Source organism: Lagenorhynchus albirostris, chromosome 20 (assembly GCF_949774975.1).
Source record: "Lagenorhynchus albirostris chromosome 20, mLagAlb1.1, whole genome shotgun sequence".
In the NCBI taxonomy this organism is placed as follows: domain Eukaryota; kingdom Metazoa; phylum Chordata; class Mammalia; order Artiodactyla; family Delphinidae; genus Lagenorhynchus; species Lagenorhynchus albirostris.
The window spans coordinates 52,741,018-52,863,613 of record NC_083114.1 but is presented as its reverse complement, the minus strand read 5'-3'; the positions used below and the strand labels follow the sequence as shown (position 1 = coordinate 52,863,613).

The window sequence follows — 122,596 nt, the reverse complement described above, 5'->3', positions numbered from 1 at the left end:
CTTCTTGTTTTAGACCAAGGAGGGAAGCAAACTCGAGAGGTAATAAAACTGGCCAGGGTCCTGGCCTTTGACTGTGCTCTGGGCACCCCCATCCTGGCCGTCAAGCTGTCCGGTGGGATCAGTAATGACTGTTTCCCCCGCGGGGCCCAGCCGCTGGGGCCCTGGGGAATGAACGCAGTCTGGGGTTGGGCATCCCAGAGTTGGCAGTTGTTGCACTTACAAGCCTTGTGAGTGGGGTGAAGGTCTTTAAACAGGATTGGTGCCTGCCCACCTTAGTTCCCCTGAGGGCGCCACAGGGGCGGGTTATCAGCTTTCCCTGGGGACTGTGTGTCCCCAGCACGCGGGTCCAAAGTCCTCTGTCCCTGCTTGCAAACCGCCTGTCCAAGCTGAACCCTACTCCCACCCACCGATACATCCCCTACCCTCCTCCTATGGTCCTCATCTTGGGTGATGTCATCATGATCATCCAGGGCTCACAGCTGCATCCTGGACCCCTGTGCTCTACCCCACAACCAATGGGTCACTTCAGAAACCCCTCCCCCACCACTGTTACTGCTGCCTCAGTTCACTGATTGCTTCGGCCTCATCTGCTGTCTTTCTCACTCTCCCACTCCCATCCGAGCTCCAGTCCGGCTCTGGGGAGCATCTTCCTGCACCCCAGCTCTGGCCACGTCATGTGCCCTCCCGCTGTCCTCAGGAGATTCCACTTCAGCCTGGCAGGCAAGGCCACCAGCATTCTCATCACCTCGCCAGTCTCCCCCCTCCACACCCCTCCCACCGCTGACCCTGCCCACGCCCCCATCCTTGGCTTCTCCCAACTTTCTCACCATTGCCCTTGTATCACTCCCTACCTGTGCATAGATACCTTCAAGATGCAGCTCAGATTTTCTTAACCCCTTCCTGACTCTCCTGGGCGTTAGTTGCTCCTTTCTCAGGGCTCCCACGTCTCTGATAACACTACTGCCTTAACTCTTCTGTCCACACATTGGGCTGAGACACGGTTCTCTTATGAGCGGAAACAACACAATCCAACAAAGCTGTGTCCCAAGTGCTTGGTGTGAGATAAGTGCCCAAGTGTTTGGAGGGATGGAGGGAGCAGTGGTCCCTGCCCCCATGGCCACTGGACTGAAAATTCCAAACCCATGTGCCAACCTCACAGCATCCCGCTGCACATTGGCCACATGTTGGCAGTTGATAAGGCTCAGTGATGGGTACTGTCTAATTTTGTGGGTTTGTTTGTTTTGGAGAGCACACAGAGAAACTGTTTTTTTAAGACAGAAACAAGGCAGAGATACACACCCAGAGAGAAAGGGTGTGGGCGTCCTCCCTAATGAGGAGGAGCGCCTTTATGTATGTTTAAAATCTCTATAATAAAAAATAAAAAAAAGTAAGGCCCTTTGAACCATAAAGAATGAGGAAGGGGCTTCCCTGGTGGCTCAGTGGTTGAGAATCTGCCTGCTAATGCAGGGGACACGGCTTCGAGCCCTGGTCCGGGAAGATCCCACATGCTGCGGAGCAACTGGGCCCGTGAGCCACAACCTCTGAGCCTGCGCATCTGGAGCCTGTGCTCTGCAACGGGAGAGGCCGCGACAGTGTGAGGCCCGCACACCGCGATGAAGAGTGGCCCCCACTCGCCGCAACTAGAGAAAGCCCTCGCACAGAAACGAAGACCCAACACAGCAAAAATAAATAAATAAATAAATTAGAAAAAAAAAGAATGAGGAAGATCTCTGTGGCCAAATTTGGCGTGATATTCAGGAGAGAGAAAATGAAAAGGGCAGGTGCCGAACAGTACATAGAATATGCTTCTGTGTAAGAAAGGGAAGAAATACAAAACAAAAAATAGAGGAAAGAGACACAAGTAAAATCTTTCATTTTAAATTTGAATTGGAAACATCAGTATGAACTCGTGATTCAGGGACTAAGTATCTTGGCAGGAGCTAAGAATCCGCCTGCCAATGCAGGGGACACATGTTCGAGCCCTAGTCCGGGAAGATCCCACATGCCGCGGAGCAACTAAGCCCGTGCACCACAACTGCTGAGCCTATGCTCTAGAGCCTGCGAGCCACAACTACTGAGCCCACATGCCACAACTACTGAAGCCCGTGTGCCTAGAGCCTGTGCTCCGCAACAAGAGAAGCCACCGCAATGAAAAGCCCGTGCACCGCAACGAAGAGTAGCCCCTGCTCACCGCAACTAGAGAAAAACCCATGCGCAGCAATGGAGACCCAATGCAGCCAAAAATAAATATATATATTTTTAAAAAAAGATGATGACGGCTTCCCTGGTGGCGCAGTGGTTGAGAGTCCGCCTGCTGATGCAGGGGACACGGGTTCGTGCCCCGGTCCGGGAAGATCCCACGTGCCGCGGAGCGGCTGTGCCTGAGAGCCATGGCTGCTGAGCCTGCATGTCCGGAGGCTGTTGCTCCGCAACGGGAGAGGCCACAACAGTGAGAGGCCCGCGTACCGCAAAAAAAAAAAAAAAAAAAAAAGATGATGAACTCACGATTCAAAAATAAGAAAAAAGTCCCAGCTATGTCCTTTGAAAGGACCCAGAAGCAATGGCCCCCAGTAAGAATGAGCACATGTAGCACCCAAATCTTGATATCTAATACCACTCCCCACTAAAAGGAGCCAGGGCTCCTTGGAGAGAAATGGCCGATCTAGAAATCTAAGTGGGACTGGGCCAGTTTGTCCCAGAAAGCAGGGAGGACTGCAAGGAGTGTTTCAAAGGTCAAAGGAGCAGGTTTGAAGAGATCTCCCACTGGCCAATTATTGTGAAAAAGGAAAAACTCCCTTGCTTCCTATACACTGCTGCTCACAACATCATAAAACGCTTCTGACACCAAATGTATGGGTTTTCCACAACCAAGCAGTTCTGACACCAGCTGCCTGGAGTTAGCCCAGACCCCACAGGTCTGTCCCACAAGACTGCTCCCTACTCAGAGGCCAACTGCCTGTCTGGGCCTCCCCTACTCCTGACCAACTGGTTATAAATTGGAGGTTCCCATGACTCCTCCTTGGGCTCAATAATTTGCTAGAATGGCTCCCAGAACTCAGGAAAACCGTTTACTTACTAGATTACTGGTTCATTACAGTAGGATACAACTCGGGGTCAGCCAGAAGGAAGAGATGCATAGGGAACAGTATGGGGTAAGGGGTGTGGAGCTTCCGTGCTCTCTCTGGGCACACTACCCTCCCAGCACTTCATGTATTTAGCAATCTGGAAGCAATCTGAACCCACTTTGATTAGGATTTTTATGGAGGCTTCATTACTAGGCATGATTCATTAAATCGTTGGCCATTGGCGATGAAACGCCATCTCTAGCCCATCCCCCTTCTCTGGAGGTCGGTGGAGGTTGGGGTGAGAGTGGGGCGGTATTGAGGCTGAAAGTTTCAACTCGCTAATCACGTGGTTGGTTCCCCTGACAACCAGTGCCCCCCAACCTTAGTGGCTTTCCAAAAGTCACCTCATTAACATAAACTCTGGTGTGGTTGAAAGGGGCTTGTTATGAATAACAAAGACTCTCCTTTCACCTTTATTGCTCCGGAGCTGTTCGAAAAAACCATGGACGAAGACCAAATAGGTATTACTTATTATATCGCAACATCACAATTGTAAACTATTGAATAAATGAAAATCCATGCATGCATCGTATTTGAAAAAAGAAAGGAAAACATGTATTTGCCACCATTTGAGTTGAATATATCAACTCTACTCTGAAATTCATAGTTAAAAGAATTAAGCCTTGCACACTGTTGATGGGATTATAAAATTATGCAATTGCTATGGAAAACAGCATGGTGGTCCTCAAAAAATTAAAAATAGGACTTCTGTGTGATCCACCACTTCTGGGTTTATGTCCGATAAAACTGAAAGCAGGGTCTGGAAGGTATGGTGCACACCCATGTTCATAGCAGCATTATTTACAATAACCAAGAGACGGAAGCTACCCAATGTCCACCAACAGATGAGTGGATAAACAAAATGTGGTCTATACATACAATGAAATATTATTCAGCCTTAAAAAGGAAGGAAATCCTGCCACATGCTACAACACAGACGAACCTTGTGGGCATTATGCTAAGTGAAATAAGCCAAACACAAAAAGACATAGTATATGATTCCACTCACATGAGACACTTAGAGTAGCCAAAATCACTGAGACAGAAAATAGAATGATAATTAATCAGGGGCTGGGGGGAGGGGGAAATGGGGAGCTATTTAATGGGTATAGAGTTTCAGTGTGCAAGATGAAAAAGTTCTGGAAATCTGTTGCCCAACAATGTGTACATATTTAACACTATTGAACTATACACTTAAAACAGATTAAGGGAATTCCCTGGTGGTCCAGTGGTTAGGACTCCGTGCTTTCACTGTGGTGGCCTGAATTCCATCCCTGGTCAGGGAACAAAGATCCCGCAAGCCAAAACATTAAAAAAAAAGAAAGAAAGAAAGAAACTAATTAAGATGGTAATATTTATGTAATGGTGGGTTTTTTTGTTTTGTTTTGGGGGTTTTGGCCCTGCTGCCCGGTATGCGGGATCTTAGTTCCCCGACCAGAGGCTGAACCCGTGTACCCTGTGGTGGAAGCACAGAGTCTTAACCACTGGACTGCCAGGGAAGTCCATATGTTATGTTTTTCGCACAAGGTAAAAACATTTCTGGGGGTTGCTTTTTTTTTTTAAGTTTATTTATTTATTTTTGGCTGTGTTGGGTCTTCATTGCTGCACGCAGGCTTTCTCTAATTGCAGTGAATGGGGGCTACTCTTCGTTGCGGTGCGTGGGCTTCTCATTGTGGTGACTTCTCTTGTTGCGGAGCATGGGCTCTAGGTGTGTGGGCTTCAGTAGTTGTGGCACACGGGCTCAATAGTTGTGGCTCGCGGGCTCTAGAGCACAGGCTCAGTAGTTGTGGAGCACGGGCTTAGTTGCTACACGGCATGTGGGATCTTCCCGGACCGGGGCACGAACCCGCGTCCCCTGCATCGGCAGGCGGACTCTCAACCACTGCGCCACCAGGGAAGACCTATTTTTTTTTTTAATTAGAAGGATACCTTCTATTAAACATAGAAATGGAATATCACTACTCTTCAACCCCCAAAGAATAATTGATTCAAGCAAGGATCAACAATGGATGCTAAAACCCATTCAGCTGAAAGTTTGTTGGGTAACGGGCAGGGTGACAAAACATCATTACCCCCTCTTAATTACTTTTTTTTTTTTTTTTTTTTTTCCGGTACGCGGGCCTCTCACTGTTTTGGCCTCTCCCGTTGCGGAGCACAGGCTCCGGACGCGCAGGCTCAGCGGCCATGGCTTACGGGCCCAGCCGCTCCGTGGCATGTGGGATCTTCCTGGACCGGGGCACGAACCCGTGTCCCCTGCATCGGCAGGCAGACTCTCAACCACTGCACCACCAGGGAAGCCCTCTTAATTACTTCTTAATCATAAAGTGAAAATGTATTTTTACAGTGGAGAGAGATGGTGGTCACTTCCTCAATCATCACTAATAGGGGGCAGCTGACATCACACGCCACCCAATGAAACACAGCACCACCTCCGACCATCCTTGCCAAAAAAGTTTAAACTGAATCTAATCAGGCTTTTAGACTTAACTTCCAGTTTACAGGAGGCTAAAAAATCAAGTCCAGGGCTTCCCTGGTGGCACAGTGGTTGAGAGTCCGCCTGCCGATGCAGGGGACACGGGTTCGTGTCCTGGTCCGGGAAGATCCCACATGCTGCAGAGCAATTAAGCCCGTGCGCCACAGCTACTGAGCCTGTGCTCTAGAGCCTGCGAGCCACAACTAGTGAAGCCCGCGTACCTAGAGCCCGTGCTCCGCAACAAAAGAAGCCACCACAATGAGAAGCCCACGCACCTCAATGAAGAGTAGCTCCCGCTCGCCGCAACTAGAGAAAGCCTGCACGCAGCAATGAAGACTCAACGCAGCCAAAAAAATTAATTAATTAATTTTTAAAAAATAAAAGGTCAATTTTTTTGGGGGGGTGGGTCGGGGAAAGACTGTTTTAGGAGCAAAAAGGTAAAACAATCAGATGTAGTGGGGGTTGATACAAGGTCTCTAGACAGCTCACCAAACTGTTCTGGTCACACATCCTCTGTCTATTTATCATTTAAGTTGTTTATTTATAGAAATGGGTACCACTCTGCCAATAAGTGATGTACATTGTCAAGCAAATATAGTGGATCACGTGGCATATCCCTGGAGAATATGCAGCCTGCTCTGGAGGTCCATGGTTTAAACTGAGCTCTGTGAAGCAAGCAGGTGGTGTGTATCATTCCTCTGGGGATCCCCAGCACCTGGCATAAGAGCCCATTAAACGCTTGTTAAATGAATAAACGATTGAACTAATGAGGGAGCAAGTCTGGCCTGCCAGAGGCCACAGGATGAGACAGGCAGGTAGGAGGTACAGTCTGAGGTTCTTGGGCTTCTCCATCCTGTTCCAGGAACCTCAGCTATTTGGCAAAGCCTGCAGAAGGAAACTCCACTACATACCGGGCTCACTCTGGCCCTAAGGCTGCAGAATGAGACAATGGGGTTTTTTGTTTTATTTTTTTTATAAAATTAATATGTAGTACAATGCTCCTTAACCCTTTGGGGGCCAGTACCCATTTGGGAATTCAGTGTAAGGGAAGGATCCTCTGGCCAGCAAATCCACATTCCAATGTCAGATACACCTTGAGTTTTGCACATGATCTCAACTGGTTCATGGACCCCCAAGGTCCACACACAGGTTCCAGGTAATGAAACTCCAGACTCAAAGAAACCTGAAGAAACTCACAGCTTGGACTTCCCCGGTTGTGCAGTGGTTAAGAATCCACCTGCCGGGGCTTCCCTGGTGGTGCAGTGGTTGGGAGTCTGCCTGCTAATGCAGGGGACACGGGTTCGAGCCCTGGTCTGGGAAGATCCCACATGCCACGGAGCAACTAGGCCCGTGAGCCACAACTACTGAGCCTGTGCATCTGGAGCCTGTGCTCCGCAATAAGAGAGGCCGCGATAGTGAGAGGCCCGCGCACCGCGATGAAGAGTGGCCCCCGCTTGCCACAACTAGAGAAAGCCCTCGCACAGAAACAAAGACCCAACACAGCAAAAATAAATAAATTAATAAACTCCTACCCCCAACATCTTAAAAAAAAAAGAATCCGCCTGCCAATGCAAGGGACATAGGTTTGATCCCTGGTCCGGGAAGATCCCACATGCCGCGAAGCAAGTAAGCCCATGCGCCACAACTACTGAGCCTGTGCTCTAGAGCCCGTGAGCCACAACTACTGAAGTCCGTGTGCCACAACTACGGAAGACCGTGTGCCTAGAGCCCGTGCTCTGCAACAAGAGAAGCCACTGCAATGGGAAGCCCACACACCGCAGCAAAGAGTAGCCCCTGCTCGCCGCAACTAGAGAAAGCCCACATGTAGCAACAAAGGCCCAACGCAGCCAAAAATAAATAAATTGATTAATTTTTTTAAAGAAAGAAACTCACGGCTTCTCTTCTATGGGCCTCCCAGGGGTGCATGTCTCATCTCAGCAGATACCAGACTTCAGCCGCCCTAGTCATTTTTTTTTAATTAAAAAAAAATTTTTTTAACTTTTCATTTTTTGGCCACACCACATGGGCACGTGGGATCTTAGTTCCCTGACCAGGGATCAAACACCCAGCATTTGAAGCTTGGAGTCTTAATTACTGGACCGCCAGGGAAGTCTCCCTAGTCATTTTTAAAAGGGTCTGGAATGAGGAGAGGAAGGGGCTGCTGAACCCAGTGGGGTCTGTGGCATTGCTGCCTCTGGGCCAGGGTCTCCTTCTCTAGGAGGCTGTGTCAGCCGCCCCCCACAGTGGGGTGCATATCCCCTACCCCAACCTTCTAATGGGTGGTGTCACAGGCTGCTCTCTGAGCCCGTGTTTTCCAGCCTGCTGGAGTAACTCAGGTCCACAGGGCACAACCTGGGTACCCCAACCAAACTGGGGCTCCTGCCAGAGTTCCCGAATCCAGGAGGCAGCCTCTCTGAGCTCCTGACCCGTGCAGAGCAGATCTCAGATGACTGGGCAAGGTGGCCGAGTGGTGTCTGTGGCTCGCCCAGTGGCAGTGAGCACTTGGTGTCCACAGCCCGTCCACATCCAGTCCCAGCTGCTCCCATGGTCACTCAGAGTTGGCGGTGTATGCGTCTGTTTACAGATGAGAATGCTGAGGCTCAGGGAGGCGATGTGGCAATCCCATTTGGGTCAACCACACGTTTATTGAGCAGCTGCTATGTGCTAGGCACTGAGGTAGGTGCTGGGGATCAAAAGATGTGCTAGACTATGTCTGTCCTTGGGGTTCACAGTCCAACGGGGAAGAGACCCCTAAACAGATCATTTCAAATCAATGTGGCAAATTACATGAAAAAAAACATGCCCCAGGGGTACGCATAACATAATCCAGCGTGCTAGGAGGTCAAGGAGGCTCCCTGGAGCATGCGACATCAGCACAATGCCTTCAAGGATAAGGAGGATAAACCAGGCTGGGCTGGGGGTGGGAGGATCCCAAGCAAAGGGACCAGCCCGGTGCAAAACAGCCCCAGGTTGCAAAAAGCATGCTGGCTTGAAGCTGCTTGGTGGCTGGTGGGGGGCTGCCAGCAATCGGGTTTTGTCCAGCATTGTTGGCAGGTGGGGCCAGAGAAATACACCCAGTTGAGGTCAGGGAGCAACTTGAGAGGGTCCAGCTCGAACACACTTAACCAGCAGCACTTGAAAGAGGATTGGAGGGGTCAGATTTGTGAACCAGCTTGTCAAGAACAGCTGTAACGATTCGAGTGCCTACTCCACGTCAGGTGGGTGCTGCCTCTTGATGGGTATTACTGACACTTTAAGAAGGTTCAATTAGCTTGCCTGAAGACACTCAGGGAACCAGTCCTTGCTCAGATCTCCCTCTGGGCACACGTGCGTGCGTTGGAGAGTGGGGAGAGGCCGAGAAGACCCGGTGAATGGCTGACCTGGCTTGGGGCAGCCCCGGGGCCCATCCTTCGCGCTGGCGCAGGGAGGAGCGAAGCGGTGCGCGCGCTCGATCGCCGCCGGGCTGTGTGTCTGCGGCTCTAACTAGGTGGCTCCCAAGGGCAGTGGGGTTGGTTCACAGTCTGCAGGAGAGAGGGCGGCAGTCCGAGAAGGAGGCTAAGAGGCCACCCCCAGCCCGGGGCAGCCCAGCACCCGAGGGGAGGTGCCGCTCCCGGGGCCGGAGAGAAGGGGGTGGCTCCTCCCCGCCCCCGCCGCGGTGGGTCGGGGCGCGGGGCCGCAGCCTTTTCCGGGGGGCGGTCCGGAGGCGCTAGCGCACGGCTCCTGCCCCGACAGGTGCGCGCCGCGCGCAGGAATGCGGTCTGCCTGACTCATCAGCTCCTCCTTCCTACCTGCCGCCCAGCCCATAAAGCGGTCCCCTTCCCGCCGCCGCCCGCCCTCCCTGCAGTCCGTCCTCTGGACAGTCCCGGCTCGCCCGCGCGCCGCCTCCGGAGCCGCCGAGCGGAGCCCAGCGCGGGGAGGGCGCGAGTCAGCCCCAAGGTAGGTCCATCCTCGGACCGCGGCAGGCGGCCGGGGCACTGGCGCGGGGCGGGAAGGCAGTCCCTCCGCACACCGCACGCCCCTCCAGTGCCTCGGGCCGCCGGGGCTGGGCGCTCATTCAGGGACCTCCGAGGGGAGAAGAAGGAAGTGAGCGCGCACCCCAACTGGGCAGACCCGCGGGGAGCTGATTGGTGGGCCGGGTGGCTTTTGTTTCCCCGGCTCTTTCCTTCCTGAAGGCTGGCCGCCCGGCCCTTGGGTGGATATGTGGGAGAAGTGGGCAGGGGCCAGGCAGTGGCTGGCAGGCTTACCGGGCTGGGCCCCTCTGGGGTTCAAAAAGAAGCAGCCACCTAGAGGCAGAGGCCCTCCCGGCTTGGCTGTGCGGTGCCACAGTCCGTCTGGGGTCTGGGGAGTCCCTGACTCTCCTCTTCTCTTGGCCCTCCTCCCAAAGTCAGCACAGGACACCCTTCCTCCAGGAAGCTCTCCTGACCTCATCCAACACCCCTGGAGGCTGTGCCCACCACTGTAAACTCCTCCAGAGCCAGCCCCCTTTCCCACCCCTTTAGCCCCGGGTGGGCCTCTGGTTGTAGGCGGGGGGCCTCTAGATGGCTCCCAGAGGGCAGCGGCAGGGCTCCTGCTTCTCCCGCATGGTCTTGCCACACCCTGAGCCCAAGTGTGGGCATGGTTGTTGCTGCCTCGGAAGGAGCTGGAAGTGAAGACTGAGGGGCTCCATCCTGGGGGCTGAGTGGGGAGAGGAGAGCCGGAAGGACAGCAGGGAAGGAGTGCCTATCTCCTTGGCCTTGATTTCTGTGGGCAGTAGAGCAGCAGAAGGGCCAGGAAAGCAGGAAGGGAGAGAACCACGGAGGGCAGGTGCAGACATGCAACAGGGGTCCCGTGGGTGGGAGGGAGGGCGGGTATGGGGAGATCGCTGAGCCTACGTTCATGTGGGTCACAGTGTGTGTCCAAGAATATGCATGTCCCTGTGCCTGCAAGGCCTGAGTGTGCCACTATGTGATAACACTGGGTGGCAATCACATACTTCCGGGACCCGGGTGGTACATAAAAAGACCCTCGCAGCCTGGGGACCCAGAGTAGCCTGGAGAGAACGTTTCCCGAGGGCTCTGCCCAGCCCGCCACGGCCAGCCACCTCTTCCAATAAGCCCACAATCCTAACTTTTATGTGAAACCTTATTATTTTTAACACCAGCAACTACTTTTAAAACTTTTTAGGGATTTTCCTTGGTGGTCCAGTGGTTAGGAATCCACGCTTTCACTGCCGGGGCCCGGGTTCAGTCGCTGGTCGGGGAACTAAGATCCCACAAGCTGTGCAGGGAGGCCAAAAAAAAGAAAACAAACAAACTTTTTAAACACAAGTTGAGTCAAACACAACACTCCTGAGTGCATAACTAGTCCCCAGCGGCCACTTTAGAGCCTCCGAGTATAAAGTGAAGGCTAAGTGGGGGGTGTGCGCTGCCCGGGTCTCACCCGGGATATGGGGACAATGCAACCATCCCCACTGGTTCCTGTACAGATTAAGTGGCAATTATGTACATGAAGTGCTGGGCACTTGCCCACTGTGTGCCCAGCCTGGGGGCACAGGAGGGTGAGTAAAAGCTGGCCTGGGCCCTCCAGTGTCTGTATCTGTGTATGTAATGGTGCCCCTGGGAAGCCTGGGTAAGACAGCCTATATTGTGTAGTGTGTGGGTGTGGTGCCTATGCCCCAAGGCTGCAGGAAAGTCATTTCCTCCAAGAAGCACCCCCTTGGCTGGCTCAGAGCTCCCATTCACCAGGCCCCTCTTAGAGGGTGGCTCCTTCCCAGCAGGCTCTGCCTGCGATGTGTTGGAGCTGCTAGTGCCTCCTGGGAGCCACCTGCCTTGGGGCGATGGAGGCAATGCCTTCCTGCAACGCCCCCTCGCCCCCGGCTCTCCCCAGCCATTTGGGGGCCTCAGTCTCCCAGAGCCTGGGGCTGCCCCTGCCCCACAAGCCAAGGACTGAGCAAAGATCCAAGGAGGGAGGGCCAGTAGGCATGGCATAGTCTTGGGCTGCTGGGTGACTCGCTCTAGAGAAAGAGGAGGGGGTCCTAACGTCAACTCTGCCGGCCTGGTGGCTATGGCCAGCCCCTTCTCTTCAGCAGGCTACCCATCTTTTATTTATTTGCTTGCTTTTTTTTTTTTTTTTGCGGTACGCGGGCCTCTCACTGTTGTGGCCTCTCCCGTTGCGGAGCTCAGGCTCCAGACACGCAGGCTCAGCGGCCATGGCTCACGGGCCCAGCCACTCTGCGCCATGTGGGATCCTCCCGGACCGGGGCACGAACCCGTGTCCCCTGCATCGGCAGGCAGACTGTCAACCACTGAGCCACCAGGGAAGCCCCTAAATTTTTACTGCAGTATAGTTGCTTTATAATGTTGTATTAGTTTCTTGCTGTACATACCCATCTTTTTTTTTCTTTTTTTTAATATTTATTTAGTTGCACCCGGTCTTAGTTGCCACACGTGGGCTCCTTAGTTGAGGCATGCATGTGGAATCTAGTTCCCTGACCAGAGATCGAACCCGGGCCCCCTGCCTTGGGAGCGCAGAGTCTTATCCACTGTGCCACCAGGGAAGTCCCCATACCCATCTTTTAAAAGGTCTCAGGGACGCCGGTGCCTGCCCCAAAGGTCACTAATGAGTTGAGATGGTTTGATGGTGAACCAAAGGCAGATGGGTCTCCTGGGGTGGCTGGCAGTGCGTGTGTGTGTGAGTGGGCAGGAGGGGCTTGTAATCTAGCTCCAGGCTAATTTTTGAAAGGGTGATCTGCTCAGGGGCCCCCAAAACTCAACTCTGAGGCAGACAGAGGTGGGGAGTAGGGGGGGACCCCTCCTCTGATGGGACAGGCAGCCATTGCAGAACTTAGCTGAGTGCAACAAGTCTCCTCCTTCCTTTCTCAGGCCCCAGATATTGGGAGGGGCCCCCTTCTTCCCGGCTGCACCCTCTCACCAAGAGGCAAGTGGGCCAGGACAGAGAGGGGACAGGAAGGCGGAGCCAGGATCCTCTAGGGTGGCCCTGTCCCTGCCAAGCCTGACCCAGGCCACTGGGGTCTGAAAGGCAAAAGCGGAATAAACCCTGTTCTGCCCTCGGGGAGATCAGCACAAGAGACCTGGCATTGGGACAGGCTCAGAGCCCAGAGTCCTCAGTGGTGAGAGGGTGGGGACCTCCCTGGGCAGGGCATAGGCTGCAGGGCATCTGGCCACTCCAGAGACGACAAGGAAGGGGGCAGTGGAAAAGAGGAGTCAGGGGCCCTGGGCCCTGCCACGTGCAGGCCAGGTGGCCTTGGAACATCACTAAAGTTCTGTAGAGCCTCAGTTTCTACATCTGTGCAATGGGAATGGTGGAGCTTAGACAGGGACCCAGTGAGCTGACACATGGACCAGAGCTGTCAGGCATGGTATGTCGATTGTTGCTGTTATACAGGAGGAAGAGGATGGCAGGGCCGCATCCCAGCTGGTGGAGCAGGCTGTTGCTGGCAGCCCTGCTGAGCGCCAGCTTCCCCGGGGACATGGGTGAGTCGGACACACCCCTGCAACACCCCTCTCTGTGGTGGGGGCTCAACTTCCAAGGCATTGCCCTTAAGTGAGGGAGGGGGCTCTCATGGAGTGTCTTACCCAGACGCTCACTCAGCCATTCAACAAACAACCACCACCCACCTTGAAGGCTGGGGAGCCATGAGCCTGAGCTGTATGGCCCAAGAACACCCAGGGGAGGAAGGAGACTTGGTCTAGAGGAGGGAGAAGACGTCCACTCGGAGAATGGAGGCGCTCGCAGGATGTACTGAGGCTGGAAAGCTGAGTCGAAAAGTTTTAGAGGCATTTGGAGGAGAGAAAGGTGATCATCACCTGCTCTGGGAGTGTCTGCAGTCGGCAAAGGGCTGGAGCCCGCTCCTACTGATGAAATTTCGCCTGTCAGTGGAGGTCATGCTGATAGCTTGAAACAGACCATGGTGGGAACATTTACACCCTGGAAATTGGCAAAGGCTGAAAGTCAGGGCTTCCCCGCCCTCACCGGAGCCCTTGCTAAACACTGACAGTGCACCGTTGCCTGGAGCCCAGGAGACCACCCACTAGTGCACATAATAGGTCCTTACTGTGATTTTAACTGAACAAAACCAAAGGGAATCCCAACCTTTGGAGAAACTGGAGTTATACCTCATCTATTTACTAACAACTCACTGTGTGCGGGGCTTCGGCTAGGCACTGGGGACACAGTGATAAACAAGACAGAATCCCTTTTACCCTGGAGGAGCAGGTGAGGGGGGTGGCTAGGGTGTCCCCACCAGCGCCTCGGTCTCGGCCCCCACCATCCTTGCCTCCAGACTTGAGTGGAGAGTCCAGGTGCGAGACCTGGCTCCGCGGGTTTCTCGCTGTGCGACCTGGGACTGACCGCGTACCTGCTGGCCTCCATTTCCCCCTCTGTAAATCGGGAGAGAATCCCCACCTCTTTCAAATGAGGTTGCACAAGGGAAGGGCTAGGCAGTGGGTGAGGCGCATCTCAGTGGGCACGCCCATCTCTGCTCCCCAGCGAACCGCTGCAAGAAGGCCCAGGTGAAGAGCTGCACGGAGTGCATCCGCGTGGACAGGGACTGCGCCTACTGCACGGACGAGGTGTGATGCCGCTGGGGCCTAGCCTGGGCCACCTTCCCAACCTGCGTGCCCCACCCTGCTACACCCCACGCCTGGGCTCTGGCCCACACTTGCCCCGCCCTCAGCCCAGCCTCAGGCCAGGCGGTCGTGGGAGAACAGGCAAGGGTCAGGAAGATCGGGGTGGTGGGGTACAGGATAGATCCAGGGTTAGGACAGCCAGGGGAAGGGCACTGCCCTCCTGACTCCATCTCCTTCCGGCCAGATGTTCAAGGAACGGCGCTGCAACACCCAGGCAGAGCTGCTGGCTGCGGGCTGCCGGCAGGAGAGCATGGTGGTCATGGAGAGCAGCTTCGAGATCACAGAGGTGCCCAGAGTGGGGGTCGGGGGGGCTGGGCCCTCCAAGCTCAAGGCTGGCTGTTTGTGGGAGGCTATCGTGTCCCCTCGCTGAGCTGAGAGGTGTCTCCATCAGATCTGGAGAGACCCTCCAGCCAGGTGTCCCCCTCCCCTGGACACAGGAAACGCAGATCGACACCACCCTGCACCGTAGCCAGGTGTCCCCCCAGGGGCTGCGGGTGCGGCTGCGGCCGGGAGAGGAGCGGCACTTTGAGATGCAGGTGTTTGAGCCCCTGGAGAGCCCCATGGACCTGTATATCCTCATGGACTTCTCCAACTCCATGTCTGACGATCTGGACAACCTCAAGAAGATGGGGCAGGATCTGGGTACGGCGCGGAAGACAGCAGGGCAGGGCATGGAGAGAGTGGCCTCCCCAAGCTGGCTGGACACCTGCTCAGGAGGCCAGGGCTCAGGCTAGCTGCACCCATTCCTCAAGGAAGGACAGGACATCTGAGCACCCCAAGAACTCCTTCCCCCCATTCTCAGAGGCGGGTCCTGTGCAGACCCCAATAACCACTCGGGAGTGCAGAGAAGGCCCCAGCCGGGTGGGAACCAGAGCCCTCGGGTCCTTTTTGTGTTTTTGGATGTGCTGCGCCTCATGGCTTGCAGGATCTTAGTTCCCCGACCAGGGATTGAACCCGCGCCCCCTGCAGTGGAAGCTCAGAGTCCTAACTACTGGACTGCCAAGGAAGTCCCTCCTCTGGTGCTGACACGGAGGGCACCAGCTGCCATGAGGCTGAGGTTAATTCCCAGCTCTGCAGACGGCTGGTCCAGCTCCCCGGCCGCACCCTTCAACTAGCTGCATGCACAACTCTGGGTCCCCTGAGTCCCATTTCCCTCATCCGTAAATAAGGACAAGGGCTGTCATGTGCGTGAGCTGACGCCCAACATGCAACGTGCTGACAATAAGTTGTTCTTCCTCTTCCTCCTTCCCAAGCCAGCCCCCGGCCCCTGTGTTGATGTGGGGTTCTTGGGGCTCAGCTGCCCCCTCTTTTTTTGTTGTTGATGCCTAGCCCAGGTCCTGAGGCAGCTCACCAGCGACTACACGATTGGATTTGGCAAGTTCGTGGACAAAGTTAGCGTCCCTCAGACAGACATGAGGCCCGAGAAGTGAGTGATCGAGGGGGCAGTGGTCCTGGCCAGGTGGCCCACGCCCTCTCCACCCAAGCACTTCGAAGTCTTCAGGTTGAAATGAGCCACGGGGGCAGTCCCTAGAGAGGGTGGGCAGGGGGTTGGGGGCATCTTCTCCCCTGACTTTCTCCCTCCCTGACTCTCTCCTTCCCACCTCCGCCCAGGCTGAAGGAGCCCTGGCCCAACAGTGACCCCCCCTTCTCCTTCAAAAACGTCATCAGCCTGACGGAAGACGTGGAGGAGTTCCGGAACAAGCTAAAGGGAGAGCGGATCTCAGGCAACCTGGACGCCCCCGAAGGAGGTTTCGATGCCATCCTGCAGACGGCCGTGTGCACCGTGAGTGCCGGGGCAGGTCCTGCCGGCCTAGACCCGGCTGTGCTTTTCAACAAGGGCATGAGCTGCCCACTGGCCTGCCCTGGTACCAGGCTGGGGCTCCCATCCCCTAAGACAAGCTCAGACCCACTGGGGGACCCTCAATTCCAATCCAAGTTTAGAGGTATCAGGGCCTGAGCAGTCACAGCCTGGTTTTGTGTTGGCCAGTGAGGTGGACATGAGTCTTGGGATTCTGGAATCTTCAGTGCCCTGAGGCCAGCCTCCCACCCAACCTCCCTGTTAATACCCGTCTCCAGCTGTGCTGGAAGAGGGCGCCTCTTTTTATGTGCACATCAGTTTTTTCATTTAAAGAATAATGTATCCACAGACAGAAAAGAAAATTCCCTGGCAGTCCAGCGGTTAAGGATTCAGCACTTTCACTGCCGGGGGCCCAGGTTCCATCCCTGGTTGGGGAACTAAGGTCTCTCAAGCCACATGGCGTGGCCAGAAAATAAAACAAAATTAAAAAATAAGAAATAAAAATGAAAATAGTGTATCCATATTACAGACAATTTGGAAAACAAAGAACAGAAATTGCCCATAATTTCACCACCATCAGACAGACAGCCACTGATACCCCACCAGCATATTTTGTTCCCTTTTCCTTATTTTATATAGTTGGAATCAGTGTATGTATAGTTCTGAAACTTGGTGTTTTTTTTTTCACCTAATGCTATCATAAACATTTTCTCTTGTAATACATGGTTTTCAAAATCATCCCATATATTTCTTTTTTTTTTTTTTTTTTTTTTTTTTTTTGCGTCATGCGGGCCTCTCACTGCTGTGGCCTCTCCCGTTGCGGAGCACAGGCTCCGGACGCGCAGGCTCAGCGGCCATGGCTCACGGGCCCAGCCGCTCCGCGGCATGTGGGATCTTCCCGGACTGGGGCACGAACCCGTGTCCCCTGCATCAGCAGGCAGACTCCCAACCACTGCGCCACCAGGGAAGCCCCGATCCCATGTATTTCTCAAACAAATTGTCACATGCTGCTTGCTGTACCTATTTTAACTCTTCCGTTGAATGCTGCACATTTTTCTGTGCAATTGAGATATTCTCGCAGAGTGGTTAAGACCTTGTGGGGACAGCTGCATGAACCTGGTTCACATCTTGCGTGGCGCCCACTGTGGGCACAGCCCCTGCTTCTGTTTCCCACTTCCCATCGCTGGTTTCTGTTTATCCCCGTCATCACTCATGTGCTGTCTGTCACGTGCGTCATTCGTGGGGGCGTCAGGCTGTTAATCCTGTGTCCTCGCTGAGCCCCGTGTTGGGACGTGCTTTCGCTGTCACTGTGCACGACGCTGTGACGAGTGTCCCCTGCTCCACGGGCACCCCTCCTCGCTCTCCCCAGAGGCACATCGGCTGGCGCCCCGACAGCACCCACTTGCTGGTATTCTCTACCGAGTCGGCCTTCCACTACGAGGCGGATGGTGCCAACGTGCTGGCTGGCATCATGAGGCGCAACGACGAGGAGTGCCACCTGGACACCACGGGCACCTACACCCAGTACGGGACACAGGACTACCCGTCCGTGCCCACCTTGGTGCGCCTGCTCGACCGGCACAACATCATCCCCATCTTCGCAGTCACCAACTACTCGTATAGTTACTACGAGGTGCGGGGGCCGGGGCCTCACGGGGCAGGATGGGGGCGGGCGGGAGGGTCCGTGGAACTTCTCAGACACCCCCATCTGCCTTCCTCCCTTCCTTCCCGAAACTTGGGATGGGCCCTGATGGGAAGAGGCGTCCACGTGCCCATTCCCCAGCCCCGCTCCCAAGCAGGTGGGGGCTGAGAGCACAGGCTCTGGAACGCACAGCAGGCGCCAGGCCTTAGCTTCCCCATCTGCCAGGTGAGCGAACCCCGGAGGTGTTGTCTGGATTCAAAGAGATGACCCTTGTGGGAGGCTGAGCCCCGGCCTGGCGTTTTCTCCTGCAGAAGCTGTCCTCGTATTTTCCCGTCTCTTCGCTGGGGGTGCTGCAGGAGGACTCTTCCAACATCGTGGATCTGCTGCAGGACGCCTTCAACGTGAGGGCTCTGGAGTCTGAGCCTTTCTGGGGAGGGGCTGGAGAGAAGGCTGAATCGCAGAGGACTGGGAAATAGGACAGGAGGGAGGAAGGGTCTTCTGCAGTCCTTGAGGAGCTCCCCCTGGGCCTGGCCCCAGGTTCCTGCAGGCTCTTCTCCCTTGACCCCCACCCCGCCCCTGACCCCCGCCAGCACCCCAGGCCTCCGTGTAGGTGGGAGTGCAGCACAGACAGGCCAGGCCAGGGTGGGTGAGCCCGGGGTACCCCCAGGCCATTGATCGCCTGCTCTCTTTTAGCGCATCCGCTCCAACCTGGACATCCGGGCCCTGGAAAGCCCTCGAGGCCTGCGGACGGAGGTCACCTCCAGGATGTTCCAGAAGACGAACACTGGGTCCTTTCTCATCCGGCGGGGGGAAGTGGTACGCCTCCATGGGGGTCCCGGGGCAGGGGAGGACGGGCACAGCGGCCTGCGGGGCGGGGTCTACCCGAACAGAGGTCCAGAGCATGGCCTCCGGAGTCAGATGTGGGTTTGAAGCCCTCTGGATCAGCCCCTTGGCGTGTCCTCATCTGTATAGTGGAGACCAATCAGCTTGGAGCTCAGGGTGGCTAAGATGAGTGAATGTGCCAAAAGCAACCCTGGTTACCGTTGGTGCCATTGTTACCGTGGCTGTGCCTGGAGGGAGCAAGTTCGCAGCCCTGAGGAAGGGCGGGCAGGGAGCTGGGCGTCCGGGGCCAGACACATCCCTGGAGCTTGAGGGCCTAGAGACTTCAGGCACGACTGCCCCCTGGTGGTCTGTCCAGGCCCGCCTTGCCTGACAGTGGGGTCCCTGCAGGGCACATACCAAGTGCAGCTGCGGGCTATCGAGCACTTGGACGGGACTCACGTGTGCCAATTGCCGGAAGCGGACCGGAAGGGCAACATCCATCTGAAGCCCTCCTTCTCCAATGGCCTCAAGACGAACGTGGACATCGTCTGTGACGTGTGCTCCTGTGAGCTGGTATGATGCGGCCCCGTCAGGTTGCGGAGGGAGGGAGAGGCTAACCCGACCACCCCAGGGCCCTGAGTAACACAGCAGAGCATCCTGTGGCCACAACTCCCTTTCGGGGTTCCCTGAGGGGCAGCGTCCAGCGTCCCTCGCCGCCCCCAGCCACCCCACCATGATTTCATTCCAGCAAAAACAGGAGCGGTCACCTCGCTGCAGCTTCAACGGGGACTTCATGTGCGGACACTGTGTATGCAATGAGGGCTGGTGAGTGTGGGAGGGTGAAGCCAGCACCCAGGATGCCAGCCGCTCCCAGAGAAGGGGCTGGGCACACCAAGTAGGCTGCTGAGGGTGGGTTGGCAGCTGGGCACAGAAAGGGCTAGGAAAGGGGTATATCTAGTTGGCAGGTGGATTCGGTTCAGAGCACTTTGAAATTCATGGATAAGGGAATTCCCTGGTAGTCCAGTGGTTAGGACTCAGCAGTCTCACTGGCGGGGTTCCGGGTTCGATCCCTGGTCGGGGAACTAAGATCCCACAAGCTGCCTGGCGTGGCCAAAAAATGAAAAGAAATCTATGGCTATATAGGATTACCGCTGGAAATACGTGTAAGAATCAGGGCAGTGGTGGCCGTTAGGGTGTTGTGGGTCAGACACAGGAGGGAGACGTACTTTACCCTCCATCCCTTTTGGGCCTTTAGTATCTGAGCCATGGGCACCTGTTACCTGAGCAGAAGGGAGTCATAAGAGAATGTTAGCAAGAGCAAGGGCTTTTCAAGCTTTAAGACATTGAATAAGTTTGTCGTGACTTGAGGAAGGGACAGGAGGAGGGTCTCAGGGGACTGAGGTCTGAGTCTCAGCGCAGCCCCTGCTGTCTACGTAACTCAGACCCACAGGGGCCCGCTTAGAGCCTCAGTTTCCTCATCTGTAAAATGGGATGGTGAAATCTTTCCTGCTGTGCCGTGCAGAAGTGACTGGCTTCTCCCGCAGGAGCGGCAAGACCTGTAACTGCTCCACTGGCTCCCTGAGCGACCTGGCGCCCTGCCAGCGGGAAGGTGAGGACAAGCTGTGCTCGGGCCAGGGCGAGTGCCAGTGTGGCCACTGCGTGTGCTATGGTGACGGCCGCTATGAGGGTCAATTCTGTGAATACGACAACTTCCAGTGCCCCCGTGCCTCCGGGTTCCTCTGCAACGGTGAGCTACTGGCCCAGGTGGGGTGAAGCCGGGAGGGTGGCCTGGGTGTCCAGCCCCTGCCCGCCGCCTCTGGCTCTGCCATCAGAACCCATGTTGGGAGAGCCTCGCTGGGAGTCGGGACCCCCATGTTAAGGCCCAGCCCTCTTCCAGATTCCCTGAGTGCCTCTCCTAAGTCCAGCCCCAACCTGGACCTCTCTCCTCCTCCACAAACTTGATGCCCAAGGCCCCTGCCAGCATGAAATCCCCATTGTGGAATGTCCCCCTGAGGTCCTCCGGCCCGTGCCCACCCCCTTCTCCACTCTCCCATCCCACTAGAGTGGGTACCACCCAGCTCAACCTCAGTGATCGGTGGTATGTGGCATGGCGATCTTTCCTCTCTCGGAAGCTGCTACATCTCTAGCAGACAGGGCCTGGAGTAATGCATCCTCTGTAGCCCCACAGGGCCTAACACAGTGTGGGCCCAGGCCATGGGTACATAGCCTGGCCAGGGCTTCCGGAGCTGGGCAGGGGTCACAGAACCCACAGGGGCCATATGGAAGTACTGAATGGGTAAATGGAGGAGAATGAATGAAAATCCACTCACCAAATACTTATTAAGCCCCAACTGTATACTTGCCACGGAGGGGGGGTCAAGACCCTGCTTTTCTATCCTTTCCTCCATTCTTGCTTTTGTCTGCCATTTCTTCTCTTCACCTGCCCACCCCAGGGTGTGCTCAGAGAAATGAAGGGAGAACCCAGGACGTCTGGAGAAAGGCAGACATTTGGCACAGGCCAAGCTGAGACAGGAGGGGAGGGAGATGCAGCCAGGAAGGAGGCAGGGCCAGACTGCAAGGGGCTTGGGTTCCAGTCCAGGATGGGTCCAGTTTTAGTGTAGTCCAAACTTTTTCTTAAAAGGCTATACATTAAATATTTTCAGCTTTGTAAGCTATATGGTCTCTGTCACAACTACCCAGCTCTGCCGTTGTAGCAGAAAGCAGCTTTAGGCAATACATAGGCAAATGAGTGTGGCTCTGTCCCAATAACACTTTTGCAAAAGCAGGTGGTGAGCTGGATTTGGCCCACAGGCTGTAGTTAATCAACCCCTATTCTAGTAAGGATATTGGGCAAAAGGGAGTCACTGGTGTGTTTCTTTTTTTTGTGTGTGTGTTTTTTTAATACATTTATTTATTTTTTATTTATTTTTGGCTGCATTGGGACTTCATTGCTGCGCGTGAGCTTTCTCTAGTTGCGGTGAGCGGGGGCTACTCTTCATTGCGGTGCGTGGGCTTCTTATTGCAGCGGCTTCTCTTGTTGTGGAGCATGGGCTCTAGGCACGTGGGGTTCAGTAGTTGTGGCATGCAGGCTCAGTAGTTGTGGCTCGTGGGCTCTAGAGTGCAGGCTCAGTAGTTGTGGCACACGGGCTTAGTTGCTCTGCAGCATGTGGGATCTTCCAGGACCAGGGATCGAACCCGTGTCCCCTGCATTGGCAGGTGGATTCTTAACCACTGCGCCACCTGGGAAGTCCTCACTGGTGCTTTTAATTTCATTTTCTAACTCTTTCTATGTTAACCTTGTATCCAGCCACATTGCTAAACTCACTTATGAAATCTAATAACTTATTTATAGATTCTTCTTGCTTGTTGTGGCATGTTTCTGATACTTGCAAATGATGACAGTTTTTCATCTCTTAACTTTCCAAAACTTATGTTTTATTTCTTTTTCTTACCTTGTTGCATTGGCCAGGACTCATTAGAGGTTCTTAAACAGGGGAGACACATGATTGGGTTTGTGTTTTGGGGTGATCTCCCCAGCTACAGAGTGGAAGGTAGAAGGGCACAATAGAGCAGGAGAAATGGAGAGAAGGGAGTTCCAAGAAAGCGACGAAGAGATGGCTCTGCCCCTGGCTGGAGACGTCCTAGCTCCCAAGGCAGCTCCAGCCAGTGGGCAGCCTGGACTGCAGGTGCAAGTGTGCCTCTCCTCTCCCCTCCCCTTCTCTGCAGACCGAGGACGCTGCTCCATGGGCCAGTGTGTGTGTGAGCCTGGCTGGACAGGCTTGAGCTGTGACTGTCCTCTCAGCAATGCCACCTGCATCGACAGCAACGGGGTAGGCCTGGGCATGAGGCAGACAGTGGGGGGCGGTAGAGGGGGCCCCAATCAAGACCACCCTTCCTCTCAGGCATGGGTGGGGGCACAGCTGGCTCACTGGCGCCTCCTCTTGACTCAGGGTATCTGTAATGGGCGTGGCTACTGCGAGTGTGGCCGCTGCCACTGCAACCAACAGTCGCTCTACACAGACACCATCTGCGAAATCAACTACTCAGCGGTGAGGCCAGATTCACTGGGTATGGGCATGGGGGCCCCAGGCACGGGGCAAGACGGACAAGAGGGGCTGAGCCTGGTGCCAGAGGAGCTGCCCGAGGGTGTGATGTGGTGGGAGCGGGCCTGGCAGGGGCCGCCGCCCAGCACAGTGCCTGTCTGACCCTCTTCGCCCACCCAGATCCGCCTGGGCCTCTGTGAGGACCTGCGCTCCTGTGTGCAGTGCCAGGCGTGGGGCACCGGTGAAAAGAAGGGGCACGTGTGTAAGGAGTGCAGCTTCAAGGTCAAGATGGTGGATGAGCTTAAGAAAGGTATGGGGCAGGGAGAGAGGACTAGGCAGGGGGGCTTCCGATGGGGTAGGTGGTGTCTCTCATCTGGGCAGGTCTGTGGAGCTGGGTAGGGGGCTCATAATCCAAACTGAGGACATGCAGTCCAGAAAGAGGGGTTCCAGACCTGGGAGTGGTCACAGAACCCAGACAGGTCACACAGACCCAGGTAGGGGCCACACAGTCTGGCCAGGGCACCCAGACCTGGGGAGATGGCTTCTGGCTTGGGCAGGGGGCGAAGAGCTGGGTAGGGCCATGAACACGGCAAAGGCCCATAATTGGGCTGTGGGGGCTCACAGCCTCCTTTCCTCTAGGTCAGAGAAGTATTCTAGAAGGGACTTCCCTGGCGGGCCAGTGGTTAAGACTCCGCACTCCCGCTGCAGGGGGCGTGGGTTCGACCCCTGGTCGGGGAACTATGATCCCACATGTGGCCAAAAAAAAAAGAAAAGAAAAAAGAAAAACGTTGTAGAAGCCCAGCTCCTGAGCGATGCCCAGGACGGGCACAGATTTGCTTGCAGCCTTTGACGCTCCTGGAGGGCAGCCCCCGCCTTGCCCCATCTGTATGCACAGTTTGCCGGGAACTTGCGTTCTTCCCCAGGGAGGTGCCTCCCACCCTGTGATGGGAGGGCTGGGCCCCAGAGTAGGGCCGTGGTGAGGAGCGGCCACCCCACCAGGCCCTAAGGTGCTCCGGGGTGGGGTTGGGTGCCCTGCCGACTGTCTGTGGGTGCAGCGGAGGAGGTGGTGGAGTACTGCTCCTTCCGGGACGAGGATGACGACTGTACGTACAGTTACACCGTGGAGGGTGATGGCGGCCCCGGGCCCAACAGCACCGTCCTGGTGCAGAGGAGGAAGGGTGAGCTGGAGGGCCGGCCGGGGGCGTGTGGGTGGCCTGTCGGGCCCCGGTGGGGGAAATGGCACCGACTTCCTCTCCTTCCTCCCTAGACTGCCCCCCCGGCACCTTCTGGTGGCTCGTTCCCCTGCTCGTGTTCCTCCTGTTGCTCCTGGCACTGCTGCTCCTGCTCTGCTGGAAGTACTGTGCCTGCTGCAAGGTGGGGGCTCCCCCAGGGTCTCCCCCCGCCGCCCGGGTCCCTGTAGGTGGCAGAGGCCAAGCGAACCCACATGTTCTGCCCAGCCCTGGTGCCCTCCCCACGCCAGCCTCTCACCTCTGCCAACCATCAGTGGCTGGATACCTGGGAGCCCCTGCCCGGGGGTCAGCCACATGCAAAGGGTCACGAGAGCTAACAGGGAAGGAAGGGCTCTGCCCACCAGGAGCTGACAGTCTACTGGGGAGGAAAGACAGGAGACAGGAAAACATGGAGGACGGCATGGCATGGGATACTGAATTGTAGGGAGCAGAGACTACTCTCTGCAGTAACCCCCAGCGTGTGGGATATTAGTGTGTGTTACAGAGAAAAAGAGCTCTGTGATCAAATGCATTTGAGAAAGCGGTTTCTTCTCTGCAGGACTTCTCAGAGCCTTTGATCTAGTTGTATGAATAGTGAAACTATAAGGGGAAGGAATTCCGTGCTTCCCAAATGGGTTTGATCACAGAACCTTTACTTTCCAGAGTACACAGCAGGACCAGGGTCCCCTGGCACACATTTGGGGAAGCCTCTGCCCCATCACCCTCTGTGTACCCACCTTATGTGCCACACACCTAGACCCCTGCAGCTGCCTGGATATCCTGGTGTCTGGGAAGGCACCTTTGCCCCCTCTGGACCGTTGGCGTGGGTGGCAGGTGGTGGCGGAAGGGGCTTACCTAGGCTGGGGTGGCTGTCTCAGCTCTCATCCTCACCCACCTTGTCTCCTAGGCCTGCCTGGCCCTTCTCCCGTGCTGCAACCGAGGTACGGGCCAGCATCAGCAGGGGTGGCGGGCTTCTGCCTGCTCTTTCTTCCAGCTGGGGTGGAGGGGAAGCGGGGGCCGAGTCTGGAACAGAGGTGGGAGGCCCCGGGGTCCCACCTGCAGGGGTGTGGTGGGGAAGGTCTAGGGAGCGGCCCAGTGTGAGGACCCTGTCCCACAGGTCACATGGTGGGCTTCAAGGAAGACCACTACATGCTGCGGGCGAACCTGATGGCCTCGGATCACCTGGACACGCCCCTGCTGCGCAGCGGGAACCTCAAGGGGCGCGACACGGTCCGCTGGAAGACCACCAACAACGTGCAGCGGCCTGGCTTTGCCTCGCATGCTGCCGGCATCAACCCCACGGAGCTGGGTGAGGGCCAGGGCTGGGCACCGCAGGTCTTGGTGCTGCCCTTGGGGCCCGGGGCACGTTCACCGCTGCTCCCAGGTCCGGGATCACACCATTCCTATTTTCTCTGGGTATTGGGGTGCAGGCATAGGCCTGGCTGCCTTCTATCCTTCCTGATGGTGCTATAAGCCTCAGGTGCTCCCCTATCCAAGCATGGCTCCTGGACGGGGCTTCTGTGGTGCCCACCGTGCAGGGGGCTGACGACACCCCTCCCTGCCTGCCCCTAGCGCCCTACGGGCTGTCCCTGCGCCTTGCCCGCCTTTGCACCGAGAACCTACTGAAGCCTGGCACCCGAGAATGTGACCAGCTGCGCCAGGAGGTGGAGGAGAACGTAAGGGCCAAAGAAGCCGATCGCAGGCAGCTGGCGTCTCTGGGCTGGGTGTGAGCCAGGTGGCGGGAGAGCAGAGGGAAGCAGCTGGGGAACCTGGATTCTTCCGGGCAGGAAAGAAGGGCTTCCCTGGACATGTGCCTGGCCTGGGATCATCCTGGGATCTGTTCCCTGTAAATGCCTCCAGAAGGGTGGAGGCAATGTGCGTGCCCATGGCCACGCCCCCAGCCCACCCCGAGAGGTCCTCCGGGCCTGGATGGCTCTGGGTGCAGAGGCTCCCCCAGGGCCCGAGCCTCACAGCCCTTCCTTGTCTGGCAGCTGCACGAGGTGTACAGGCACATCACGGGCGTGCAGAAGCTCCAGCAGACCAAGTTCCGGTGGGTCCTGGGTGCCCGGGGTTGGGTGAGGGTGCTGCCCGTATAGCCAACGCCAGGGGATCTCCCCCAAGCAGATCGTGCCTCCACCCCAGGGACCACCTGGCTCACGTTCCCCACTTTGTCCTCCACAGGCAGCAGCCCAATGCCGGGAAAAAGTGAGTCGAAGACACACAGGTGGGGTAGTACCAGCCCCAAGTACCTGCCCCCTCTGCCCCCTCCCCTACCCCAATCTCCATCTCCATCTCCATCCCACTGGAAAGGAGGGCTGTCTGTCTTTGGGTAGGACCTTCACTGAGCAAATACCAGTATGAAGCCCTCACCAAAAGCCAGCCCCCGTACTAGAACAGGAAAACCACAGGGAACCAAGCAGACCCAGTCTTTGCCCTCATGCCGGCGATAGCCCCCTACCCAGTACCCGGGATAGCCCGGTGCCCAGCTGCAGCCCTCCTCCGACGCCAAACGCCTTGATCCTGGAGGCACCGCTGGGTGCCAAGAAGATGGTCCAGTGGGTGACACACCTCCTTCCCAGTTCCTACCCCGAGTCCCAGCCCCCCAGGGGAAAAGTGGGGGTGGGAACAGCATGTAGAGAGGACAGAACTGCGTGCGCAGTAACAGAATACAGCTCTCACTGAGCACATCACCTTCAGTGAGAACCACTTAGACCAGCATTTTGAGTGCTTACGACGGGCCAGGCCTTGTTCTAAGGGCTTCATGTGTGTGGTTCTCTTATCCAAGTAGGTACCATTGCTATTCCCGTTTTATAGTTGAGGAAACCGAGAATCAGAGAGCTTAAGTAGCTTGCCCAAGGTTACCTAGCTGTTAAGATATAGAGCCAGGGTTTGAACCCAGGCAGTCTGGCTTCAGGGCCTACACCCTTCGCATCTTTGCTGTCCTGACTCTACTTTTGCTTCAGCAGCCCTTCTTGGTGAGGTGGGTGGGAGCAGTAGCCTCATTTCACAGATGAGGATGCTGGCTGCAGGGTGAGGGGGCCCACCACGCTGGGACCAGCCTGGGCCCCTAGGACTGTCTGGTTCTGATGACTGCCTTTTGCTGCCTGGAATCTTGTCCCCTGATGGAGAGAGGACAGGTAGGCGGGGCGGGACGAGTGCCAGCCTCCTGGCCAGCCTGACACCTCCCCACCCAACCCCGCCCCCAGGCAGGACCACACCATTGTGGACACGGTGCTGATGGCGCCCCGCTCGGCCAAGCAGGCCCTGCTGAAGCTGACGGAGAAGCATGTGGAGCAGGGGGCCTTCCACGAGCTCAAGGTGGCCCCTGGCTACTACACCCTCACTGCAGACCAGGGTAGGTGGCCAGGCTCCCTGTGCCCCTCCCTCTCACCTCCCACCCCTGTGCGGCCCCCTGACCCCCATCTGACGTCTCCCCACCGCCTGCCCAGACGCCCGGGGCATGGTGGAGTTCCAGGAGGGTGTGGAGCTGGTGGACGTGCGGGTGCCTCTCTTCATCCGGCCTGAGGACGATGACGAGAAGCAGCTGCTGGTGGAGGCCATCGACGTGCCCGCGGGCACTGCCACCCTCGGCCGCCGCCTGGTCAACATCACCATCATCAAGGAGCAAGGTCGGTCAGGGTGGGGGGAACAGGGGGGCCAAAAGGGAGGCTCTGGGGTCCCTTGTTCCTCCCCAATCCAAGTGGAAGTGGGGCCTGGCCATGTGGCCTAGGCAAGTGATTTAACGTCTGAGCCTTGGTTTCTCCATCTGTAAAATGGGTATCAGGCTCTTGTGAGGAGTGTGTGGCTGTACGTCTCTGCACAGTGCCTGGTAGTAAGCACTCAGTGTGGGAGCTTCTCTTATAATCACCAGAGGGTGCTACGTCCTCCTGGAGCCATTGCACATTCCTCTCTCCTTGTTCTTCCCCTATGGCCTTTGAACTTGGGAGACTGAATAGGGCCCCCCTAGGATGGCAGGGCATCAGAGCAGGAAGGGGACTGGGGCCTCCCTCTGCCCAAGCCTATCTAGAGGGGTGAGCAAGGCGTCACACCACTGTCACCCACGATGCCTTCCCTGCTGGTTCCTCGGGGAACCTGGAATTGTTGATAACCATCTTTCCGGCGCCTGGAGGGTCTGTTCTGGTCCCTGACCCCTCCTCCCCACCTGCTCCAGGACCCCAAGAAGGGGGGGTCCAGGACTTAGGCCTACTCTGCCTCAGCTCTCAGTCTCAGCTCTCATGTCTGGTCTTGCCCCTGCCCGGCCTCCTTTCTCTGCCCTGACCCTTCCAAGATGTTAGTTGGACACTGTTCCAGCCTTGTCAACTTTTCCTGGAAGACTTTTCCAGCCCCTTCCTCTGCCCTTCCCCAGAGAGGGGTGACAAGCAAACTCCTGGAGTCTGGGCCGGGCTGGGCCAGAGGGAGGGCGGGGGCTGAGAAGGGACTGTGGCCAAGGCCCCTGACCGGTGCCTGGCTCCTTGCAGCCAGCGGGATCGTGTCCTTTGAGCAGCCCGAGTACTTGGTCAGCCGCGGGGAGCACGTGGCCCGCATCCCCGTCATCCGGCGTATCCTGGACAACGGCAAGTCCCAGGTCTCCTACTGCACGCAGGACAACACAGCGCAGGGCAACCGGGTGAGTCTGCACCACGGAGTCAAGGGCACATCCCAAGGGCCCGGTGCGAGCAGGACATGGGGGCTGCCTGAGTCTGGATGCTGGTGGTGCCGCTGGCTGGCCTCCCAAGGACATGTCCATCTGCCCGGCCACCCTGCACCGGCACCAAAAGTGCCAGTGACGCCCTGAGTAAGGTCTCATCATGTCCAGACCATCCATGTCCCCCTCCCAACATCCCAGGATCCATCAGGACAGCCAAACTCTCCACAGAGAAATAGACACCTCCATCTGCCCCTGTCCAGGGACTCTGGGCTTCTTGACGTGGAATCACAGACCCCATGTCCCTGGGCTGTCATTGCCGGGCAGGCCGTCTCTGGGCCGTGCCACAGGAGCAGCCCTTCAGGGCAGGGAGGGCCGTGTGGCAGGGCAGTGTCCCCTTTATCACTGGGCCCCAGTCTCTGGGAACTGCCCAGTCCAGGTGGTGGGTGTGCTTGGATTGGCGTACAGGTCTGTTTGTTTGTCTAAATTTATTACCAACATTTTATGTTTTTTTTTTTTTTTTTTGGCCATGCCGCATGGCTTGTGGAATCTTAGTTCCCCAACCCAGGGATCGAACCCGAACCCGGGCCCATGGCAGTGAAAGTTCAGAGTCCTAACCACTGGACCGTCAGAAAATTCCCTATTACCAACGTTTTTTTAAACTAATTTTTATTGGGGTCTAGTTGATTTACAATGCTGTGTTAGTTTCTGCTGTCCAGCAAAGTGAATCAGTTAGACATGTACATACATCCACTCTTTTTTAGATTCTTTTCCCATATAGGTCATTACAGAGTATTGAGTAGAGTTCCCTGTGCTATACCGTAGGTTCTTATTAGTTATCCAGTTTATACTTATTACCAACATTTTAAAACTAAAAATATTCACATCAAAACTTCACTCAAAACGTAATAAAGTCTAGTCTCACTGGCCCACAGGCCCAGCCCACTTGGCAATCATGGGAGCAGGTGTGCACTCAGATGATCCCGACACACACCCTATTCTTTTTATCGGTAGGAACAGTTCTCGTTACTGCTCCAGTGTTCCCCATAAAATCTCCAAAGAGGAATTTGGATGCCCAGAACTTTTCACTGAGTATTATAGAGATTCTGGCTATCCTGTTATGCTTCTACAAAGATCCTTTGGGATTGAACTTTTTTTTTTTTTGCGGTACACGGGCCTCTCACCGCCGTGGCCTCTCCCGTTGCAGAGCACAGGCTCCGGACGCACAGGCTCAGCGGCCATGACTCACGGGCCCAGCCGCTCCGCGGCATGTGGGATCCTCCCGGACCGGGGCACGAACCCGTGTCCCCTGCATCGGCAGGCGGACTCTCAACCACTGCGCCACCAGGGAAGCCCCTGAACTGTTTTTAAAAACGTTTTATTTTTCAACTTTTTGTTTTGAAAGCTTCAGCCTACAGGAAGATGGAAAGACCAACAAAATTAGCACCCATTTACTCTTTACGTAGATTGACCTTGCTTTCTTTCTCTCTTTCTATATAGATGTATACATGCGTGTGTGTGTATGTATGTGTATATATATATATGTATACGTATTTATAGCTCTATAACTGTAGAGAGAAAGGGAGAGAGAGTGTGTTTGGTTTACTTTTGTTGGCTAAACCATTCAAGGTAAGTTGTAGACATCACATAGACCCTAAACCCTTCTGCAGGCGCCTGCTAAGAACAAGGGCACTCTACATGACTACGACAGAATTACCTAACTTAAGAAATGTCACATTGTCCTCATAACTAATAATTAGTCCATATTCGGATCCCCCCGTGTTCACATGTCCCAGTAATGTCCTCTATAGCTTTTTCCCCCCAATCCAGGAACCAATCAAGGGTATGACATTGCATTTTGTTGTCATGTGTCTTTAGTCTCCTTTAATCTAGAATAATTCCCCGGCTTTGTCTTTTGTCACCTGGACATTTTTGAAGCATTCCCCGCCCCCCCCCGAGGTCAGTTGTCTTGCAGGCAACTCCTTTTCTTTCTGGGTTTTTGTAGCATTTGAGTTTGTCCCTCTCTGCACAGCGCGGCTGGCTAGCAGTGCCTGGAATTGAATGTTAGTTTGCAGTGCCACCTAGTGGCGTCATGTGACGGGAGCTCAGGAAAGCTCGGGGGCACTGGGGGAAAAAAAAAAAAAGCTGGAGATGTTGGAAGCACCCCACCCGGGAGGCAGGGCCTGGGGGCTGTGGGATCCAGACTTCGGAGCCCCAGTGCGGGGAACAGTTCCTCCCTCCCTGTCTGGGGCCTGCAAATCTCAGCTCCCCCGGCTGAGCGCCTGCCTGTATGGGACCCTCCACATCTGCATCCCTGTCTCCGTGCCTTGGTTCAAATGCTGGTGAACCAAGCAACCACAACTACCTGTGTGAACTTGGGCGAGTTTCTTCACCTCTGTGTGCCTCAGTTTCCTCATTTGTAAAATGGGGACAATAATATCTCTACCTCACACTGCCCTGAGGAGTAAACAAGCTAATATTTGTAATGCGCTTGACGTGCAAGAGGTGTTGTAGAAACATAAGCCATTCCGTGTCCACGTGGGACAGTCTGTGTGTGAGGGTCTCTGCATTATCTGTGAGGTTGGGGTGGGGTGTGTGGCCGTTACTCATTCTCCCAGGCCTGGTCTGACCCTGACCCCTTCCCACTCCCAGGACTACATCCCCACAGAAGGCGAACTGCTATTCCAACCTGGGGAGACCTGGAAGGAGCTGCAGGTGAAGCTCCTGGAACTGCAGGAGATGGACTCCCTCCTGCGGGGCTGCCAGACTCGCCGCTTCTACATCCAACTCAGCAACCCCAAGTTTGGGGCTCGCCTGGGCCAGCCCCAGTCTGCCACTGTTATCATTGGGGACCAAGGTAGGCAGAGTCTGGAGTCAGCTTAAGCAGGGCTGGGGGCTTCTTGACAGTCTTAGCAAGTAAAAATACAGGACGCTCAGTTAAAGTTGAATCTCAGGTAAGTAACAACCACATTTGTAGTATAAGTATGTCCCATGCACTATTTGGGATGTACTTATCCGAAAAAAGTGTTTGTTGTTTATCTAAAATTCCAATTTAACTAGGTATCCTGCCTTTATCTGGCAACCCTACTCTCAATCAGAGAGGCTGGGGTCATGTGGCCACCGGCCTGCTGCTGGCTGTGAATCCCACCACTAAGGGCCTTAGCCCTTTGACTTCGGCCTTAATTCCAGCTAAAATGCAGGTGTTTCCAGAAGGGGTGAAACAGTTCTTATGGGTCCTGAGAACTGTATAGTGGGGTCTCTGAGCCCACCCGGAGAGGAGGCTTGCTGAGAAGATGGGGCAGGAGGCGGAGTCTTGGGGTCCAGGAGTGATGGAGGGCGTTGGGAGGAGCCAGATGTTCTCACATGGGACATACCCTTGGCTGCCAAAGGGAGAGAGCAAACTCGTTCCTCCTTCTCATCCCTCCAGAGACCCTCCTGGGCACCCCCAAGTTTGGCAGGATGCCCTGTGCTTTACTAATGGGGGCACCAGCCCTCTAGAGACCCCCTTTGGCAGGTCTCAGTTGAGGGGGGTGCAGGGAAGGAGCATTGATGTTTTAACTGGGCTTCTGGCGCCCCCTGGTGGCGACGGTGGGTTCCTGCCCCCCTCAAAAGCGGGGTGTCTCAGCTGGCTGCCCTGCCCTGGTTTGACCCACTACAGATGAACTGGACGGGACCTTAATGGGCCAGACCCTATCATCACCCCTACTCCCCCGGGGTGACCTGGGTGCCCCACAGAACCCCAATGCCAAGGCCACCGGGTCCCGGAAGATCCACTTCAACTGGCTGCCCCCTCCTGGCAAGCCAACAGGGTACCGGGTAAGGTGGGGGGCAACGAGGGTGGTGGATGGGGGAGGCTGGGCACATAGCGGGGAGGTGGGCCACCGGGGGGCAGAGGGCCCTTGAGGGAGAGGAGAGGGCATGCTTGGCCTCAGTGGACGGGGGAACCCCCATCTGTGCCCCAGGGGAGAGGCAAGTTCCTGGACTGTGGCCCCACCACCCCAGAAACACCTCTGCCCTGCCCCAGCCCTGCTGTGTGAACCTGGCAGGTCACTCGGTCCTGTCTGTGCGCAAAGGGGGTAACACAAGGGCAGGGCTCAGTGGAGGGACGATCAGCTCTGCCAGCTGCTCCCCACTGACCAGCCCCGCCCCGGGAGCAGGTGAAGTATTGGATCCAGGGGGACTCTGAGTCCGAAGCCCACCTCCTCGACAGCAAGATGCCCTCAGTGGAGCTCACCAACCTGTACCCGTACTGCGACTACGAGATGAAGGTGTGCGCCTACGGGGCGCAGGGCGAGGGCCCCTACAGCTCCCTGGTGTCCTGTCGCACTCACCCGGAAGGTGAGGCCTCGCCTTTCTGTCCATCCACCTGTCTGCCCCCCAGCTACCCTGATGCCAGCGTGCCCAGCCCTGTCCCCCGACCCCCTAGAACTCTGCCCCCTCTCTGAGGCTGACAGCTCTCTTCCTGCATCCCCTCCCCCTCCAGCTCCCAGCGAGCCGGGGCGTCTGGCCTTCAATGTCGTCTCCTCCACCGTGACCCAGCTGAGCTGGGCTGAGCCGGCTGAGACCAATGGCGAGATCACAGCCTATGAGGTCTGCTATGGCCTGGTCAACGAGGACAGCCGTAAGGATCTGGACCTCTCCTTCTGCCCCCAGGGAGGGGGCAAAGAGTGGGAGGAGGTCACGGCGTCCCGGGCAGTGGATGAGCCCATATGTCTGACTGCCTGGGGCATCGTTAGGTCTGTGGTCAGGTTTGGGCTGAGTTGCATTCCAAAGCCAGGCCCAGAAGCTCCCAGGGCGGGTAGGGATGGAGGGCCTGAGATTATATATGTGCAGTGGGGTCACAGGTCCAGGGCTGCCTGCCCACGCAGGTAACTAGAATGGCTCAATTCTACGCGGTTCTCTTAGGGCCAGAGTAGAGTCGACAGATTTAGCAAATAAAAGCAGAGGACGCCCTGAACTTCAAACAGACAATTTTTCTAGTACATTTCATGCAATATTGTATCTGGCAGCCCTAGGCCAAAGCACCTGGCAGAACTGTTATTTTTCTCCCAGTCCTGGAAAGGGGAGGGACCACCCCTGCCAGCTGTCAGGATGAGAAACTATTTGAGGGAACTTGGTCCCGCCTCTCGCCTGGTGCAGGGCCCTTCTCCTTGCGCTCTCACCTCCGTTTGGCCCATCGCAGGGATGGAGAGCTGAGTCAGGCTTACCACCCCCAAATAGGACCCGTGGCCCCTAAAGTGAGTCAGGCTTACCACCGCCAGGGTGGCCCAACAGGGCCGAGGGCAGCAGGATTGCTCTGGGTCTCAGGCTCCTTGCCCTTTACTAGCCTGGCTGACCAAGCACAGCCTTGTCAGCAGCTGCATCACATCCTTGGCTCATTCTGAGTTTACAACACCTGGTCCACCCATGGACCACTGTCAGGAAGTGTTTTCCGACCCAGCCTTTAATCCCAGGAATGACTGATGGTTTCAGCCCACGGCCTTAGCCTGCTGAGGCCTCCGCTGTGTCACGAACGTGCGAGGCAGGCCCGAGGGCATCAGCGACTTCGGGGTGGCCCCCTTCCCTTCTCCCCCTGGTGGACAGAGATGAGAGAGGGCGGTTAGAGACCTCCCCCGGCTGACAGCCCAACGTCAGCCCATTCTTGGAGCACAGCTGTTTACTTACCAAACAGCATCAAGGGACTTCCCTGGTGGTCCAGTGGTTAAGAATCCATGCTTCCACTGCAGGGGGCACAAGTTCGATCCCTGGTTCGGGAATTAAGATCCCACAGGCCACACGGTGGGGCAAAGAAACAGCATGAAGCTTAGCAGGTGTTGTTTTTCTAGAGCCCTCCTTTGGACCCCTTGGGAACTGGGACATTTTCTGGTCTCCCAGACGTCTTCCAGCATAGAGGGCCCCATCTTGTCACATGGGGGTCTAGGCACCGTACCTTGCTTAGAGCAGCCTGGGGTCTCTTCCTTCTCTCTCCCAGGGCTTGCGTCCACCCTTCCAGGTGTGGTGGAGGAGAGCTGCTTCCCCTCTGCTCTCGCCCTTAGCTCTCACAGGCCTCAGCCTGTCCTCAGGTGCAGGTTCAGGCCTGCCTCTCTCCTCCCGTCCCTGCCCAGGTGACCAGGGCAGCCGTGCATTTGCGGTTTGGTTGTGGACAGGGAGGCACAGGTGCTGAGGGCGCCCAAGCCTCTGGAGCCAGCGTCACGCAGACGCACATGGACGCAGGACCCTTTACCAATTGGTAGAGGTGACAGTGGGGCCGACTTGAGTGTAGTCTGTCTCTGCCACTTAACTTGGCGATGAGCCGCGTGGAGGCTTCTCTAAGCCAGTCACACCCAGGTTCTCAGGGCTTGGCACGCAGCTGGGTTTCAACAGTTGCTCGTTCCCTGACTCGTTCCCCAAACTCCTGGGTGCAGTTCAGGGGCTGTGCAACAGTCCTGGTGCACCAGAGGCAGGGATGCAGCAGGCCAGAAGCTGGTGACCCCTCTGAAGCACTCTCCCTGTCCCAGGACCCATCGGGCCCATGAAGAAGGTGCTGGTGGACAGCCCCAAGAAGCGGACGCTGCTCATCGAGAACCTGCGGGAGTCCCAGCCGTACCGCTACACGGTCAAGGCTCGCAATGGCGCAGGCTGGGGGCCTGAGCGGGAGGCCATCATCAACCTGGCCACCCAGCCCAAGCGGCCCATGTCCAGTGAGTGGCGGGTGGGAGGCACAGGGCAGACAGGGGCGGGCAGGAGGCCGAGGCTGGGGCCCTGGCTCACCCGCTTCCCCCCTGCAGTCCCCATCATCCCGGACATCCCCATCGTGGACGCCCAGGGTGGGGAAGACTACGAAAGCTTCCTCATGTACAGCGATGACGTGCTCCGCTCCCCGACGGGCAGCCAGAGGCCGAGCGTCTCTGAGGACACTGGTGAGTGGGCCTGGGATGCCTGCACGGAAGGTGGGGGTCCTGGGTAGAGGGTTGGGCCGTCACTGGTGTCCAGAGAGAGCCAAGGGGCCAGTGAGCACTGGGCGTGACGGTCACACCAGAAGTCCCCTCTCAGCCCCAGGCGAGCATCTGCAAAGCCGACGGTTCGGCAGGCACCACACTGGCTCTGGGTACAGGGGGGACAGAGCCGACGTGGCCCCAGTGAATAGTGTGCACGTCTGTGAGGACAGGCAGAAAGCCATGTGCTTGGGGTACATGCACACAGGCTCGTGCACATGGGACTGGAATCACAGTTTGGAGACTGGAGGGCTCACCAGCAGTGCCATGGAATCGGGCCACCTCCCAGGGACAGGGCTATGTGGGAGGAGGCAGGCCGGGCTCTGGGGCCCACAGAGCAGTGTCTCCCCACGCTGGCCGTGTACAGTGTGACGCAAAGAGCCCTCGACCGGGACTCTTGGGGACTCAGTTTTAGCTCTGGCTCCGCTGCAGGAATTCAGATGAATCACCCTCTCTGTGCCTGTTTTCTGATCTGAAATGAGATGCCAATCACACACCACCATTAGTGAAAATCCTTCAGGATTTGTATTTTCTTCCATCCTTGCCTATACCAGGCCTCCATGGTGTCAAGCCTGGGTTTAAGGAACCCAAGCCCAAGGGTCTTGAGAGTTTTGAGGGTCTGAAGTAAAGAGCAGCTGGTACGCAGCAGGTGCCCCAGCTTAGCTGCATTACACTTGGCTGCCTGTGACGCACTCCGGCTGCTGGAACTGCCCCTGGGAGGCCGGCAGGGGAGAGCTCACTCCCTCCGTCATCCAGATGGGAAACTGAGGCTCAGAGCAGGGAGTCCTCACAGCTGGTGGCAGAGCCCAGGCTCTAGTCCAGGGGTCTCCCCTCGCCAGCTGCAGCCCGGGCCGCCCTCTTCCACATCTTGGGCGAGGGCCTCACCGGCCACCGGGCTCCCCGGCACACACCCGGATCCCAGAGAGCCAGAGAACGGGCTCACGTCACAGCGCCGCCCGCCTCCTCCCCCAGCCCCTCTGCGCAGCCGCCCGCGCCCCCCGGCGGTGCCAATGCGGCCCTTCGTTGTTCCCAAGGCGGCAGCGGCTGGAAGTTCGAGCCCCTGCTGGGGGAGGAGCTGGACCTGCGGCGCGTCACATGGCGGCTGCCCCCGGAGCTCATTCCGCGCCTGTCGGCCAGCAGCCGGCGCTCCTCCGACACCGCCGAGCCGCCCCGCGGGCCCCTGGACGACGGCGCCGCCGATGGGGGCGCGCGGGGTGCCGGCGGGGAGGGAGGTGACCGGCCTGCCCTCACCCGCACCCACCTAGGCTCGCTGGTTTGCTGCCTCTGGGCTCCAGCCAGAGCCCACCGCGGCCAGGCTGCCCGGCTGCCACCCCAGAGCCAAGGGACCCCAGGGCAGGCGCTGGGGCTCTCCCCAAAGCTAGACTGCCCCCAACCTTCCAAGTCTGTTGTGTCCAGGGCAGGCCCTGGTGCCCAAGGAGACCCCTCAGAGGCCTCAGGGGACCCAAGGGCAGGCGTTTGGGCTCTCCCCAGGGCAGGGCCAACTGCAGGGGCAGTGAGTCCCCGGCTGAGGTCAGCGGCCGTCCATAGGGGCGTCCTGCCGGGCCACAGGACCCGAGTTGCAGACGTCTAGGGGGCCCTTGTACTCCTTCAAGGACCTCTGTCCCTGGCGGGCCAAGGGAAGCAGGTTGTTTTTATGCCAAGGGCCCCCAGAGGATAGGTAATCCAGGGAATTCCCAGGGCCGCAGCCTGCCCCGAGGGGCTCCAGGTCTGGTGCGGGCCGGTCCGGTGACCCTGATCTACCCCACAGAGCACCTGGTGAACGGGCGGATGGACTTTGCCTTCCCGGGCAGTGCCAACTCCCTGCACAGGATGGCTGTGAACAACTCCGCCTACAGCACCCACCTGAGCCCACACCTGCCCCACCGCGTGCTGAGCACGTCCTCCACCCTCTCGCGGGACTACCACTCGCTGACCCGCCCGGAACACTCGCACTCGTCCACGCTGCCCAGGGACTACTCAACCCTCACCTCCCTCTCCTCCCAGAGTGAGTGCCCGCCACCTCCCCTGCTCTCCCCTAATCCTTCCTCTCTTCCAGCTCCTGGAGGCTCGGGCTGCTGGCCTGCCGTCCCCCTCCTGCCCATCCTCTGACGTGCACACTTCCTGCCCTCTCACTCTTGTTTTGTCCTGCCCTAGGCCTCCCTCCCATCTGGGAACACGGGAGGAGCAGGCTTCCGCTGTCCTGGGCCCTGGGGTCCTGGAGTCGGGCTCAGATGAAGGGGGTCCCCCACTCCGGGGACTCAAGAGACTCTATAATCCTGGCTGGGCAGCCAGCAGCACCCTCTTGGGGCCCAGGTAGTACAGGGGTGGCCATCCGGTGCCTCCACAGCTGTCCTGCACCATCTGTCACCCATCCACCCACCGCCGCCGCTGCCCGTGCCGCCTTACCGTCCATTCCATCCACATCAGCGCTGGTGCCTAACGCAGCTTCTGTCCTCTGGGGGTGCTGGGCTGGGGCAGGAGAGGGGCCAGGCCCGCTGAGGAGGGTGGGGGCCGGCTGACTCACGAGCTCACCCCTTCTCGGCACAGGCAGGGCCCGCACCCACGTCCTGCACAGGACATTCAGGAGGTGCTGAGTGGCCTGGACAGGGTATTGCAGGGTGAGTGGGCCACCTGGCCAGCGGTCCATGCAGGCGCCAGAGCCGAGGGCGGTCAGGGCTAGAACTAGGACTCCTGCCCAGACACCCCCGACACCGGCTGACTGTGGCCTCCTGTCTCCAGGCTCCCGCTTGGCTGCAGGTGTGCCCAACACACCCACCCGCCTGGTGTTCTCAGCCCTGGGACCCACGTCTCTGAAAGTAAGCTGGCAGGAGCCGCAGTGTGAGCGGGCGCTGCAGGGCTACAGCGTGGAGTACCAGCTGCTGAATGGCGGTGAGGCACGGCTGCTGTCGGGCTGACACGCGGGGACACCCGACTGTCAGGAAGCCACCCAAGTCCCTTGAACACTAATGCTTCCCCCACCACCCACCTTTCTGAGAGAGTCTCACTCTTCTAAGACTCCCACTGCCTCTTCTGATGAGTCCTCATCCACCTCCTTAGGCCTCTCTCCAAATCATTCCCACTGCTAGGTTCTACCTAACAAGGCCTCACCGGCCTAGGGACCCAGGGCCTCTGCTGGCCTATGAGATGTCTTTTCAGGAGTCGGGAAGTGGTACTTCCGTGGGCAGACACACTCGCGGCAGCATGCCCTGGGCCCATAAACGGCCAACATACACAGATGGGATTTCAGGTGCCACTCATCCCTTGTATAGCGTACAACCTGAACAGCCAACCATACTATACAAGGCTGACCCCACCGGTACCCCAGCCACAGCTAATGCTGGGTGGCTTGTGGCTAGGTCTTGACAGTAGCCTAGGGAAGGGGTGGGATCAGGCCGGGGATAGGAATGAGGAATGCTGCTGCTCTGCTACCTGCCTCCATCCCCACCCAGGTGACCTGCATCAGCTTAACATCCCCAACCCCAGCCAGACTTCGGTGGTGCTGGAAGACCTCCTGCCCAACCACTCCTACGTGTTCCGCGTGCGGGCCCAGAGCCAGGAAGGCTGGGGCCCAGAGCGCGAGGGTGTCATCACTATCGAGTCACAGGTGCACCCACAGAGCCCTCTCTGCCCCCTACCGGGTGAGTTACCCCCCCACCCTGACAGTGGTCCCCCCATCTTGTACCCACAAACCCACCGACACCCTTCCTCTGCTGTCCCCAGGCTCTGCCTTCACTTTGAGCACGCCCAGCGCCCCGGGCCCACTGGTGTTCACCGCCCTGAGCCCAGACTCTCTGCAGTTGAGCTGGGAGCGGCCGCGCAGGCCTGACGGCGACATCCTCGGCTACCTGGTGACTTGTGAGATGGCCCACGGAGGAGGTGCTGCCCGCCCCAGGGTCAGGGGGACCAGGGGGAGGGTGGAGGGGGAGCCACCGAGGCTAAAGGCATCTTCCCTGCCCAGAGCCAGCCACCACGTTCCTGGTGGACGGCGACAGCCCCGAGAGCCGGCTGACGGTGCCAGGCCTCAGCGAGAACGTGCCCTACAAGTTCAAGGTGCAGGCCAAGACCACCCAAGGTTTCGGGCCGGAGCGTGAAGGCATCATCACCATCGAGTCCCAGGCTGGAGGTAGAGGCCGCTTCACCCCTTCTCTGGCCACACCTTCTCCTGGCACCACCCTCTGACTGGCCCCTCTGCCCACTCCAGGCCCCTTCCCACAGGTGGGCAGCCACTCGGGGCTCTTCCAGTACCCAATGCCAGGAGAGTACAGCATCACCACCACCCACTCCAGCACCACTGAGCCCGTCCTACTGGGTGAGTTGCCCGGCGGGGGCTCCTCGCTCTCCCGGGGGAGCACAGCGCCAACAGAGGAAAGGGGGTTGGGGACCCAGGTGGACCCTTCAACACCTCTTCCCCTACAGACGGATTGACCCTGGGGTCCCAGCACTTGGAAGCCCATGGCTCCCTCACCCGGCACGTGACACAGGAGTTTGTGAGCCGGACACTGACCACCAGTGGAACCCTCGGCACCCACGTGGACCAACAGTTCTTTCAGACCTGAGCCCCCGACCCCCACCTCCTCTCCCTGGCGCTGCCTCAGCTACTCCATCCCTGGACCCCTGGCGACCAGCCCACTCGCATGCTGATCGCAGGGCCGGTGCCTCTGGCCACAGAGCAGGGGGTAGGTGTCCTCTAGGAGGCACGAAGTGGTCCCGGAAGGCCCTTCGGCTGCCCTCCTACCCTGGGCCCAAGCCCATTTGTAACCAAAGAGCTAGGACCAGCATGACAAGGTCCCAGCTTTGTTCTGCACTTAATAAAAGATTTTGCTACCGCTGAGCTCTGCCCTGTCCGTGTTTCTGGGGCCTGCCCAGAGCAGGGGAGCAGTTCTTATACACACCTTTCTCTGATGCCCGAGCACACATCCACCTCTGGAGACAGGCAGGTATCAGAGCCAGAGGTAATACAAGTTTATTGAGCACCCAGGTTGGAGGGCAGGCCTGCCGTGGGCCGGCCTGGGAGGGCCTCACAGGCACAGCACCTGGGCGCCGTCGGCCGCCTGGGAAAGGTAGAAGGTGGCGGTCCCGCTGTACTGCCCCTGTAGGAGGGACGGGTGGGGTGGGGTCTGAGCACAGCACGGCCCTAGGAACCCATCTCTCCCGCTCCCCCCAGTCTCTGGCACCTACCCACCTGGATGTGCTGCATCACTAGGGAAGCGGCAGAGGCCTCCAGCAGGGTCACCGTGCAGCCACCAAAGCCACCGCCTGTCATGCGGCTGCCATAAACCCCGGGCGCAGAGAGCGCAGCCTCCACCAGCTGATCCAGCTCGGGGCAGCTCACCTCATAGTCATCCCTGCAGAGAGGACACGGCGGGAGGCGGGAGGCCTTGAACCAGCCCCATCCGGCACAGGGGACAGCCTGTGACCAGGAGGTGCTGGGCACCCAGGGATCTCACCTGAGCGAGTTGTGACTCTCCACCATGAGGCGGCCGAAGGCTCTGTAGTCACCGCGGCTCAGGGCGGCTGCTGCCTGGGCTGTGCGCTGGATCTCGCCCACCACGTGCCGCGCCCGCCGGAAGGCCTCCCCGCTCATCAGCTCCCTGCCAGCTGGGGCGGAAAAGGAGTCAGCAGACCCACCATCCACCGCCTCTGGGCCCCTGTGGATGTGGAGGAGGGGCACGATGGCTCCAGGGCGCTGGCTGGGGGGGCGGGAGCATCTCCAGTCTGAGACCTGGTTCTGACCAAGCTGTGGGTAGAACCTCGGGTTGGTGACCAAGGTTTCAGAGCCTCCCCTCCTCGACTAGAAAAGGGGACAACCGCCTCATTTGGCGCGCAGGGGAGGCTGAGCAGACACATGGAGTGCCCCCAGCAGGGCGCCTGGCACACAGTGGGGGCTCGATAAACAGCAGTTTGAGCCCCAGACTCAGTGCTTCCATGGTGCGTGGGACACAGTGCTGCCTTCAAGAGGCCAAGACAGAACAGGAAGGAAAAGTCCTGCTGGTGTTTTTGCTGGAGTTAACAGCGAAGCCTCCGAGGGCCAGGGCTCCGGAGTTGGGATACAGACCAGGTCTGCCCGGGGCACCCCAGGGAACCAGCAAGCTGTCCCACTGGCTAACGCTGAAGCCAGCAGAGCAAGCTGAGTCGCTAACGGCAGCCCCGAGCGCTTAGGACTTTACAACTTGACTCTGGGCGCCAGAGAGGTTTTGGGAGCAGGGGCGGCATGGAGCTGAGCTCTAGTTGACGAAAGTGACTGCCTTGCGCAGAGGGCCCTGCTGGGAGAAGCCAGCGCCGGGAGATGGCAGCTGTTAAAACAGTCAGAGACCAAGAGAGGCTGGGTGTGGGGAGGAAGGAAAGGCGGGCAGGGATGACTCAGTGTCCTGAAGTTTCAGACAGCAGCGACAAGGGTGAGGAAATAACAGAAAAGGGGAAGTCAAAAGGAGAGGCGTCCAGGGGCTTCCCTGGTGGCGCAGTGATTGAGAGTCCGCCTGCCAATGCAGGGGACACAGGTTCGAGCCCTGGTCCTGGAAGATCCCACATGCCGCGGAGCAACTAAGCCCACGCACCACAATTACTGAGCCTGCGCTCTAGAGCCCGTGAGCCACAACTACTGAGCCTGCACTCCTAGAGACCGTGAGCCACAACTACTGAAGCCCGTGTACCTAGATCCTGTGCTCCACAACAAGAGACGCCACCGCAGTGAGAAGCCCGAGCACCACAATGAAGAGTAGCCCCCGCTCACCACAACTGGAGAAAACCTGCGTGCAGCAACGAAGACCCAATGCAGCCAAAAATAAAAACAAACAAACAAACAAAAGAAACAACCCATCACAGGGACTTCCCTGGCGGCGCAGTGGTTAAGAATCCACCTGCCAATGCAGGGGACAAGGGTTTGAGCCCTGTTCCAGGAAGATCCCACATGCCGTGGAGCAACTAAGCCCATGCGTCACAACTACTGAGCCTGTGCTCTAGAGCCCGCAAGCCACAATTACTGAGCCTGCACGCCACAACTACTGAAGCCCACGCACCTAGAGCCCGTGCTCCACAACGAGAAGCCACTGCAATGAGAAGTACGCACACCGCAACAAAGAGTAGCCCCCGCTCGTCACAACTAGAGAAAGCCTGTGTGCAGCAACGAAGACCCAACGCAGCCAAAAATAAATAAATTTATATAAAAAAAAATCCATCACGGTGTTATGTGTGATTACCAGAAAACGGTTAAGTAAATTACAGTGCACCTAGATGCTGAAATGCTATGTAGCTTTAAAAAGCCATGTTGATGACAGGCCTTTCATGACATAGAGAAGGGCTCTGAGATAATGTTAAGTAAAAAAAAAAAAGGGCAGGTGGCAACACTGCGTATACTCAACCTTGAGAATACAGATGTTGAAACTAACATAACATTGTAAGTCAGGGATATTTCAATTAAAAATTTTAAAACTGGGACTTCCCTGGTGGTACAGTGGTTAAGAATCCGCCTGCCAATGCAAGGGACACGGGTTCGAGCCCTGGTCCGGGAAGATCCCACATGCCGTGGAGCAACTAAGTCCGTGCGCCACAACTACTGAGCCTGCACTCTAGAGCCTGCAAGCCACAACTACTGAAGTCCACGTGCCACAGATACTGAAGCCTGCACACCTAGAGCCCGTGCTCCACAAGATAAGCCACCGCAATGAGAAGTACGCACACCACAACGAAGAGTAGCTCCCGCGCGCCACAACTACTGAAGCCCATGCACAGCAACGAAGACCCAATGCAGGACTTCCCTGGTGGCACAGTGGTTGAGAGTCCGCCTGCCGATGCAGGGGACACAGGTTCGTGCCCCGGTCCGGGAAGATCCCACATGCGGCGGAGCGGCTGTGCCCGTGAGCGATGGCCGCTGAGCCTGCGCGTCCAGAGCCTGTTGCTCCGCAACGGGAGAGGCCACAACAGTGAGAGGCCCGCATACAGCAAAAAAAAAAAAAAAAAAAAAATGCAGCCAAAAAGAAAAAAAATTTAATTAATTAATTTTTAAAAAGATACAGATGTAGAAAAACACTGGAAGGAAATATACTAAAATGCTAATAGTGGCTATCTCTGGGTAGTGATCTTATAGCTTGTTATTTTCTTCTTTGTACTTTTTTTTTTTTTGGCTGCGTTGGGTCTTCATTGCTGCACACGGGCTTTCTCTAGTTGTGGCGAGCAGGGGCTACTCTTCGTTGTGGTGTGCGGGCTCCTCATGGTGGCTTCTCTTGTTGCGGAGCACGGGCTCTGGGCACTCAGGCTTCAGCAGTTGTGGCACATGGGCTCTAGAGCGCAGGCTCAGTAGTTGTGGCTCACGGGCTTAGCTGCTCTGCGGCATGTGGGATCTTCCCGGACCAGGGCTCGAACCCGTGTCCCCTGCATTGGCAGGCAGATTCTTAACCACTGCACCACCAGGAAAGTCCTCTTCTTTGTACTTTTCTGTATTTTCCATGGTGGATACTTAATCCTCACATTAGAAAAAGCAATATGGAGATTTCAAGCAGTCCTAAGTCAGCAGTGTTGGGGGAGTGGGCAGAGCTTGGCAGAGGTCCCTGGAGGTGAGGGGACGTACATCCGGGTCAAAGCCACAACGAGAGCCCGGAAGCCCCCCTCACCCCAGGGTGCCCAGCCATCTCCAGGACACAGTGCACCCAGCCAGCTCTCACCCTCCAGCTCCTCCAGCTGCACCTCACGAAGGCTCTCCTTGCCCAGCGCCCGGGCCACTTCTTCACACTGGCGCCGCCGCAGGGGATACTCGCTGGAGCCCAAAGAGTGGCGGACGTTGGAGTTGGTGATGAGCACAGCCAGCTTGGGATCCAACAACGGCACCAGGCTTGTCTCCAGGGACCTGAGATGGAGATGGAGCCAGGAAGATGACAAGGCCAAGCGTCTGTTTGCCGCGCATGTTTCATCCAGGAGCTCTCCTACGAGGTGGGAGGGGACAAGGGGAGCCCCTGACCTGCAGTCAATGAGCAACGCGTGGCCTTTCTGCCCCAGCAGTGCGATGAGCTGGTCCATGATGCCACAGGGCACCCCTGCGAAGCTGTGCTCAGCCCGCTGACACACCCGGGCCCGGGCGGCTACTGTCCCCGAGTCTGCAGCACAGGGCAAGGTGGGAAGGCTGGGGCCCAGGAGGGGGCACTAGGGGTGGGAGGGTGGGAGCAGCCCCCAGTGTGTCCAGTGATACTCCAGGGAGATTCCCCACCCACTCCCCCAAAGCCACAATTGGGGTAGGAAGCTCTGATCACAGGACCTCAGGGAAGGAGGGTTGCGTTGGGAGCTGGGGTCTAGGAGGTACCTGGGCAGAGCTGCTGCAGGAAGGTATACGTGGCCACTTCCAGGGATGCTGAGCTGGACAGCCCACCCCCCAGGGGCACTGAGCTGACCACCACTGCACTGAAGCCAGGGAGGGGGGCAGCTGCAGGAGAAAGAATAGATGACGGTAAGACGGGCCATCTGGGAGGATGAGCACAAGAAGGGCATGTATCCTGGTATAAAGGAGGCAACTGCCTGGCAGCTGCTCCTGGGGAACTGTGTCTCAATTGTCAGAGGCCACCAACCTGTTGGGCCAAGGGGTCCACCGCCCTCCATCCTCCTACCCTGAGGTTCCTGGGACACAGACTCCTAGTTCTCCTGGTTTAGGGCTCTGGAGACCAACGGGCTGGGGTTTGAACCCTGGCTCCTCCAATCGTGTCATGGGCAACCCAGGGCAAGTTCTAGAACCTCTGCGGGCATCAGTCTCCTCACCTGTACCATGGGGATGCTCCACGCTGCATGCCTACCCCACAGTGGATTAGATGAGCTAATGAGCTTCGCGGCTGAGAGACAGGAATTTGACCCAGGCCTGGGCCCCATACCTGGGTAGTGCTGAATCACTCCCTTGACGTAGTTGGCCCAGTGGGGGGCCCCAGGCTCCAGGGGCCGCTGGGTTGTGGGCAGGGGAAACTGCAGCCGGCGGGGCTCGTCGGCATCCTCAGAGGTGGTAAGGAGGGAGATAAGCCCATCTGCCCGGGGGCTGCCCACCAGCACAGTCCCAAGCTCCAGCGCCTGGCAGAAGAAACAAATAGTATGCAAAACTTCCACTACCAAGGGGCCAGGGACAGACAAGGAGGTGGCCTCCAGGCTCAACATGAAGGGAATGGGGAGTGTCTCAGGGAAGAGCCTGCATGTCCATCTGGCCTTGGGGGGCTTGGGTCCCACCCCATAGTTCTTCAGGGGCAGGGCCAGTGCAGCGGTAGTGCAGACCTGGACTCTGCCCTAAGCGTGGGCTCCTGGCTGTGGGTCAGTAGGAAAACAGAATCAGACGAGCTCTTTCTGACGCCTTCCCATTTTGGAAGATGCACAGTGGGATGGACATGGCCCCAGGCTAAGGCAGCTCCACCTCAGCTGTGTGACCTTGAGCAGATCACTAGCCCTCTCCGTGCCTCCATTCCCTCCTCTGCGAACTGAACGGGCCGGACCGGGAGGCTTAGGGCTACTTTGCCTCGGTTTACAGTTGAGCCCCGTTCCGCATCCCCCCACAATCTGAGGTGGCTCCCAAGGAGATGGCGAGGATCAGCGGTCCATAGCCTACTTCCTCGCGGATTCCCCGTTTCCTCCCTTCCAACGTGTGAAATGCCCCGTCCTGGGGTCTCTCCCACGTGCTCGTCCCCCACACTTGGCTGGAGTAGAAGTTCGGAGCGGCCCGCCCAACAGTGCAAGCGGGGAGATGGCGCCTCCCCCGCAGCCCCTCACCATGGGCAGCACCAGGCCCTGGTTGTAGTCCGTGTGCTCCCCGATGAGGTTGACGCGGCCCGGGGCCGACACGGCCAGCTCGGGCTCGGCCCCGAACTCCTCCAGGAAGGCTCTCCGGGCCTTGGCCAGCAGCTCCCCGGGCTGGCGCTGCTCGGAAGCGGCCATGACACTCACCCTGCGGCTCTGCTGGGCGCAGTCGGGTCGGCTCGGGATGCTCGGGGCGGAGCCGCGCTGCGTCGGCTCACACAGCTGCACGCACCGCCCCAAATCGGGCCGCGCTGGCCCCGCCCCGCCCGCGGTTCCGGCCCAATCCACCAGCTGGGCGTGCGGGGCGGGCTGGCGGCGGGCTTTCCAAAGAAGTGCTGGGCGCCCAGCGGGGCGGGTATTGGCCGGCCCGGGACATCTGAGCTGCTCTTTCCTGGCCCTGGTGCCCCTCTCTGTGTCCACACCCATCCACCCAGTCATCTACCCCAGCCGGAGCAATAGAGCTGGCCTCCCACACCTGGGTTTCCCAAAAGGCTCTCCTAGGTCCTAAAGTCCTGCAACCGTGAGAGGTCACCAGCCTCTGATCATAAATCTGTAAGAGGGCCGCCAGACAATCAGTGTAAATAGAAATAAGGAAAGCCAAGTGTGGTGGAGTCCCTTTCTACACGCTTCTTTTCTAGAGCGGACCTGCTGGCCCAGCTCCTAGCCATGGAGGAGTAGGGAGGGTGGAGATGGACAGCAGTGGGCCCAGCCCCTCCTGGAAGGACCCACCCAGCTGCCAAGGTAGGTTGGTCGGTTGGCCCCAGCAGGTGCTTTCTCAGCCTGGAACCTTGGTCCCAGGGCCTGGTGCCCAGAGTCTGACACTAGCCACCTCCTCTCTCACCAGCCTGCATCCTAAACCTTCAGGCTGTCCCCAACACCTCACTGGATGCCTGTCCACAGTTGGCCACCCCATATGAAACCTTGGAGGGGAAAGGCTGAAATGTAAGCAGACTCTTCGGGATTAGAGTGGGGGTTTTGTGGAGGGTTGCAGTCAGGGTAGCTTGGGGTCTGCTCAGGGGGTTGCCCCAAGAACATTCAAAAGTCAGCTCTGAAAACTCCTAGAAGTAAACGTAAGGTTAAACCTTTGGGACCTTGGCTTGGTCAATGGTTCTTTAGATATGACACCAAAAGCACAAGCAACAAAAGAAAAATACGTAAATTGTACTTCATCAAAATAAAATACTTTTGTGCATCTAAGGACCACCCCATCAAGAAAGTGAAAAGACAACCCACAGAATGGAAGAAAATATTTGCAAATCATATTTAAGGGACTTGTATCAAGAATGTATAAAGAGGGCTTCCCTGGTGGCGCAGTGGTTAAGAATCCGCCTGCCAATGCAGGGGACACGGGTTCGAGCCCTGGTCTGGAAGATCCCACATGCCGCGGAGCAACTAAGCCCGTGTGCCACAACTACTGAGCCTGTGCTCTAGCGCCCTCGAGCCACAACTACTGAGCCCACGTGCCACAACTACTGAAGCCCGCGTGCCTAGAGCCCGTGCTCCGCAACAAGAGAAGCCACCGCAGTGAGAAGCCCGCGCACTGCGATGAAGAGTAGCCCCCGCTCGCTGCAACGAGAGAAAAGCAACGAAGCAGCAACAAAGACCCAACGCAGCCAGAAACAATAAATAAATTATATATAAAAAAGAATGTATAAAGAGGGACTTCCCTGGTGGTGCAGTGGCTAAGAATCCGCCCGCCAATGCAGGGGACACGGGTTCGAGTCCTGGTCTGGGAAGATCCCACACGTCGCGGAGCAGCTAAGCCCTAAATAAATTTTTTAAAAAAGAAAGAAGAATGTATAAAGAGCTCTTACAACTCAACGGTAAAAAGGACAACTTAAAAATGGGCAGAAAGACTAAATATAAGGCTTGGGGATCAATAAAGAAAAGATTTAAAAGCTTGAAAAAAATGGGCAAAAGATTTGAACATTTTTCCAGAGAAGATATGAAAAGATGCTCAACATCTAGTCATTAGGAGAATGCAAATCAAAACCACAATGAGGGGCTTTCCTGGTGGTACAGTGGTTAAGAATCCACCTGCCAATGCAGGGGACATGGGTTCGAGTCCTGGTCCAGGAAGATCCCACATGTCATGGAGCAACTAAGCCCATGCGCCACAACTACTGAGCCTACGCTTTATAGCCCGCAAGCCACAACTACTGAGCCCATGTGCTACAACTACTGAAGCCCGCGCGTCTAGAGCCCGTGCTCTGCAACAAGAGAAGCCACCACAATGAGAAGCCTGCACACTGCAACAAAGGGTAGCCCCCGCTCGCTGCAACTAGAGAAAGCCAGCCAACGAAGACCCGACGCAGCCAAGAAATAAACAAATTAATTTAAAAAAAAAACCCACAATGAGGTAGTACTTCACATCCATTAAGATGGCTTAAGTTAAAAAAAAAAAAAGACAGAAAATAGCAAGTGTTGGTGAGGATGTGGTGAAATCAAAACCCTCATTCACTGCTGCTGGGAACGTAAAACAATTCAGCAGTTCCACAAAATGTTAACCGTAGAGTTATCGTATGACTCAGCCATTCCACTCCTAAATGTACACTCAAGAGAAAAAATATATCCACACAAAAACTTGTACATTAATGTTCATAGCAGCACTATTCACATTAGCCCAAAGGTGGAAGCCATCCAAAAGGGAAAAATGAATAAACAAAATGTGGTCTATACAAGGGAATATTATTCAGCCGTAAAAAGAATGAGGTTCTGATACCTGCTACGACATGGATGAGCCTTGAAAACAGTAAATGAAGGAAGCCAGTCACAAAAGACTACAAATTGTATGATCCTGTCCAGACGAAATGTCCAGAATAGGCAAATCTGTAAAGACAGAAAGTACATTAGTGGCTGCTTGGGGCTGAGGGGAATGGGAGAATAAGAGGGTGTTAGGAAAGAGTACCAAGTTCCCTTTGTGGTGATGAAAATGTTCTAAAATTGACAGTGGTGATGACTGTCCGTATCTGTGAATATACTGAAACCACTGAAGTACACACTTTAAATGGGCCTTTTGAGCACTCCTCAGTAAAGCATTTTTTGGCATAGGCGACATAAAACAAGACAAAACGGTGAGTGGCCCTTGCGGCTGGTTGAAATGGAATTAAACTCACAAACCATGTCTCCCCACGAGGCAATGACTGGAGAAGCCTCCCCGACTCTGCGCATCATTTTCCCACCTCAGCTTTGATGTCCAACAGCTCTGAGCCCAAATCTTTGCCCTTACTATTGTGTGATCTTGGTCAGATGACTTAACCCCTCTGAGCCTCCGTTTCTCATCTGTAAAGTGGGGCTAGTGTGTTTCCTTCCTAACAAACAGACTGTTTCAAAAGGAAGTGAATGAAGTCATCTTCATAGAGTGCCCAGCCCTGCCTCTGGCACTTGGTAAGCACGGAATAAATGTTTACTATTATGATCAATCGTCCATTAATACAACAGACATTGTTGGACTCTCCAGCAGGCAGTGGGCCAGATAAAAGCCTTGGGCTCTGATAGGGAGGCAGTCTCAATCTGACCCTCGCCCCACCCTGACTGAGATAAATGCTCTGAAAAAGGAATAAAGAGCTTTCTGGGAATTCTGATCACTAGGCAGGCCCATACCCCTGTTTATTTCCATTGTTCCTTTTTTTTTTTTCCATTGTTTCATTTTGATTGAAAACACCCCCTTTGATCCATGTCATCATTTGTATGTTTCAGTTGTTGGAAAACCTGATTTGACCCAAGGGCAGGTGCTCCTGATGGCTCACTCTGGACTCTGAAACACTGATTTCATTTGGGAGACCTGTTTACTCTCAGTGTTTGAATCCCATCTAGCATGTTACATAAAATTTGTTCAGAAGAAAGTCTGCCTCTGACCTTTGACCCTCCCTCCCATTTCCTGGCCAGATGTCACAAGACTGGGGGGAAGGTGGCACCTTAAAGGGGACACTGTCACCCAAAGTCTGTCCTCTGCTCTGCTGGCCAAAAAAACTTACTTGTATCAGAGGAACCAGAGCCAACTGTCACACAGGACTGAGGTGTCATGATAGAATTCTCAGTAATAGCCCCCACGGGGACAAATTATCCAGTGGTGGGAATACCACCCATGCCAGCTGAGTGCCCAGTGGCCTAGGCAAGCTGTTTGTCCAGGTCATGGCGAGACCGGGCCCACCACTGAGGACAGGTGTCCCAGAGGCAGCTCTTCTCTCCCAGAGTCCGTGTTTGTCCCCACGCTCAATTCTTAGCCCTTGGGCCCTCCCTGCTGGACCCAGTCTTTCTTCATGCAGTGAACATCTGTGTACTTCATGCAGCTCTGGCCTCTCCACTGCAGTTAAAGACTGGTTTCCTGATGGGACTGGGATCCACATCTCCCAAGCTAATATCTACAGTCTCTGAAAATGTTTGCTCTCAGCAGATGGCTCACGCTTTCACTCATTCTGGGAGGTTCTTTTTGTTGTTCCCAGGGGGTTAACCTATCTCCTGATTTGGGCCCCCTTTGCCCTTCTGCTACATTAATGATAACAGCTTCTGTAATATTGATAACACTAATATCAAGCTTGTGGTAAACCCTGGTATCAGGGCTGAGATGCAGCCTGCAGGGCAGCACAGGTTGTTCACTACCAGTGCCTGTTCTGATTGGTCAGTGCTCTGGACTTCTGTTTTAAAGGCACCAGACTTCGCACACATTGTTTCATTAAATCCTTACAAGCCTATTGGGTAGACACTGGTTTTATTCCCATTTTACAGATGAGGAAAAGAAGCACAAATGGGTTAAGGAACTCATCCAAGTAGGACAGCTGGGTCTTGAACCTGGGTCTGTCTGATACTGAGATTGGTTGTACTGTAACCACCCTGTCCCCAGGAGCACTTTGACCTGCCGCAGCCTCTGCTCTGCCAGCCTCTGCTTACTGAAGAATTAAAATCCAAAGCTCAGCCTCATAGCAAGGAACAGGAGGGGCAGCTGCTCTCCTGGACCCCTGGAGCCCCAGTTCCTACATGGAACCCTCCCAATTTGGAAGCCAGGCCAGTAACCAAAGCTCTTGGGAACCTGACTGATTCTTGGCCACCCATGCCAGAAGCAGATCCAGCCAGATGCGCTGTGGGGCTGCCAGGGCTTTGGGTTGGCCAGCAAACACGCCCAGAGTCTGTGCTGTGTGCCAGGCACGACTCCAGAGGCAGACCAGACTCAGGTCTTGCCTTTGGAGCACCGGGAGCTTCTTGTCCATCCCCGGCCTCAGATGCCCCGCTAAGAGGCACCAGCTGCAGGCCTCGTCTTTATTTGGTACCCCCACCGTGTCCCTGAAGCTCCTGCCCTCTAGGCTGACGACCACGCTGCTGATGGCTAGGCAGGGAGCAAATCCAGACTCACAAGATGCAGCTGCGGCTGTCTCTCCCTGCACCTCGCCCTAGGCACAGCAGCTGGCAAGTCTCCAGGCCACCGTGGGTGGGCAGGAGGACTGAGGCTGGTCAAAGGCAGGGCACTGAGGAGGGAGAGGCCCTTGGACTGTCACAGGACCCTCAGGTTCATGAAGGCTGGGCCTTGGACCCAACCCCATCCCGTCCCCTCTGCTGATGCTCTTAGCTCAATGCCAGGCAGTGAGGCGCTTATGGGAAAGGTCCTGGAGCCTAGTGTGTCCGACAGAGAGGGTGGGAACGGAGTAGCGGTTAACGGAGCCTGGGCACCATCTCCCTGCGGCCGTGTGCAGTCCCTCACATACCCCTCAGCCAGAGGCAGCCAGCCCGAAGCCTGCAGCCCACCAGCCTCCCTTCCCCAGAGCCCTTCTTGCCACCAGTACCGGTGAATTGGAGATGGCCTTCTTCCTTTCAGCCCACTCTCCCTTCCACTGTGTATATTCCCAGAACTGCAGCTCCCTGAAGGGGGGCTGGTAGCTGCCAGAGAGAAGACCCTAGACACTGACTGCCCAACCACGCCCCTCTGTGCCCCTTTCCAGACCCCATGTGGCCTTTTAGCTCCTCCAAGAGTCACGGCCTCACTGAAGAGCTGCCCCGCCACCCCCAGCCTTGCTTCCCTAGCTGGGGTGTAGGGGGGTGTCTGCAGAACCTCTTAGCTTCTTTCTCAGGAAGGGCAATGGGGTAGGTGGAATGGGGGCGGAGGGTCCCTGGCTGGACACTGGACATAGTGCTCAGGTGAGGACACCAGGACAGGCTGGGGACACATCACACACAAATCCCATGACTCTGCTTGGAACAATGCTGATTGTCGGGGTGGGATTCCCTCACTGCCAGGGGCAGCTGGGCAGCAGGCAGAACAGGGAGCAGGCACCTCTCCACCCACCCCAGGAGGGAGGACAGCAGCCTCTGATCCCTGCTCACAGCACACCCTGTGAACATGCGCAAAGCTGTCCCAGCTGCACCCACCCACCTCGGCCCACAGCCTTGCTCATCCCCCAGACCTGCCGACCCAAAGGGTTCAGGGGCCAAAAGGCCGGCCACCTGGCCGAGGACATCAGCCTTCTCTCTGAGCAGGCTGCAGGGATTTGGGTTAGCAACCTGGGCAAGAATCAGTTCTTCCTTCCTTCCTTCCTCCAGGCTTGCCTTCAGGAAGGTAGGTGGAAGGCTGGCTGCTTTGCTGGAGTTGCTGGCCAGAAGCCAGGCCCAGCTCAATGGAATGGTCTGGGCTGGTGACACCCCTGAGGAACGCCTACAGAAGCAGGTGTGACCACCAACGGGTTTAGGGAAGGAAGAGACTGTGGAGCTCAGAGCACATTGAGCTCAGCTGTGTTCTTGTATCAGCGCCCAAGGTGGGGCCCAGGGAAATACGCTGTGACTGCCGTGGTGAGGTGACTGTGAAGGGATGGGGAGGTAGGGGTGAGGACTGGATGCCCAGGGTGGAGGCTCAAGGCTCTTGGGCCTAGCCTACCCAGTGAGACGACCGCTACAGAAGGTGTGCTGAAAACTACACCTCCCCCTTCTCTGTGGCAGGGTAGGTTGGCCACAGGCCCGAGGAACTGATCCCTGACCTTCTGCTGTTGCTCCCATAGGCAGGCTGGCCCTTGCCTGCAGAAACTTAAGGGCAAGCCCTGGAGTTTCCTGCTGATCCAATGGCAGACAGCTGACTAGACTGTGTCCACCCTCTGCTGCCCAACCTGGAAGTGTTCCAGAAGGGGCCTGCTTTCCTACTGAAGCAGACCCCAGCCCCAACACCTGACACCAAGCAAGGAACAGTGCTTGCAAGGAACCAGGGAGGGGGAGCCCCCGGACACAACAATCGGGGAGAGCTGAGGAATGCACTCCCCCCCCCACCCCCAACTACCAGCTGAGTCAGAAGGCAAGGCTTCCTGGACATTCCCCCACAAAACTTTGTGAAAGAAAAACATTATCATCCAAATGAAAACCATTAACAAGATGAGAAAGTCTCAACTTCAAAAACTTTATTTTTGTCTCACCCATCAACAGCACAAGATGTCTTCATCAGCTCCAATTTTTGCTTGCTTTTCTCCTCAGACTCTATTCTACCATCTTAACCCATGGATATTATAACACGTGGGCAGTTCCCTAGAACCAGAAAATATTTCTGCCTGTCGGCTTAAAAATTAAAAGTATGGAAGTGTAAGTTACACTATTTTAGCAGATTCCAAGCTGCCCAGTAAAATCCTACCTTGGGATGCAGACTTCGTGAGAAAGTCTGTCACCTACTCTAGCTCGAGTGGTAACTCAAGGAGACACATCACCATAGCCGTTTCTCTACTTGTGTTTGTAACTCCCACTCCACACCACATTCCACTGGCTAGGATTTCAATGTCCTTCACAAGAACAATGCAAGTAATTGGTTCCAGAACTCGTTATGATGGACCTTCTAGCAAACCAGTTCATTATACTGTATCAAATTTCAACACCTCATAAAAAGCTCACTAAATTACCAAGATTCCCAATCCTAATCTGCCTTGCCTCTTTCCAATCCTAAACCCCTTAAACCCTAAATTTGAAACTAGTCCAAACTTAAAAAAACACCCACCAAACTGTTTTATCGTGGCATAGAGACTTCCTACAACTACTGACTTCAAATTATACAGAAATCTTTTGTCTGATAGATGTGGTTCTTGTGCCCATGTCCCTCTGACATACTATGCTTCACTGGTGGCCATCATTGGTCAAGAACACTAGTTTCATACTTAAAAGGCGGCTTAAACTAAAGATTCTATACCTGTGGGCTTGTCTTAAAATAACTCACTTTATGAAGAGATCTATAAACGTGCTTCACAAACAGGTTCAGGAACAGACGCCAAATTTGAGTCCTGGAATTTCAAAGAAATTTACTTTCCTTCACAACAGAGGGGCAGGGGAAGAATCATATTAATACAATCTTAAGCCCACACTGCATATACAGCTGTCATGGCATTTTTATAGAGCAGAGAGCTCTTTACATGCTTTGTAGAAATATTTCTGCAAATAAATGCTTCCTTTGTCTACCCAGCAAAACCTGAAATAAACTTAAAGGACCTAGATAAAAGATGTATTAAGCTTTCAACATTCAATTTAGGTTTTTGACACTTAGTTGGATAAACAAGTTTATTTGTAAATTTAGTCAACATACATAATTGACCTAAAAACTTCAATAGAAGAATAAGTTTGAAAACCACTTGGAAAGCATCTCTATGAAGTGATTTTTCCCAGGACCTTATACCAGATGACACCATTTTAACCGGCAGAGGTTCCATGAGCTGAAGCTGTGTGTCCCTCCCCCACAGCAAGTTTACCCTAAGGGTTATTATAACACAAACTCCACAAGGAAAAGAAGTTCGGTATTGTTCCCTCCTGGTACAGAAAAACTCAACCTAGTTATGAGACCAACCACAACACAAAGAAAAGCTGCACTAACTACTATATTAGTAACAGATGATGCTGGTGTGAATAACTTGTATTATATTCTAGAGCCCTTATAAATAAATCCCCCCGTTAGTGTCTGCATTATCAGCTAGAGGATTAGTTAACATGTGGTAGAATGAGGACTTATGCAAGGTATAATGTACAAAGCATCTTACTACGTATGAAAAACAAGTGCAGTCTAGTTAGGAGAAAACCAACCGGACTCTATGTTACACACACCTTAATGACAAGACTCCCCACCACATGTGAATGTAAAACATTTAATTTAAAAATGTTGACACTACAATATATAAAATAGCTATTATAAATGCACATAGTGTATTCTATAGCTGCCAGGTTTACTTTTTTTTTTTTTAATAAGGAAACTGTAAGTTACACTGTGGTTAAGACTTGTATCTTCACCCTTGAAAAAGCCCACATTCTATCACAGTGATGTATGGTCAGACTTAACAGCCCCAATTGTTAAACACTTGGATCAAGTCATAACCAGTTTTATTGCAAAAGGACCCTGTACACATTTATCAATTCTAGTACCTTAATAGCTACCCAACAAGTCATTAACATACAGAAACATGCATCATGAGAAGCAAGAAATATCACCCATCCCTTCTGCATATTAGCAACTTGTCACTCCTGAGCAACAGTGCTCACATCACTGAGGTCTGTGAACAGTCAGTCACTTTTCGCATTCATCCTGAGTGAAAGATGGAATGACTTAAGTACAAATGCAACATATTATAAACAATTTCTTACAAAAAAATCACAAATTAAACCAAAGTATTTTACAGAATTTACTACAAAACACCATAAAAACTGCCTTCACTTAAGCTCTCTCTCCCCGTATCCGGCGAGCCAACTGGATGTCTTTGGGCATGATGGTGACTCTCTTAGCGTGGATGGCACACAGATTAGTATCTTCAAACAAACCCACCAGGTACGCTTCACTAGCCTCCTGTTGAGGACAAGAGCCACACTATTAACTCTCTCCGAGGAGAACCGCGCGCAAGCCCTCCGCCCCTGCCACACGCAGCCTCGGCCACCTCACCTGAAGCGCACCAATGGCGGCACTCTGGAACCTCAAGTCGGTTTTGAAATCCTGGGCGATCTCCCTCACCAACCTCTGGAAAGGCAGCTTCCGGATCAGAAGCTCGGTGGATTTCTGGTAACGACGGATTTCTCGAAGCGCAACGGTCCCGGGCCTGAAGCGAAGAGGAGGGCGTAAAGGGACACCGGTTAACCGAGAGCGCTGATCAAGCAGCAGGAAGCGTCCCGCTCGCGGCGCGCCGCCGAGTCATTGTTTTCCTGCCGCGCTGCCTACCTGTAGCGATGAGGTTTTTTCACCCCGCCGGTAGAGGGGGCGCTTTTCCTGGCGGCTTTAGTGGCCAGCTGTTTGCGGGGCGCTTTGCCACCCGTGGACTTACGAGCGGTCTGCTTGGTTCGGGCCATTTTCTTTCACCTGCGGAACAAATCCCTGACTCCGGGGCCGCGGCGCTCGCCTCCCGGGCTGCGGGGGGCGGGACGCCCGGCGCCCCTACCCTCCCGCCTCCTCCCACCCCAAGGCGGGCGGCAGATGGCCGAGGGCTGCCGCCTCCTCCCCCTCCCCTAATGACTCAGGCTGCAAGTAGCAGCAGCCTCCCCCGGGAGGGGGAGCGCGGGGAGGAGTCACTTCCCCTCCTCGACGGGCGGAGGCCCGGCTGCCCGGAACCCGGCGTCGGGACCTCTGAATCACCAGCGGGAAAGAGGCGGAAACATGGTTCCGGAACGAAGCCCCAAGGGAAAACCACCCGTCCCCACGCCGGCGCCAGCAAGCAGCCTGGGCAGCCCGCAACAGCCGGCACTCGGCTCTCAACGGCCGCGGCCCGCGACATCAACGGCTGACAGGGCCTCATGTCACGCGTAAACCCAAGAACACTTACCCAATGCCTAAGTTCTACGCCGCTTCTCCGACAGCCGCGCCGCTCCTGCTGCCCAATGAAGAGCCGCAGTCGCCGAACTAACGGAAGAAGCTCCTCCGACTAACGACCAAACCGCTCTGCGTTCCAGGCCCCCCCTATGCCTCCGTTTTTATACCCACGCTTCACGCTGCGTCTCTGCGTAATAGGACCTTAATTTGCATACACCAACGACTTTTTCTATTGGCTGACGCTTTCGCCGACGCGCTGACATCCCCCGACACAAAGGCCGTGCTTCGGCCCCGTTCGCTGATTGGCGGACATCTAGACCACTGATTGGCTGTTAAAGTGGCCTAATGATTGGATAAATGGAAAGCGGAATGGACGAATCAGAGTTTAGCACTAAGCGGCTCTTCTGATTGGATAAAATGGAGCTATGTTTGGATCCTTCCCTTGGTTTCAAAGCTCTACAATAGAAAGTCAATGCAAATGAATTGCACTGGTCCCTATCAGGACTTAAAGAGTCGGGACGGGAAGGAGCCTAACCTTATTTGCATCAAGCTAATAAAATGCAGGAGGAGGAGAGGTTTCTTTAACGAAAATTTTGTAAATATTTTCCAATATATAAAAAAAATGTATTCCCTGTGATTACTTTTCAATCAAATGGGAGTTCTTTTGTTTGGTGGGGAGGGGTAAATAATAGATACAAAAAACAAATGTCAATAAATTATTTTAGAAGTACTGTTTTATATGTTATTAGACCATCACAAAATACTTTGTGATTTCAAAATGCTTAAACGAGAAGTAACCCACTAAGCAACATATTTTTAAAATTATGTAATTCAACTGAACTAAATGACTACAGCCAGAATGGGAATAGTCAGTTCTAAAACTGTATTTGCATGTCCATAAAGAGCAAACAAAAGACAACTAAATTAAATACGTTCACTTGTATTTAATGGTATATCCTGGAATGTGTTACTTGTGAAGAAACAGGACAAATGTATAAAAATGGTAATCCCTACCTTTGCCTAAATGTCTTGAGTGGATTTTAATATTTAGTTTTTCAGGTGACTCAGTTATATAAAATATCAAAGCAGGCTTAAGGTTAAGACCCGCCAAACAAAGCCCAGAAAATTGAAACAGAGCCTTGGGCATTCTACTCCGCAGTTCTTACTCTGGGGTCACCGAACTGATTTATTTATTCGTTGGCCGTGCGTGCGGCATGTGGGATCTCAGGCTCCCGGTCAGGGATGGAACCCGCGCCCCCTGCGGTGGAAGTGCGGAGCCCTAAACCACTAGAGAGCCAGGGAAGTCCCTCACCGAATATTTTAAATTATTAAAATAAAAAAGCAGCAAAACCAGGTACATATAGATTTCAACTCAGAGAATTATTATACATAAATACAAATACCTCAAAAATTTACTCCTGACACCAGAGTTCCCCCTCTCACCATCAATAGTGAGTAAAAAAATGCAGTTTGAAAAAGCAGCTATGGCAAAAAACGCCTTTGACCCAATCTCTATTTCCAAATTCCTCTCGTTATTTCAGCCCTCTCAATCATAACACGCACAGTATGTATTTAATTATTATATATCTAAACTTTTATGTGATAATTCAATCAACTTTAGTTTTCTGCCTTCTGCTCAAAGTTTAGGGTAGGGGAAAAATTAAGCTGTTTCATTCATGCCAGACTGAGAAGACAAACCAAGATGCCCTGTTCTCAGAACCTGGGTAAAGCCGAGAAACAGGGCGCTGGTTACCTCTCACATAAGAGGCTGTCAAATGTCCTGGGATGTAACAAGAAAAATACCCTGTCATCTTTTTTTGACTGCTCAGATGGCCTGGAGAAAGAATGGACTCCTGAATTAACACCCATTTTGTGTTCCAAGGCTTTTCTAGGAGATCCAGAACCCTGTCTGTCCCATGCTTTCTACGGGAGAAATAGTCTAGTTATCTGCCGCGCCCCTCATCCCCGTCCCCAGTTTTGCTAATTACTACAGAGGAACTAAAACTGCTCCAGGAGAAACTAGGTATGAATTTACATGCATCCATTTAAGGATGATTAGTGGAAACAGTTTGTCCCTCTTACTTGGCCGTCTTATCGCTATGTTCTTCTTTTTCCTAAGTGGACGCAGGGGAGGAAAAGCAACACAGGAAATAGGGAACAACTGAAAATGTTAATACAGTCAAAACAACGCAAAACATGATGCAGCATGTAGGCTACTGTCCTAGTTCCTGTTCTGTCAGACTTGCTGAGTAACTTCGCACAAGTTACTTAACCTCTCTGAGTTTTGGTTTCCTCTTCTGTAAATTAAGCAGTTTGGATGGTATCATCTCCCAATTTCACCAGTACACACTTATTCTGAAGCTCATACCCTTATTTAAAATCTAGCACTCTTAACTATATTTCTTCATTCAAATCACACTTGGGTATTTTGGGGATAGCATATATGCCAATTATTTGGATTTAATAATAGGAGTAAAGCAATACACAACTTTTTTATGCTTTTGGAATTTTTCATCTTCAAATGCCCCTAGTGGTTAAACAACTGATTTGACATGTTTAAGAAATACCAGTTTCTCAACTTTGTAGGCTGACAATTTGGATTCTGATGTGAAGTTACTCGTAACAAAATAAAATAGATATGTATCAGTCTTAAACATTAACAATTTTCCATTCACCCCACCCTGCTTCACCGGTAAGGTTATTCGTTATTCGGAATGTGTTTCTTTAATGAGATTAACATTAGTTAACGTTATCTCATAAAATGTAAATTAGTCTGTAAAACAATGGTTTTAAATAGATTCAATATGGAAAACAAAGTTAAATAACAAGTGTTAAAATATCTATGAAGAACTTCGCCCAACTGGCGGGAAGCAGGGAGGAGACATTTTCACCAGTAGAAGCACTGGCATCCGCAGCAGGAAACTGGAGTGGATTATAAATCGCACTCCCTACTCAAACCCAGGCCCTTCCTCTGGACACTGTGATGCTTCTCGACGCCCCTGCAACTTGCCAGTGTACGTGAGACTATGCTAGACGGAGATTAAATTCGTCCTTGGCCCTTAATGTACTGGAAACAAGTTGGTCAAGCCAGGTGTCGAGTTGAGAAGGGACCCAAGTCGTGGAGTTCCAGGTTTCAGGGCTGGTAAAGGTTTACGGAGCGCCTCAGCAAAGGCGCAGGAACAGAGTATTGTGTAGTGTAGCTCTTCGTTAGCAAAGGTTTCTTAAGCTGACTTCCAACGGGCAGACTTTCCTTCACGCCTCTCAGCTTGGTCCCACTACAGGAATGAGGATGTTGGCGGACTCCAGGTGCCTGAAGCTCAAAGGCCCACTGCTCAGGGCCGGCATCAGAACCGAGCCCAGGGTGTGCTAAGTATGGAGGCGAGGTAATTGTTACACTGTTGGCAGTGCAATTACACTTCGAACCGTTTCCCAGCAGTCGTTAGGCCCTCCCTGGCTCTGGGCCTCTTCTACTCCAGGGGCTCCAATTTCAGGGAAAGGCTCCCGACTACAAACCTGGAAAGACGCAGTTAAGAAGAAACGCAGCCGGACTGCAATCCCCAGAAACCGTCGCGGGCCCTCAGCATCCGGGACACCGTCCACAAGGATCCCTGGGTATTGTGGTCCGTTCCTTCGGCAGCAACCCTCGGCTGACGGTAAAATTCCAGCCGAACCTGGGACCACAACTCCCAGCAACCCTTGCTGCCGTGCGGGGGGTCTTCACGTTCTCGTGGCGCGGCGCAGGCGCACTGGGGCCTCGGCGCGGACCGCGCAGACTGAATAATAAAAGGGGAGCGGCGAAGAGGCAGGAAGACAGGACCATGTCGAAGGGCCCAGGGCCCGGCGGCTCCGCAGCTTCCTCGGCGCCCCCGGCCGCCACCGCCCAGGTGCTGCAGGCACAGCCCGAGAAACCGCAGCACTACACGTACGTAGAGCCCCCCCCCGCCGCGCGCGCACGCCTGACGTCAGCGGCCAGCGTGAGTCACGCGCGCAGGGAGAGCGCGAGGCGGCCTCTCCCTCCCCCCTTCTTCCTCCGGCCCGGCCCAGACCGGTTCCAACCTGCTGGGGCCGGTCCCAACTGCCTCCAACTGCCACCAACCTTTGGTCGGCCGAGGGGCGGGAAACCCGGTCCCCGCCGCCGAGTGGGGAAGGCGGGAGCTTGGGATGCGGAGTGCACACATCTTAGGCCGGGCCTTCGAGGCCTAACTGTTCCTCAGACCATAAAACCACAATCCCAGGCACTTTAGGGGCGATAAGAAGTCTAAGACGCGACCAGAATGAGTTCCTAAGGGGCCAGCCCTAGACCCGCTTATAAATGACCGTTAGCGTGAAGTCTTGTCAGGCGACCCATGTAGTGTGCACAGGGGGCCTTTTGTGTCCGTGAGGTCCGTGTGTTGTCCACAGAGGTCACTCTTGCTTGAATTCACTTAAACAGTTGACCCAGCCCTAGTCAGGGATCCCAAGGGTGATGGGGTCCGAATGTGTCCCCAGGCCCAAGCCAAATGTGGCATCCGAGGGAGCCCCAAATGCTGATGCTACGAGAGTCCAGTAAGATGGGAAGCCTCTTCCTGGGAATCTGCTTGTGTCTAAATGTAGGTCCCTGTCGTCTTTTTATAATATTGCCTCTCAAGGCACTTCAAGCAACTGCCTAGGGCTAGATGCTTTGGGAGAAAGAAAGAGAAAAAGAGGCAGGCCCTCCTGTTAAGCACAATGTTGGTTTCCATTTTTCCCTGATGCTCTTTGAGTGCCCCACATCCCCTTCGTCTCCCAAGTTGTGAGCAAGTTTAGAAGGATCCCCAAGTGTACCTCAGTCTTGCTGGAGATTTTGGAAGTTGGGGGTTGAACAGCCCTTAAGGGGAACACGGTAATGCTGCCTGGTGAACCAAGAGCAAGAAGCATGTGTTGGAGTAGAAGGAAGTAGACAAGAGGAGCGCTTGTTTGTCACTGATGGAAGTGAGACCCATTGGGAGACTCTTTTGGGATAAGGGAACATCGATTTTAGGAAGTGTATTGGTTTCTTTGTGAGATTCTCTGTTACTGGTTGAAATCATTTGAAACTTTTTGTGGACTTAAGTCTGACTCATGTTAACTATAACTTTTTTAATATGGCCATTTGCATTGCCTTCTTACTGGAGTTCTTTCTGCAGTCCTGCCGCTGGCTTTGGTGAGATGGTCTTATCTCAGAGAATTCAGTGATCAGATGAATGGTGTGGTCAGACAACAGTAGGGTCTTGATTTGGAAATCTGCAAACTTCACCTTATTGGAACTTATTTATAATCACTGGTTGCTCAGATCACATTTTTTCAGAAAAATACCGATAACATTTTGAGTAATGTGAATCTTGGTTTCAGCAACCTCTGTTTCTGTGTTGTGTTGTCATTGTCATTGAGTATATTATGGAGTCTATATTAGAAAGGCTTTCTAATCATGTTGGAATTGAGAGATGAAACAAGTCAACAGCTGTGTAAATGTTAATATGAGTCTTTGTCCTCTTGATGCTCATTTGTTTAAAAACTGTCTTTCCGTTCCTCGTGGGGTACAGAGTAATCAGTCTTGGCTCTTAAAGTGGCTTAGCAGCAGATGAAATGCCCAGGCCTGATTGGGTGGTTGGTGGTTGGAGGTGTTCCCATCTCTTTATTTTCTGTTATCTGTTCGTGTGTGTGTGTGTGTGTGTGTGTGTGTGTGTGTGTGTGTGTGTGTGTGTGTGTGTGTGTGTGTGTGTGTGTGTGTGTGTGTGCGCGCGCGTGTGTGTGTGTGTGTGTGTGTGTGTGTGTGTGTGTGTGTGTGTGTGTGTCCAGAAATCAGAGATAGAAGTCAGTTGTCTTTCTTGGTAGGTTTATGAGCATTCAGAAACCTTGATGATTTGGAAAGCTTCATTCAGGTCTGAGGAGCAGGGAGCATGAGGACACATGATGACACGAGTACACTTGTTGGCTCTGAATTTATTTATTAAAGGTGAACCCATTTGTTTTCCTTGGGGGTTAGGAGACACGAACATTTTAATTTTGATTTCAATATTTGCTATAAAATTTTGAGCTGCCGAGCATTTTTTTCATTCTCTTTTGTAGCATGAATTTCCAGAATTTGTTCCAACCTGAATATGACCTTATCTAGTGCATTGATCCCATTGTTGAATACAGATATAGACTCCTTGTTGTTTTTTGAATGTTCGTATTTTTTTACCTGTCAAATTTTTTTTACATTTTAAAACTTTCTGATATGTTAATTTTGTGTATTTTTTTGTACCTGATGTTATTTGAGATTATGTGACATGCATTAATTTTGCAGTAATCTAGAAGAGATTTGCATTAAAATTGAATCCCACTCATCATAATGTCAGTCTTGGCAAACACAGTTGAATCCACCAAAAGCAAAAATTGTGTTCCTGTTGGCTTGCTTCTTGCCCTTTATTCTTATACCACAACTAAAGTCCTAGAGTTTGAGCCCTCCTTTTCCCAAACCAAGAGGATTATTCGTAACATAGTTTGAAGGATAATTATTTTGTTGGCTTTTCTTTTTTGTAAGCTGTTGAATATTCTTACTTTAAGGGAAACTTGGAATTAATCCTTTCAGAAAATTGGTGTAGCGGGCACTTGTGCTAGACTTGAGGAATCCATCCCTTTTAGATAACGGTTATATCAGAATTTCCTCTGTTGTACACTTCCAAGTATTGGATTAGCACTAAGTAAAATGATAATATGCATGTATTAGTACTTTTCAACACAAGAACCATGTGACCTCTTGCTAGGTAATTTGTCTATTTTTTTTGACAAAGACTAAATTTAATGCAGGTTTATTTAGAACAAGTCCATCATATTTTAGAAGAGTTTTATAAAAACAGACTGAAGAATGGGAAATTTTGGAGCAATTTACATTCTGAAATGTATCTACAAATTTAGCTAACTTCGGGCTTTCTTACTACATAACAATTATATTGTTAAAAGTGTATAGCTGAAAGGTCACCAAAAAACCTGCCATCTTTAATAAAACATCCCAGTTTGGGGACTTCCCTGGCCGTCCAGTGGTTAAGATTCTGCGCTTCCACTGCAGGGGACACAGGTCCAACCCCCAGTGGGAACTAAGATCCCGCATGCTGCATGGTATGGTCAAAAAAATCCCAGTTTTGGGAATTCTCTGTCAGTCCATTGGTTAAGACTTGGTGCTTTCTCTGCCGTGGCCCAGGTTCAATCCCTGGTCTGGGAACTGAGATTGCGCAAGCCGCGCAGCATGGCAAAAAAAAAAAAATTAAGTTTTTGACCTCATTATTTTGACCCTATAAGAGGATATAAACCTCAAAGACATTAAATCATTTTTGGATTCTTTTACCTGCAATTGATTCTCAGACTTCTTAACTCTCTTGTATTAAAGGAAAATGAAATTCTAGTTTATTGACGGTTACTTGGAGGTTTCTGGCCACTGGGTGATTTCTTATAGGTAGACAGAGGATAAGTGCTTTATACTCATCTAGCCAGGTGTCGTTTTAATTTAGGACTGTTTCCTGGGCATCTTTAAAGAAGAATAATGTAGCAGTACTTCCATACATAAACTACTTTGAGGGAAATTTGTTAGTTTATACATCATGTAAATGTCATGAGCTTCACTTGATTGCATCTGATTGTGTTTTGGAAAATCCAGGCAATGAACAGTATTTAAATCATTATTGCAGATTCCAATAACTTTGTAAATACATTGCTAGAGCATAACTTGTTGCACAATGGAAGTCATTGGAAGCATTGCTTAGCAGCCTTGGCAAGAATGAGTTAAATTACCAATAAACATTTCTGGATCTTGTTTACTTGTTTATCAAGGAGAACTAATTTCTTGCAGGACAAAAATTGAGAGCTCACTGTGGCCTTCAGGCAAGTCCACAAAATCCCCATTAATAAGTGTTAAGTGCCCATGCTAAGGGTAGACTCAATTTTAGCACCTAGTTGATATTTGCTATAATCTAAATTAATGATTAAAGTGAAGATTTGCTTAATGGTTAAGTTTTTTTGTTTTAATCCAGCTATGTTAGATACTAAAGAAGGCTTCCCCACAATCCATATGCATCTGCTTTGACTGGTGGTTTCTATCAACCTACAAAGACTGTGGCTTATTGGTGAGGGCAGCTGGACAACTCTGAGAGCAACTTAGAGAAATCCATCTTGGGCACACTCTATAAAGGAGCTCCTTCTCTGCAAATAGCACCCCAGATAAGTGCACAAAAGCAAGACACCCTCGTGGACCTACTTCCTCCCGCTTTCAACACCCTGATGCCTGAAGGTGAGGTCTCCTTCCTGTGTGTCTTAGAAGCTGTGAGCTCACTTAGGTAATGAGAGGCCTGCGACAGCCTGAGCACCGCACATCTGCAGGCTTTCCTACCAGACCTTTGCCTAAAGGTTATTTTTCTCATTAGGAGAGACTCTAGGTTAGAAGACTGATAAAAGTAAGGTTGCATTTAAAGCTACATTACTTTAAATAGAGAACTGATCTAGGGATTATTTTCTCAAGTGGGGACAATATTTGCTTAATCATAAAGTTTTTCATTTTGTTTTTTGTTTTTTTGATCCAGCTGTGCTTGATACTAAAGGAGGTTTTCCCACATATGCATCTTCTGTATTTTGAAATTACAACTATGGACAGTTATGGCTAATCATAGTAGATTGTCTTCCCTTCTTTTAACACCTTGGATGAATTTTGGGGCACATTAATGTGTTATGTGAAGATGGATGTTGAATGTAAGTTTCTCTGCCATTCTTAGCCAATATATAAAAATTACATTAGCCTAATTGCTAAAAATGCCAAGGATTTGCGTTCAGTATCTTTCTGGACAATGTAGTTTTCTTGTTTTCTTACCATATAGATACTCTATAGATTCACCCCAGCCAGCCATCTTAAAATACCTGCATGGGCAACAGAGAGATCTACGGAGAAAGTTTGGGTAAAATCATTGCATATGAAAATAGGTATGGGGTTTATTTTGGGGGGATGGAAATGTTCTGGAATCAGACCATGATGATGGTTACACAACATGATGAATATCCTAAAAACTAATGAAATGTACACTTTAAAATGGTGAATTTTTATGTTGTATAAGTTACATCTCAATTTTTTTGGACAAAAGCGTTGTTACAATCAGTGTATATGAGTCCCTCCTACTAGAGAGGCCTTAGACACATGGCCTATCAGGGCTTGGCAGCATCAGTCAGCATGGGAAAGCCTGCAGTTTGTGAAGAGCTCTTGGCACCCTTTTCCCAGCCTTCTCAATGGCTTCGTCTCCGTGTATCCATTCTAGGCGAAAGCCTCCATGTTGTAAGTCTGAGGAGATTCTTTTAAGAAGTGAACACTCAGCAAGTGTGAGACTCCTAGTTGTTGGTAGTTGTACTTTAAATTGTCTCTGAATTGGTAACCGTTATAAAGAAGAAGCACACTTTTCCCAATACCTTCATAAAATGAATTGTGTTTACTTCCTAGGGTGGGTGGGATGTAGAAGAGGTTGCTGTTCTGCTAAAATGAATTGATTCTGTTCAGGTATTGTGATGATTGTTCTAATGTTCACATGGGCATTTCTGTAAGAATAGGCCATGTGTTTTAGGCATTTAAAGTGATATCAATGGCTATAATATTTTCGTTCAAATAATCTCAACAAACTTTTAATATTTTCTCTATAAAATCCCTCAACTTTCACCCCTTTTTTCTTTGCCAGTGTGTAGAATTTGACAGCAGTATCAAGAGCTGATGAGGAGGAGAAGATGGAAAGGAGTCTAGCAACTTAAAAATCTCATAGCGTTCTGTGAGGTGACCTTTTTCCTGTTGGTGGCTCAATTTATTTAGGAGACAAAGAAGATACTAAGGCCTGTGATAGTATCGTCATGTCATATCTGAGCTTATTTTCCTCCCTTATTCTTTACATCACAGTTTGCTTTTTGTGTTCATAAGTTGACTCATTTGTTTCCTATTAGTATTTGAAACACCATATGGTCACCATAAGTCCTAACAAAATGACTTCTAATGAGGAGGGGAAGACCCATGTTCCCACCTTCCTATGAAATTTTGGCCTATTCACAAAACTACCCCATTGAAGAGAGATAGTTATGCTTAGGAAGGAAGAGGTTGATAAAAACATTTGGCATGGTGTTTTATGACTTAAAAATTTTAAGTAGTAGTTTTTATATCTAAGCTTTTATTAATTTTGGTAAGAACATTACTATATTGTTTTTATTTCACTTTTAGTGCTAAGAGGTGCCAAGCATCTGGTAGCCTGCCAGTTTAGGATTTGTGTAAGTCAAACAACATGAATTAGAAACTTGTACTTATATTTTCTTATTTAAAACCAAACAGAACAGATTTTACTATTGAACTTTTATAATGAACACATAAAATGAATATTAAATATCCAATAGAGTACATTGAAGTTAACATTTCTGTTTTTGTTTTTAGTTACTTATTTTATGGTATTGAAATTATGGCCTGTCAAAAACTCCCAGACATACTTTCAACAGCTTCTAGAGAGCCACTTATGCTTATTTGTTACTACTCTTGTTTTTCCTGTAGCTCAGTTAAGAAAAGCATAGTTAACAGCATGGTGTTTAAGACTAGTGACTCTAGGACCAGACTGTCTGGGTTTGAAGCCCAACTCTGCCGCTTACTAGCTGTGGGACCTTGGGCAAGTGACTTCCTTCTTTGTGTGTCAGTTTCCTGATGATACCAATAATACCTGTGCCAAGGGGTAGTTATGAGGATTCAGTGAGTTAATGTATATAAAGTGCTTAAAACCGTGCCTGGCACTTAGCACAGTGTAAGTACTATTCTTATCAATGTCTGAACAGTGCTCAGGTTACTGCTTTCAGTTGCATTGCTACCTCCTTCAACAGCCTGTGGGTCCGTGTTGTCTTCAGAGCACTCTCCTCTCTTCCCTGTCCATTCGAATTTCACTTCAGTCGCAGTTCTTATAGCCTCCATCAGCCTGGTTATATCTCAGACAATGAATTTGTGTTCTCAACGGAACTACTCTTTCAGGGATCAAGACTGTTGTACAGAAGTGTTCAAAATAACACATCAGTTAAAACCTTTATACTAAAATATTTGTCAAATTGGAAGCTTTTGAGGCCAGCTATTTACAGGAAAACTTTGAAGCAAAGCAAGGTGTTATCTAATTTAGGGAACGAACCAGGGTTTTCAGTACCGCTCACAGATTCTCCAAAATCAGTGACGTTGAGTCACTGATCACATGAACTTTCCTCAGTTTTACCACTTCCAGGATCCTTAGGGCAAGTGAAAATTATAGACAGGAGGAACCAGGAACACCAACGTTGCACCGTTCATGGTTCTTGTTAGTTCTTGGGGCCGGGACATGTCACAGGTATCAGCTTTTTCCCAGTGAGAATGGGCTGAAATCATTTGCTGGTGAGTGACTCCACCCCACCTTAAAGTGTTTGCTTGCTTCAGTGCCTGTGGTGCTTGTACTGTGGGTTCCTGTGTATGTAACTGTGTGTTAAGATAGTTTCATTGTACTGGCCCCAAGGTCTTTGGCTAAAACCCGGTTATAGGATTAAAGCCTGTCTTAAAGATTTAGACACATGCAGAAATTCACCAGATGCTTATTTTGTTTGCCTGAATAATACTATCTGGGCTTGCTTTTTCTGCCAGAGAGAGTGTTCTAAACCAGGATCACTTCAGAAGATAGCACATTATCTTATTTATCTTTTTTTTTTTTTTTTTTTTGGTAAGCGGGCCTCTCACCGATGTGGCCTCTCCGTTGCGGAGCACAGGCTCCAGACAAGCAGGCTCAGCGGCCATGGCTCACGGGCCCAGCCGCTCCGCGGCATGTGGGGTCTTCCCGGACCGGGGCACGAACCTGTGTCCCCTGCATCGGCAGGCGGACTCTCAACCACTGCGCCACCAGGGAAGCCCACGTTATCTTATCTTAAATAAAGATTTGGACAAATAATTGTCCAAATATTTACCAATAACTAATTTTAGCTTTATTTGGCGTTGTTTTTTTAAAAAGCCTTTTTTTTGGTAACTCTTACTGGTGTGGTTATTGTCATAAAGTTGTATGGTTGCTGGGTTACGTTTGGTGTCAAAACAGAATGTGTATGTATATCCTTACAAACATTGAATCCAGAACTAATAGTTTACCTAAAGCTCTTCAAAAATGAGGAAAGGTTTTTCAGCAAATTGTAAGAAATATTTATTTTTACACACACACACACACACACACACACACACTTGGACAAGTAATTTAGGATTCTTAATCTACTGCTTATCTGCTCTTACAATATTCTCCTTGAAGTTAAAAAAGATTTTATTCTCAAACTTAAAAATGAAGAATCTTTGGTAAGTCATGAACTATGAGCTCTGTGACTAAATTTCTTTATAGGAGTTATGTATGGGGAAAATAAAGTAGCCAGTAGGGTTAATATAAATATGGAAAACAGATTATAGATAAGTGTCATTTGAGCCTTTGGACACCACAGTGTTGTCTTCGACAGTGACTGGAATTTTTTTGGGTTTTTTGTTTGTTTTGTTTTTTCTTTCCTTTGCTAGTTTCAGAATCCTATCACATTGTGGCTAGATTTCATTAAGCAATATTTAAGAACAGGACCATTTCTTGCATTTTAAGATTCTGTTTCCGTGATAAAGCTTGATTATTGCTTGAAATAGATGAAATTCGGATTTAATAAGACTAGCTGTAATAAAGATGAACAGCGGTGGCTTATTAGGGATATGGGTACATCTGTCACGTTGCCAGATCTCTGCTACCCCTGTGTGAGTCTCATGAGCAGTGACCACTGACTAGCCAGGAGAGCAGCTGGCTCCCCAGGAGGAGAGCCATGACCTTCAGTCTGCGAGGTGTCAGGGGTGGGTTTCTACTGTCAGCTCTGTCTGTTGCCCCCTTTTTGTTGGGCTCACAGATTGCTGTTCACTGTGCACGTTGGGATCAAGTCCCGAGCACACACCATCTCTTCCTGTTGCTTCTCCAGAGGCCCTCATTGTCTTGCCTTTTTATTCAAATCTGACCATTTTACATATGTATCCAATCAGACTTTACAAATCATAAGCAGGATGACATTCTAATAGTCATTTGTTTTACAAAAAGATTTACCACAGTTCACTTTTAACTTAAAAGAACTCTTCTGACTTATTAGCATCATATATCTTTCATTTAATTTTGGAAAAGCCATGATAACCACTAAAATCAATAATACTGGGTGTAGTTTTCTTTCCAGTTTTTCTTTCTGCATATAGTTTACCTAATTGTCCAGTTATATATATATATATTTTTTTTCTTTCACTTAATATATCTCTAGTTTGTACCCAGCTTTTGCCAAATAGTCATCATAATACCTTTTAGTTGTTTGAGGAAACAGAAAAAGGAATTTAATACATCTCTGTTTATCTCTGCACATTCTCAGCAGCAGTTACAGAGTGAGCCATCCCACTGGTTGCTTTTCTAGTCTGCATGTGAAGCTGAAGATCTTAAATTTAGTGTTGAGGGTGAGGAACAAGGCTGTGCAGACTTTGTGGGCAAAGTAGCTAGAGAAGTTACTGATTTCTTAATTGCCAGGAGAAGCATCTAAGTTGCTTGTCTGTTTTGCTGGGTTAGTGCATAGCTGCTGTGGACCAGGCTTGTACCACTTGGGTTGCTTTAACACTTTTGCTTTTTCTTGGACAAACATGTCCTGAACACCTGCTACAAGCTGGCTTTGTGCAGGGGTACAAAGATGAATAGACCTGGCTGTATACAAAGCAGTTGAAATCAGCTGTGGTGGGGCCATACCTGCTGTATTCACACAGTATGGTGGAAACATGGAAGAGAGGGCAATTAATACCACTGGGCAGGGCAGGAAACTCTTATGCAGAGAGAAGCCAGAAGGGCGATCCAGACACAGGAGCAACATAATTGAAAGTATGGAGGTCAAAAATGAGGGGAGGCTATGGTGTGTGGAGCAGAGGTCAATAAACTATGGCTCATATGACAAATCTAGCCTGCTACCTGCTTTTGTATGGCCCGTGTACTAAGAATAGTTTTTGCATTTTTAATGGTTGAAAAAGAATATTTCATGGCACATGAAAATTATATGAAATTTAATTTTCGGGACTTCCCTGGCAGTCCGGTGGTTAAGGCTCTGTGCTTCAAATGCAGGAAGTGTGGGTTCGATCCCTGGTTGGGGAATTAAGATCCCACATGCCGTGTGGCCCAAAAAAAAAAAAAAAAAGAAATTTAATTTTCAGCATCCATAAATACAGCTTTATTGGAAGCCACGCTCATTGGTTTAGATATTGTCTATGGCTGCTTTTGCAGTTTAACCACAGAGTTCAGTAGTTCTGATGGAGAGCAGACTGTTGCTCTGCATTGCTCTTCAGTGCGCTACAAATCATGGTGACACAGTTACAACTTGACAGTGTTTCCGGTGCCATGTGTGTTAGCATACCACAATGTTTTATTTATTCTTTATTACCAGTGCCTAAGTATCACGTCAAAAGGAGAAGAGAAGAATGGACTTGGAATGTCGTGTTTTTAGGGCACGGGAGTGTGGATTTTCTTGTCACTGAATTAGTTGGCAAAGCTATCTGTAATTAAAAAGCTGTGCTGAAAGAATCCATTAACATTACCAGACTATGTAGTTGTCACAATATTCCCAACTCATAGGAAGGCAACGGTCAGAAAAATTAGAAAATTCTAAAGAGACTGTTTCATTACAGCAGAATTTCTTCACAAAAATGAAAACGAGGCTATAACTGAAGTAAGTTTCTGAGTGGCTCATGTGTTAGCCAAGCAAGGAAAGCCATTTACGGATAGAGAATTAATTAAATTATGTTTGAGGGAAGAAGCTGAAGAAACATGTCCAGAGAAAACAAACTTGTTTAAGAGCATTAGCCTTTCAGCAAGAACAATTTCTCAAAATGTTGAGGTCAATGGGAAAAACATCAGTGGTCAATTAGAAAACAAGGCAAATGATTTTGTGTGGTTTTTCTTGGCTCTTGATGTGTCAACAGAAGCTACTGTTTTATTCATGAAGTCAGTGCCGCGTATGAAGTGACTGAAGAAGTAGCTTCTATGAATAGTCTACTTAAAACAACTACAGCTGAGGATATTTTCTTTTCAAAAACATTAAGAAAACAGTTAATTCACTACGGCCTGGAGTATAATCTGCTGATATCTGTTACAACTGATGATGGTAGGAATATGTGTGGAGCAGAAAAAGATTTAATTGGACAAATTTACAAAGCTTATGAAAACATAAGGTGTTTAAAGCTTGTGGTTATTCATTGTATTCATCAGCAGGGACTCTGGAAAGTATTCGAATCTGTCATGAGTTCTTGAACTGCTAGGATCAGTGATGAGCTTCACTCCCTCTTGTGGACTTAACAATCCTCAATTCCATGAATTTTTATCAAAAATAAAAGCTGAATATTCTGGCATGCCCTACTACACAACTAGATAGCTTAGCAGTGGTGAAGTTTTCTTGTAATTTTTTGAGTTCAGGGCTGAGATTGAAATTTTTCTGAAAGAAGAATCATTCTCAACCACTATTACCGAATGCTGAATGGCTTTGGAAGTTAGCTTTTACTGCAGGCTTGATAATGTTTCTTAATGAATTCACCCTAAAATTACAAGACAAAACATCACTTATACGCAAACCTTATGTTGCAGTAAAGTCATTTTGACAACTAACGTTTGAAACATGTCATGTCAAAGTACCTTACACACTTCCTCTGCTGCCAGAAGTTAAAGGTGAGATCTCTCCCTACACAAATTTACCATGGATGTGATTTCATTGATTGATTGATCGATGCATCGGGTCTTGGTTGTGGCGCGCAGGCTCAGTGCCACACAGCACGTGGGATCTTAGTTCCCCGACCAGGGATCGAACCTGCGTACCCGCACTGGAAGGCAGATTCTTAACCACTGGACCACCAGGGAAGTCCCTACCATGGATATGATTTCTGAACACAAATTATAGTTTGAGCAGTGATTTTGCATCTTGATAGGAATACAAAGGAAATTTCCATATTTCAAAATCCATGTACCTTTGCAAATGAGTTTATGCCAAACCTTCAATTGGAAGTAGTTAAAAGAAAAGCATCATATGGGAGGATATATGTATACTTACAGCTGATTCACTTTGTTATACAACAGAAACTAACACAACATTGTAAAGCAATTATACTCCAATAAAGATATTAAAAAAAGTATTAAGACACTAATAGAATTCTATAAATGTATTCTAAGAGCAATATACTCAATTAAAATCATGCTTGTAGAATGATAACAGCATTTGTCAGTACCTGTCTATGTGAAAAGACATCTTCAAAGGTGAAATAAGTAAAATCTTATTACAGAATCAACATTAACAGATGAACATTCGTAACCAATTTTGGTGAAAGGGACCCCCAACTTTGCAAATGTTATTCCTGCCACCCTAAGTCCATTCTTATTAGTAGACCTGTGTTACCAAAAATTATAGCCAATTATTATTTTCACCAATAAAAATCTGTGGAAATTGGTTTTTTCTCTTGTTACGTAAGTACGTACGTAATATCCTCAGTTTGGCCTTTTAGCCCTCGAAGTCTGAAATACTTACTCTATGGTCCTTTACAGAAAAAGGTTTGCTGACCCTGCTGTAGAGTTTAGCTTGCTGTTGGTGAGAGGAGCAGGTCAGTGGCAGCAGGGGAGGTAGAGTCAGAGTGAGGCCATGCTAAGCACGATTCTAGAAGCAGGGGGGAACTAGATAGATATGGATTAAAACGTCAGCTACGTCCTCCCCATTGCCTCTAAATTTACGTGGTTTTCGGACTTCCCTGGTGGTCCAGTGGTTAAGACTTCACCTTCCAACACAGCGGGTGCGGGGTCAGTCCCTGGCCAGGGAGCTAAGATCCCACATGCATTGCAGCCAAAGAACCGAAACAGAAAACAGAAGCAATACTGTAACAAATTCAGTAAAGACTTAAATTGGTCCATGTCAAAAAAAAAAAAAAATCTTGGAAAAAAATTGAAAAAGGACTTCCCTGGTGGCGCAGTGGTTAAGAATCCACCTGCCAGTGCGGGGGACACAGGTTCAATCCCTGGTCTGGGAAGATCCCACACGCCGAGAAGCAACTAAGCCCGCAAGCCACAACTTCCGAGCCTGCACTCTAGAGTGCGCGAGCCGGAACTACGGCGCCTGTGCTCCACAACTACTGAAGCCCGTGCACCTAACGCCTGTGCGATGAAGAGTAGCCCCGGCTCCCCGCAACTAGAGAAAGCCCGCGCGCAGCAACGAAGACCCAATGCAGCCAAAAATAAATAATTAAAAAAATAAATTTACGTAGTTTTTCTAACAGTCATCTCTAATACTTTTCTGTTTATTCAGTTTATTCAAATTCTGCTCACCCTCCTACCCAGAGGAGAGTGAAACACCCAAACAGATAAAGCTATTAAGTGGGACAATTTAGAATAGGATTTAAAGTTTAGCTGGAGGGAATTCCCTGCGGTTAATAGGACTCTGTGTTTTCGCTGCCAAGGGCGTGGGTTCCATCCCTGGTCCTCAGAGGACTAAGATCCCGCAAGCTGAGCATACAGCCCCAAAAATAAAGTTTAGCCGGAAATTGAGCTGGTAGCAGTTAGCACTTGATTTAACACCTTAAGAGTGATGTAGGGACCTCCCTGGCGGTCCAGTGGTTAAGACTTCACCTTTCAATGCAGGGGGTGCGGGTTTGATCCCTGGTCAATCCCTGGTCAGGGAGCTAAGATCCCACATGCCTCTTGCAGCCAAAAAACTAAAACAGAACAGAAGCAACATTGTAACAAATTCAATAAAGACTTTAAATATGGTCCACATCAAAAAAATCTTAGAAAAAGTGATGTAATTTACTGCATATATTGTTAATCCCTTATGTTATCACTGTTGGTTTAATGGGGCAAGTGATTGAATTTTGATTTCAAGTAGCCTGAATTTTGCTGTTTTAGAATTTTGGAAAGTAAAGATAATCCAGTAAATATTGAAAGTATCATTTGATTTTTTTTAAATGTTTGCATGTATTTGATTTTAAAAGTTTTTAGGGAAAGGTATTAGTTTTATAAAGCAGTTCAGTAATATGATACATTATGATTATATTTGTGTAAAAGTACTGGGAGAAAATTAACCAAAAGTCTAGCATTATTCGTGGTGGGATTAAGGGTGATTTCGCCCTTTTTTTAAAAATATATATATTTTTTTAAATTTATTTTTGTTTGGCTGCATTGGGTCTTTATTTCTAAGCGCGGGCTTTCTCTAGTTGCAGTGAGCGGGGGCTACTCTTCGTCCCGGTGCGCGGGCTTCTCATTGCGGTGGCTTCTTTTGTTTTGGAGCACCAGCTCTAGGCGCGCGGGCTCAGTAGTTGTGGCTCGTGGGCTCTAGAGCACAGGCCCAGTAGTTGTGGCTCACGGGCTTAGTTGCTCTGCGGCATGTGGGATCTTCCCGGACCAGGGCTTGAACCCGTGTCCCCTGCATTGGCAGGCAGATTCTTAACCACTGCGCCACCAGGGAAGTCCCCCCTTTTCTACATTTAAAAACTTTCTGTTAAGTGGGCATGTTACTTGCACAATGATCCTTTACATTTACAGATAAACCATTAATAGGATAATTAATATGATGTCCTAGAAAGGAGTGAAAGATAACTTTGAAAGTCAGCCCCTGTTGGGACAAACGCAGGCGCTGCTCCTTAGTCAAGGTGAGACTCTGAGCAACCTCAGTGTTCCTCCAACCTTCGTTGATCCTTCTCCTGGGAAGGACGAAGATGTGGCTTTTTCCATCAACTCTTACTGATTCAGGGCCTGAGTGGTTTCTTGACTCATCCTGGCCACAGTAGGTCACTGAGGCCTTGCAATTTGAAGCTAGTCCACATTTATTGTCTTTTATCCTTGAGTGCGGGTATTCCTGGGAGATGGAAGTGTGAAGAATTGAGCTCTGTGGCCCTATGCGCCCCCCAGATCTTGGAGTGGGGCAGGGGTGGTTGGCGAGTCTTCTCTCCTAACCAGGGATTCCAGGACTTCTTGGTTTTCCTGAGAGCTGGTTGAATTGGAACGAGTAAGTTTCAGCCTATTTTCTTAGATCTTATGCTTTCAAACCTTTAAAATGGAAAGATCGGTTGGAGCATAATGGAGACAGTTGTTCATTTCCACTGAAAATTTGTTTCATTTCAATCCATGAAAGTAGAAAAGAGTGATTTCTAAGTGCGTTTCTCCTTGCTGTCTGGGCAGTGCGTTGCTGGTTAGCACAAGGTTAGAGGGGGACAGGGAGAGTGGGAAGTTCTGACTAAACATTTTGGTTCCCAGGTGGAGGATGGCACAGTTCTGTTAATGGCTTAAGCAGAAGGTTAGACATTTCTCTCATTGATTATTGTTGGTTGAAAGTGGGTATTCTGCCGGCCTAGACTCAGTCATTTGGCCCCTTCTCTCGTGAGAGGCTTTTCTGCAGGACAGTCCGCCCTGTCTGCAGAGTTACAAATTTCCTGCACTGTAGTGCTTTTCACCAGGGAATAGGATTAAGCTTCTAGCTCTCAATGTCTGCCCGTGCGCGGCATCATAAAATTGTTGATACCTTTGTAGACTTTGCCTCTGGTGTGACTTCTTGTTACATTCATTCAGCAAACTGTCACTGTACTGGGTTATTACATGCTTGCTGTCAAGGACTTTATAATCTAGTAATAAAGGAAAACGTACACATTATTAATATGCAGTGCAGGATAAGGACTATAAGAAATGTCCAGAGAAAGTGCTGTAAAAGCTTAGAGATGATAACTTAGCTGGAGACAAGGGCAGGAGGGGGAGGATAGGTAGAGGTCAAGGAAAACTTCATGGAAGTGATGGCATCAGAAGATTAATTACCATTGAATTCAGCCTTGAAAGATTTCTACAGGTGAGGAAGGGGACATGAGCAAAGGCAGGGAAGTTAAAGATCTCTTTGCAAGACACCAAGGACTCCAGTGTTACTGGATTCAAGAGAAATGGGGCTGGAAGAGTTCATTGGACCAGCTGTGTAGGGCTTGAAATGCCAGGCCGAATAGTTGGTCTTTATCAGTGGCTACTCGTGGAAGCTAAAGGCTTTTAAGAAAGTGAAAATTACATTTGGGTTCTGGGAAGAATGATGAGTACTGTGCAACATAAACTGGACAGGGGAGAGGCCGGATACAAGGAGACCGGTTTATTAAGAGGTACCAAGTGCCTGACCCGTGGTGGTGGGAATGGAGATGAAGAGGCTTAGAATGAGGTGATTTGTTGCCTCCATGTCTTTCCTCTGTGACACCTCTGCCAGCTGGAGCCCTTTGGAGCCGTAGCATCTGTAGGTAACACTGTGGACATGGCTGCCCCAGAGAAGCAGGCTTGCCAGGAACTCTCTCCGAGAGGACAGACTGTGTCCACAGTCACTTCTCTGGACTGCCTCCCTGGGTTTTTACTGAGGCATTGATTACTAAGCAGGCAGATGCCACTCTTAGGGTTGCTAGATTTAGCAAACAAAAATAGAGGATGCCAGGGACTTCCCTGGTGGTCCAGTGGTTAAGACTCCGTGCTCCCAATGCAGGGGGCCTGGGTTCAGTTCCTGGTCAGGGAACTAGATCCCACACGCATGCCTCAACTAAAGATCCTGCACGTGGCAATGAAGATCCCGTGTGCTGCAACTAGGACCCAGCGCAGCCAAATAAATAAAAGAAGAAACCCAAGCTATGCTTTAAAAAAAAAAGAGGATGCCAGTTAGATTGAAATTTCAGATAATGGATAATTTTTTAGTATAAGCATGTCCCACAAAATATTTGATTTATCTGATATTCCAGTTTAACTGGATGTCCTGTATTTAGTCTGTCAGTCCTAACTATCAATACTTCTCATTCTTCCCTGGCCCTGGGATCAGCTTCATCCGCTCTCATTTCCTACCTGTTACCTCCTGAATTAGTCTCCTGTGGGTCAGGAGTCAGGTAGAGTATGTGCTGCGCAGGAGAGATCAGTCTAGCAGTTTGGGGGGTTGGTGTCCCAACTCAGTGCCAGGGTTTGATACTGCCACATGCTGTACCTGTGTACAGTGTGCAGGGCAGATTTCTGTCTATAACCAGACAGAGAGGGAGACAGGAAGACCTTACGTTCCAATGTCAGAGGGGCTGTGAGAGGCTCTACGGAGCCTTCCAGGTTTCAACCCAGTGTCTCAGAATATATCTGCAGCCTGGAGATGATATCCCTGAAATGTGGCTCCTCCCACACCTCACCTCATCCTCATTTCCCTTTTCCAGTTCTACCCCACTCACATTCCACAAAGGCGCTTGGAGCTCTTTGACTTAGGCATACTGTTGCTAAGCTCGTACCGTTCCCTTTGCCTAAAACACCCTTCCCACATTCTTCACCCACAAGTACCTCTCCTTCCCTTTCCCCTTCCTCTGTGCCAGCCTGGGTCAAGGATCCTTCCTCTGGGTTCCCAAAGAGCCCTCTGCAAACCTTCCTCATAACCTTTTCCACAGTTGATTGATTCCACCTGTTACTGGTGTGTCTCCCATGAAAATATGGGCTTCCTAAGGGTAAGGACCTGCTACGTCAGTGTCCTCAGCGCTCACCACCATGCCTGCACCTAGTAGGTGCTCAGTAAATAGGTGCTGAACGAATAGGATGCTGTTTGGGAGCTTCACTGCCCCTTAAACCCCCATCTGTGTTCTTTAGGGAGCACCCAGCTCCAGCTTCCCCCTGCCCAGTACACACGCCTGGACACTTCTCCACACTTCAGGGCTGGGAGGATTTGGGGTTTTTTGGCCACGCCACATGGCTTGTGGGATCTTAGTTTCCCCGACCAGGGATTGAACCCGGGCCCTTGGCAATGAAAGCACGGAGTCCTAACCACTGGACTGCCAGGCAATTCCCCTTGTCTGGGAGGATTTTACAGCACTCTCATTAGCGTTAAAGAAAACCTGTCTGGAAAGTCTCAGCCCTGGACCTACCTGTCCCCACACCTTCCATATGCCCAGACTGATAAGGCCCTGCATAGCCTGGCATGAGCCAAAGACATGGGCTGGACCCTCGCGCCTGTTTCCCAGGCATTCCAGCTCCAGGTGGCTGCTCTCTCCACCCTCCCTTCTGCACACAACCTTCTGTGCCTTCTAGAACCATCCTCCTCACTGGCATCAAATGCCTTCTATCAAGCCATTTGTTGCCTTCATTGCTAGGGCTTCAAGGAATGAATATAGAGAACTGGGCTGCCTGCTTGTGCCCACCGTGTGTCTGTGTGTGTGTGTTGGGGGGTGGGGGGGCAGTGGCGGTAAATCTAAGAAACCCTCCACCTGGACACAAAGTGAATGAAAACACGGATGGGTGGTTTGGTTCTGTAAGGGGGTTAAGTGGGTCAGGCCTTCCACTGGGTGGTGTGGGGGGAGGAGCTTCGGGTCGTCTTTTTTTTTTTTTTTTTTTGCGGTATGCGGGCATCTCACTGTTGTGGCTTCTGTTGCGGAGCACAAGCTCCGGACGCACAGGCTCAGCAGCCATGGCTCATGGGCCCAGCCGCTCCGCAGCATGTGGGATCTTCCCAGACAGGGGCACGAACCCGCATTCCCTGCATTGGCAGGGGGACTCCCAACCACTGCGCCACCAAGGGAAGCCCTGTCTTGGTTTTTAGATGCAGAGCAAAGGAGAGAGATGCAGGTTGGGAGGAGGCTGGGAGGACAGACAGAGCCCCCAACCCCAGGTTAGGACAGAAATAGAATACCTCAGCTGCTGCAGGTACTCATTTGCAAGACTGTTGTGGGAGGCAAGGCTGAGAGGGAGTCTCTTCAGATGCTTCCAACATGAGCTTCACAAACAGACTTGGGTAATGCTAGGAAGTGTCTCTGGAAGGAGGTCAGCGGACAGGACAGTGATGACCTGTGTCAGTGGTCCGGAAGGACACCTTGTGACCTGGGCTCTCAGCTCTAGAGCAGCAGCCATCCTGGCCCTTGGCCTTGTGCCCCAGCCCTGCTCCTGAGACAAGTGAAGCCTCCAGGAATTGGCAGGCAGATTGGGCAGCAGAGACCCTTGCAGGAAGTTTAGGAGAGGCTCCTCAAGGTCTGGTGTGCAGCCTTTTCCCTGTGATCAGTGGTTTGGCCTGGGAAACCTCGGGGAGCGCTCAGAGAACAAGCCACTGACGAAGCGCTCCTCTGGTCACCGTGGCAGAGGTAGCTGACCACTGAGGGCCCTTGTGGTCTATGGTTCCTGCCCTTCAGGCTGGCTGGGGACCCGCGTATTAGGAAGGATCCTGATACTGAGGGCCTGCCTTAGCTCTGGGTCTTTTCTGGTGTCTCAGTTGAACTAGCCCCCCCCGAGTAGGGCCCTTGGGGGACTTGGTGGCCAACTTCTTGCTGGGAAACAAGGGACTTATCTCTCCGCTCCTGGCCCACCCTACTCGGGGCTCTCCCTGCAGGTACCTGAAGGAATTCCGCACTGAGCAGTGCCCGCTCTTTGTGCAACACAAATGTACTCAGCATCGGCCCTACACCTGCTTCCACTGGCATTTCGTGAACCAGCGACGCCGCCGGTCCATCCGCCGTCGGGACGGCACCTTCAACTACAGCCCCGACGTCTACTGCACCAAGTACGACGAGGCCACAGGCCTCTGCCCGGAGGGCGACGAGTGAGTGCTGCCCAGCCTGCCCTCAGAGGAGCCCCCTGCCTCCTGGATCAGATGCCTTCACAGTAGTCCAGTCAGAGTCCAAGAAGCCAGCCAGAGACTGCCTTTGGGGACCTGCTGCAGCCTGGCCTACCGTCCTATGGTTTGGACCTGGGATCAGACCCCGCCATCATCTGGGGGAGACCCCTTCTCCTTTCCCTACTTTTGGGAAGCCCTACACAGGCCTTTCTTCTGCTAAGCCTAAGGGCCACATCTGAACCAAAGTGGCTTCCTGGGCCTTCTTGTCTGGTCCCTTGCAGGTCACAAGGACCCTCTCCCCAGCCTGTACTACCCACTCCATCCCATGCAGTTCCCACCAAGGCTGGCTGTTTAGTGACATACAGCCTCTCTAGTTCCCTTTTTGCTGACCCTAAATATTTTGCCACAAAGCTCTGTGAAGAGACAGGGCATAACACATGACAAACATGAGGTGGCAAACCTGGGAACGTCACTGAGGGAGCACTTACTGACCCTGCCTAACGAGTGTCTCAGCCGTGCGGAGGTCGTGACGGAGGCACTGTGGGGTGTTCTGTGGGTGCACCTCACTGAACCACCCGACACCAGCTCTTCCATTTCTCCCAGGGGTCAAAGGCTTGCTCACCCCTCCCCCCAGCTTCATGAAGCACCCAGGGCCCGAGGGCGTTTGCTTCTCTGAAGACCCCTGACCTAGGCAGTGTTTGTTCTCCCAAGAGTGCCCCCCTCTGGAGCTTCTCTTCAGGACAGCCCAGGGCACTGGCTGAGTAGTCTTTGAGAAGCTGAAGTGGGAATGCCAGGCCTTTCAGGGCCCACTTTGGGCTACAGCACCCACCGGCAGTGGGAGGGTGGCTCTGTTACCTCAGCAGGACTCGTCACTTGCTTGCCTCTTTGACCCACCATCAGTACACCCGCTGGGTCATGAGAAAGCCTTCAACGGGCAGGGAAGGGCACGGCTGGTAGCCCAGGCTGCAGGGGGCGAAGGTGAGTGACCCCCACCCCTGCTGCTGTGTTTCAGGTGCCCATTCCTGCACAGGACCACAGGGGACACTGAGCGCAGGTACCACCTGCGCTACTATAAGACTGGAATCTGCATCCACGAGACAGACTCAAAAGGCAACTGCACCAAAAACGGCCTGCACTGCGCTTTTGCTCATGGGCCCCATGACCTCCGCTCCCCTGTCTACGACATCAGGTGGGCTGATGGCTGAGGGCCGGGGTGGGGGCCTGGCTGCAGACGCGGTGAGTACCACCGACGGAGTGCAGGGCTGGCACTCTGGTTCCTTCCTCCTCATGCCCTCTCCCCGCTCTCTCTGTCCTCTCCTCTCTTCCCAGGGAGCTCCAGGCAATGGAGGCCTTGCAGAACGGCCAGACCACAGTAGAGGGCAGCATAGAGGGCCAGTCGGCTGGGGCCGCAAGCCACGCCATGATAGAAAAAATCCTCAGTGAGGAGCCTCGGTGGCAAGGTAAAGGTGGCCACACAAATGGCCATGCCCCCTCCCACCAGCTGTCTGTCCTCCCCCCTCTCCTCCCCATGGCTGCTCTGAGGACATGGCTCACCACCACCTGTTGCCTTCTCCAGCCCAAGCCACCACCTCTGCTGGGAGGCACTTGCCCCCTCATCCCACCTCACATCCCGCCAACTGCAGCCCTGGCATCCGGTGGCACTTCTGGGGGAGTCTCCCCAGACACACCTTGCCCTGCTCCCGTCACCCCAAGCCTCCGTCAGGAGGCTTTCACACATACACAGTCGTACACGTATATGAGTACACATAGGTGTATTCTCAACCCTCCTGCGGACGCCCTTTTAACTCTGTGAGCTGTGAGTATCTCCAGTGAGGGACGGCGGCATCCTCCTTACCTCTCTCCCGGGTCTCAGTCTTGGCATTGGCCCACGAGGAGGTGGCCCTGCTCATACCTCTCACAAAAGCCTCAGCTCCTAGACTCCTTCCTAGTGGCTTCTCCTTCCCCTCCCCGCACCCCGCCCCTGCCTCATCCACCTGACCCCTGCCTCTGGCCCCCTGTGCAGAGACCGCTTATGTGCTGGGGAACTATAAGACGGAGCCGTGCAAGAAGCCCCCACGGCTGTGCCGCCAGGGTTATGCCTGTCCCTACTACCACAACAGCAAGGACCGGCGGCGGAGTCCCCGGAAACACAAATACAGGTCCTTTGGCCCAAGCAGGCCAGCCGTGGGAGGGAGGGTGGCAGGGAAGGGATCACTGCAGGGGCTGCTTGCACTGTGCTCTCAGGGAGGCCAGCCCTGGGGATCACAGAATCACAGCACCCAGGTACGAGGGGAGAGAATGGTCAGGATAGCTGAACGATAGGGGGCCTTCCTGGATCCTCCTTTGGCATGAAATGAGGATCTTGGGTTAGAAGCCCCTCTAGTTCGGATCCTGAGGGGCGTTTGCCAGGGCCCAGCTGTGGTGTGGTTGTAGCCTGGCTCTCCTTGGGCTGCACAGTGCTCGGGGGGAGGACTTGGCTAAAGCAAGCAAAACAGTGTCCTTCTTGGTGATGCAGCCAGGTTGGGCCAGAGAAGCAAAGCCAGGCTTCTGGCCCCAGTAAGGCCCTCACTCTGCCGCTGATGTTTCCTACTTCTGAGCCTGGCTGTGCAAAGCCGGGAGACCAGAGAGGGGTCCTGAACAGCAGCGATCTCATTGGCTCCCCCAGATCCGCTCTGCGTCCATCTGACCCCACCCTCTTATTTAACCAGGTCATCTCCATGTCCGAACGTAAAACACGGGGACGAGTGGGGTGACCCTGGCAAGTGTGAGAACGGAGACTCCTGCCAGTACTGCCACACCCGCACGGAGCAGCAGTTCCACCCAGAGGTGGGCCTTGGAGCTGGCGCCCGAGCTGCGGCCCTTCGAGGGTTGGGGGTAGCTTAACATATCCTCTTTGGAAAGCAAGGAGGAAGGAAAGGAGGGTCCAGGCCGATGCTGGCAGAATCCATCCTGACACCATCCTGGGAGGGGTCTGTAGCCACAGGCTCCCCCCGGGCAGTACGTAAAGGAGCCCCACACCCTGATTCGGCAGCTTTCCACACTCACCCAGCAGCCCTTGGCCCCCGGTTTTGTTTCCCCGAGCCCCCCTGATAGGGAGAGCACGCACTGGGCATGGTGACTTGGCCGTTCTGGGCTTTGCACCACTTGTGGTACTTAACGTAGCATCAAGATTTAAAAAATAAGAAATCCCCTTACCGTTGTCCTGTACCATATGAGGGCCTAGGGTACCAGCAGCTTCCCTGGTGCAGCCCCTAGCCCCACGGTGTGGCCTGGGCTCTGTCAGTGCCACAGTCTCACATACGGTATGTAGAGGCATGTGCTGTCCCTTCCCTTGGTTCCATGGAGGTCAGGACACCCTGAGATAGACACACGGACGGAAACTACGTGATGTGGGCTACAGACAGCAGGGTAGAAAGTTAGGCCCAGCGTAGATCCCAACCCAGAGTGCTCCAGGGTGGATGGGTGTTGCCTGTGAACTTGGCTCCCTTAATGCCCAGAGTTACATTGGAAGGTCACAGCCCTGGCCAAGATCATGAGTTGAGAGTAGCATGGAGAAGATCCCTTTGTGAGAGCTGGGTCAGGGCTGGTTGGGCCTGTGACCACAGGAGGGGGGTGGTCCCTGGCATGCGGGTGGCAGTGTCTGCTCACTCTGGCTTGAGTAAGCAGTTGGCAGGGAGAGACTTAAGGAAGCGGCATCGGGTGGGGAGGAGAAAGGAGAGATTTCTAAGCTAACCCAGCCATGCTGAAGGCACCCCTGGCTGCCTTTCTCTCTCTGCCCAAGCCTGACCCACCTCTGTTCTGCTCTGCCCTCCAGATCTATAAATCTACCAAGTGCAACGACATGCAGCAGTCGGGCAGCTGTCCCCGAGGACCCTTCTGCGCCTTCGCCCACGTAGACCGTATGCTGTTCCCATTGCCCTGGGGCAGTGCCCTCTCCACCCTCCCCTTCCGTCCCCCCTCCCCCTAAGTTCAGTGTTAGCCAGCAGTGGGCCCCTGTCCCCCCTGGAAGTTCCATTCCCCCACCCCCCTGCCCCACCTCTCTGGAACTGGTCTCAAAACCCTGGAGCTTCCAAGGCCGTGAGACAGCAGGGACTGTGCCCCTGGTTGCGCACTCACAGGCCCAGGCAGGGTGAGGCACCCTCCCCGAGCCAACTAGGCAAATCCCAGCAGCCACCCCGTGCCCCACCCATGGCAGACATCACTAACTGAACACAGCACTCTGCCCTGCTGAGAGCAGAGCTGTCCAATCAAAATTTAATGCAACCCCCCTTATGTCATTTTAGATATTTTAGTAACCACATCTAAAAAGAAGAAAAAGAAATAGGTCAATTTTTAATAATATATTTTTATTTAACCCAACATAAAATAATATCATTTAAAATGCAGTCAACATAAAATCAAGATATTTTCCTTTTTTTTTTTCAAACCAAGTCTTTGAAAGCTGGCGTGTACTTGAATAGCTGCAGCACATTCCAGTCCAGACTAGGCACATTCCGGGTGCTCAGCAGCTGCATGTGGTCCTGGGCTGCGGTGCCGCTCGGTGCCGCTCCAGACCACCACCGTCAGTCTCAGAGACGGGTTTGAGTTACAACGTGTCTACCCCAGGCCACTGCTCTGTTTGTCCTTAACCTCTTTCTAGCCTTAGGCCTTATCTCTGGGATTAGAGTGAAAAATAAACTGAGGCCCCAGGGAGGGGGAAGCACACATGTGGCTCAGAGGTGGGCCCAGCCAAGGCAGCACAGAGAAGCAATGAATGGCCCAAGCTTTGGAGGCGTGTGGATTGGGGTTCAAATCCCAGCTCTTCTGTTTCCTAGCTCAGCCCCCTTGGGAGATATACCTTACCTCTCTGAGCCTCAGTTTCCTTATCTGTAAAATGGAGACCATGGTATCACTTCTGTCTTCCAGTCATTGTGAAGATTTACAATTAATACAAATTGCCTGGCACATATAAGTGCACAGCACGTGATATTAATAGAAACAGAAGCCTTCCCTTTATACATGGGGGATGCATGCGCTCCTTTAAGAGAGACCCAGATGCATTTTTGGAGGGACAGAGCTGGCTCAGGAGCCTGCTGACACCCTGCCCCTGTCTCTTGCAGAGCCACCCCTCAGTGACGACCTGCAGCCTTCCTCAGCTGTGTCCAGCCCCACCCAGCCAGGTCCCGTCTTGTACATGCCGTCTGCTGCTGGAGACTCGGTGCCCGTGAGCCCTTCCAGCCCGCATGCCCCTGACCTCAGCGCTGTACGTGCCTGTCCAGGGGGTGGGGTGGGTACCATGCCTGCCCAGAGCCAACACCTGCCTCTCGTGCCCTGTGCTTGGGGAGGAGGCCTCCGCCCAAGGGTGCTGCCCTTTCTGCCCCAGGGTTCTTCTGTCAAAAGCTGATAGTGGCTGGAGTGGTGTCCCCAGAGCCCTGCGATCAGCCTGGGTAGAGCTGATCACAGGTAGTAGAAGGGACAAAGCCTGTCTGCCCCCCAACACACAGCTTCCACATGGGGTTCTGGGTCCTGGGTGGTGGTTGCTGCCCCCTGGCCAGTTAAAAAGGAACTGAGCCCCTTGATGAAGGGTCTCCCTCCCATGCAGGGACGGAGAATGGGCCGTGCCGCAGCCTGCATTTTGCCCACCAGCCTACTCTCTGCCTTCTCTGCAGCTCCTCTGTAGAAACAGCAGCCTCGGCAGCCCATCTAACCTCTGTGGCTCCCCACCGGGCTCCATCAGGAAGCCCCCGAATCTGGAAGGCATTGTCTTTCCTGGGGAGTCTGGCCTCGCCCCTGGCAGTTATAAGAAGGCTCCTGGCTTCGAGAGGGAAGACCAGGTGGGAGCTGAGTACCTGAAAACTTTGAAATGCCAGGTAAGGGATGAGGGGGCAGCCCAGTGAGGTTAGCATGGGCTAACCTGCATGCGGCAAGAGAAGACCTGAAGGGTTGTCCTGGCCCAGCTATGGGGAATGTGGCTGGGAGATAGGAAGCCCCTGTTCCCAGCCTCTTCAAGACTGAGCAGAGCGGGTGAGGCCATCCCATTTTACAGATGAAGACAGGCAGGTTAGAGGCTGAGCACCTCACCCAGTATCAGAGCCAGTTAATAGAGGGGAAAGGGTACTATTCTGTCTTCTGACCCCACGTCCGGACTTTGCCCTGCCCTGTGCTGCCTTGATGGGACAGCAGGGCCTTGGGGAGCAGGACAAGGGGTGTGGAACTGGCTTATCTGTGACTTGGAGTCACAGGGAGGAGAGGAGCAGCTCCCCGGGTTCCCAGGGTAGGGAAGGAGGGTGCGTGTGTGTGAAGGGGGACTGTACAACAGGTGTCTGGTGCCTCCTTCCCCCTCAGTGAGCCATGGCAAGTTGATGCTTAGGAGGACTCATGGGCTCAGGGTCCCTCCCTAGCACCACATTCATCTCCTGCTCCCTGACTTTTCTCTCAGGCCAAGTTAAAACCCCACTCACTAGAGCCCAGGAGTCAAGAGCAGCCTCTGCTTCAGCCCAAACAGGTAAAGAGCCCTCAGCCCCCTTTCTCCCCTTCTGGCACCTGCTGTGGACAGGACAGGCCCAGAACCCCAGGAGGCTTCTTCGGGGAGCACGGGGCACCGCTTTCTCTACAAACTGAGGGCAGGATTAAGGTGGGGCCTCAGCCCCAAATTCAGAGAGGGTGGGAGTCAGGCCCTTGAGCCCCTCATCTCCGGACTCACTCATTAGCCAGTCAAAAAAAATATTAAACATCTGTCCTTGCACTGAACTTGCTTCTCCCTTCCCCTACTGCAGAACTTTAGGGATGAGTAGGCCCTGCAGCCTCCAAGCCACACCTGTCCAACTCCAGCCTCCCAACAAGGTGTTGAGGGCAACCAGGCGAGAGCTGGGATACACCCTTCCCTTCTGCCCTAGCCAGCCCCCGCCTCCAGCCCCCATCTGTGGGCAGCCATCCCACTATGTCTCTTCTTCACTCTCTCGTTGCAGGATATGCTGGGCATCCTCCCTGTGGGCAGCCCCCTGACCTCAAGCATCTCTTCTAGTATCACCTCCAGCCTAGCAGCTACTCCCCCTAGCCCCGCCGGCACCAGCAGTGTTCCTGGCATGAATGCAAATGCTCTGCCCTTCTACCCCACCAGCGACACGGTAGAGTCGGTCATAGGTAATTGGGCCATTTCTGTTGCTAAGTCTAGGAGCAGGTCTGGAGTCGGAGATACTAGGACTCTGGAGTGAGACTCAAACCAGCATACTGGTCACTTTAGACATCTGTCTTGGGAGAGTCAGAGGGTGGGCATTCTGAGCCCTTTGACCTAAATGGAACATGAGCCCAAGGTGTAGGGCCAAGACTAGCCTTTATAGCCAATTAGCCCTCCAGTTTGCTCTTCTGTGCAGATTAAAAAGAAATGCCTCTTCCCATGGGTCTGTGCAGTCTCATTCCATGACATACGTCATTCAACCCCAGCTAGGTATCCTTGTGAAAAACCTGCACAGCTGTCCTTAGAGTTCCTGGTCATCAGAAGCCACTGCCCTTCTCTTTCAGCAGTCATTTATGGGTGCCACTTTGTGCTAGGTCCTATTGCAGGCACTGGGGTGACAGAGATGAAGACATGCTGTTCCTGCCCTCCCAGTCCAGTTCCTCAGAGCGCAGTGGACATTTGTTGGGCAACTACTGTACACTAGCCACTGAGGGTCCAGAGACCTGCCTGCCCTCAGTGAGCTCAGGGGTGAGACATACAAGCTGTAACGTCAGGGGACAAGACCTCTGTCAGCTGGATTAGAACTCATTTCCCCCGGGTGTATCGAAGAAGGCTTCTGAAAGGAGAGCCATTTGAGCGAGACTTGGCTAGGGGATCAGTGTTGGCAGAGGGGCAGCCCAGGCACAAGCAGAGGCTTGAGCGAGCACAGCTCCAGTGGGACTGAGCTCAAAGATGAGGCAGGGGCAGGAGTAGAGGCAGTAAAGGGCAGGTGGGTCCAGGAGGTGAGGCCTGGAACCTCGGGACTGTGTGGGCCCTCAGGAGACTGGGAGGCTCACACTCCAGTCACTCTGTCTCTAGAGTCTGCCCTGGATGACCTGGACCTGAACGAGTTTGGGGTAGCTGCCCTAGAGAAGACTTTCGATAACAGCACGGTGCCCCACCCAGGCAGCATCACAATCGGTACTGGGCATGGGTGGGCAGGATGGCTTGGGAGGGCCCCTGGGGTCCAGCCTGGCCCGGGGATGGGCAGACGAGCCACGCCCTGCTCAGTGTGGCCCCGCGTGGCTTGCCCGGCACTCACTCGGCCATGCCCCTCACTCGGCCATGCCCCTCACTCGGCCACGCCCCTCACTCGGCCATGCTCCTGGGCCTCTCTTGCAGGCGGCAGTTTGCTGCAGAGCTCCGCACCCGTGAACATCCCTGGCTCCTTGAGCAGCTCTGCTTCCTTCCACTCAGCATCCCCGTCCCCTCCTGTCAGCCTCTCCTCGCATTTCCTGCAGCAGCCCCAGGGCCACCTGAGCCAGTCAGAAAACACATTTTTGGGGACGTCAGCATCTCATGGATCTTTGGGTAAGAGGGGGTATGGCTCTCTAAGGCCTGGGGCAGGCATCTGGGCTTTTGGAAAGTGCCTTTGGCCATTTTGTCCACGGCTAGAGGCAGTGGACAAAATGGAGAGTGGAGGTTAGAGTAGGGGCTCTGGGCACGGAGGCGAGTCAGGCCCCGGTTCCATGATTCTCTGAGGTGTGTGAACCTGGACAAGTGACTTAGTCTCTCTGTCTTAGTTTCCTCTGTGAAATGGGTATAATGGCAGCACCCACCTCGTGTGGTGGTTGTGAGGCTTAAAGGAAATAACATGAGTGAAGTGCTAGGCCCCGGGCCAGTGCACAGTGAGAAGTGTGGCCTGAGAGTTGCCAGGGTCTAGGTCTGCTCTCCATGCCAGTGTGGCAGCTCTGCCTAGTCACCCGGAGCTCCTCGGGGCCAAGGGAGAGGTCTGAACAGGCTCGGCCCTGGCGCAGGGCGGCCTCCCTGTCCAGCAGAAACGCCAAGCGGACCCAGCTGTAGCTCCAAAGGCTGTTGGCTGAACCCAGCGTTAGAACTGTGTGGACCAGGGGTTCTGGAGGGCACATCAGAGCAGAGGGTCCAGAAGCGTGGGTGGAGACCTGCGTGTGTGCGTGGGGCCAGTGCGAACGTCTGCTGAAGTAACAGACGTAAAGCAGCAGACGCCCAACCTGCTGCCTCTCATTCAGCAGCAGCTGCTACTCTTACTTCCCCCTCCCCCAGCAGCTGTTCAAGGAGACCAGAAACACCCTCCCTGAGGGTGCTGGCCATCCTGGTCACACTGAGCCTGAGCCTCTGAGCTGTGCTTTGACATTCTGAGCAGCTTTGGGTCCTTCCCTAATGTCTCTGAAGATGAGTGCAGCACCTTCACCGCTGGTGTTGATGCTGCCGGCTCAGGTGCCCCTTCACCGCTGGTGGTGATGCTGCCGGCTCAGGTGCACCTTCACCGCTGGTGGTGATGCTGCCGGCTCAGGTGCTTGCTGTTATGTTTGTCGGCTTGCCCGTATTCTGGAGGTATCTTGACTGCAGCCCTATTACTGGCCACGCATTCCTTCCTTCCGCACATAGTTACGGATACAAGGTGAGCTCAGCAGTCCCTGCTGGCATGGAGCCACGGTCTCTCGGGAGAGGCAGAGGCGCCCAGGCATTACATCATACTTAGAGACCATCACTGTCATGTGGAGGCAACAGGCTGGGTGCTGCGATTCAGAATAATAGAGGGACCTAACCTGGGTGGGGCTCCCCGAGGAAGTGGCGCCTCTCCACAAGCGGAAATGCCACCCAGGCGGGAGGAGAAGCACAGGTGGGGCTTGCCGCTGGCCAGGGCTGCTTCAGCAGGGACCCCAAGTTCTCGCCTCCAGGACAGGGCGGAGAGCCTCGCATCTCCATACAGGATGACGTTGGTCATGTAGGTGCACTTGTGTTGCTTGGAGGACAAACTCTCTTAAATCCGTTTGGTTCCAGAACATCCTGGCTGGATTAGTGGGAAAGGGAGCAAGAAAGAAGTCATTAGAATGATATGTGTGGGCAGAATGAGGCCAGAGGTGGATATGGGTCTCCCTCAGAAGACAGGGGCCATCCTGGGGGCCACAGAGCAGCGGCACGTGGTGTTAGTTAAACATCTGCTGAATGAGTGGGTGAAGGGGGCGGTGGATGAGCACACAGCTTAGCTGTTTGCACAGAGTAGGCCTTTGGAGCCAGACGCCCTGGCTGTGTCCTGGCTCTACCATGTAACTGTTTTTGTGATTCCTGGCAACATGTTTTATGTCCGTTTCCTCACTGTAAACAAGGGGGATGGACCAAGGGCTCCCTGTGCTCTTCCGGCTCCAGCTCTGCCATCATCTGAGGCTCTTGACCCAAGTCTTTTTTCCTTAATCTCCTCCTGGGCCTCACATCAGGGTGCGAGAAGGCTCCCCTTTCTCTAGGCTGAAAGTGAAGTTGGGCTCGCAAATTGCCACATTCCCAGACTGCTCTCCCTACAGCACTTCCCAAGTCCCCTGAATCACCTCGTGAGGCAAGTGATGGGAGCCCCACTTTACAGACGGGGATGCTGAGACTCGGAAATTAAATAGCAGCTGATGAGTAACAGGTGGCACCTGCGCATCCCTGTGAAATCCCCCAGCCTGACATTGCTGGAGCCTTGCACAGCCAGCCCCTGGAGGCCCCCAGGCAGGGCTGGACAGGGCGGGGGCCAGGCCCAAGCCCAAAGCTCTTCGGAGCGCTGATGTTCCTCCCCTTCCTGGGGCAGGTCTGAATGGGATGAATAGCAGCATCTGGGAGCATTTTGCCTCTGGAAGCTTCTCCCCGGGCACTTCCCCTGCCTTCCTGTCAGGGCCCGGGGCTGCCGAGCTGGCCCGGCTTCGGCAAGAGCTAGATGAAGCCAACGGCACCATCAAGCAGTGGGAGGAGTCCTGGAAGCAGGCAAGACAGGTACTGGCCCCGCCCACCCGCCTTTCCCGGGGCCTGTGGCATGTAGCCCAAGCCCGTCTTACACAGAGTGGGCACAGGGGCTGGGGGTGGCCAGGGGTCCTGGGGAACAGAGCAGAAACTCCGTTCGGCTTATTCTCTCCCCCTGTGGAAAAACTTGCCTTGCCGGTCAGGACCCTGGGGTGGCTGGTATCCCAGGCCTGGAATTCCCTCTGTGAGCTGCTTATTTGGTCTGGGCCCATAGCACTGCTTGCTTCTGCCCAGAAGCCCTGACTCTCCAGGGCTCTAGGTCCAGGGTTCTAGGTTCTGAGATGGGCCTTATGTCCAGCCACAGCATGGCTGCCCCTGGAGGTGCTGGTCAGCTCTGCCTGGTGCTCCCCTGCTGTGCTGGGCTCAGCCCCTTTCCCTGCCCACAGAGGGTCTCTTGCAGGTCCTGAAACCTCTCCTCTCTGCAGGCAGCATCAGCCCTCCTCCCTGCCCCACTTCCCAGACACCTGACCCAGCTCCCCCGCAGGCCCCGCAGCCACAGTGGCCCACATGGGCTCCCAGAGGTGCACTCTCGGGGTGGGGGGCAAGGGCAGGGGGGCCATCATGACAAGGTGCTGCGTGTTGGGCCCATAGGCTTGTGATGCCTGGAAGAAGGAGGCAGAGGAGGCCGGGGAGCGGGCCAGCGCGGCAGGCGCTGAGTGCGAGCTGGCCCGGGAGCAGCGAGATGCACTGGAGGTGCAGGTGAAGAAACTACAGGAGGAGCTGGAGCGGCTGCACTCGGCCCCCGACCCGCAGGCCCTGCCCACCTTCCCCGACCTGGAAGCCCTCTCACTCTCCACCCTCTACTCTCTCCAGAAGCAGCTGCGGGCTCACTTGGAGCAAGTGGACAAGGTCAGCTTAGGAGGTTGGGGAGCACAGGGTGGGGAGGTACAGTGGGCTCAGCCAGTGCTTGGACTTGGATGGGTCCCTGCTGCTCCAGGGATGGCCACCCTTCTAAGAGCCTCTGTCCCCGCCGAGCTCACACAAAATGCCAGCCTGCTGGAGAGGAGCTCAGAATAGAAAGTCACTCACTGGGGAGGTGGGAAACCTGGAGGTAGATGGGCACCAGGGCCCACCCCTGGCACTTTCGAGGGCAGGCACTGAGCTGAGCTGCATTAGTACGCCTGGGCCCTAAGTTTCATCCTGACCACTTCTCTTCCTGTGAGCTCTGCACACGCCAGCAGACATTCCAGAATGGTTAGGTCCCCAGGGCTCCTGTCTGCATTCCTCGGTGCCCTTCTGGGTCCCCAGGGGAGTGCGGCACAGTGGGAAGAGTATACTTCCCTTTGTTGGGCAGCCGTGTCACCTCGGGCCCGTCACTACCCTCTCCAGACCCCACAGTTCTCACCGGGGACCTAGGGTCATTATAAGGTCAAACGAGACAAGAGGCAGAAGCCTTTGTGTGAGGGAAAGCCTGTCCGGCTGGAGCTGTAGAGCGGCGCTGGCCCTCCCCACTCTCCCACGCACAGCTCCGACTCAGCCCCACTCGGCCTTGCAGCTGAAAGCAGAGATGAGGCGCCTTGAGGTGATCAGCCAGCCCCCTGACCCTGCCCTCCTCCTTATCAGCTGGGGCCTGTAAGCACCCTGTCGAGTTTCCTCATCCCAAGGGGCTACAGTGCGAGTTGGGGGAGCTCTTTGTCCGACATGGGGCTGGGCCAGTGACCGTGATGTCCCTTTCCCCGCAGGCCGTGTTCCACATGCAGTCGGTGAAATGCCTTAAGTGTCAGGAGCAGAACCGAGCGGTGCTGCCGTGCCAACACGCCGTGCTGTGTGAGCTCTGTGCCGAGGGCAGTGAGTGCCCCGTCTGCCAGCCAGGCCGGGCCCACGCCCTCCAGTCGTGACCCTGCAGGCCTGGCCCCGGCCTGGCTCAGATCTTCTCCCCTAGGACTTTTTAAAGTATATATATGTATGTATGTATGTATGTATGTATGTATGTATGTATGTATGTATATGATTATGTATACATTTCTGTATGTGTGTAGGTGTGCGTGGGCGGCCAGTGTGTGAACAGTGTCTGTGTGTATATCTATACGTGGATATAGACACACACTTTAAACAGACTCACCAAGCACTTTTTAAGAGAAAAAACTATTTTGCAGTCCTCCCTCTGCCCGCTCCCTACCTTTCCCACTGCAGAGACAGAGGCCCCTCTTCTCCCACCAGCCTTTTGGCAGGGAATCTGTTTCAGCCTCTTTTTTTATGTAGGAACTAACTATTTTTAACTTCTTCCTGGGGCCTGAGCAGGGAAGGGTGGAAAGCTAGAAGGGGCCAAGGGGAGGGGACAAGCCTTCAGGGCAGGCCCTGTTCACCCCACTTCCCCAGGCCAGGGCGAGAGACAGGGGTGTGGAGGAGCTGGGCCCAGACCTGGTTCCCAGCTGTGAGGCTTGAGCGCGGGGGATCCAAGCCCGCCGAGCTCTAGGGTTACCAAGCGTGTGTTTAGTCCAGGCTGGCGGGCCAAAGCCGTGGGGCCAGCCCCACTCCCAACCCTGGGCCCTTGCAGCTCCTCGAGGGGCAAAGCCCAGGCCTTTTACCCCTCAGGTACCTGAGGCCGGGGGTGTACCCCAGTCCTCCCCCCACCCCCGGGCTCCTAGAGCAGCCTCCCTGGCCCCAGGGCGACCTACCAGGCTGGCACTGCCCTCTCCATCACCCCCCAGTTGCCCTCAGCTGTCTCCCCTCTGCACAGCCCTCCGTGCTGTCCACCCCTCCCTCTGGCAGCTAGCAGGGCAGTAGGTGGGGAGGAGCTGCGGACTGTGAGGACCAAGGTGGGGCTCAGGCCCCGCCCTCCTCCCCAGGAGGGGCTCCGTATGCATTCCTTGGTGCTCTCTGAGTGCAGCTGACGTCCTGCCCGTTTGGAGCAGACGCCTGTGTGCATGTGTGTGCGTGCCTGTCCGATGTATATTGTGTCTTAGCTTCCATTTTTAAAATTGTTCTGTACAGAGAGATGCAGCAGGGGGTGGGAGGGCAGAGTGGGCAGAGGGAAGCCACCCCACTCCCAGCACTGGGGGTCTGGGGTGGGAGCAAGAGGGCTGCAAAGGGTCTGGCCCGGCCCAGGCGCCCCCTTGGGCTCAGCACGAAAGGGCTTTCAACGAATTAAGTGAAAACTTTTTTACAAAAACGCAAAAATCAAAGCTCCAAACGTATTGGAAATAAAATATGAACTTGCGGTGGTAGCTTGTTTATGTCGGGGTGAGGGACAGTTGGGCCCTAAAGGAGGGCCTCTGGCCCAGCTCAGCCAGCCCAGCCCAGGTTTCAGCCTTGGGAAAGGCTTGTGCCTGACCGCTGAGGTGTGGCTAGATAGCTGAAGAGGCCTTGAGGCACTCTGGGCCCATCCAGGCCCAAAGGCTGCTCCAGGCTCCTAGACGGAGCTTGAGTGTTCTGACGCAGGCCTGCTGGGGTTGATGGGATGGGGACCTTTAGCCCTGGACCCAGAGACCTCCCAGGCCCTAGGGCTCTTCAGAGCTCTATCGTCAGATGCAACTGGTATACTTAATGTTTTCCAAAAGACAACAAGGCCCCTACTAGCTTCTCAGAGGAATAGACAGTGCCTGCTCATAAAAGCATCGAGGGCCTGCCCCCTGAGGGAGCCTTTCGGCCACCTCCCCTCCCCTGCTCTTAGCTGGCCTGTTAGGTGGGTGGGAAAACACACACCTTGTGGGCTTTCTGTATGGGTCTCAGAGGAGCAGCGCTGAAAGAAGCCTTGGACATGGTCTTATCTGACCTCCCCCCACTCATCATACCTGTGCAGGCTCAGAGAGGTTAGGTGACTCAACCACAGTCACACTGGATTGAGAAGTGAGCCTCAGGCTCTGACTCCCAGCATATGGGCCACTCCCCCAGGCAGGTCTGGGGCCCCATTCCTCTAAGCCCTGCTGTTCAGAGCAGCCCCTCGGCCTCAGCCTGCACCCCTGGGAGGGTGCCCCCATGAGTGCCAGGCTCCTGTGTTGGGCAGTGGCGACAGAACCTGATACGTCTGGTGGTGTTTGGTTCGAAGCTTTTGCTGCTGCGTCAGTTACCTCCACACCTACCCCGCTGCTCTGTAACGGGGAGTGAGCGGTGGGCTGGGGCCCAGAGTCGGGGGCAGCCCAGGCTCTCCTGAGGGCTGAGGAGGGGTTTGTGATGGCTTGGCTGTAACCTAGGCCCCGCTGCAGGCCAACAGTATGTTTAGTAAGAGGATGATGTATTGTTCATGTTTTTATTTTTGCTAAGAAAATTTCTAGGTAGTGTCCCAAGGAGGAGCGGTCCTCAGCAGACGCAGATAGCCAACTGTGCCTGCCCCTCTGCCCGCCAGTTCTCACCCCTTCAGAGCCAGAAGGCCCCTGGCCCTAGGCTCCTTAGCCTGGTTGCCGGCAGCTCCCTCAGGAGAGGACCCAGGCTCCCTTCATTATGGCTGCTGAAGAATAGGGCCCAAGGCACCTGGCCCCCCACTTCAGTGGCTGGAACAGGCCTGCCAGGAGAGGAAGGGCTGAGCCCCTCCTCTGCCAGAGCAGCATTTCCCTACGAGGGGAGCAGGGGTAAGGGGTGCAGACAGCTGTCTCCGCTCCCCCAGGGGCTGGACTTGGCAGAGAATGCTGAGGCTGGGGCTGAGGGGAGGAAAGAGGGGGTATAAATACTGCGAATGGGGCCCCCATCACTGTGGGCCCCGGCTCTGGCAGCGGGAACCCCGCACACTGGGGCTCCCCCGACCTGCAGGGCCCTCCTGGAGTGTTAGGCCAGGTGGGAGGGCTGTGCTGTGGTGGGGGGAACACAGGCCTCCCAGGGACCCAAGCCCCGCTGCTGCCGCCCTGGCCACGGGGCATGCTGGGAGGCCTGCTTGGCTCGCTGCCGCCGCAGCCGCACAAACACCTGGGCCTCGCGGTCCCCCTTCCGTCTCTCTAACAGCTGCAGGATTGGATCCCCTGCAAAGAGAGGCATTTGGGGGTCAGACTCGGGGAGTGGCAGGGGCAGCAGCACTGCCCCATTCTCCAGAAATTAGCCATGGGCCCACACCAGCCAAGCTCGCAAGACAGCCTGACAGATGAGGCAGGAAACGCGTTTGCCACGCCTGGGCAGCGGGGCGCACCTGCGGCGCGAGAGGCTGACGTGCCTCAGGTGGCGACTCTTCCTTTCCATACAAGAACCTTGGGCCAGTCCACCAATTCGTGCCTCAGTTTACTCATTCGGAGAGTAGCGATAACACCTGACTCACTGAGTGGTTGTAAGGACTGAGGGTTAACATATGTCCAGTGCTTAGAACTGACCCATGGTGAGTGCTCAAACACAAGACCTACCCCTCTTATCAAGCTTGGGGACTGCCCTGCAAGAACGTGCCTCCTGGGCACAGAAATGGCCCCTCTCCCCAGGCAAACTTGTTGGTGACCTTATCCCACCAGAGAGAGTCGCACACACTTGGCCTAACTTAACCTTCACTGGTCCTTGACCAGGCGCGAGATCTCAGCAACACAAGCCCCCAGGCTGGCTCCACAGGCTTCCACCTCCAAGGAGGCTTTCCTCTGACCCCAACTCGGCCTCTGGGGGCCCCTGAGCCTTTCACGGCTGCCCCTCCCCTGTATCCCCAGTGCTGGGCCAGGGCCCACACTCACAGGGCTCAGGCCTACCGTTGGGTGCAGGGTAGGTGAGGGGCAGGCGGGTCTGAGGCACGTCGCCGGGCTCCACAGTCCCCGTCAGGCCCGGCACCGAGCACAGCGGCAGGAAGGCCTCCCCTTCGAGGTCATCAGCCCCCAGCGTGTCGTGATCCAGCACCGTGAGCAGAAGGCACGCCCCATCCTTCTGGCATGGCTCAGCAGGCACCAGGCTGGGCGGGGGGCAGAGCCGGGCTCAGCTGCCTGCCCCACGTGCTGCCGTGGCCACACAGCCCCCGACGCGGGCTCGCCCGGACGCGTGGGATTAGGGTTGAGAGCTCTCCGCCTGGTGTACCTTGGGCCACACGCCATGGTGCCTGCTCTGACTGTGGGCCGATGTTTTAAACCAGGGGCCCCTGTGTACCCAGGCCCACCTGACTGGTGGAACAGAGGACCTCAGGGGCAGCACCCTTCCCTGAAAGCAAGCCTCTAACACTGGGCTCAGACTGGGAGAGTCTCCCCAGCAGCCTCACTCCACCTGTAGGGGAGCAGGTTTGAGGCCTGTGCCAGCAAACACTTGTCCCAAGTGCTCCCTCCCTGGGACTCAAACCCAGTCCTCTGAGGGGAGCCCCTCGGCCCGCCTCAGCTGGGAGGAGCAGGCCTGAGGCGGGTCCAGGGCTAGTGGGACCACTCACAATTCGAAGGTCTCATCAAACAGTGGGTGAAGTTCCTTCTTGTGCTTTTGGGTCTCTCGGGGGGCCAGCTCAGGGAACTCGTGCCTGGGCTCCAAGGTCAGCTGGACAAAGGGGTCGCTGGAGCCTGGCAAGTGGCCGGGCAGGGGACGTTGGCCGAGGATATCCCAGCCCCGCCGCCGGTGCCCACGCCAGCAGCTGTGCCCCGCTCAGCAGCACTGCCCCCTCCTGGTAATCCAGCAGAAATGCACCCAGTGCTCAGGCTGGACGAGCAGAGCCCCCGGGAACTCGGGGGACCAGAGTGGGGACACGGAGAGTGGCTGGGGCAGCCTCCACTCACCATTGGAGTCCAGGGGCAGCAGGCTGGAGGCGCTGAGCAGCTCCACGTGCAGTTTCTGCTCGGAGGCGCGGTAGGAGGCCTTGACTGTGACGGCCCCGAGCTCCTCGTAGGTGGTCTGTGCCTGGGGGCGGGGCGCAGGGGCAGCGTCAGCAGGGGCTGAGCGGGCGAGGCGGGGCTCCAGGCGCGCAGGGAGCGCGGCGGAGGAGGGAGACTCACCTGCTGCTGGATGCGGCTGCAAAAGTACTTCTGGATGAGTTCCCGGCTGGAGGCCGCCTGCAGCTCCAGGTCCCTCTGCAGAGCCTGGGGATGGGGCACAGCTGAGGAGTCACTTGAAATGTCACACAGTCGCAGCCCAGTGCTGCCCTTCAGAAGCTTGCAGCCAACGGGAGACGACAACGTGAAGTGGAAAGCACTGGGCGCTGGGCGACCACAGGCAGGGTTGCCCTGGCAACAGCCAGAGGCACCGACAGGGTGGGCTCCACAGGTGTGTCTCAAAGCCGCCCCCGCCCCAACCGTGTTTAGAAGAACTTCACACGTGGAGGGGTTTTTTGTTGGTTTGGTGGGGGGGGCGTTTGTTTGTTTTTGGTTTTTGCTGTGCCACGAAGCATGTAGGATCTTAGTTCCCGGACCAGGGATGGAACCTGCTCCCCCTGCATTGGAAGCGCGGAGTCTTAACCACTGGACCGCCAGGGAGGCGCCGTCAATTATGTTTTTTTAAAGGGGCCCACATTTTCATTTTGTGCTGGGCCCTGTAAATCACGTAGCTGGTCCTGGACACAGGTGAGCACAGGAAGGCAGGCTCCCCACACCACCAGCTAACCAAAAGGCCCCTACCTGGAAGGTGGCCGTGTGCAGCGCCTCGGGCGGCAGGCCACAGCCCTCTGCGTAGAAGCAGACCTCCAGGTTCTAGGGGGCGAGACATCAGAGGTGACCCCCAGGCACTCTCCCACCAGGGATTTTATTGTTGTCACTGGTATTATTACCTGTAGTGCGATCTTCAGCCTGCTAGAAGCCAGAGGGCAGCTCCGCTGGGAAGCGGCCACCTCCGCCAGCACCGTGAGCGTGTGGGTCCACAGCAAGGTCAGAAGGCTGGGGTGCCGTGCAGAGGGATGCCGGACACAGGACAGGAGGACAGAGGAGGAGGAAGCGGAGATGCTCTTGAGAAAGAAGAGGCCTCGTGGGACCCAGGCCCATCCCCGTTCGCCAGTGCCTCCCCACCCCCACCCTCCACCTGCCTCACTGGTGGGACTGGGGCCCAGGCTGCAGGCAGGGGAGGGAGGGAGGGCTGGTCTGCTGAGGGAAGGAGGGCAGGGGGCGGGGCAGACAGGCCTAGTCCTATCCAACATGTCTCGGAAGCTAGTGAAGGATCCTTCTCACTAGGATTAACAAACCCCAACCAAAAAAGGAGCAGAAGGGTGGTCCCCCAATGACAGAATCATGAGTCAAGATGGGAGTGACCAAAATGAATAGGATCTCAGCACACAGCATGGGTAAGCATGTACTACCTGCGGCGAGAAAAAAATAGCAACCAAGCCACAGTCCATCCTAATAACAACTGAAATAACTGAAATTTCACTTGTCAAAGTAGAGTCAGGCAGATAAGCACAAAAAATGTGTAATTAAGAACGGGGGTGGGGCGCTTCCACGGTGGCACAGTGGTTAAGAATCCGCCTGCCAATGCAGGACATGGGTTCGAGCCCTGGTCCGGGAAGATACCACATGCCACGGAGCAACTAAACCTGTGCGCCATAACTACTGAGCCTGTGCTCTAGAGCCCACGAGCCACAACTACTGAGCCCTTGTGCTGCAACTACTGAAGCCCGTGCACCTAGAGCCTGTGCACCTAGAGCCTGTGCTCTGCTCGGAGGCACGGTAGGAGGCCTTGACTGCTCTAGAGCCCACGAGCCACAACTACTGAGCCCTTGTGCTGCAACTACTGAAGCCCTCGCACCACGACGAAGAGTAGCCCCCGCTCGCCGCCACTAGAGAAAGCCCGCGTGCAGCAACGAATACCCAACACAACCATAAATAAATAAATTTAAAAAAAAAAGAATGGGGGTGCAGGAGACTTCCCTGGTGGTGCAGTGGTTAAGAATCCGCCTGCCAATGCAGGGGACACGTGTTCAATCTCTGGTCTGGGAAGATCCCACATGCCACGGAGCAACTAAGCCCGTGCATCACAACTACCAGGCCCACACGCCGCAACTACTGAAGCCCGCATGCCGAGAGCCCGTGCTCTGCAACAAAGAAACCACTGCAATGAAAAACCCGCACACTGCAATGAAGAGTAGCCCCCGCTTGCCGCAACTAGAGAAAGCCTGTGCGCAGCAACGGAGACCCAACTCAGCCAAAGATAAATTAAAAAAAAAAAAAATGAATGGGGGGATGGGACTTCCCTGGTGGTCCAGGTCCAGTGGGTAGGACTCCGTGCTCCCAGTGCAGGGGGCCCAGGTTCGATCCCTGGTTGGGGAACTAAGATCCCTCACGTGTGCTGCAGCCAAGAGTCCGCATGCCACAACTAAGAAGTTCACATACCGCAACTAAGAAGCCCGCATGCTGCAATGAAGACCCGGCACAGCCAAGATAAATAAATAAATAAATAAGTAAGTAAATAAAAATAAATATTAAAAAAAATGAAAGAATGGAGGTCTAGGGATTTCCCTGGTGGCCCAGTGGTTAAGACTCCACGCTTCCACTGCAAGGGGGCGTGGGTTCGATCCCTGGTTGGGGAACCAAGATCCTGTAAGCTGTGCAGTGTGGCCAAAAAAAAAAAGAAAAAAAGAATGGGGGAGGTCTAAAAATTTTTTAAAGTTTAGAAAAAAATTGGGTGGTCCATACTAAAAGTAGTTAATTTGAGGACTTCCCCCCTGGTGACGCAGTGCTTAAGAATCTGCCTGCCAATGCAGGGGACATGGGTTCGAGCCCTGGTCCAGGAAGATCCCACATGCCACAGAGCAACTAAGCCCTCGTGCCACAACGACTGAAGCCCGGCGCCTAGAGCCCATGCTCCGCAACAAGAGAAGCCACCGCAGTGAGAAGCCGCGCACCGCAATGAAGAGTAGCCCCCGCTCGCCGCAACTAGAGAAAGCCTACGCACAGCAACGAAGATCCAACGCAGCCAAAAATAAATAAAATAAATTAATAAAAAAAAATAAAAGTAGTTAATTTAGTCCCCATACTTAAGTGTTCATTATGCACAGACACTGTTCTAAATGTTCTGAGGCAGTGAGTGGTACGTTAAGCCCCTGTCTTAGTAGACATTAAACTCTATTTTGTGTGAAGATTAGAGCTGAACTAATGGCATTCTCGGGCCTAGGAAATAAAGAAGGTGGGCTCCTGAAGCCCCGCTGCCCCACCAGGAGCAGAACTCTGGGGGCCAGCAGCCCCATGTGGAGGACCTCTCATCATCACCGTCACCGTCGTCACAGCAGCTCAGTCATCAACCACTTCCTTTGTTGCAGGCACTACTCTCAGCACTTCACATGACTCATTTAGTCCTCAGTAGAGGCCAGAACTATGACCATCTGCACAGAAAACTTGAGTAATCTGCTCAAGGCCACCCACCAAGCAGCAGTGAAACTGAAGTATGAATCCAGGTCGTCCAGAGCCCATGCCCTTGACCTCTACCCACGGCTGCCCAGTGTGCTGGGCCCTGTTTTGAGAGAGACCCTAACGAGAAGTTCCCCTGGAACACCAGCTGCCTGTAATGTTAGGGAGGGCAGAGCTGCAGCCTCCCGAAGACGCAGCCCAGGGCTAAGGGAGAAAGGACAGACAGGTTTCAGCTCAGCCTAAGGTGAAATGGATAGCATTGTGCGGCCATGAGTGCCCTGACCCTTGGAGCAAGCGTTTAAGAGAGTCTGGTTGCATCCTCCCCTGAGGATGGATGCTGAGGCCGGGAAGGAGGGGCGGGTGGGAGGAGAGGTGGAGGTGATGGGGCGCCACAGGGCAGGCGGCTGCTGCAGACCTGTTGAAGTTCTCCTGCACCAAGTTGGTGTTCATGTAGCAGAGCTCCACCTCCAGGAACTTCATCAGGGGCAGAACGGCCTGGGGAGGGGAGGCAGCACATCTGGTTCTGGCCCATTCTGGTCCCACCCCCATGCCTTTGCCCTGGCCCGGAGAGGAAACGGGGCTAGGAGCTTTCCTGCGCATCTGTGGAATGTGTGCAGAGCCAGCCCCTGACCACAGTCGGCTCCAGCCACACTGGAGACAGTATAGCCTTTTCTATAGCCCTGGACCTGCCAGACCTGGTCCTGCCTCAGGGCCTTTGCCCATGCTGTTCTCTCCCATAGAAATCCTCGCGGCTCCTTCTCTTCCTTCCTTTAGGTCTTGACTCAGCTGTCACCCTCCAAGTAAGGCCTCCTCTGGCCACTATCTAAAAACACAGTCCTCTGACCCTTTCCATTCCCTTGTGTGCTTTATTTTTCTCTTGAGGGGTTATCATTAACTAACATATCATATGTGTGTGTATACATATATATATGTTTACACACACACACATATATGTATAGTTCTAATAACAGCCGTAGCTATAGTTATCTACTTAGCTCTTTTTTCACCTCCTCTACTAGAATGAAAACTCTAGGAAGGCAGGGATTTTTGTCACACTGTTCATTGATATATATCCCCAGTGCCTAAATCAATACCTGGGACAAAGTGGGTGCTTAAATAGTTGATGAATTAATGAGTAGCACGCTCCCAAGCAAGCACAGGTGTAATTATTATCCCCGCTGACAGATGACGAGCCTGAGGTCAGCTGACCTATATAAATAGAACAGCTCTGCTGGCAGGCAGCTAAGAAGGAGTCATGCCCGGGGCTGTTTGGCTGCAAGGTCTAAAGCCTCCCCCACTGCAGCTCCCACATTGACAGTCAGTGCTGGGATAGCCGGTGGAATGACCCAACCCCACCCTCTTAGCATCTAAGGGGGAAACCGAGGCCAGGAGGGAACATTCTTGCCCAAGTCTGGGGGACTTATCTCTGACACCCCATGGCCTTCAGCCCCTTGCCCACCCTAAGCCCCTTTGCGATCCCTGACCCACATTGCTGGCAAAGGTCAGCACGCAGGGAGGGCCACTCACATCCTCAGGCAGGACGGATTCCTTGAGGCCCACGAGTTTCTGGATGTGCTTGGCAATGCCCACCTCCAGCTAGAGACACAGAACGGCAAGAGGGAGGCCAGGGTGTGAGTCGGGGGTCAGGAGAGGTTGCTTGGGGCCTCAGTTTAGGTTCAGGAAGGGAAGGGGGCTGGACATTGGCCCAAGTCCTGCTGGAGGGTACTTCAGGCTGAGGATGGGTGGGGTGGGGTCACTGTGGGTCAAACAAATTACCTGCTCGGCCAAGGTGCGGACGCCAGTGCGGATCTCATGGCCCAGCCCAGCCAGGGCGCCCTGCAGCTGGGCATGCAGCGTGTTCTGCAGCTGCCCCTGCTCCAGCACGGCCCCTACCCGCTGCTCCAGCGCCTCCCATGCCAGCTGGGTGGGCAGCTTTCCGATCACCAGCCGCAGCTGCTCCATGTCGTTCACCACCACGCACAGCTGCAGGCGAGCGTGGGCACGGGGATGCCGAGCTTCCTGAATGGTGCCAGGACTGGCAGGCTCCACCCCTACCCCGGCCCAGCCTCAGCCCCCAGCTCTGGCCCTTACCATGTTGGCTGCCTGGCCCTGGTCCTTCTGGCCGGCAGAGAGCTCACGGGCCCGGGCCTTTATAAGGCTGCAGTACACCAGGGCCAGCCGACAGGTGTCCTGGGGTGAGGAGGGCGTGATCAATGCGGGTGGGGAGTGCCGAGGAGAGGCAGATGCGGGGGGCGGGGGGGGGGGAGGCAAAGGAATTTCAGTGACTTGGGGGATTTAGGACATAGGCTTTTGGAGGCTGCTAGGATGAGAACTGGGGAGAAACCGTGGGGTGGGAATGAGGCTGCACCTCCACAAACTTGACGGTGATCATGAAGGCCTCCTCTGGGTCAGGCCAGTCCAGCTGCTGGGCAGTGTGGCTGATCTGGGCAAAGCAGGTGGACAGGTCCACAGCCGATGTGCTGTGCTTGGTCAGTTCACCCAGGGGCACCAGCTAGGAGTTGGGGGAGTGTGTAGAAAGGAGGGCTCAAGGCTGGCCAAATCCATGCTCTCCCTCCCCCCTTGCACTTGCAAGCATCCAGGGCTCCTAGAGCCACAGCAAGCCCAGAGCTGGGCCGGGGGCTGTAAGGCGAACAAGCAGGGCTCTGCCCAGACCCCCCAGGCCAAGTCCCCCCCACCCAATATAACAGGAGGCAGGGTTTTGCACTCAGCTGGCCTCGAGAGCACCGCTCAAAGCTGGTTAACCGCTTCCGCACGTGCCACACGGTTGGCAGAGCTGCAAGCCACACCCCGAAATGTGGGACTCTGCCCCTAGTCCAGGCCCCAACCCCACCTCGTCCATCTGCACAGCGCGCTGCACCCGCTCCAGGGCCACGCTGTACGTCTTCTGCAGCCAGGAGGGGATGGCCGGCTGGAACCAGTGGTGGAAGCCTTCCAGGGCCAGGACGCCATCCCTGGGGAGAGCCAGGGTCAGCCTGGGGAAAGCCGGGGCCATTGCGGGCTTCGGGCCCTCCTCTCCCTGCAGCCAGTCTGCTGCCCACCTCTCCGAGAGGACCGGGCCCAGCTGGTAGAGCTCCTTCAGGCTGATGTAGAGCTGGAACAGACTTTCGCCCATCTCCGGGGTCACGGCACCGCTCACCACAGCAATGTGGTCCTGCACCCTCTTGGCCACCTGCGAAGGGAAGGCGTGGTGGGCGGAGCTCCAGAGCCAGGGCAGAGGGCGTGGCCTTGGGACGCGGTGGGTAGGTGGGGCGGGGGGTGGGTGGGGCTCACCAGCCATTGCAGCTCCAGGAAAGCCATGGAGAAGAGGTCGATCTTGAGGACACTGGAGCAAAGGCAGCAGGTGTGACCTGGCGGCACACAGCGGGGTCCCTCTGGTCCCCACTCTGAGCCCCTGCTGCACTGCCTCCCGGCCCAGCTGCCCGCTCACTTATGGAAGATCTTGCTCCAGGTGCGCTGGCACTGGTGCAGGTCGCCAATGATGTCTTGTACCAGGTCCAGTAAGGCCTTGCCCTCCTCCAGCATGCCCTGGCAGGGGCAGAGGTGAGCCACGCAGGGCTCTGAGGGGCAAGCATCCTGTCCCACCACCCACCTCCTCGCCCGAGCCCCCTCACCTGCACCATGGGCTGACGGTGCTGCTGCTTCAGGTGGAACCATTCAGTGGTGCCAGTCTGTGGGCAGAGAGACAGTGAGCGGGGAGGGCTGCTGGGCCCAGGCACCGCAGCTACAGGGTGGGCACCATACCTGCAGTGCCTCGGTCACCAGGCGGGGCAGGGGGCCTCTTTCGGGGCACAGTTCTCCAAAGGCTTTCATCTTGCACATCTGTACCAGGACCCTGTGGGGAGAGAGAGCCTTGTGCAAGATGCCCGTTGCCCCGTAGCCCCCACTCATTCCGCCGGCAGGCTTCCCCACCCCAGAGGTGCCCCAGCTGTTCCCCGTTCCCGACTCCACTGAAGCGGGGGGTAACCACTGACCTGAGGAGAGACTGCAGCCGGGCTGGGGAGTCGGAGACGGAGAGGGGGAAGACAGAGCGGAATCTCCGGATGAGGGAGAGGCCATAGGCCAGCAGGGAGCTGAATGAGGCGGCCAGCTCCTCCAGCTGCAGGGCCAGGACGGTGCTGTGAGGCGGGGGCTGCTTTATGGGGCCCGGGGAGCCGCTCCCTGAGCCCTGCCTGCCCAACACCCCTCGCCCCGCCCCAGCCCACCTGCTCTGCCTTGAGCCGGCCCTGGATCCACTGGTACTCGATGCTGGTGATGGGGTACAGGAGGCAGCTGCTGGGGAACTCCAGGCTCTGGTAGAGACGGCTGTAGGCCAGCCACTGCCTGCGGCAGACAGGAAGCCCTCAGCCTGGCCAAGTGGGGCACGTTCCTTCCCACAGCTCACCTGGCCTGGCCTGGAGGGGGTGGGGGTGGGGTAGGGGCAGGTGGCGCGGCGTTATCCCCACCCCACCCCCACCCCAAAGCCTCCTGGGGATCCCCATCGACCCGCAGAGGCTGAAAACCTGTGGCTGAAGGTAACCCACAGGATTGTTTTTGTTCCCATTAGTGCTTTTCAAACATGTAAATGAATTGTCCATCTCTTAAATTAGAATATTTGTGATTTTAAAATTCAGGACTTCTTGCTTCTTTTGAGAAATCAGATTTGGAGACTCGAGCCTTCAAGTACATGTAAAACTTCAGCTAGAGCATCCCTTCAGAGAGTCGAGGGGAGACTTCACAGAGGTGACCGAACTGAGACAAGAGGGAGGGCGAAGGAGGCTGGGGCAGAAGAGCAGCCCAGGGACAGGCCTCCGCCAGGCGGGGATACAGCGCCGCACTCCCTGCTGAGGCCCTGCAGGCAAGTGAGGCCCTCACCCTCGGTGCCTGCTCCAGTCTCCAGCCTCACCTGCATTCCCCACAGCCATCCAGGAATACACACCTGCCCCTGGTCCTAGAAGCTGCCCTTCTCCGCCAGCCTCCTTCTGACCCCCTACTGAATGCCAAGTGTCAGCTCCCACTCTCAGTCCTCCTCCTGGCAGCACCCGGGCTGTGCCCCTACTCCTCTTGTGCATGGAAAAATCTACAAACTCCTGTGTGTCCTTCCTGGCATTCCCGTAATCTAACAAGGCTCAGGGGAGGTGACAGGCCCTCAACACGGATCCAGGAGCATCAGCGCACAGATCTGTTCAATGGCCCTGGGGTCTGAGCCCGGGGTGGCAAACTCAACTGCCCAGAAGGACTCAGGTGGTGTCAGGGGACGAAGCGCCCAGATGGCAACTGTGATGGATGGGGGAGGGCACGCTACTCTGCTCTGACCACCTGCAGCCCGGCAAAGCGACAGCCCTGCAATTCCAGCACGAAGCTTTCACGGGAAACTGGTGATGTGAATCTGCACAGCAAATCTCCAGAGTTTTAAAAGTCAGCAACTGACTCAAAACTTAAAATACAATTTGGGCCCCAAACAGAAATCTCCTGAGGGTTAGACTTCGGGCTGTCAGCCTGCAGGAGGGCACGCAGGGAGGGAGAGGGTGGCGTGGCGCGGACGGCCCTCGGGCACTCGGGCTCGGAAGGGCACTCACGCCATGGACTGGTGGAAGTCGGACAGGTCCTTCTGCGTGGAGTGGAGGAAGAGGACGGTGGCAGCCTGGGGGCTCAGCAACCCATTCCAGGAGGTGCTGCCCGCCTGAGGGGACAGGTGGAGGGTGTCAGGACCTGACACGCAGACCCTGGCCCTGCCCACCCCTGGGAGGGCAGTACCTGGTGCTGGGTGACCTCGTGGGACACGAGCTGCTGCAGCAGGTGGAGATGCACTCTGTAGCTGGGCTGCGAGCGGCTGGCCATGGTGGCTCTCTGCAGGGGGGCCGGCGCGGCCGTGAGCAGAGGACCCCACGCCCAGTGCACCCCTCCTCCCCACCCAGCCGGGCCACCTACCCGCTTGTGAATGAACTGGAACTGGAGGTGACACTGACCACGGTCCGGGTAGGTCTCCGTGCAAGGCTCTAGAGGGTACCACTGATCATCCCGGCAGCGCAGATCCTGGCAGGCCGGGCGGGCAGGGGATGCCCACACCTGTGAGCCACAGGAGCCTCACCCGGTCGGGGGCAGGGGAGGTGATGGGAGGCAGACCCCAGGCTCCGCTTGGCGCAGACCTGGAACCCCTCCCTTGATCCCCTCGTCACCCCCTCTCTGCCTCTCTCCCGGGAACCTTTCCCCACTCCACTCACCTGTAGTCTCAGAACCACGTTCCCCAGAAAGTCATCCTGGCCTTTGTCCTTCCGGACCTCCTTAAAGATCCTGTACCAGGCAGGGTGCCGTGAGGGAGAGGGACCAGGAGCCTGACCGGGTCAGGCTGGAATCTGCTCCCTACCTGCAGCCACCTGGGCCCAGGTGAGAGCCTGCAGCCCAACAACCAGTATGTATGTGGGGGCAGGGCAGCAGGAGCCCCGACTCCTTCCCCGGGAAACCCACGGCCCTCACCTTCGCAGCCCGTGCAGATCTGTGAGCTCCCCGAGCTTCTGTCTGACGGACTCCACGGTGTCCATGTCCCTGGTGGGGCAGAGGTCTGAGCAGGAGGCGGAGAGGGTGTCCTGGGAGCCCCCAACCCCTTTCTGCCACCCTCACCTCCAGGCCCCCTTCTCTTCCCAACCCCTACATGGCGGGGGGGACATGCTCCTCACCACATGTCCAGACGAAAGCTGGCATTGCTTATGTCCTCAAACTCCCTGTAGTGAGAAAAGAGCATGGCTGAGGGTCTTGGAGGGATAGACCCCTGGCCAGGCCACAGGCTCCCTCAGCCCCGAGCCTGCCCCCCAAAACTGCCACCCAGTATCACCCACTGCCAAGTCTTAGTCCCTCCCTGCAAACCCTCCTCCCCTCCCAACGGCATCTCTCTCTCCTTTAAAGTAAGGCTTCAGGCTACGCCCCAGATCAACCCAGATGTGCCTGACCCTCCGCTGCCCACCAGCACGTGGCATTTAAGCCATTGCTGTGTCCTGCTTGGCCTCCTGTCAGTCTTGCCTGCCTCGGGAGCAGGCTCCTCCTCCAGTCAAACCAAGCTCCTCCCCCGAGCCAGGAAGTGCTGCTGGCCCAGAGCGGGTAGGAACGGGGGCAGGGCCACGTACAGGATGAAGGTCTCGTCCCAGACGGGGTTGAGTGTCTGGGTGATGACCTGGGTGCGGTGGATCTGCTCCTCCGGGATGGTGTGCCTCACCACGGCCTTCTGCCGCCGCTGGAGTCCAGGGCTGTCCCCCGGCACACCCACCCCCTGCTCGATGCCCAGCAGGCAGTAGGGGTCACTGAACCCTGGGGAGGAAGGGGAGGGGTGTTGGCTAGGCTCCCAGGGAGAGTCCTTAACGCCCCCCTACCCCTCTCCATCCCAGGCTCCAAGGACAAGGGGCCAGCAGCACCAAAGTGAGCCCCAGGGGATGTTTGGGAGATGGGAACTTGCATCACAAGCTCTGGGACAGGCTGTGATGGGGAGAGGAAGGAGCCAGGAAGAAGGCCCTCAGGGCCCCCCATCGCCTACTCACCACTGACATCCTTGCCCAGAATGCCCTTGGCTTGTTTCACCGTGGCCTTCAGACAGAATATTGGTTTCTGGAGCGACAAGTGGTGGGGCCTGAGTCCCAGAGGGAGCTGGGCTTCCCAGCCCCCGTGTTTGCTCAGGACAGCCCTGGCAGGCTTACCTCGAGCTCCTGGACCTGCCGCAGCATCTGCTCGTGCTCCTGGGGCTCCATACGGAAGGCCTGGTGGTGTAGGAGTGTGGGAAGCTTGGGGCACGGGGTGGGAGTGGGGGGACACGGCCAGGCTGCAGGGAGGCAGGTGGAGTGGGGGCTGGCCTCACCTCCTGCAGGTATCGCAGCAGCTCAGAGGACTCCCCGACATGGGTGGGCTCGGGCTGACCCAGGCGGTACAGGACCGTGTAGAGAGCTTCCTCGTAGAGCAGGGCCCGCTGAGACACAGCAGGGTCACCTTGGGAACCCCCGTCCACCCACCACAAGGTCTGAGCCCCACCAGCCACCCCTGGCACTCACGGCACATGCCCAAGGTGGGGACCAGGCGTCCACACGCGCAGCGGAGGGGAGGGGGTTGAGACCCAGCCTCGGCCAGCAGCCTAGGGGGGTGTCTGGGAGGATGCAGGGCTGCTTCCCAGCACCCCTCTGCGCCCCGGAAACACTCCGATTCTTACCTCCTCAGGGGACAAGTGGTGGGATGTTGGCTCGATCTGGGGAGCGAGGTGGAAAGACAAGGTGTCCCAGAGGCCTGGACCAGGGCTCGGACGCGGGAACGGCTCCTCACAGAGCAGGCCCAGCCCGAGGGCTGAGGGGGCCCCAGCACCTGGCCTCCAGCCCCACCAGTGCCGCACACCTGTTCCCACAGCAGGGCTCGCGGGGGCCCGGCGCCCGGGCCACCTTCCTCATCCCCTGGCCCGCCGTGGCTCGGGTCCATTGGCGCTCAGCCGTGCCGGCTCAGCCGCACCAGCAGGCGCCCGTGGCCTCAACCTCCCCCAACCTCCCTTCCTTCCCCAGAGGAAACAGCGCTGCTTATCGGGCGGCTCCGCTCCGCACCCCGGCGGCGGAAGTGAGGCCCAGCAGCAGAGGTGGGAGACTGGGGGCTCATGCCAAGCAGGCCTGGGGGCTGCTCAGCTGGCCCCCGAAGGCCCAGCCCCTAGCGGACACTCCCTGCCTAGTGGAGCGGGTATCTTTGGGACTGGAGGAGCAGCGGATGGCTGGGGTTGGGGTGCGAGAGGGAGGGGCCACCGAAAGGCTCAGATCCCAGACCTGAGGCCCAGGCTGGCCCAGAGAACACATGGCAGACCCTCTTCTGCAGACCCCAAAGGCTCTGCCAGAGGCTAGGGTGGGCAGGAGAGGGGCACACATCCTCAGCCGCAGCCCACAAGAGGGGGGACCCCGCACCCAGAGGGGGCAGAGCCCCACCCAGGCCTGCTCTTCTCCCCACTGAGGTCCCTCCTACCTCCTGAGCCCTGTGGGGCAGGGCCTCCTGCAGATCTCTGACTCTGCGGCGTCTTATCTTGATGGCCTGGCGCAAAAGGGGAGGGCGCCGCTGGGTCTGGGAGAAGAGCGTCGCCATGGTGGCCAGCCCTGCCCTTCCCCTCCGCCTGTGGTGCCGCTGCCTCGGGTGAAGATAGGGAAGCCACAGGGTTATGCAAAGAGCCCAGGGCTGCCACCGGTGCCAGGGGAAAGGGAAGGAAGGGCAGGTCACGGGAGGGTCAGGTCGGGGTTTCACCACCTTGGGGTTGGGGGGCCACGGCTCCCAGGCCCCTGCACCTTCCTTCCTCCCTCCCACTGGCTGGGTTCCTGGGAGGAACTCAGCTGGGCTGGAGGCAGAGGTAGACCAGGTGGGCGGGTCCGCCCCACCCCACCTTCCCACAGGGGCCCTGGGGAGGGTCCAGTGCCGTGGGCAGCGGGCATGAGGGCAGGGGGGCAGCGGGCCTGCTGCATCCAGGTGACGGGGGACGCTCCCCTGGCCGGTGGGGTTCTCAACCTCAGGTCTCCCTGAACCGGCCGCAGACCTGGAGTAGGGGTGGGCAGGGCACAGGGTGGAGGCTCCGGAGAGGCGCCTCCCCAGCCGTCAGCCAACCGCTCAGCCTGCTCTGCTCCCCAGGTGACATTCCACCGAGGTGACAGGGCCAGGCTGCGCGGGGCAGGGATGGCCCCACGGCCCCGGCCCCCATAAGGATGGTCGGGCGGCTGCTCCCTTCAAACGCCCTTGTAGGGGCCTCAGCCAACCCGAGGAGCTGCTGGGCGGGGCTGCAGAAGGAACAGGCTGGGGACGCTACTGCCTAGCCTCTCCTGACAGGGCGACTTGGCCCAGAAGGGACAGGAAAATGGACGCTTCGGTGCTGGGCTGAGCTCCACCACAGGGTCCCAGGGCCGCCCTCCAGGCCAGGGTCCAGGGGGTGCAGGCCTGGGCATGGACGGTGGCCGTCTCCCACCCGCCCCAGCCCCAGGGTTCACAAGGCGGGTGGCACCAGAGCCCGCGCTGCAGGGGCCAGTCTTGAAGGGCCGGCCTTCACTGACGTGCCCTCTAACTCCCACGAGGCAAGGCGGTGAGCACAGCAGCCGGGGACGCAGGAACTCCGGTCCAGCCCGGCCCCTCCTGCCAACGCCTCCCACCCAGAGCAGCTGCTGGGCTGTGCCAGGCCCCAGGGGACTCAGCGGGTGGGCACAGTTGCTGAGCAACTGCCACAGAATGGACACAGGAGAGGCCTTAGCATCCTGGGCCCAAATAGGCCAAGAGAACAAGGGACTCTCACACGGGAGGGAACACTGCCTCCCCCGGCCCCAAGCAGCCAGATGGCTCTCCTTCCCAAGAGCCTCGTCACCACACGCAGAGCCGGGCAGGGTCCAGTCACTCATTTTCACAAGTTCACATTTTCAGCAGACAAATCAAGGTGCAAACAGGGTTTATTTCACATTAATATATTAACTGAATTTTTTTGTCAAATAAATAGGGAATTCTCTTTAAATAACCATCTCCTCTCTTCACAGCCAGGCCAGGAGCAAACGGGAGCGAATTTTAGTGCATCCAGGGGGCGTATCACCAACCAAGCAAGAAGCTTAAAGGGAAGAGGGCAGGCTAAGGGGCTGGCGAGAGGTCATGGTCAGCGGCCAGGCCAGGCCCCAGGGGTCTGTTCCCAGCCCTCCCGGCAGCCCCCAAGTGGACATGCATTCTGCAGTTCCAGTCCAAGAAGCCCCTTCTAGAGGGAAAAGAGAGAAGGCAAAGGGAAACAAATTCCAGAAAAACTAGCAGGGAAGCAGAGGGGCTCCCTCCCCAGCTGCAGCAGCCTGGCCCTCACGCCACCCACCCCCTGGTGTCTCGTGGGAAAGCTCCAGAAGTCAAAAGCAGTGGCAACACGATGACCAAGGACAGGGAAGGGAAGGCGAGCGTGACGGGGGCTGAGGCTGGCTGGGAATGGAACGTAGGCTGACAGTCCGGCAGACAGGTGGCCTTCCACAGCCAGGTGGATGGAATGTGAGTAGGGCCTGGCAGGGGTCCCTGGGGAGGGCAAAGCTCGTGAGGATAAAGTGGCTACAAAACGAGAGAGCTGGACTGCGGCGGAGGAGGTGGCCAGAGAGTCCCTCCGTGGGTAGAAGCTATGAGAGCAGGACAGGAACGAGGCGGACGCCCCCCGGGGATGCTGAGAGGGAAGCGCTGTGGGCTCTGGGCTCACGTGGGAAGCTGGGAGGCACCGCTCCCCGCACCCCTCAAGGCTAGGTCCTGGCGACTGCTTTATATTCATCCAAGTCAAGGGGCCCTCCCCCTGCCAGGCTAGTTCCTGGCGACTGCTTTATAATCAGACCTGGAGAAAGGACGAGGCCCGCCCCCCACCCCAGACTCAGCCCCAAGGGGAGGGGAGGAGAGAGCAAAGAGAGGCGGGAGGAGGTGGGTGTGAGCGGTCTACTGGGTCTTCTTATCTTCTGGGGGGTAGTAAGGAGGCGGCGGAGGCTGGCTCTGAGGAAGAAAGGAAAGATCACGTTAGAAGGGTCGGAATAAGCCGAGGTCTCTCCTGCCCCTAAATCCCAGCAAACTGGGGCTGCGGGGGTCCCACCAGTGCCACGCCCGCCCCCGCTCACCAGCCCGCTCACCGTGGGCATGTAGACATTGTGTGGGTTGCCTGGGTTGTAATAGGCGCTGGCGGCTGCTTCGGCGGCCTTGGCTTCAGCTGTGAGAACACACAAACTGGGGAAGAGCCCCGGGGACAAGCCCTCCCCGCCTCCTCCGCTGCCCCCACGGCCCTGGCCCCCTGGTGCTCGGGGCGGCAGGTGCTGAGGACGCAGTTCCATCACTAAAGCAGTGGAGAACCCTTCCTGAGCACTTACCGCGTGCCACACCGTCCCATCTGGTCCCTCTACACCTCCTGCCCCCCACCCCCCATCTTCACCACAAGCCCCACAGGTGGGGCCGTTGGCACGTTTTGTGGATGAGAAGACTCCGGTGCAGAGGGGGACCTTCCTGGGCCCAGGGCACGTGGCCAGCTAAAGGACAGAGTGGGGGCTGGAATCTACCCCTTCGCCACCAGGCCACCGCGCTGCCGGTCCCCTGGGATCGTCCCTAGGCCAGTGGTCATTCGTTATCTGGGGCTTCCGTGCAACCACGGGGAGCAGCCAGGGCCCTCACCTGCAGGAGTGGAGGGGACATCGGGGCCGCTGACCGGAGGCTCCATGGGCCCAGGGTAGGGCGGCGGCGGGGGCTGCATGTACCCCATGGCCCCGTCCATCATGGGAGGTCCCGGATAGAACTCTGCTCGGCAAGAGAGTGACGGGGACCCAGTGAGCAGCCCAGCCCCGGCTCCTGTAGCTGGTACCCTCCCAGGCCCCTCCAGCTGCTCTGTCAGTCCTGAAGCCAAAGAACAAGTCTCCCCTCTACAATCCCCTGGCCTGGGTGAGGGTGGTCAGTGGGAGGGGGAGGCGTGGGTAGCAAAGGACACACTCACCAGCTGGGGGCAGTGGACAGGGGTAGCCAGGAGGGCAGGGGTACATTCCATTGGCGACTGGTGGGGGGAAGACATAGGCCCCGCTGGGCATGTAAGAGTAACCATAGGCTCCGTTGGGGGCTTCACCTCGGGAGGCTATAGCACAAGGGGAGAGAGAAATGAGTGTCGCGGGCCTTGGGTTCTGGGGAGAGGGCGCTCCCACCGCCTGCCGAGGGGAGCTGCAGGGTCCCAGGAATGCGCACAGCAGACACGCCTCACCCCTCCCCACTGGAGTCCGCCTCGGTCAGGAATGAGGCGAGGGGTCTGGATGGGGAGAGAGGTCAGAGCTGGGGTGGAGGAGGTCCAGGACAGGGGTGGAGGGATGGATGGAGGGAAGAAGGAGGCTAGAGGTGGGGTAGAGAATGGAGCTGGGTGAGGCTGGGGACGAGGTGAGGAGGTCTGCTGAACACAGCCCTTGGGGACTTAAAATGGTTGCCTGATGGTAGCTTAATGGTTGAGTTTCTGTTTGTTTCTATGAGGCCATAGTAAAATGTCCTTGAGTCCAAACAGCTTTGCTAAAATGTCCTATAGCTGCTCCAGGCAGGGGAAACCCAGCCTCTGAGGTACAGGAGGGTGATTTCATTACAGGCTTCCTTCCCAACTCCCAGCCCTGGGCAGCCTGGGGCCCAGAAGCTCATCTCCTGACTGCTTAAAAAACAAAACAAAAAGTAAACAAACCCAAATGAGCAAACAGCACACACATTCAATGCGGCCTTGGCCCCTGGTTTTTAGAGCCTTGATACCTTGAGATGCCACCTGTAGCATCCGCTGCCCAAATTCAATGGCGCCCCCTGCCACAAAGGTCAACTTGTACGACGCAGAGCCTTCCCAGCCACCTGAGAAGGGAACAGGGCATCAACAGCTCCGGAAAAGAACTTAGGTTACGTCTGAAGAGATGGCTCTTCGTCGTCTTCAGGCCCCATCCAATGGCCAGGAGGCTCACCACCCACGTCGCACGCCAGTGCTGCAGACCGGCCACCTCCTGCCCGCTTACTGCGCAGCCCTGTAAGCACGTCTGCACTCAGGCCTCCCACCCCCAGTAAGGCAGCTTCTCAGCAACAAGCACGCCCAGCAACAACTGACGTTCAAGTTCAGAACAGGTCTCTCATCCCGCGGGGGCCTGAGGACGAACCCCGGGCCCCTCCAGCCTGGCTTCTGTCCAAAGGGGAACTGTGAGCTCAACAGCAAGGCTCGGGCCAGGCTGAACGTGAGCGGGAAGGCGAGTTCGACGCAGGGGTCTCTGGGGTCTGCAAAGAGCCTGACACCAAGCAGGGCCTCTCCGGGCATTACAGAGGGGCAGCGGGTTCTGCCTGGCTCTAGGGGAAAGACCCTTCCCAAGAACCTGATACAGCTCCCTCCCACACCTAACATCTGAACACACTCCCCAGCTCACAGTAAGCATTTTCACTTGGTTTACAGTCATCTGAAAAGGTGACCTGAGCCGTCATCTTTAACGTTAGCACTTTCCAGCTCTTGGCAACTTCCCCCTGCTGAACAGCTGGCAGCCCAAGTGCTGGTCTTGGAAGCTGATCCAGAGCCAGGAAGAAGACACGGCTAGAGTGATAGGGTCCAAAGAGGACACCTCCAGGGCAGCAGTCAGAGATGCCCCAGAGCACCTCTCTGGAAGCCCCGTCGGTGTCCCCAAGCTCCCTTGTCACCTACCTCCCGCTTCAGCCTTCACTGTTCCCTTGATGTAGTTTGCTCCAAACACAGGCTGCTTGATCTCACAGTCCTTCATCAGATAAAACGGCATCATGAAGGACTGCATGGCATCCTTCCCCTTGGACAGAAAGATGACCTGCAGGGAGAGAGAACAAGGGCCATCCCACCCGAACCATGGCCTGCCCGGCCATCGCCTCCTATGTGCGGGAGGCCATCACCTCCCAGGGCCGGGGCGGGTGGCCCGAGCCAGCACCCGGCAGCCCCAGGGCGCTCTCTGCACCAGCCAGCCCCGGAGAGCGCTTTTTAGAGTAAAAGGCCTCAGATGCAGCCGGGCTGGAGAGGCCAGACATGTGACTTCACAAGAAAAATGTGTGGCTCAGACAGCACGTGGGAGCAGGACAGACTGCTCTGCCACTGAGACGTGGTGGTGAGGAAACGGCGGATGTGGAGCCTAAGTGGAGGGCCTGCGAGGCCAGGGCAGAGAGGCAGGGCCGAAGCAGGGAAGGGCTCCTGAAGGGAGAGCTCAGCCTGAGCTTCACAGAACTGAGAAGAGGGAATGGCAGCGGGTGGCAGATCCCAGGAGAAGGGATGATCCTAACCTTTCTGCAGACTCTGCCCAACAGCCAGCGTCTCCCACCCTGCACGTGGGGAACATTCTGCTTTACCCCCATGACTTCAATCTGTGACTGAAGATGCCAGCTTGAACCCCCAGAGATAGGGTTTTGAGACACCCCCCCACCCCGGTCTCCACTAAAGCCTGTGCTCCTCTTCCTCTAACGATCCTTAAGTCTAACTCTGGGATAGCTGCAGGCAGCGATCCTCTCCCAAGAATATCCATCTGTGTTTCTCTGGAAGTCTCTCAGAGTCTGCTTGGGGAACTCTCAGGCAAGGCCCATTCTGCAGTCTGGCATTTCTCGCTTTGCAGGGTTTGGCCGGTCTCTCTGCCTACTCCCGAGGCTGCGGCCAGGCTACTGCATCCCCTCCAGGCCCAGGTCATCCCAGCAGCTGCATCCAACTACAGAGAGATTTTGCAGCAGCAGCTCTGGAACTTACACGGATTCACTGCCATCAGTTCTGCTGTGCGAAGAGAGGCTGGAGGTTCTAGAACCAGGAGCATGTGACAGAAACACGCTAACATTCACCAGGGTTCAGCGGCCACTAGACTCACGAGGCTGAGGCTGACCGAAGACTCCATCAGCCTCCAGGAGCCATGAGTCTCCAAAACAACTGACTCGCCAAACCAACCGTCTCGCTGTACAACGTACCCGGTACGGGGTAAGGTAGACGGTGCCTTTCTTGGTCCCTCTGAAGGCCTCTGGCACATTCCTCATGTCACTGAACGTAAGTTCTACATGGTCATAGGACATCAGGATGCTGTGATGAGAAAAGAGGAAATGCCCCGATGAGACAGCTGGAGTCACAATCTGTCACCCCCAGGGACTGGACCCTCCTGCGTAGCAATTGCTTATTAGTAGCTGCCAGCAAGTCATCCGCTTCAACACTGATGTGAGAAAACTACTAACACAGCCATGGAAGAGGTAAGCAAGCTGGGGGTCCATAGAATTTCCCCCAAACCCCACACACACAGCCCCTAAGTGACCAGTGCAGGGACTTCCCTGGCAGTCCAGTGGTTAGGACTCCACGCTCTCACTGCTGAGGGCCAGAGTTCAATCCCTGGTCAGGGAACAAAAATCCCACAAGCCAAGAGGCACAGCCAAAAAAAAAAAAAAAAAGTGACCAGTGCCATAGAAGAGCCACAGGGCTCTGGAGACGCCATAATCCCTCAAATCAGGTTAGATTATCTGGGTTAGCTCTTCGATTCTCTTCTAGGTCCTTATGACAGGTGTTCTGTTTTTGTTGGCTTACTTTTTAAAATCTGATATACAAACATTTTAATACATGACTCTACACATTACCAAAGGGCTCACTTCAGGGTTCCTTTAAACCTGGGGTTCTGAAGCTGGGTCTGCAAGGGTATCAGTCCACTAGCCCTTGAGATGATCACGTACGTGCTTTTTCCTGGGAGAGACCACAGTTTTCATCACTCTCAAAGGGATTCATGATTTGAAGAGTAAGGTTCACTACTTTACATATCAAGTTTTAAATGCTGAATGAGGACTTCAATTACTGTTTACATAATTTTTTCAGAAATGAGGCTGAAGCAGTTTCTGAAACAAGGCACATCATTATTTAGCAGCAATGAGTCCTAAACCGGGTAGGAGGCCCAGCAGGATAGATACATTCTTGGCCCAGAAAAGTCTCACTGAGAGAGAAAGAAATAGTCCCAGGAGATGTTACCAAATGGCATCAAAAGGGTCTGTCCGGGTCCAGGACTGGCTTGCACACAGAGCAGCTACACACTAAGGGCAATGTGAAGTTTCTCTGATTACAAGACAACAAGGTCCAAGCTCACATGGTTCCATTTGTCTCCTTTCGCCTCCCAGATATCACAACTTCCTTCACTGGGGAGGGGTAAGTGGGAAAGAGAACCAGTACCAGAAAAGAAAAATACAGCTCAGAGAAAAGAGGTCATTACCAGGAACAGGCTGGGACGGCCAGTCGCTGAGCAGGTAAGATGGAGGAAGAGTCAATATTCTGAGGTCTGGGCTCCCTGGGTGCTCTCCTCTGACTCATCAAGCATTCCCGGATGACAGCCCTGGGCTGGGTGCTGGCCTTAATCAGCTACCAGACTTTGATCCCACCAAGTCTCCTGTGGGGACTCAGATTCCTCCTATGCTCCTTCAAAAAGTGCTTTCAGGTCAGCATAGCTCAACCAGGGCTGGCTGGTCTGATTCTCAGCGCCCAAGGAGCAAGAGAAGAGAAGTCATCCAAGGAGCCCAGAGGTGGAGGAGAGACAGAATTGACCGGGGGTGGGTAGGAAGAACCTTGAAGCTGGGAGACCTCTGCTCTGGGAAGTGACCCAAGCCAACAGGAATCCAAGGGAAAGAGGCAAAGACAGACCTTTACAGAAAACGTGTCAAACATGTGACAAACGTTAGCTATGTAATTTCACCTCTGGGCCTCAGTTTTTCATCTGGAAACAGCAGTTCTGGAATATACTGGAAGGCTACATACTGGGAATTAAGGCTACTGACTTTGGAATCCGGACTCCTTTCCTGTTACAGCTCTGTGATCTCATGCAAGTTACTTAAACTCTGTGCCTCAGTTTCCCTACGTGTAAAATGTGGATAGTAATAGTATCTGCCGCACAGGATTTACATATTGAGAAAAGCAAAAGAGGTGTAGTCCCTGACACATAGTAAATGCCCAATAAACGGCAATTATATCTGTCTAAAGCGCTTCCCAATTCTTAAAGTCACCTACTCTGGGGCAGGGGCTCAAGAACTACCCACAGGTTCCGCCTGTCTCTCCAAACCCCCACCCGTCTCTCCAAACCCCTACCCTAGCCAGCCGCCCCACCCCCCATCCCACAGCTGCAACATCCCGGCCCTTCCCTCACGCCTCACCCACCTTCCTTCAGCCCCGCCCCCAGCCGTTACCCCACCCCCCACCCCCCGCATCAGTTTCCGCTCTTCACGGGTTTATTCTCCACCGCCCACTCACCCACCACCCACTACCCACACCCTCGACGCCCGCCCTTCAGTTCTCCAGGATCCTTCCGTAGTGTTTTCACCTCTCGGTATTGTTGACGATCACTCCGCCGCCCTCCGAGTGATTCTTGTTGAGCGCCATAGTCTCTCGGAAAAGGGTCCCGAGACTCGGAACGCAGTGCGCTTGCGCCCTTCCTCGGCCCACCCCTAGTGGCGTCGTTCGTATTAGAGTCAGCCAATCAGCTCTTGCGCGGAAGCTGGCCCTACCACCTGATCCCTGGCGTCACGTGCTAATAGTTTACTCCCTCTCCCCCTCCCCCCTAGTTTCGCTCGCATCACAAACAAACTCAAGACTGTAGTTCCCAGAAGGCAATGCTCCCTCAACCTCTCACTACGCTAACAGAAGGCTGCATTCTGGAACTTGTAGTCTCCAAGACCATAGGCCCGGATTGACTCCGCTTGTTGCATAACTAATCCTGACCCTCCTCCACCCGGTCCTCCGAGGGACCGGCGTAAATAGTTGGGCGCGTCACAGGGAAGTTCGTCGTAAAGGCCCTGGACGCAAAAGTTCATACGCACGGAATGGGGACTATAACCTACACCTGCTGTGGGAGCGTTGTACACTTATTGGGGCATCTTCATTCAGTCCGCAAACGTATGGGGAGCACTTCCTGTATGACTTTGCTCCCCCGCCACACACTTGGGTAGTCACTGAGCTAGAGAGATGAGTCCAAGAATCAGTCTCTGTTCTGGGAGAGAACAGTCAAGAAAAACTGCCATCCCTCCCTTGAAATCAAACCCACACCCTCCGAAGTGGGCGGTGAGAATCTCCGTGCGGGGAGGAGAACCTTTGCCCAGCGCCGGCACCTGACCGCCGCCTCCACCACAGCTGGCCTCGTGGTGGCGCTGCTCGCTCTAGAACGCTCTGGCTCTGCAGTCCCGCCCTCCCAGCGTTTAACTGGCTGGAAGATTTAAACCGGACGCGGAGGAGCTGAATGGAACTGGGCATAATTGTGACACCCGGAGCTTGCAGACTGGGGATGACTCATTGTGACCCAGCACTTGGGCGGCCTCCACTCGGCCGCGGTAGTTATGTAAACTCCCGCACCTCCGAGGTGGAGCTTTACCCGCAATTGTGGGGGTGAGGGGACGGGTCTTACTCCCCATGGGGCGGCGCAGGTGCAACATTAATCTTAAGGGATCGGAGTTTGATTTTTTAGCAAACAGCTGATTTCCTGACACGTGGTGGCCAACTTTGGGATCCACCTGCTTGACTTGACTTTTGAGTGAGATTTCCTAGGTGAAGGATCAAAAACTAGAAAATATTATGAAACAGGTAACAGCCTTCTGTGAGGTCTTGCGCAAAACCACCTGGAAGTTGCAGGACAAGTGCAGTGAAGTAGTGCATCATGGACATGATGAAGTCGGCCCTAATGGGTTAGGGTAAATTCCACACATACAGTCTATGTAGCGGTTGAAAAGAATGAAGTCATATTCTACGTGCTGATGTGGAAAGATTGCTAAGGTTTGTCTGTACAACTGGTGTATAAATATACTTCTGTTTGTATAAAAAATAGGATAGGATCTAGATCTAGATATTTTCTTGAACGATCCACCAGACACTGTTTTGGGCATTGTCCCTTTGAAGCTCAGCTCTGGGAACTGGGGTTGGCAGGTGACTTACTGTGCATTGCATGCTCTTTTGTACTGTTTGTTTACTGTGTGCATTTTAAATATTAATAATACATTTCAAAAAGAAAAAGAAAACCCACCCAGTAATGGGTGTGCAAGAATGGCTGCTACAAGGACCCTAAGAGGGAAGGTGGGACAACAGCGCAGTCCTGCCCTGACCCCTTTGCGACCCCGGTTGGTGGCAGAGGCAGAGGCGGGTTTTGTGGGGCCTGAAGCCTCTCCAACGTTGGAGGCCCTGTTTTAGAACTAAGATACACGATTATGAACACACAGTGCTGTGGCCACACTGAGGCCTCCTAGCAGGAGGGGAAACATGATGAAGAGGAAGTCTGAGTGGAGCGAGATAGCAGGCTTAACCGATTCTGGCTTAAGTGTCCAAATTTTGCAAATTTTATAAAACCATGTGATCATGTGAATGCCTTGTGAGGACCGCTCCCAGGCGGTGGAGAGGTCAGGTGCTTTCCAGGACCCACACTGAGGGGCTCAAGGGCAGTTCGTTGCTGAACCAAGTCGGTGGCAAAAGGCCCTGTTTGGGCCCAGGTCTCAGAACTCAGATCACTCCTGCCTTCTAGTGCACACAGGCTCTGGCTGTTCCCAGAAATGATCGCTTTTTGCTGAGCTGTAATTGCTCCTGTTCTGCAGACTGGAGCTCCTTGAGTGCTTTGGGCTTGCCTGGGATATTGTGCCCATCACCACAGAACAGCTAGGCAGGGTCCAGGGTGACCCTGTTCCAGTCACCTCTTAAGCTCGAAGAAGCTTCATTTAGTTGCCCCAGTGAGTTGGACAAGTATCATTTGTGTTAAACAAATAATCATTTTCTATGTGTGTCCTGATGTTGAAAAGACTAGGGAGCAGTTTATCAGATGGTGGCTTTCCTTTTTTTTTTTAATGTTGACCCACAGTAAGAAGTACATTTTATATCAAGACCCAATAAGGGAATTCCCTGGCAGTCCAGTGGTCAGGACCCTGCGCTTTCACTGCCGAGGGCACGGGTTCAATCCCTGGTTGGGGAACTAAGATCCTGAAAGCCGCACGGTGACTCAAAAAAAAAAAAAAAAAAGACCCAATAAGCCCAGAAATAAACCCACACACCTATAGTCACTTAATCTTTGACAAAGAAGGCAAGAATATACAATGGAAAAAAGACAGTCTCTTCAGCAAGTGGTGTTGGGAAAGCTGTACGGCCATATATGTAAATCAATGAAGTTAGAACACACCCTCACACCATATACAAAAATAACATGGCTTAAAGACTTAACTATAAGACATGACACCATAAAACTCCTAGTAGAGAACATATACAAAACATTCTCTGACATAAATCGTACCAATATTTTCTTGGGTCAGTCTCCCAAGGCAATAGAAATAAAAGCAAAAATAAACAAATGGTGGGACCTAGTCAACTTACAAGCTTCTGTACAGCAAAGGAAAGCATAAACAAAACGAAAAGACAACCTACAGACTCGGAGAAAATATTTGCAAATGATGTGGCTGACAAGGGCTTAATTTTGGAAATATACAAACAGCTCATACAACATCAAAAAATCAAACAACCCAATTGAAAAATGGGCAGAAGACCTAAATAGACATTTCTCCAAAGAAGACATACAGATGGCCAAGAAGCACATGAAAAGCTGCTCAACATCAC

The 122,596-nt window shown here is 54.4% G+C and overlaps 6 protein-coding genes and 1 long non-coding RNA gene across 18 annotated transcripts; 2 read left to right on the top strand and 5 right to left on the bottom strand.

Moving 5' to 3' along the window:
* The first annotated feature begins 8,670 nt into the window (after positions 1-8,670).
* Positions 8,671-40,209, top strand: ITGB4 (integrin subunit beta 4). Of its 5 annotated transcripts, XM_060133149.1 has the most exons (42): positions 8,671-8,816; positions 9,331-9,534; positions 12,982-13,070; positions 14,086-14,168; positions 14,410-14,511; positions 14,663-14,867; positions 15,555-15,651; positions 15,837-16,008; positions 17,393-17,656; positions 17,977-18,066; positions 18,359-18,481; positions 18,896-19,060; positions 19,236-19,312; positions 20,032-20,234; positions 22,214-22,317; positions 22,438-22,536; positions 22,711-22,840; positions 23,586-23,708; positions 23,798-23,904; positions 24,667-24,700; positions 24,877-25,068; positions 25,332-25,435; positions 25,751-25,809; positions 25,941-25,964; positions 26,966-27,114; positions 27,209-27,388; positions 28,238-28,386; positions 31,057-31,261; positions 32,063-32,220; positions 32,562-32,742; positions 32,888-33,025; positions 34,902-35,084; positions 35,172-35,303; positions 36,413-36,610; positions 37,147-37,383; positions 37,533-37,691; positions 38,118-38,267; positions 38,828-39,016; positions 39,099-39,254; positions 39,337-39,501; positions 39,580-39,687; positions 39,795-40,209. In XM_060133149.1, the coding sequence occupies exons 3-42, from the start codon at positions 12,992-12,994 to the stop codon at positions 39,932-39,934; spliced, it is 5,613 nt and encodes a 1,870-aa protein (XP_059989132.1). In that variant the 5' UTR covers positions 8,671-8,816; positions 9,331-9,534; positions 12,982-12,991; the 3' UTR covers positions 39,935-40,209. The 5 variants fall into 5 exon arrangements, with proteins under 5 accessions (XP_059989132.1, XP_059989134.1, XP_059989135.1 ...); XM_060133151.1 differs by lacking the exon at positions 37,533-37,691; XM_060133152.1 differs by lacking the exon at positions 36,413-36,610 and having other exon boundaries at positions 8,673-8,816.
* LOC132510788 (uncharacterized) lies at positions 33,649-39,055 on the bottom strand. Its single transcript, XR_009537430.1, has 3 exons — positions 37,785-39,055; positions 34,069-35,850; positions 33,649-33,976 (listed from the first exon to the last, which is right to left on the bottom strand). It is a non-coding gene; the product is annotated as an uncharacterized LOC132510788 (long non-coding RNA).
* On the bottom strand, positions 40,200-46,568 carry GALK1 (galactokinase 1). Of its 2 annotated transcripts, none has more exons than XM_060133156.1 (8): positions 46,278-46,568; positions 45,227-45,416; positions 44,668-44,787; positions 44,329-44,464; positions 44,036-44,217; positions 40,826-40,976; positions 40,557-40,723; positions 40,200-40,468 (listed from the first exon to the last, which is right to left on the bottom strand). In XM_060133156.1, exons 1-8 carry the CDS (start codon positions 46,566-46,568, stop codon positions 40,200-40,202), a joined length of 1,506 nt encoding a protein of 501 aa, XP_059989139.1. The 2 variants fall into 2 exon arrangements, with proteins under 2 accessions (XP_059989139.1, XP_059989140.1); XM_060133157.1 differs by having other exon boundaries at positions 40,319-40,468; positions 40,561-40,723; positions 46,104-46,409.
* An 8,059-nt stretch (positions 46,569-54,627) lies between these two features.
* Positions 54,628-57,030, bottom strand: LOC132511321 (histone H3.3A). Its single transcript, XM_060134436.1, has 4 exons — positions 56,876-57,030; positions 56,278-56,415; positions 56,005-56,158; positions 54,628-55,911 (listed from the first exon to the last, which is right to left on the bottom strand). Exons 2-4 carry the CDS (start codon positions 56,403-56,405, stop codon positions 55,783-55,785), a joined length of 411 nt encoding a protein of 136 aa, XP_059990419.1. The 5' UTR covers positions 56,406-56,415; positions 56,876-57,030; the 3' UTR covers positions 54,628-55,782.
* Positions 57,031-60,534: 3,504 nt separating this feature from the next.
* UNK (unk zinc finger) lies at positions 60,535-94,574 on the top strand. Of its 4 annotated transcripts, XM_060134431.1 has the most exons (19): positions 60,655-60,784; positions 64,869-65,125; positions 65,415-65,580; positions 65,706-65,808; positions 80,239-80,448; positions 81,476-81,652; positions 81,793-81,923; positions 82,487-82,622; positions 83,172-83,289; positions 84,278-84,362; positions 85,563-85,705; positions 86,112-86,312; positions 86,882-86,947; positions 87,411-87,585; positions 88,478-88,579; positions 88,781-88,969; positions 91,206-91,387; positions 92,006-92,263; positions 93,097-94,574. In XM_060134431.1, exons 4-19 carry the CDS (start codon positions 65,750-65,752, stop codon positions 93,250-93,252), a joined length of 2,388 nt encoding a protein of 795 aa, XP_059990414.1. In that variant the 5' UTR covers positions 60,655-60,784; positions 64,869-65,125; positions 65,415-65,580; positions 65,706-65,749; the 3' UTR covers positions 93,253-94,574. The 4 variants fall into 4 exon arrangements, with proteins under 4 accessions (XP_059990418.1, XP_059990417.1, XP_059990414.1 ...); XM_060134432.1 differs by lacking the exon at positions 65,415-65,580; XM_060134434.1 differs by lacking the exons at positions 64,869-65,125; positions 65,415-65,580; positions 65,706-65,808 and having other exon boundaries at positions 60,601-60,784; positions 92,006-92,113; positions 92,228-92,263.
* Positions 94,575-95,589: 1,015 nt separating this feature from the next.
* On the bottom strand, positions 95,590-110,892 carry UNC13D (unc-13 homolog D). Of its 2 annotated transcripts, XM_060133154.1 has the most exons (33): positions 110,797-110,892; positions 110,521-110,676; positions 109,736-109,771; positions 109,391-109,498; positions 109,233-109,316; positions 109,077-109,143; positions 108,669-108,849; positions 108,225-108,269; positions 108,025-108,093; positions 107,772-107,841; positions 107,479-107,583; positions 107,305-107,397; positions 107,127-107,230; positions 105,774-105,891; positions 105,543-105,667; positions 105,313-105,403; positions 105,183-105,239; positions 104,999-105,096; positions 104,842-104,893; positions 104,610-104,740; positions 104,402-104,522; positions 103,919-104,062; positions 103,642-103,740; positions 103,327-103,533; positions 103,078-103,146; positions 101,966-102,045; positions 98,985-99,090; positions 98,836-98,907; positions 98,218-98,301; positions 98,002-98,122; positions 97,665-97,788; positions 97,006-97,202; positions 95,590-96,306 (listed from the first exon to the last, which is right to left on the bottom strand). In XM_060133154.1, exons 2-33 carry the CDS (start codon positions 110,635-110,637, stop codon positions 96,116-96,118), a joined length of 3,366 nt encoding a protein of 1,121 aa, XP_059989137.1. In that variant the 5' UTR covers positions 110,638-110,676; positions 110,797-110,892; the 3' UTR covers positions 95,590-96,115. The 2 variants fall into 2 exon arrangements, with proteins under 2 accessions (XP_059989137.1, XP_059989138.1); XM_060133155.1 differs by lacking the exons at positions 110,521-110,676; positions 110,797-110,892 and adding an exon at positions 109,915-110,012 and having other exon boundaries at positions 109,233-109,292; positions 109,391-109,771.
* A 1,926-nt stretch (positions 110,893-112,818) lies between these two features.
* Positions 112,819-119,488, bottom strand: WBP2 (WW domain binding protein 2). Of its 3 annotated transcripts, none has more exons than XM_060133159.1 (9): positions 119,340-119,422; positions 117,622-117,724; positions 116,971-117,079; positions 115,706-115,841; positions 114,787-114,879; positions 114,005-114,139; positions 113,689-113,811; positions 113,157-113,233; positions 112,819-113,022 (listed from the first exon to the last, which is right to left on the bottom strand). In XM_060133159.1, the coding sequence occupies exons 3-9, from the start codon at positions 117,070-117,072 to the stop codon at positions 112,969-112,971; spliced, it is 720 nt and encodes a 239-aa protein (XP_059989142.1). In that variant the 5' UTR covers positions 117,073-117,079; positions 117,622-117,724; positions 119,340-119,422; the 3' UTR covers positions 112,819-112,968. The 3 variants fall into 3 exon arrangements, with proteins under 3 accessions (XP_059989142.1, XP_059989143.1, XP_059989141.1); XM_060133160.1 differs by having other exon boundaries at positions 117,634-117,724; XM_060133158.1 differs by lacking the exon at positions 117,622-117,724 and having other exon boundaries at positions 119,340-119,488.
* Positions 119,489-122,596: the final 3,108 nt, after the last annotated feature.

Bases quoted from the DNA above. Each gene is read 5' to 3' on its own strand.
- LOC132511321 (XM_060134436.1), bottom strand. From the start codon at position 56,405: ATGGCCCGAACCAAGCAGACCGCTCGTAAGTCCACGGGTGGCAAAGCG. The intron at 56,159-56,277 runs GTAGGCAGCGCG...TCTTCGCTTCAG, and splicing joins AAAAAACCTCATCGCTACAG to GCCCGGGACCGTTGCGCTTC. The intron at 55,912-56,004 runs GTGAGGTGGCCG...TGTCCTCAACAG, and splicing joins CCGCCATTGGTGCGCTTCAG to GAGGCTAGTGAAGCGTACCT.
- GALK1 (XM_060133156.1), bottom strand. From the start codon at position 46,568: ATGACTGGGTGGATGGGTGTGGACACAGAGAGGGGCACCAGGGCCAGG. The intron at 44,218-44,328 runs GTCAGGGGCTCC...TCTCCATCTCAG, and splicing joins GCGTTGCTCATTGACTGCAG to GTCCCTGGAGACAAGCCTGG. The intron at 40,469-40,556 runs GTAGGTGCCAGA...TCCCTCCTACAG, and splicing joins GATGCAGCACATCCAGGTGG to GGGCAGTACAGCGGGACCGC.
- ITGB4 (XM_060133149.1), top strand. From the start codon at position 12,992: ATGGCAGGGCCGCATCCCAGCTGGTGGAGCAGGCTGTTGCTGGCAGCC. The intron at 22,537-22,710 runs GTGAGGCCAGAT...TCGCCCACCCAG, and splicing joins GCGAAATCAACTACTCAGCG to ATCCGCCTGGGCCTCTGTGA. The intron at 25,810-25,940 runs GTGGGTCCTGGG...TGTCCTCCACAG, and splicing joins CTCCAGCAGACCAAGTTCCG to GCAGCAGCCCAATGCCGGGA.
- UNK (XM_060134435.1), top strand. From the start codon at position 60,681: ATGTCGAAGGGCCCAGGGCCCGGCGGCTCCGCAGCTTCCTCGGCGCCC. The intron at 88,580-88,780 runs GTACTGGGCATG...CCTCTCTTGCAG, and splicing joins CCCAGGCAGCATCACAATCG to GCGGCAGTTTGCTGCAGAGC. The intron at 88,970-91,205 runs GTAAGAGGGGGT...TTCCTGGGGCAG, and splicing joins AGCATCTCATGGATCTTTGG to GTCTGAATGGGATGAATAGC.
- WBP2 (XM_060133158.1), bottom strand. From the start codon at position 119,398: ATGGCGCTCAACAAGAATCACTCGGAGGGCGGCGGAGTGATCGTCAAC. The intron at 113,812-114,004 runs GTGAGTGTGTCC...CTTGCCGAGCAG, and splicing joins CTGTCCACTGCCCCCAGCTG to AGTTCTATCCGGGACCTCCC. The intron at 113,234-113,688 runs GTGAGGGCCCTG...GTGTTCTCACAG, and splicing joins TGTCCCCTCCACTCCTGCAG to CTGAAGCCAAGGCCGCCGAA.
- UNC13D (XM_060133154.1), bottom strand. From the start codon at position 110,637: ATGGCGACGCTCTTCTCCCAGACCCAGCGGCGCCCTCCCCTTTTGCGC. The intron at 109,144-109,232 runs GTAAGCCTGCCA...TTGTCGCTCCAG, and splicing joins GGCAGGTCCAGGAGCTCGAG to AAACCAATATTCTGTCTGAA. The intron at 104,063-104,401 runs GTGGGGTTGGGG...CCCAACTCCTAG, and splicing joins GCGCTGTGCAGATGGACGAG to CTGGTGCCCCTGGGTGAACT.